A 144,179-nucleotide genomic window follows, 5' to 3' on the forward strand; every position below is an offset into this window, starting at 1 on the left:
GCTGCTATAAAGACACATGCACACGTATGTTTATTGCAGCACTATTCACAATAGCAAAGACTTGGAATCAACCCAAATGTCCATCAGTGACAGATTGGATTAAGAAAATGTGGCACATATACACCATGGAATACTATGCAGCCATCAAAAAGGATGAGTTTGTGTCCTTTGTAGGGACATGGATGCAGCTGGAAACCATCATTCTTAACAAACTATCACAAGAACAGAAAACCAAACACCGCATGTTCTCACTCATAGGTGGGAACTGAACAATGAGATCACTTGGACTCGGGAAGGGGAACATCACACACCGGGGCCTATCATGGGGAGGGGGGAGGGGGGAGGGATTGCACTGGGAGTTATACCTGATGTAAATGACGAGCTGATGGGTGCAGCACACCAACATGGCACAAGTATACATATGTAACAAACCTGCACGTTATGCACATGTACCCTACAACTTAAAGTATAATAATAATAATAAATAAATAAAAATAAAAAAATAAATAAATAAATAAATAAATAAAAAGAGTAAATCTCAACTCTTTTTTTTCTTCTCTTTTTTTAGTTATAGTAATACCCAGATGTAGGTTCCAAAGGTAACCAATTGAGGAAAAAGAAAAGAAAAGAAAAAGCAAGTGAAAATAACTACCAAAAGATGGGAGAAGGGGACGGTAAGGTGCAATGTGAGATTACAGTCTTTTATAGGAGAAAGACTACAGCTAAGTTTTATATTAGATAGGCCAAGTAAAGATAATATAAAAGTTACTTGAGTGAGCTTCTTACTGGATTCACATCTCCTGACTCAGTTAACATAACTGTCATTTTCCAATGTTAACTGAATCCCTCCAGTTGAGCTGTTTTCTCAAACCTGATTATAGCAGTTGAACTGTGTACTGCAATTATGTAATTAAATTAAATCTTATCTATTCTGATAAATGAATAAAGGCAGAGGGTTTTTCCACAAAAAGGTGATTCTAAATGCTTTGGAAAAACTTGATAAATTTGAGTTCATTAAAATAATATTAATAGAGTAAAGATAGATGAAACAACTGGAAAATTAGGGAAAATGATTGAAGTATGGAAGGATTTGGTTGTTATATATTTGTGCAGGTATCTAAATTCTGTATCCACTTTTAAGAAAGAAAATCTGTATATTATAGAAGTTGTATTCTGGAATGACTGATGGAGAAAAAGCAAAGCAGAATTCCATTCTGCAGATGCATATTCCAAGAACAGACAAAGGGTGTAGTAATGTGTAGATGTCATCCTGGTAACTTACGAGAAATTCACACCTTAAGGGCGCTGAGAGGCTTGCTTTTAACGGACTCTGTAGAAAATCTATTTTAAATTGATATTTTTGACATGAATAATAACCTGATAATATGTTTATTGTACAGATGTGGATTTTGAATAGTAGGTTTTCTTACAGCAAAGGCCAGGGTACATTACTTCCTGTGTGGCATAAATCTCAATAGATCCTCCTTGTCTCCTAAAGGAGAATGTCCAAATCCCCTTGACAGGCATGGGGTGGGGGATTTTATGTACTTGACACTATTTGCATCACTTCATTCCCTACCCTGTACTCCAGTGAATCCAAACTGGTCACTTGTCAGGAGAAAATTTCCTCTTGCTTGCCTTGCTTTTGTTATATGTGCTGTTCATTTTTTCCAAAACATTTTCCTCCCCAACTCTCTGCTTAGTAAATTCTACTCTTGCTGCAGTATTCAATGTGAGTTTTTAATTACTTCTCTGATGTCATCCCAGCTCCTCCCCCACCCACGTACATACCTCACACTTGTCACACACAGAATTAAGTGCTTCCTTCTTTCTGAATTCATAGAATGCCATAAATGCTTCTCTTTTATCATTAACCCTTGCTGGATAACTGGGATTTATTTGATCTTTCTTTCAACTAGACTCTGACATGGCAGAAGCCAAGGTTTGTACATTGTTCAGTCATTTAATCCCTGTCTCCCAGAGCAGTGCCTGGTCCATAAGAGTTCTGCTATTATTATTTTCATATTCAGCTGTTTTTGGAACATAATGCCAATATTATGTGATCACGTCAAACATTTCCAGTGCTTTTTAACCCTAGCATTTTACCTGGAAAAAATTATATTATTTCACATGAGACTTTAGATAGTTTTGTTTATTTGTTAACTCATAATTGCTCAGAAATACCTGAAAAACCTAATAAAGCCAAGATGTATCCTGACTGAGAAAAACTATTATTGAGACTTCTTCACTCATCCAGAAATAAAATTAAAACCACAATGGGATACCACTACAAATCCATCACGATAGCCAAAATTAAAATAGAAAACTAAAAAAAATCATAATGCTTTTGGCTAGTATATAGAACAATCAGAAATTTCAAATTCAACTGCTAAGAGTGCAGATTGATACAACTACATTGAAAACCATTTGGCTGTTTCTAAAACTCAACAAGAGCATACCCCATGCCTCATAATTGCACTCTTAAGTGTGCATATGACATATATGTGTACATATATTTAGTAAAAGACATGTATTAGAAAGTTCATGGCTGCTATTCATCATAGCCACAAGCTGAATACTACCCCAAAATTCGACAATGGAATGGATAACTAAATTATAGGAAATCAAACATGGAATATTATACTACAGTGAGAATGAGTCATCTACAATTACACACAATGGCGTGGATTAATCTCATAAACTTGATGTTGTCTGAAAGAAACCAGCCACAAAGAGTATACTATATTTTTACATTTTTATGCAGTACAAAAATGGGCAGAACTAATTTATGCTGCTAGAAGTTGAGGTAGTGATTACCCTTGGCCAAGAGTACACTGTAAGGAGGCACAAAGGGAACGGCAGGGACACTGTGATGTTCTATTTCTCAATGCAGGCACTGATTCAGTTTGTAGGAATTCATCAAATGTGAATATATTCCTTATTGTATGTATGCTGTACTTCAATTAAAAAATTGTAGACTTTGAGAGGTGGCTTACGCCTGTAATCCCAGCACTTTGGGAGGCCAAGGTGGGCGGATCACGAGGGCAGGAGTTCGAGACCAGCCTGGCCAACATGGTGAAATCCCATCTCTACTAAAAATACAAAAATTAGCTGGATGTGCTGGCAGGCACTTGTAATCCCAGCCACTCGGGAGGCTGAGGCGGAAGAATCATTTGAACCCGGGAGGTGGAGGTTACAGTGAGCCGAGATCAGGCCATTGCACTCCAGCCTAGGTGACAGGGCAAGACTCCGCCTCAAAAAAAAAAAAGTAGTGCTATGGAATGATGTACACTCTGTAGGGTACATATGGGTCTATGGGTCCAGAGGTTGGTTTAATGTCATCTATGTCTGTGGTTCCCAATACTTTATACATACAACAACTTCTTTGTTTTTACTTTTTCAAACTCACAGTTTTCTTTTAATTTTTAATTTTTGTGGATACATAGTCGGTGTATATATTTATGAGGTACATGAGATGATTTGGTATGGGCATGTAATTTGTAATAATCACATCATGGAGAATTGGGTATCTATCACATCAAGCACATCTCTTTTGTGTTATAAACAGTCCAATTATAATCTTTTTTTTTTTTGAGACGAAGTCTTGCTCTGCCGCCCAGGCTGGAGTGCAGTGGCCGGATCTCAGCTCACTGCAAGCTCTGCCTCCTGGGTTTACGCCATTCTCCTGCCTCAGCCTCCCGAGTAGCTGGGACTACAGGCACCCGCCACGTCGCCCGGCTAGTTTTTTGTATTTTTTAGTAGAGACGGGGTTTCACCGTGTTAGCCAGGATGGTCTCGATCTCCTGACCTCGTGATCCGCCCGTCTCGGCCTCCCAAAGTGCTGGGATTACAGGCTTGAGCTACCGCGCCCGGCCTAGTCCAATTATAATCTTATTAGTTATCTTTAAATGCACAATTACTATTGATTATAGTCACCCTATTGTGCTATCAAATCATAGATCTTATTCATTCATTCTTTTATTTACACCTATTAATCATCCTCACCTCCCCCTTACACCTCCCACTACCTTTCCCAGTCTCTGGTAACTATCCTTTTACTCTCTATGCCCATGAGTTCCCTTGTTTTGACTTTTTGATCCCCCCCCACACACACAAATGAGAACATGTGATGTGTGTCTTTCTGTACCCGGCTTATTTTACGTAATATAATGAACTCCAGTTCCATCCATGTTGTTGCAAATGACAGGATCTCATTCTTTTTAGTAGCTGAACAGTACTCCATTGTGTGTATGTATCACATTTTCTTCGTCCATTCATCTTGATTAACTCTTAGGTTGCTTTCAAGTCTTGGCTATTTTGAACAGTGCTGCAACAAATATGGGAGTGCAGATATCTCTTCAGTATACTGATTTCCTTTCTTTGGGGTTACCTGAGCAGTGGGATTGCTGGATCATATGGTAGCTCAATTTTTATTTTTGGGGTGAATATCCCAACTCATTTTTTTATAGGTTGTACTTTCCCACCAACAGTGTATGAGCTTTCCCTTTTCTCCACATCCTGGCTAGCATTTGTTTTTGCCTGTCTTTTGAATATAAGCTATATTAGGCTGTTCTTGCATTGCTATGAAGAAATACTTGAGACTGGACAAAATATCAAGAAAGGAGATTTAATTGGCTAATGGTTATGCAGGCTGTACAAGCAAGGCACCAACCAGCTTGAAGGGAGAACTCAGGGAGTTTTTACTCATGGCAGAAGACGAAGTGGGAGCAGACACATCACATGGCAAAAGCAGAAGCAAGAGAGCAAGGGGGAAGGTGTTACACACTTTTAAATGACCAGATCTCATGAGAACTCACTCACTATCTCAAGGACACTACCAAGTGGGATGGTACTAAACCATTCATAAAAAATGTGCCCCCGTAATTCAATTAGCTCCTACCAGGCTTCACCTCCAACCCTGGAGGTGGATTATGTTTTAATATGAGATTTTGGTGGAGACACATATCTAAACCATATCCTAAGCCATTTTAACTGGGGTGAGATGATATCTTGTTGTAGTTTTGATTTGCATTTCTCTGATGATCAGTAATGTTGAGGACCTTTTCTAATGCCTGTTTGCCATTTGTATGTCTTTTTAGAGAAATGTGTATTCAAATATTTGGTCATTTTTAAAAATTAGATTATTAGGCTTTTTCCCACAGAGTTGTTTAAGTTCTTTATATATTTTGGATATTAATCCCTTGTCAAATGGATAGTTTGCAAGTATTTTCTCCCATTCTGTGGACTGTCTCTTCACTTTGTTGATTGTTTCCTTTGCCATGCAGAAGCTTTTTAACTTGATATGATCCCACTTGTCCATATTTGCTTGGTTGCCTATGCTTTTGGAATATTATTTCAGAAATTTTTGCCCAGACCAATGTCCTGAAGATTTTTTCCAATGTTTTCGTTGCGTAGTTTTGTATTTTGATACCTTAGATTTGATTTGTGTATATGGTGTGTGTATATGGCATGCAATAGGAGCATAGTTTTATTCTTCTGCATATAGACATCTATTTTTCCCAGCACCATTTATTGAAAAGACTCTCTTTTTGCCAATATGTGTTCTTGGCACCTGTGTCAAAAATGAGTTCACTTTAGGTGTGTGGATTGTTTTTGAGCTCTGTTATGTTCTGTTGATTTATATATCTGTTTTTATGCCAGTACCATGCTGTTTTAGTTACTAGAGCCCTCTAGAATAATTTGAAGTCAGGTAATTTATTCCTCTGTTTTGTTCTTTTGCTTAAGATAGCTTTCATTACTCTAGGTCTTTTATGGTTCCACGTAAATTTTAAGATTGTTTTTTCTATTTCTGTGAAGAATATCATTGGGATTTTGATAGGAATTGCATTAAAGCTCTAGATTGCTTCAGGTAGTATGGACATTATAACAATGTTGATTCTTCCAATCCATGCACATGGAATATTTTTCAATGTTTTGTGGCCTTTTTAGTCTCTTGTATCAGTGTTTTATAGTTTTCATCATAGAGATCTTTCACTTCTTTAATTCATAGGTATTTAATTTTGTTTGTGGCTATACTAAATGAAACTACTTTTTAATTTTTCAGATTGTTCACTGTTGACATATAGAAATGCTATTACTTTTTGCATGTTGATTTGTGTTCCACAACTTTACTTAATCTGTTTATTAGTTCTACTACTTTTTTAGTGAAGCCTTTAGGTTTTTCCAAATATAAGATTGTATCATTTGCAAACAAAGATAATTTGACTTCTTCCATTACAGTTTGGATGCCCTTTATTTTTTTCTTTTGTCTGATTGCTCTAGCTAGTACTTCAGTACTATGTTTAATAACACGGATGAAAGTGGGCATCCTTGTCATGTTCTAGATCTTAGAAGAAAGGCTTTCAGTTTTCCCCATTCAGTATGATACTAGATGTGCATCTGTTGTATATAGCTTTTATTATGTTGAAGTATGTTCCTTTTATGCCTAATTTTTTAGGGTTTTTATTATGAAGGGATGTTGAATTTTATCAAATGCTTTTTCAGCGTCAATTGATATGATCATGATTTTTGTCCTTCATTCTGTTGACATGACGTCTCACATTGATTGATTTGCATATATTGAACCATACTTGCATGCCAGAGATAAATCCCTCTTGGTCACGAAGAATCATCTTTTTCATGTGTATTGTATACAGTTTGCTAGTATTTTATTGAGGAAATTTGCATCAACATTCATTAGATATATTAGCCTGTTGTTTTCTTTTTTTGATGTGTCTTCGGTTTTGGTATAAGGGTAATACTGGCCTCATAGAATGAGTTTGGAAGTATTACCTTTTCTTTTATTTTTTGGAATAGTTTGAGTAGGATTAGTATTAGTTCTTCTTTAAATACCTGGTAGAATTCAGTGATAAAGGCCTCGTGTCTCAGGCTTTTCTTTACTTGGAGACTTTTTATTATTGCTTTGATATCACTATGTGTTATTGGTCTGAACAGGTTTTGGATTTCTTCATGGTTCAATCTTGGCAGGTTATAGGTGTCTAGGAATGTGTTCAATTCTTCTAGATTTTTCAATTCATTGGCATATAGTTGCTCATAGTATCCACTAATGATTCTTTAAATTTCTGCTGTATCAATTGTAATGTCTTCTGTTTTCATTTCTGATTTTATTTATTTTATTTGAATCTTCTTTTTTCCTTAGTTAGTCTGACTAAAGGTTTGTCAATTTTAACTTTTTTTAAAAAAAACTGACTTTTTGTTTCATTCATCTTTTATATTGTTTTATTCAATTTCTTTTATTTCTGCTTTGAATTTTATTATTTCTTTTCTTCTATTAATTTTGGGTTTGGTTTGCTCCTTCTTCGCAAGTTCTTTAAGATGAATCATTAGGTTGTTTATTTTAAGTTTTTCTTCTATTTTGATGTAAGCACTTTTTGCTATAAACTTCCATTTTGGTACTGCTTTTGCTGTATCCTGTTAAGTTTTGGTATGTTGCATTTCCATTATCATTTGTTTCAAGAAACTTTTCAATTTCCTCTTTTTCTTCGTTGACCCACTGGTCATTCAGGGGTATATTGTTTAATTTCCATGTATTTGTATAGTTTCATTTTATTGTGTATAGTTTTATTCCACTGTGGTCAGAAGAGATGGTTGATACTAGTTCATTTTCTTTTGAATGTTTGAAGACTTGTTTTGTGACCTAAAATATGGTCTACCCTTGAGAACAATCTATGTGCTGAGAAAAAGAATGTGTATTCTGCAGCCATTGGATGAAGTTCCACTTGGTCTATAGAGCAGATTAAGTCTGATGTGTCTTTGTTGATGTTTTGTCTGGAAGATCTATCCAATGATGAAAGTGGAGTGTTGAAGTCTCCAGCTATCATTGTATTGGAGTCTCTCTCTCTCTTTAGCTCTATATTTGTTCTATTTATCTGGGTACTCCAGTGTTGGGGGAATACATATTTAAAATTATATTCTGTTGCTGAATTGACACCTTCATCACTGTATTGTGACCTTCTTTATCACTTCTTATAGCTTTTGTCATGAAGTCTATTTTGTGTAACTACTCGTGCTCCATACTGGTTTCTGTTAGAAAGGAATACTTTTTCCCATCCCTTTATTTTCAGTCTATGTGTTTATTTATAGGTGATGTGTATTTCTAATAGATAATAGATCATTGGCTTTTGGATTTTTAATCCATCCAGCCACTCTGCATCTTTTGATTGGAGAGTTTAATCCATTTACATTCAATGTTTTTATTGATAAGTAAGCACTTACCCCTGTCATTTTGCTATTTGTTTTCTGTTTTTTTTTTTCTTGTCTTCCTTTCCTTCTATTTTTTTCTTCCTGTCTTTCCTTCAGTGGAAGTGATTTTATCTGGTAATGTGATTTAGTTTCTTGCCTTTTTTTGTGTGTGTAGCCCTTGTATGTTTTTTGGTTTGAGGTTACCATGAGGCTTGCAAATATTATCTTATAATCAATTATTTTAAGCAGATAACAACGTAACACTGTTTGCATAAACAAACAAGCAAAAAGAAAACTAATAAAAATTCTACTACTTAGCTTTGTTTAGTTTTTGATAGGTTCATTGTTTAATCTATTTAGGATAGAAGTAGTTTACACACCACAGTGACAGTGTTATAGTATTCTGCATTTTTCTGTGTACTCACTATTATTAGTGAGTTTTGTGCCTTCAGGTGAGTACTCATTGTTTATTAACATAGTCTTTTTTCCTACTCCTTGTAGCATTTCTTGTAGGACAGGAGTGGTATTGATGAAATCCCTCAGGTTTCATTTGTCTGAGAAAGTCTTTATTCCTCCTTTATATTTGAAGAATATTTTCCCAAGATATACTATTCTAGGGTAAAAGTTTTCTTTTCTTCAGTACTTCAAATATGTCACACTATTCTCATCTAGCCTGTAATGTTTTCATTGAAAAGTCTGCTGCCAGATGTATTGGAGTTCCATTTTATGTTACTTGTTTCTGTTCAGTTGCTGTGCTTAGGACCCCTTCTTGATCTTTGAAAGTCTGACTATTAAATGCCTTGAAGTAGTCTTGTTTGGGTTAAATCTGCTTTGTGTTCTATAACCTTCTTGTACTTGGCTACTGATATCTTTCTCTAGGCTTGGGACGTTCTCCGTTGCTATCCTTTTGAATAAACTTTCTACCCCTACCTCTTTCTCTACCTCCTCTTTAAGGCCAATAACTTATATTTGCCCCTTTGAGGCTATTTTCTATATCTTGTAAACATGCTTCACTGTTTTTAATTTTTTTCTTTTGTCTCCTCTTACTGTGTATTTTCAAATAGACTATTTTCAAGCTCACTATTTTTTTCTTCTACTTGATCAATTCTACCATTAAAATACTCTGATGCATTCTTCAGTATGCCAATTGCATTTGTCAGCTCCAGAATTTCTGCTTGATTCTGTTAAACTATTTCAATCTGACTGTAAAATTTATCTGATATAATTCTGAATACTTTCTATGTGTATCTTAAATTTTTTTGAGTTTCCTGAAAACAGCTGTTTTGAATTTTCTGTCTGAAAGGTCATATATCTCTGCTTTTCCAGGATTGGTCATTGGTACCTTATTTAGTTCATTTAGTGAGGTCATGTTTTTCTGGAGTGTTTTGATACTTGTAGATGTTCATCTGTGTCTCGGCAATGAAGTTATGTATGTATTGTAGTCGTCACAGTCTATGGTAGTTTGTACCTGTGGTCTTTGGAAAGACTTCCCAGATCTTAAAAATTTCTTGGGTTTTGTGATCTAAGTTATATCTGCTTTAGGGAGCACCCCAAGTGTAGTAACACTGTGGTTCTCGCAGACTTGTAGGGGCACTGCCTTAATGATCTTAGACAAGATCTGAAAGAATTCTCTGGATTAACAGGCAGAGATTCTTGCTCTCTTCCCTTACTTTCTTCCAAACAAATGGGGCTTCTCACTCTGTTCTGAGCCCTTGAATCTGGGGGTGGAGTGACACAAGGACCCTTTTGGCTACCACCATTCTGTTCTGGATCTGACTTGAGGCCAGTACAGTGCTGGGTCTCACCCAAAACCTGCTGTAACCACTCCCTGGCTACTGCCTATGCTTTCTCAAGGCCCTCAGGCTCTGCAATTATCAGGTGGTAAATTCAGCCAGGGCTGTGTCTTTCACTTCAAGGCTGTGAGTTCCCTAGGACCTGGGTGGGTACAGAGGTGCTGCCCAGAAGCCAGGGACTAGAGTCTAAAATCTTAGAATTCTATCTGGTGTTCTATTGTACTGAGGCTGGGCTGGCACTCAAGCCACAAGACACAGTCTTTCCCACTCTCCTCCTCACTTTCCAAAGGCTGAGGAGACTCACCCCATGGCCACTGCCACCACAGGCCACAAGGAGTACTGCCAGACTGCCACCTATGTTTCTTTAAGTCCCAAGGGCTTAACCTGTGGAAATAGCTGTGGCAAATGCTGCCTGGCCTGGGACTTACCCTTCAAGGCACTGGGCTCCCCTCTGGCAGAGGACAGGTCCAGAAATGCCATCGAAGAGTCAAGTGCTGGAATCAGGGGCCCCAAGAACCCACTTGGTCCTCTACCTCATTTTGGCTGAGTTGGTACATATGGTGAAAGACAGAGTCCCCTTTATTTTCCCTCTTCTTTTCTCAAACAGAGGGAGTCTTGCCCCATAGTCACCATAGATGGGAATGTGTTGAGTCTCACCTGAAGTCGTATGTCTCAGAGTTTCACCCAAGGCCCTCGACTAGTACCTAGGTATCACTGCTGGTTATTCAAGGCCCAAATACTCTTCAGTTAGCAGGTGATGAATGCTGCCAGGACTAGGTCATTCCCATCAAGGCAACAGGTTCTCTTGTGGCCCAGGTTGTATCTAGGAATATCAATGGGAGCTAGGGCCTGGAAAGGTGGCCTCACAACTCTGACTAGTGCCTTGTCCTGCTATGGCTGAGCTAGTATCAAGGATGCAAGATAAAGTCCTCCACACTCTTCCCTCTCCTCTCCTCAAGCAGTAGGGAGGGATCTTATTAGAAGCCATGAGCTGTGTAGCCTGGGGTTAGAGGAGGGGTGATGGCAACACCCCCTTAGCCCCACACTGACTGGTGTCTCAGGAGGTTGCATGTCCCTTCAGTGGTCTGGCTACAGGCCCAGTTCAGCACTAGGAGTCACCTGGAATTGCAGCCTAGAATGCCTTTCAAGTTTATTTAGAGCCCCAGAGCACTTTAGTCTGTAGTGGCAAGGCCTCTGGGAACTCAAGTTCTGACCGCGGGATCAGCAATTCCTCTCTCACTAGGGCTGGTTTAAATGCTCTCTCTGTGAGCTGGTGGCAACTGAGTTTGGTCCAGTTTTTCTTTCTGCTATAGTAGCACAGCACTGACTTCAATGCTTCACAATTGCTGTGCTCTCCCTCCTCCAGCATACAGAAATGTGCTCTTCCTTCTCCAGTGCACGGAAACACTCTCCACAGCAAACTGCTGATTCTGGGAAATAGAAGAGGGGGTGGTGAAAGCAATTCAAGACTGTTTTTTTGTTCCTCTTTCAGTCAGTGATACAAAGTTAAAACCAAGTACTCTGACTGCCCACCTGATTTTTTGTTCTTGTAAAGGTGCTGTTTTTGTGTAGATAGTTGTTAAATTGGTGTTCTTTTGAGGGGGTAGGGGAATGATTAGTGGAGCCTACTGTTCCCTGATCTTTCTCCACATCAAGCTCACTTATTTAGCACTTAAATGAAAGACTTAATGTTTTGAAATCTTCTACTTGATAATAGCTGCAATGTATTGAGAGATTCCTCTACTTCAACCAGGTTAAGCTCAAAGATACAGAGCCAGCGAATGGCAGGCCTAGTATCTATACCCAGCTCTCACTTCAAAGCCTACACTCTATAAAACACCTTCTAACAGATAATCTAAATTTACTCACTAGAAAATAATTATTTTCCCATGTTTATTAATCAAGGGTATTTAATTTTCCATTAGGTGAATGCAGCTAATATTTCCGTAAGAGGTTGATAGAACTGCAGTACTAATGAAGAAAGCCTGACCCATTAGCTTTTACGTCTCCCTATAAACAACTACATTATTTTTCTTCTGCCTTTGATAAAATTTATATTGCTTTTCCTATCCCTTTATTTGCACATAACCCTAAGTATCTAGTTATTTGGATGGGAAGCCAGTATTTCTGGAGTTATGCTACAAACATCCCCAAAATCTCAGTGCCTCACAATAAACAAGTTTAATTCTCACTCATAGACCATACGAGTTGTGAGTCTATTTCATTTTCGTTTATCCTGAGGCAAGATAGGGTAATCAGTTTCTTTCTGGGATGTTGTTAAGCTTGTGGCCAAGAGAACATTCAGTAATAGCAGACTCATGAAATGGCTTCTCACCCCTCTGCTTGGAAGAGGCGTGCTCACTACTGCCAACATTTTATTGGCTGGAATAAGCCATGTCACCTCAAATAACTCTAGTGGAATGGGGAGCTTTAATCTCCCCACTAGAAAGGACACCACAAAATTATAGGGCGAAATCATCTATCAGCCACTAGGTAAGGGACATAGGACAGCAAACATTTGATAGTAGTGATACAGGATACTGGAAACATTTTAAGTACTATTTAGTTTCCACTGTATAAATGAAATAACTTATTTTGTCTATTAACCAATGGAGAGATAGCTATATTATTTTGCATTTTATTGTTACAAACAGTGCTTACAAATCTTTCCTTATAGGCATTCACAAGAGTTTCTCTAAGATAAACATTTAGAAATGCAGCTGTGGGTAGTAGTTTCATATGTATCTTCTACTTCAGTAGATCTTGCCAAAGTTTCTTCTAAAATGTTTAACTTTATCCTCTTACCTGCAATACACAGGAGTTTCAGATTCTCTACATAAAATGTTTCTATATGTGCTGTTACTAGGTTTCTTTTAGAAATAAATGTTATAGAATGTTAAATCTGGGTGACAGTGACTATTCATTCTATTTCTTTTCTGTATATTTAAAATTTCTCTTAAGTGCTAATCAACTTAATATTTAGTAAGAGTATTTTTAAATAAAAATAAAATAAAGAGCAGCCATAGAAGCAAATCGTTGTGAAGAATTCCTAGAAGTCTCTTTTCATTATCTTCTGAATCATTGAATGATAATAATATTTTCTTCTAAATGTTCACACATGCCCTTCTATTATTTCCTCCTCTGTTTGCTAAGCATTTCTTCAAGTACAAATATCCAATAGAAACAAAAAAAAGACTATTTCTTTGCTGTTTTACGCTACTTAAACTACTACTAGATAGAGAAGAAATTGATGCCCCTTTTTCCATGTTCCTTGGTCACCTGTGCTACTGGAGTGTGTGCACAATTCTGGGGCATATGTCAGTTTTTTTTTTTCTTCTTCTTTAAGCTTATGCATCTCTCTGCCTGAAGACTTCTTCTGACTTTAGAAGTATGCTCAACAAACAAGTGGCAGATTAGAAGTGCCAGGATGTCAATGTTCCCAAAAACCACCCTCAACCAATTGGCAACAGCTCTCCCAGATTCCTGAGACTCTGCAGGGAGAGTGTTCTAGAATCTCTCCAAGTGTTCTCTGAAGGATTGAGCCTCAGTGGTCCATGGTGGTGACCTGCCCATTTCTGTACCCTTTTTGGTCTTCCTTTGTCAAATTTGTCCTAACATGCATTAAAGTTTCTTCATGAAGACAAATATACCTGAGAACTGACTGCCTTTTAAAACGTTTATGACATTTAATTAAATGGGGACTAAAGCAAAATACTTAATTAAATAAGAGCTAATCATTATAGATATTTAATATACTAAAATTAATTTATATTTATAAGTGCAAATTATTGAATTTTCATAAAAATAACTTATTTTAAACAAACTTAGAAAGTTGAACTTCACATTCTAAAAAATACTGTGCCTTTAAATTTGCAGCCTTAGTGAATAGAATATCATTTATAACTCAAATTATTAAGAAGCTGTTTCCATAGAGTAGTCTTCCTATAGACTTAAAATAACTCACATTCATACTTTTCAGTGAAAATGCAGAGGTAGAATAGATTTTTTAGAACAGGATTAATGAGAAGTATTTTATGTTATTTCATTTTAATAGGGTAGAGGCAACATAGATGTGTTTAAAAAAGGAAAATGATATAGTTTAACTCTGTATCCTCACCCAAATCTCACCTTGAATTATAATGATCCCCAAGTGTCAAGGGCAGGACCAGGTGGAAGTAATTGAATCCTGGTCATAGCTTCCCCAATGTTGTTTTTGTGATAGTGAGTTCCCATGAGATCTGATGGTTTTATAAGGGGCTTCCCCCTTTGCTCAGCACTCATTCTCTCTACTGTTGCCCTGTGAAAAGGTGCCTTCCACCATGATTGTAAGTTTCGTGAGGCCTCCCTAGCCATGCGGAACTGTGAGTCAATTAAACCTCTTCTCCATAAATTACCCAGTCTTGGGTATTTCCTCAGAGCAGCGTGAGAATGGACTAACATAGAAAAGAAAAAGATGACAGAGAAACAGAGATTGAAGACACACACACATGCGCACACACACACACAGACACACACAGACTCTTTTCCCTATGTGATAAAAATATAAAATAAATATTTTTGAATGAACAGTCAGTCACTGTATCTGCATACAACTTTTGAGGAAGCATTGACCTAACTGTAATAGGAGATGACAACTTAAGTTAAACTATGAGTGGAAATTCTGATTATTTTATCTTTGTGACTGGAGCTTACCATACTGGATGCTGAAAAACTCTTAGTGAAATTGTTTTGATTATCTGAAATGTTGCATTACTCAGGTTGATCATTCTGAGAGTCATATTTTATATTCTTATATAATCTAGAGGTATGGAAGCAGTAAGACAGATGATTTAAAATACATTGATCAAGAAAGTAATTTAAAATAAAAGAAGAATCTCAATAACTTATTGGTACTTATGTCACATACACTAAGCACAAAGCAAAGCAAAATTTATTTCACTGATTTTTATTTACTAAAGGTATATTTTCTCCATGTGATATATCTGCTAAAAATAAAAGAAGATGTTAAATTAGATAGACCATATAATTGTCTGACATTATCTTCCCAGGTAGCAAGAGTGTATCTAAAAACATTTTTTCCCCTTTTCTATACTTCCTTTTTTACCAACCCTCTCCCCTTCTCAGTCAGATGAAACCACACTACCTCAAGGAAAATTAGGTTTGTTAAAACAAAAGAACAAAGAGAAAGGCAGGTTTGTTTTTTTGTTTTTTTGGGTTTTTTTTACCTCCAATACATGCTCCTGAGAATCCAAAGAGAAGGCCCTGGTGGAACTGAGTATGGAGCAAATAGAGAAAAAAGGGGAGAGGTTGAAAAACCTGCCCTAGCTGTCCCCCAAAACCCAATGCATGAGGCTTACCCAGGTTGAGAGAGCTCATGCACAACCTTAGGAAGGTGTTGCTCAAACACTAGCATGTGTTAAAATCACCTAGATGACTTGACAAGATGCAAGGTTTAGTCAACCTCCGAGTTTCTGAAGTAGATCTGGGGTGGGGCTCAATAATTTGCATTTCTAATTAGTTTCCAGCCAATGTTGATACCGTTAATCTACAGACCATGACTTGAGAACTAGTGATTTAGGAGAAGGAGGAATGGCCTAAAGTCAAGAAAAGGATTTAAAAAATCAACTTCCAGATGAAGACTTTATAATGGCTTGCTCTGGAACGCCATGTAAAAATGCAGCCAATGCATACAGAATATATCACAGCTGATCAAATAAGAATTTATATCATCTGGCAAGAGAAGATATTCTCTAGGTCCCTGGGAATTAGGGCTCATCAAAGTTGCCAACTGCTAGCATTTGGTTATTTTAGTAAAAGTACTTGGCCATATGCTGTAATTTGACTAAATCCCATGTAATCTCTTGGGAACCCACTGTTTTTAAGGATCTAAATTAGTTGAAAATACCTGAAAGCAAAAAAAAAAAAAAAAAAAAAAAAAAAAAATGAGGCTCTTGATAAACAGACATATCAATACCAAGGTGGAAAAGAAAGTCTCAGCACCATATTCGGATGCAATTAGATGTAGCAAATTACCTCCCATTACACTCCAAGGCTCCATTCATGCCTTACATACTCTGATTCTGTATCTTATTTGTAAATGTTCCAGTCTACCTCTTCTCCTTATTCATGATTTTCCTTAATCTTTTCTTATCTTTTTATAAAATCTACTCCTCTCTGGCATTAGCTAGAACCATCCAAATGTCCTGTAGTAAGAGGATATTTAGCAGTGATTAATTCCAATAGCCATCATTATTTCCCATGAATGTATTTTGAAGTTTTTCTGTATCCTACTGCATCTTTTTCTTCAAAGTTCATATTAGCACAGAGAGGATGCTGTTAAATATTTTCAAGACTATGGTGTCCAACATAGTCTTTTGATTATTATCCAAACATCCTCACCAGTCTTGATCTTCAGGAAGACACAATCAACTCACTGCTGCTCCACAGATGTAAAATAACAAGTTATGCCAGGGAAATATCCATGCTGGTCCATCTGGAACAAAATGTAAACACAAAATCTACGTTTCATAACATCTCCTTCCAATCATATGACAACTTGGATCTGGATTTAACATGTGGACATCAGGCAGTGAATAAACCCTGATGGCCTATCTGGCAGTCATCGTCCTGGATAAAGACTGGGAGGAAAAACAGGCCATGAGGAAGCTGTACTATGTCAGAGCTTAGCCCACCCTTTAACCTGGGCCCATGCCATGCAACTTGCATCCAAAGGGAAAGCTTGGTCCTGCAAAGAACCTGGAATAAAGAGAATAAGCATATCTCGATTTGTACACATATTCATGACTTCTGCATGGGGTAGGTTATTATCAGTCTGATTAAGGACCAAGCCATGTTGAAGATGAGATACACTCTAAAATTTGTGGTCCTTATGCAGCTTTTTGGGACTACTGACATTGTAATTATAATATTATCTGATCAGGCCATACAATTACCAATGGTCTGAGGTATGAGGCAATGTAAAATCTTTGAAGTAGTTCTCTTTTCTGCAAATACAAAATGTTGTGAGAAGAAAAGAAACTTTCTAGGTGATAAATGCCATCCATCTACTGGTAAACAAAGTTTGTATGTGTGTATATGTGTATTACTGCATAACTCATCACTCAATAAAACAATACGTATATTATTATGTTCATGGATTCTGCAATTCAAAAATTTCAAAAGAGCACAATGATGATTTTGTGTTTCTGCTTTGTGATGTCTCAGGTCTCAACTGGAATCTTCAAATACTGCAGGTGACTTGACCACTGGGGGCTTGAATCATCTGAAGACGTTTATTCATTTGTCTCGAGGCTAATACTGGTGGTTGGTTCTCTACTGGGTTATTGCTTGAGCACCTACATAGGTAAGCTCATGGGTCTGCTTAGGCTTTCTCACATCATGTTGGTTGTGTTCCAAGAACAGGTGCTCAAAAAGAATCAGACAGAAGAGCATCACCTTTTAGGAATTAGCATTGGCTTCAATTTGGTCAAACTCATACACCACCCACATAGAATCCCCCCTCTCGATGAGAGGGGTGTCCAATCCACAGTCTAGGAGTGCGTGAGATGGGATAATTTTGCAGTGATCTTTGGAAAAAGATAACCTGTCAAGGGACCATCTCACTTCTCTGAGTCACACTTGCTTTTCACTATTTGGATGATTTTCTTCTCTTATTACAAAATGTTGGGACTGCCTTACTGTAGCACGTCATGTTTCACTCTGAAAACAGAATCCTTACTTCTCAAGTTTAATTTGCTTTGATGGACACAATTAAGATTCCACAAGACACATGCTGGATGTTGGGAATGTATCTTAATGGGAGAAGACAAGAGGCCTTTTTAGTAAGCAAAAAGAAATGACTCACTTCTGTTGGTCAAACGTGAAAAATCTTTATGATTTATCTGGACCTGTGACCCATCCACTTTACCTTGGGCTAGGTGGAAAAACATACTTAAGATGCGGAAATTGGGTTAAAAATTGCTTTGTCTGACTGCTGCTAACAGTTGAAGAAAAAATATTTAATGAGCAAAGCAGTTTCTAAAACTAGAATCGAGTTAATTTGTGCCCAAATCTGCACCATTATTCGATAAGCCTGTATGTTTCATAGAAATTGAATACCTTGTCCATAAGAGGTTGCCTACTGCATCAGCTAACCCTGGTTCAATACAAGGCTATTTCCCGTATGGAAAGTTCTCTTGAAAACCCCAAAGGTCTCAAGATTCTGAACCTGGGGGTCCTAGGTAAAGGCTTTGGGCTTATTTGCATCTTTCTGTCTCTTTCCAAACTCTGCTAATGATTCTAAGGTCCCTCACCTTTCTGTGAACTTTACTAAAATGAGTGTGCCTGAGTGAGTTGGGCCCCTTTCCTGAGTTGCGCTCTCCTCTTTCAGCAACCTAGGAGATGAGACAATGGGTTAATTGAGGTAGCTACCTGCATGCAGCTTCTGGACGAACCTATCTCTCTGTTGTTTTTGGATTATAGTCTAAGTAACTGCCTCAAAAATATTTTTTCTGAAGCTTTTGCCAATATTGCAATTTTCCACCAAGGATTTTGAGGAAAATGAAACCATCAGTGAATTGTTCATGAAAAAGCAAAACTAATACACCAGTAACTTTAATTATATTTTATAATGTATTCATATATGTTATATATATATAGGACTTACATAGATAACATTTATAAATATATATAGTACTTATATATATAACATTTATAAATATATATTGTACATTTGCCCTTCTTCCATTATGGTACACTCTCTAACATGTACCTTGTAGAATCTTAATGATGTGCTCCAAAGTAATTCATCCTTTAGAATTAAGGGTCCTATCTTCACAGTGGGAAAGGTCATGCTAAAATAAGGGTGTCTCTCTCTCTCTCTCTCTCTCTCTCTCTCTTCCTTTCTCTCTACATATACATATCATAAGGTGAGAATAGCACCCTCCTCTATGATGGGATGACAGTTAGTTCAAGGACAGTCTCATCAGTTAGGAAAATTAACTTCTCCCCTGTCTTCTAAAACAACTATTTCAGGAAGATACATACATTAAACCACTGTTCAGGAGGATATGGTCGTTAGACCTCACGTCTTTGCCTTCTTTCACTTTTAATGAGGGTGAACATTTGGATAATAGTACTGAAGATATAAACATTTCTATGATTTACAATAGAGGTTCTCAAACTCAGGGTGCACCAGAATTATTTGAGAGTTCACTAAAATGCAGATTGCTTCTGGGCGCTCCACTTTCAGACCACTGCTCTACAGCCTTACTACCCTAAGTATGGTCTGTGGACCAGCAGCGTGGGCAGTCACCTAGGAGCTTGTGAGAAACAAAAGATCTCAGGCTCCAACCTAGACATGGAAAATCAGGATCTGCATTTTAGCAAGAACATCAGGTGATTGGAATGTCCGTTTAAGATTGAGAAGAAGAAGCGCTGTTCTAGAATCGTAGTTTGTAGCCATTTCCTGCTGTTCCTATTTACAATTGTATTATAATATGTGCCTATGGTCATACCTATTGTTACAGGCAATTTCCACTGTACCCCACTTAAAATAGCCAAAAAAGTATATTCTGCATCCAAGGATTTAATAACACTATTAAAGTCATAATTATTCCCTAAAATTGTTTTAATATTAGTAACAAGTAGACCATAATATATCCCACGATTTTTTTTTTTTTTTTTTTTTTTTGAGACAGAGTCTGGCTCTGTTGCCCAGGCTGGAGTGCAGTGGTGTGATCTTGGCTCACTACAACCTCCACCTCCCAGGTTCAAGCTATTATCCTGCCTCAGCCTCTCAAGTAACTGGGATTACAGGCATGCGCCACCATGCCCGGCTGATTTTTGTATTTTTAGTAAAGACGGAGTTTCACCTTGTTGGTCAGGCTGGTCTTGAACTCCTGACCTCATGATCCGCCTTCCTTGGCCTCCCAAAATGCTGAGATTACAGGCGTGAGCCACCACACCCAGCCCCACAATCATTATTAATACTATAGTTAAACCTACAAAAGGTCTGGGGCTCTCTTTTATTCCAGACAAGAGTTAAAAATAGTGGTGGACAGCACTGATTCATAAATGGAACTCAGAACAAGAACTTACAAAAGTAAAAAATAAAGAAGGAAATCACAGAAGTGTCTAGACAGAAAAGCACAAATTCCCATGTAGACTAGATTAAATCACGACAAAAATGAGCATCATTATCTTCATTATCCTATTAGATGGAATGTCCAACAATATCTCATGGCTAACTTAGCTGGCTCTACAAAAAAGAGAAAGATTCAGTTTACTGAGATAATTTGGAAAATATAGTCAAAATTTAAAAGCCTTTTAATACAAAATTTTCCTTGCTAGCATATGTTTTTATTTTCAAAGGACAGCTTCAGTGTAAATTCAATACAGCAGATACTTTTACAAATTTATGTATGTATGTATATATGAGTTAACAGAGTAAAATGTGTAATCCTAAACATTTTGCTTTAGGAACTAAAAGAAACACTATTCTATTGAATCAACTTACTACTAAACTTTAAAATATACATATTTAGGCCCAGTGTGGTGGCTCACACCTGTAATCCCAGCACTTTGGGAGGCCAAGGCAGGCAGATCACTTGAGGTCAGGAGTTTGAGACCAGCTCGGCCAACATGGCAAAACCCTGTCTTTAATAAAAATAAAAAAATTAGGCAAACATAGTGGCACACGCCTGTAATCCCAGCTACTTGGGAAGGTGAAGCAAGAGAATCCCTTTAACATGGGAGGTGAAGTTTGCAGTGAGCGAAGATCATGCCACTGCACTCCAGCCTGGGCAACAGAGCAAGACTCCATCTCAAAACAACAACAACAACAAAAAAACCAAAACTCCCTTATATTTAGAAGATGCCAGATGGCTGCTGAGCTCCCATGCATAATATTTCTTTTTTCCCCATGCCTTAATATTATAGAAAATAAAACCTTGTAAGTTAAAAAAAACATGGGAAACAGAAACCCTGAAATATTTAAGAACTTAAGAACATTTTATAATCCGATTAAGAGCAAAATCTCATCAAGTTAACAAATCTGCAACCCCATAGACATTTTAAATGTGAGTTTCCCCAAAAACTCTTGTGGAAGGGGTGCAGGAGTAGATCTGAAGGAGTAAGGATTAGGAACAGAAGAGAAAGTGCTGTGGGACAATTGGACCGCCGTCCCCATACTGCAACTGAAAGTGTTTTTCTTCAAGAGAAAATTAAGACAATGGTTCCCTAAATCAAGTTTCTCTACATTGATTTCTTTTACAATTTTTATATCCATGTGAATCCTATGAACATCTTACTGAAAGACATTCTGATTCACGAGGTCTGAGTTGATGCCAGAGACTGGACCTTTCTAACAATCTCCCAGGTGATACCAATGCTGCTGCAACATGGACTGCTCTTTGAATACCAGGGTCTACACCATCAATAACCAACTAGAAATCATAATGAGAGAACGCCATCCCATCCACAATAACGATATCCCAGAGTATCTGGAATAGATTGGAAGAAGAATTCACAAAATTCAAATAAAGAAATATTTTAAAATTTTTTTTTAAATTAAAGGAGGTAAAGAAAATTATCCATGTCAATGCAGTAATAAGATAAAGGCAAAATGGGCTGACTGAAGACTTCTGCCTCTACCTAGCTGTGTGACTTTGCAGACTTACTGTGAGTCTTCATTTCATCATCTGAAAAATGAAAGGGACCAAATTCATAACTTAAAGTCTCCAATAGTCAAATAACTGGGTTTTTAAATTTTTTAATTGAGAGTCCATGAAAAGTGGTCTGAAGACATGAACCAAAAAAATACATATTTATTTTTTTCTCAACTCTAATTGACATCTAACATGTCCTTCAATTAAAAGTGATAGCCCATAGTAGTAAAGGCAGAAACTGTTTTGTAGTTACCAATATAGATCACAGATATGTTCCTATTACGTTATACTTATTGCAAATGTCTCTTACTGTCCTTTCTACTCATCACTGTTTTAAAATTATGGTAGTAGATTGCTAGTTAATAAATGCATTTCACCACATAAACAGAATTAAAAACAAAAATCATGTGATCATCTCAGTAAGTGCAGAGAAAATTTTCAATAAATCCCAACATCCCTTTACGATAAAAATTCTCATCAAAGGAACATACCACAAAATAATAAAAGCTGTCTATGACAATTATAAGCAAAAACTAGAATAAATGGAGAGCAAAATCATGTTCATGCATGGGATAAGAAATCATGGTAATTTTGTTGATAAGGTCTTTGGTGTCACAAACTCAATGACTTGAATTACTTATCTGAGTTGAAAAATGTTCTAACTGGCTCTTTCTTTGGTGTTCATTATTGAAACAAACAAACAAAAAAAGAAATACAAAATCCTTAGGGGAAATGGTCACTGGGGAAATTTTAAGTAATAATTTCCACTACAATTTTTAATTATGATATAATTCTTCCTGGGCTATATGGATTATTTGACATGGTCATGTACTGCAAGACTCAGCCATTTTTGCCCAACAGGTAGCTTTCTTGATGGTATTTTATATAATATTATTCTTTAAAAACTAGTTTTAGTGGTGATTTTAAAAGTGATTATCAGCAATCAATTGATATCTCAGGAACACAGACCTGGAACTTGATAGTGTGGAGAAATATGTCAGTTGTAGTTCAAAGAATGAGTACTTGTGAGATTTTTCTAGGGACTCATTCCACTACTCAGGAACATGTGTACATCTGGCTTCGAAGACTAGAAAGTAGTAAAGTTTTCAAGTGCTCTTAATGAAAATATGGAAAGCTAAAAGCAAGAGAATAACTTGAGAAGTATGACTAGGGCCTAAGAAGGATTTCTGCAGGGTCCTGAAAAGACACTGGAGTTGAGCTCAGAGACAAAGCATTGCTTAGAATTTTGGTTTTGCTTCTTGTTAGTTGTGTAATATTGAGACATTTTTATTGTGCCTCCCTAAGCATATGAATTTTACATCTATAAAATGGGCTGATACATCTCCTTGACAGGATTGTTGTAAATACTATATCAGGTAATATGAAAGAAAGCCCTATAAAACTCTTTGGGAAACAGAAGGGGCTCACAAAATACTTACTGTTGTTCACACTGCTCCTCTTTCCTCTCCTTCCTCACTGAGGTGCCCATGAATTGAACTGCACATCAAGTTTAAGAATGTGACACTGAGATGAAAAGTAGCAATCAACATTTGTAACCCTCAAAACACATGTGGATCAGTGTATGTGTGATTCACTTTTCTTCACTCTTGATATAAATGTGGGTACTTCTCAGGTCATCAAAGACATTTGTCAAGATTCAGTATTCCAAAGTCTGGTTAAGTTAAAGCTGTACCTACTTCCATAAAAATGCATGTTGATGGTCAGAAAAAAATGTTTACTAATGTGTCAATTCATGCCTCTACCTCAGATTCCTCAACGAGGGACACCAACAATACTACCTACTTCATAAGGATGTTTTGGTATTGACTAGGCACTTACTAGAGTTCACAACTTGTAAAAGGTGCAAGTAAGCAATCTCAATTATTGTACAGCAGACAGACCAGACTCAGCAGACTGTCACAGGTGGAACAGGTCAGCTGGAACTTTCAGACTCACAATGAGTGAACAAGAAAAAAGCATTGAGTGTAACAAAACTTGCAAGTAAAAAAGTTACTCTCAACTCTAGAAAAAAACAGGTCAGGAGGAGACATTTTTAGAAATACAAATAACAGTGAGTTTATCTGCCACTTAATTTCCATGGGGACCTATATGTCTTTTAGCATACCTTTAACTATGAAGCATACTATTATACAAATCCAGCCTTTCAAATGCTAACCCAGAATCTGTGACTTATTAAGCTCATTCATGCCTGAAGGCTTTCCATTCACAGTCTTGTTGTTTCCACAGAAATGTCAGGAATATATCCTTCAAAGTGTATTTCCAGTTTCTGCTAATAATTTTATGGCATCTGGACTATATCCTCTGAAAGAATATAAAACACCTTTAGCTTAATATCAGCCATCACGCAAATGTTCTCCTCATGTCCCAATGACCCACTGTTTTACCTTTTCCCATCAGAAAATAGACAGCTATTGTAGTAATAAATGTGTGGGTTCCTAACAGGAAGCTGAGAACAAGGACATGAGGTGTTGTGTAATAACAGTAGGTAGACAAGGCACCTTAAGGATGTATCATTGAAGCAAATTATTTTAGGAATATTTAAAATTAAGATGTATTGCATCATGCCATCTTTCTGCATCTTGTTTCCATCACCAAACTTTACTATGGTGATGAAGCTAAGCAGGAAGATGTTGGAAGCACTCTCATCCAATATTTGCATCATAATCCAAAATAGTAGATCATTTATATGAAGAAGTAGCTATAACAAGAAAAGTATTTTCTCTTTGATTTGATGACCACTTATATCAAATTGTTAAAACAGCTTTTTCTACTTATGTATAATTAAGACAAAGTTTAAAATAAGACAGCTGGTCTAAGTTGAAAAGTTTTTAAGCTTAATGAGTGTATTTGTAGAATATGCATATTGGAACAATCCTTGGTGGGAAGGAGGCCTGCTCAAAAAGTAAAGAACAATGCAATTTTGGAATCTGTCCCCTCACTGCTCTGAACCAAGGATAGGAAACAGCAAAACCAAGGACACATGGAGCATAGGACACACAGAGCATTTTTCGTAGTTCTGGGACTACACAAGTAGCCTTCCTTTATTGTGAGTGAGCTATCTGATTTGAGAACCAGCAGGTATTTGCTTTCTATTTGCCTTTTTAGCATTTAAATGACTTGAATGTCAGCCTCCCACTGATTTTATCTTATTGTTATTAATCTGACTTGTAGAAGAAAATATCTTTTGGGAAAATCCATCTGATATAGACCCACTTTACCAATAACAACAACAACAAAATGCTCTACTTAGGGTTAGGCATTTTATAAAGTTTTCAATACTTGTGAAAATAACATTTTAGAATTAAGAGACAATATAAAGGGGACCTGTATTAGTCTGTTTTCACACTGCTGATAAAGACATACCAGACACTGGGAAGAAAAAAAGGTTTTAATGGACTTACAGTTCCATGTGGCTGGGGAGGCCTCACAGTCATGGCAGAAGGCACATCTTATGTGGATGGCAGCAGGCAGAAAGAAAGAAAGCTTGTCCAGGGAAACTCTCATTTTTAAATCCATCAGATCTCATGAGACTTATTCACTATCATGAAAACAGCGCGGGAAAGACCCATCCCCATTATTCAATTACCTTTCACAGGGTTCCTCCTACAACACATGGGAATTGTGGGAGTTACAATTCAAGATGAGATTTGAGTGGGGACACAGACAAACCATATCAGGATGTAAATGATGAGTTAATGGGTGCAGCACACCAACATGGCACACATAGACGTATGCAACAAACCTGCACGTTGTGCACATGTACCCTAGAAGTTAAAGTATAATAAAAAAAAAAAAATCTGAGCTGAATGTTTGACAAAATGGCACACATGCCACATCTCTGTAAATGAGGCTTTATCCATACATCAAAAAGGCTCGTCATAGGTGCTAGAAATTAGGCCAGAGAATGTGGCTACAAGAAAATATCAGTGGATTTGTGACACTAAGCTCCTTATTGAAGGATAAAAGACGTTAAAATAAAACCGGGAAAATGCATATCCTGCTGCTCTTAAGTCAGTGGTAATATTTATATATGACAAACCACCACAGTTAAACTCAGCAGTAATCATGAAATCTAATAGGTCTCTAAAATTAAAATATTAAGTTATCTTTTTGGATGTTTTAATAGGAACTAACATTTCTGATTTTAAGCTGAACACAAATGAATGTTTAGACTATTTATTACAGTTTCACCACTGAGACAGAGCTGGGACCCCCCTCTTAGGGTCATGTGCACCTCCCCACCAAGTATGGAAATAAAGATAAATCTTGAGTTCCTTCAAGGGAAATTTCAGGCACCTAGCTAGCCTCCAGAAGTAAATAAAAGACTTGATAAGCCAGAACGTAATAGTAGCTTAAAATAATAGCCAATGAACTTGGAATCATGAGACATTTTGTTCCCTATGGAAACTAAAGATAACAACTTAAGTGTCTGAGTTGTTTCTCCAAAGCCTAGATCCCTACCAAATGCATCCATTGGCATATAGACGTCAAATAAGGGGAAACTAAGGTCTGAACTTTGACCATCATTCTTTGTTTTAAATTTCTTTCTGAGATGCCTGGAGAAAGTCATGTGACCACCTTGGCAAAATTATAATAGTGAGAGACATATAATATAGTTGAGCCCATCTTGCTTCTAACCTCACAAGCTGTTCTTGCCCAGTCCTGCACATAGGCCAGGCTAGCTATGGGAGGAGTTTAGTTTATACTTTCACTTTAAAACAAGGATGATCATAGTCCCTTCCCAAAACTAACTCCTCCTTGTTGGGACCCAAAACCATCTTTATAAACCTAATGAAAGCCTACGAGGTTAGAATTATGGGAGGGCCCTGAATTCTGCTAAGACCTAGGCATAGTTAAATATAACTGGTTATTGTTTTCTAGTTTGCCTTTTGTAATTGCTTTCTACTCAGGAGTCACTAGCCAGTGGTCATAAGATTTATAACTTTCCCATTTGCCCCTCTAGATAACATTGTTATTGTAAAACCTAAGATGTGTTTGAGATATTTTTCAAACTTTGCATTCTTGTGGACTAACTGATGCCACTTAGACTGGTGACAAATCCCTCCCCCTAGGACTGACAGCACACTAGGACAATTTTGGCACCCCTGTGATTTCTTCCCTGATCCAACCAATCAGTAGTACCCATTCCCTACTCCCCTGCCCTCCAAGCAATCCTTAAAAACCCTAGTTTCTAAATTCTTGGGGAGGCAAATTTAAAAAATACTTCCTGTCCTCCTTGCTTGGTCATCCTGAGATTATTAGACTCTTTCTCTGATATAACACCTACTGTTTTCAGTGCATTGGCTTTTTTCAGTACTTGGAATCTAGAAGTGACCAAGAAGACTTAATTCCTCATAGATTTAAAAATATAATCCAACTTAGATACCATCTTCTACTTAATTCTCATTTTGGAGAAGGAAAACTGGTTTTCAAAGAGCTTAATGATTATCTTTTTTTAAAAAAATATTTATTATTTATTATTAAGTGCTTTTATTTGGGTGCCACTAACAAATAATTATCTCAATTAAAAAAGATAACAGAAATCACATCCAGCCAAAACCATTTTTTTTTCTGAGCAGTAAGCAAGAAGATATGTCACATGGTCAAAGATATGAGTGAAACCAGAACCTATTTTTTTTTTCTGAGCAGCAAGCAAGAAGAACCCAGTGGTGACAATAGTCACGCCCATGAGCCATAGCTAACATTCTTTTCTGTTACGCTACAATTTTTTTAATGAAGTTTATCTTCCTTAACCAATTGTAAATCAGAAAATCTTTGAATCTGCCTATGACCTTTAAGCTCCTACTTCAAGATATTCTACCCTGTTAAGCCAAAACCAATACATAACCTTCATTCGTTGATTTACAATTTTGTGTATAACTTCTGCTTTCCTAAAATTTACCCTTGTCTTTCAAAACCTTCGCTTGTATGCCGTCAGGGAGGTCAAATCTTAAGCATTAGAAACCTGATCCTCCTTACTTGGATCCCTGCAAATAAACACCCTTCTTTCTTCACTACAAATCTTTGTGTGGTTATCTGGTCTTACTCCATAGGGCGAATGGATCCTAGTTTGGTTTCATAACACCAACTTGGTTATAGATACCAAATTTCTTTAGATTTCTGTATTTTTCTAAAGTACTGGCACAGAGAAAATAATTTTATCAACTTACAAATTTATCGATATTTATATGAATTAAACCATGCTCATGTTTTCATCATTGCTATAAGAGTTTGGGAGAGGAAAGGTTAAGTAGCTACAGAACAAATCAAAGCCTGAAGAAGACATTTCCAATGTAACTTGTTCTAGCTACACTTGAAATGGAAGTTGAGAAAAATCAACTGTGAACAAACAAGTTAGTCCATTGGGGAGTCATTAAGATTTTTCTCCTTCCATGAGTCAAATGTTCTAGGGAGCCATTATCATTTTTTCTCTCATCTCATCAAACTACACAAAGAGAAACACAAGGTAATTCCCTTACAGACTCCTCAGAGAAAGCCCAGTGGCTCCACCTTAAATGTCATTACTGTAAACCTCCTGAGACATTGTCAGTCAGTCTTCCAGGGAGAGAATTAATCTCTGCTGGAGATCTGTGCTGGACTTTATTCTAGATTGTTTACCCTGGTTTTATTGTTTGGAAAAGTCAGTAAATCTCAGGTCTTATCATAGGACTCAGATTCGCAAATTTCTCTATCATTTTGGCTACACAACTGCGAGTCTAAGGGAGGCATCACTTCATCTTTGGGGTTATTCTCTTTTCTGTTGCTTCAGGGATTTTTTATGCATGTACCATCAGTCAAAGAGTGCCATTGTTTTAAAATTATCAGGAACAACGAAACATAGAGTTGGAAAGAATCAATCACTTCAGTTCAGCTTATTTAAATAATTATTGTGTACAATCTACATGCCAGAAAAATATTCCAGGTGCTTGAAATCTAGAATTGACCAAGAGGACTTCATTCCTCATGGATTTTAAAATGTATTCAAAATTAGACACTATATTTGACATCATTCTCATTTTGCAGAAGGCAAACTGACATTCAAAGAGCTTAATGACTATCTTTTTTAAAAAATTATTTACTATTAAGTGCTTTTATTTGGGTGCCACTAAAAAATAATTATCTCAATTAGGAAAGATAACAGATATCAAATCAAGCCAGATATTTATTATATATGTCATATGGTAAAATGTGAGTGAAACCAGAACCTATTTCCATCTCCACCACTAGCTGTGACATTTATCTTTTATAGCTTCACTTTTCCTTCTAGAAAACTGATATAATAAAGCTTGATCTCTCTGTACTTTTCACAATGTTGTCAAATGAATTACATCATGATTGATAAAAAAAAAATTAGGCTTTAGATTAAGGATAATTTGAATAATTTTGATGGATAAATGTTAGCCACCATTTTACCAAATTTATCAAGCACAGGATTGAATGATTTTCAGTAAAAAGATTTAGTACACAGGATACAGTTTGTAACTTCCCATGCTCTCCAAAGTGTAAACAAGCAATTATTTAAATGTCATTGAAAGATTTCCTGGGTAAAATAAATAAAGTGCTCTGCAACTATTCAGTATTTTTATGCTTCATGGGAATGACATGTTGTAATTAATTATTGCAGTGTACTTTCTAAAAATAGGTTTTGGGGATTTGTTTAAGGAAAACATGGTAAGGGAAAAAAGAGGAAGATAGTACAATTTATAGTAACTTTTAGAGGAGACTTGATTGTCTTAATGTCTGATGATAATCTAGTAGCTATGCACAGAGGTAGGTCTCTTTGATGCCTTGACATACAGTCCATGTGGATTTAGACCTAACAGTAACTAAGACCTAATGATGCCCAATGCCTCAGCCAACCGCCTACCACTAGCATTTCCTTAAATGTGGGAGAAAGATAGTTATGCATGCACAATTTCTTTGTAAGTTTATTGTTCTGTCAAAGGTTGATTTTTACCAAGACTGAGGTCATTAATTCAGCTTTGGGACTTGACTGTATCCTTTTTTTTTCTTTTTTTTTTTAACTTGAAATTGCTGGTAACAGAAAAGGAAGCAGGTATTTACCTTTTATTTTAGGCCAGATCAATTCTATTCTCTGCCAATTTTCTTCCTCATCTCCCATAGAGTATTAAGGGACTCTCTTTTTACTATTACTGGTAATAGATATTTGCTGGTAATAGCATAATAATCCAAACATTCTTTATTGTAATAAACTTGCGAGCAGTTAAAGACAATTGAGTACTCTCTTTATAGATGTGAAAACTAAAAGTCAGAGAGATTTCCTGACATCTTCAAGGTTGCTTCATCAGTTTGCAGTTGGACTGATTTAGAACACATGACTGTCTACTTATCTTAATGCTCATTCCACTCAACCAATGGTTCTCAATGTGTGATACACAGATCAGTAACATTAGCATCACCTGGAAGCTTGCTGTGTCCCAACCTATGTGATATGGTTAGGCTTTGTGTCCCCACCCAAATCTCATCTTTAATTGTAATCCATATAATCCCCACATGTCAAGGGAAAGACCAGGTGGAGCTAATTGAATCATGAGGGTGGTTTCCCCTATGCTGTTCTTGTAATAGTGAGTTCCCACAAGGTCTGATGGTTAGATAAAGAGCTCTTCCCCCATCATTCTGCACTTCTCCTTCCTGCCACCTTGTGAAGAAGGTGGCTTGATTCCCCTTCGCCTTCCACCATGACTAAGTTTCCTGAGGCCTTCCCAGCCATGCTGAACTGTCAGTCAATTAAACCTCTTTCCTTTGTAAATTATCCGGTTTCAGGCAGTTCTTTTTTTGACAGAGTCTTGCTATGTTGCCCACGCTGGAGTGCAGTGGTGTGATCTCGCCTCACTGCAACCTCTGCCTCTTGGGTTCAAGCAATTCTCCCGCTTCAGCTTCCCAAGTAGCTGGGATTACAGATGCGTGCCACCACACCCAGCTAAATTTTTGTATTTTTAGTACAAATACAGCATTTACAAATACAACATGTACAAGTACAACACGGCAAGACAGGGTTTTGCCATGTTGGCCAGGCTGGTCTTGGACTCCTGATCTCAGGTGATCCACCTGCCTGAGCCTCCAAAGTGATGGGATTACAGTTGTGAGCCACCACGCCTGGCCAGGCAGTTCTTTACAGCAGTGTGAAAACAGACTAATACACTAGGTCAGACAGAGTAAGAGCTTGGCAAAGATGTCCACATCTTAATTCCCTGAACCTGTGAATACTTTGCCTGGCAAAGGGACTTTGTGGGTATGTTAAGAATCTTGAGATGGAAAGATTATCCTGGGTTATTTGGATAGACTCGGTGTAATTGCAAGAGTCCTAATAAGAGAAAAGCAGAAGGATCACAGTGGGAAAAGAGACATGTTGATAGAAGTAGAGCTCAGAGTGATGCAGGAAAGGCAGGTGACTTCTGGAAGGCAGAAAAGGCAAGGAAACAGATTCTGCTCTGCGGTCTCCAGAAGGAATGTGGCCCAGTTGACCTATCTTGGATGTCTTACCTCTGTAACAGTAACATAATACATTGCGTTGTTTTAAGACATTAAAGTTGTGGCAATTTCTTATAGCTTAGTAGAAAACCTAAGAGACATGAAAATTGGACCTCTAGTATTTTAGCAAGCCCTCTAGGTAATTTTGGTGGATGGCAAAATGGGAGAATCTGCTCTAAATTATTCAGTAGAAATGTTAATAGGTCAACAAAGTTGTGTTATGAAGAGTTTGCTAATGAAATAAATACATGGGAAAAAAAAAAAACTTAAAGAGAACTCTGCAGAGGCCCAAGGGCATCAAGAAGAGATTAGATGGCCACCTAGGCAAGCAAATAGAGAAAGAACCCCACGGAGGCAGGAGGTAAAGAAAATTCTCCATGACAATGCAGTGATGAGATGCAGGCAAAATGGGCCAACTGAGGACTTCTGTCTCCCCTAGCTGTGTGACTCTGCAGACTTAACTGTGGGTCTTTATTTCATCATCTAAAAAAAAAAAAAAAAATGAAAGAGACCAAATTTATAACTTAAAGTCTCCAATAGTTAAATAGATTGTTTTTTAAATTTTTAATTGGGAGTCCACGGAAAGTGATCTGAAGACAAAAAACAAATCTTTATTTTTCACTCAACTCTAATTGAAATATAACGTGACCTTCAATTAGCAGTAAAGGCAGAAACTGTTTTGTAGTTACCAATAGAAATCACAGGTAGGTTCTTATTACATTATAATTATTGAAGATGTCTCTTAATTTCCTTTGTACTAATCACTGTTTTAAAATTATTGTAGTACATTGCTGATCAATAAATGTATTTCACCACATAAAAAGAATTAAAAACAAAAATTATGTGATCATTTTAATAGGTGCAGAGAAAGTTTCCAATAAATCCCAACATCCCTTCATGATAAGGTTTCTTCAATAAACTAGGGATCAAAGGAACATATCACAAAATAATAAAAGCCATCTACGACAGACTCACAGCCAACATCTTACTGAACATGAAAAAGTTGGAAGCATTATCCTAAGAAAAACAAGGCAAGGATGTCCACTCTCACCACTCCTATTCAACACAGTACTGGAAGTCCGGCTGGGTGTGGTGGCTCACGCCTATAATCCCAGCACTCTGGTAGGCCGAGGCAGGCAGACTGTTTGAGTCCAGGAGCTCAAGACCAGCTTGAGAAATAAGGTGAAACCCCACTATGTTTTACGTATTTCTCTACAAACAATACATAAAAATTAGCTGGTCATAGTGGCACACACTTGTGGTTCCAGCTACTTGGGATGGGGGGATCAGTTGAGGCAGGAGGATCACTTGACCCCAGGAAGAAGAGGTTGCAGTGAGCCGAGATCTTCAGCCTGAGTAACAGAACCAGACCCTGTCTTAAAAAAAAAGAAAAAAAAGAAAGAAAGAAAACAAAGTTCTAGCCAGAGCAGCCAGGCAAAAGAAAGAAAAGGCATATAAATAGGAAAACAGGAAGTCAAATTATCTTTCTTCTCTGATGATATAATTCTATAGATAGAAAATGCTAAAGACTCTGCCACAAGGATCCCAGACCTGATAAATGACTTCGGTAAAGTTTCAAGACACCAAAACAGCTTATAAAAATCAGTAGCGTTTTAGACATGAAGACTTTGCCCATGCCTATGTCCTGAATGGTACTACCTAGGTTTTCCTCTAGGGTTTTTATGGTATTAGGTCTAACATTTAAGTCTCTAATCCATCTTGAATTAATTTTCGTATAAGGAGTAAGGAAAGGATCCAGTTTCAGCTTTCTACTTATGGCTAGCCAATTTTCCCAGCACCATTTATTAAATAGGGAATCCTTTCCCCATTTCTTGTTTCTCTCAGGTTTGTCAAAGATCAGATGGTTGTAGATGTGTGGTATTATTTCTGAGGACTCGGTTCTGTTCCATTGGTCTATATCTCTGTTTTGGTACCAGTACCATGCTGTTTTGGTTACTGTAGCCTTGTAGTATAGTTTGAAGTCAGGTAGCATGATGCCTCCAGCTTTGTTCTTTTGACTTAGGATTCTCTTGGAGATGCGGGCTCTTTTTTGGTTCCATATGAACTTTAAAGCAGTTTTTTCCAATTCTGTGAAGAAACTCATTGGTAGCTTGATGGGGATGGCATTGAATCTATAAATAACCTTGGGCAGTATGGCCATTTTCACGATATTGATTCTTCCTATCCATGAGCATGGTATGTTCTTCCATTTGTTTGTGTCCTCTTTTATTTCACTGAGCAGTGGTTTGTAGTTCTCCTTGAAGAGGTCCTTTACATCCCTTGTAAGTTGGATTCCTAGATACTTTATTCTCTTTGAAGCGATTGTGAATGGAAGTTCATTCATGATTTGGCTCTCTGTTTGTCTGTTACTGGTGTATAAGAATGCTTGTGATTTTTGCACATTAATTTTGTATCCTGAGACTTTGCTGAAGTTGCTTATCAGCTTAAGGAGATTTTGGGCTGCAGCACACCAACATGGCACAAGTATACATATGTAACAAACCTGCACGTTATGCACATGTACCCTAGAACTTAAAGTATAAAAAAAAAAAAAGAATATAATTGAATTGCTTGTAATACAAATAATAAATGCTTAAGGGGAAGAATAAAAATAAATAAATAAAAATCAGTAGCATTTCTATGCATCAATAACACTTAAGCTGAGGGCAATAAAAATGCAATCCCATTTAGAATAGCCACACACAAAAAAATAAAACACATAGGAGTATATCTAACCAAGGAAGTGAAAGATCTCTGCAAGAAGAACTACAAAACACTTCTGAAACAAATCATAGACAACAGAAACAAATGGTAATACATTCCACGCTTATGGATTGGAAGAATCAATATTGTTAAAATGTTTACACTGCCCAAGGCAATCTACAGATTCAACACTGTTCTTATCAAATTACCAATGTCATTTTTGACAGAATTAGAAAAAAAGATATTCTAAAATATGTAGGGAACCAAAAAGAGCACAGATGGCTAAAGCAATCCTAAGCAAAAAGAACAAAGCTGAAGGCAGGCACCACATTACTTGACTTCAAACTATACTATAAAGCTACAGTAACCAAAACAGCATGGTACTGGTTAAAAAAAACACAACAGACATAGATTAACAAACAGAATAGAGAACCTAGAAATAAAGCCAGACACCTACAACCTACTGATCTTCAACAAAGTTCACAAAAATAAGCAGTGGAGAGAGGACTGCCTATTCAATAGTTGGTGCTAGAAAACCTGGCTAACTATACACAGAAGAATGAAACTGGACCCCTGCTTATCACTGTATACAAAACTTAAGAGGGATCAAATATTTAAATGTAAAACCTCAAACTATCAAAATCCTAGAAGAAAGCCTAGGAAATACCTTCTGGACAGCAACCTAGGTGAAGAATTTGTAACTAAGTCCCTGAAAGCAATTGCAACAAAAACAAAAAATTGACAAATGGGACCTAATTAAACTAAAGAGCTTCTAAATGGCAAAAGAAACTATCAACAGAGTAAACACACAACATACAGAATGGGAGAAAATATTTGCAAACTATGCATCTGACGAAGCATTAATATTCAGAACTTAAAAGAAACATAAACAAATCCACAAGGAAAAAAATTAAAAAGTGGTCAAAGGTCATAAACACACACTTCTCAAAAGAAGACATAAAACAGCCAAGAAACATGTTAAAAAATGTTCCGCATAACTAATCATCAGAAAAACATAAGTCAAAACCACAAGGAGATACCATCTCACACTAGTCAGAATGGATTATAAAATGTCAAAAAGTAATATGTTGGGAAGACTATGGTGAAAAGGGAACATTTATACACTGTTCATGGGAATACAAATTGGTCCAGTCACTGCAGAAAGTAGTATGAAAATTTCTCAAAGAACTAAAAATAGGATTACCATTCAGTCCCATCAACCCCATTACTGGGTATATACCCAAAGGAAAATAAATTATTCCACCAAAAAGATAGAATAAGTCTAGGTATCCAACAACCCACTGGACTGGATAAAGAAAATGTGGTATACATATACCATGGAATACTATACAGCCACAAAAAATAACAAAATCATTTCCTTCGTAGCAACATGCATGCAGCTAGAGGCCATTATCCTAAGTGAATTAAGACAGAACAGAAAACCAAATATCACATGTTCTTACTTATAAGTAGTGGCTAAATCTCGGGTAACATAAGCATAAAGCTGTGAACAGTAGACACTGGGAACTGGAAGAGAGGGAAGGAAGAGTGGTGATAAAGGGATGAAAAGCTTCCTATTGGGTACTATGTTCACTATCTGGGTGACATGATCAATAGAAGCCCAATCTTAGTATGACACAGTAGACTCTTGTAACAAACTGTAAGAAACCTGCATATGTACTCCCTCAATCTAAAATTAAAATTAAACAATAAAATAAAATAAAATAGTGATAGTAGATGCATCACTAGATCCTTATTATACAATGCACTGATATAATAACACATGTATTTCTTTATTACAAATTTATCTTTTTACATTTAGATAACTATCTGTGTAAAAGCTTGGTTTTTTTTAAGCTATCTATGTATGCATATATATGTGTATGTGTATTGATATTTTAAAAATCCTACTCTGAGAAACATTTCATAGACTCTGTACAGGCTGCCCATGGGATTCATTATAAGAAAACTAAGGAATAACCTCTGATATCATGTGTGCCTCAAAATATGATGTAAAAGAAACAAGAAAGATATCCTTATAATGCATTTACAAATAAAGAAACAGAAAAAGGAAGGCAAAACCTTGTTTAAAGTCACTTAAATAAAACTAGATAAGCCAAGGGCTTGGATTCTTTTCCATGTTCTCTCATATGTCCACCTGAGCATCTCCGACACTTCCAGAAGCCAAACTGGTATGAGTTCTGCCTAGTTACAAATCTCTGAAATCTCATCTTTGCTTCTGAATTACACTAAATTATACAGATAAAAAAACTCAGGCCTGGCACAGTGGCTCACACCTGTAAGCCCAGAACTTTGGAAGGCAGAGATGGGCAGATCACTTGAGTCCAGGAGGTCAAGACCAGTCTGGACAACATGCAGAAACCCCATCTCTACAAAAATACCGAAATTAGCTGGGTGAATGCCTGTACTTTCAACTACTCGGGAAGCTGAGGTGGGAGAATCACTTGAGCCCAGGAGGAGGAGGTTGCAGTGAGCCAAGATCACGCCCTGCACTCTGGCCTGGGTGACAGAGCCAGACACTGTCTCAAAAACAAATAAACAAACAAACAAACAAACAAACAAACTTGAGGAAGATGCTCTAAATGCTTTGAGAAGAAGGCTATGCCAAGTTTCTAATCTCCCTTAGTTGTACTGGCTTCAAAGTCAGTCAGTGGTTTAGAGATACTTCCCACAGAATGAGCTCAACTCTCAGCTAGGGACCAGAAAAATAACAAATTCTGATATAGGAAATACAACAGTTGAAAAGATGACTTTGAAATCGGATACAATCCACTGAGCAGCTTTCCACAGCGTGTTTTGCTCCTACCATACTGTATTGCTTGAAGGAACTTTGAAGTCCACGTTCAAATCTGCAACTGTTTGAGTGTGATGCAATAAGATATCCTAGGAAATTATGGTGGATAGAGGAATTAGCCTCCTGGATACCCAATAATAGATGAATCATGCACTCTTGGGAATTCATAATTAGTTCAGATGATCCTCCAAAATGTTATCTGTTCATCCAGAGCTTACCTAAATCATCTGAATTTCATCACCATCCAAATTTCAGCTGACACGCGTGTGAGGATTTCCTTTCCCATGCGATTTCTCTTTCCACTCTCAGCCAGAAATAGTCCACCCACTTTCTCAAGGTCAGACAGCCGACAGGTCTCAAGAGGGCTAGAAAGCAAAAACAAGCAAAAAAGTAAATAGAAATACATTCAATGTAAAATCCAGTTGTAGAGAATTAACTTCTCAAGTGAATACTGCAGACCTTTATATATTGTGGTGTGAAAATATCCGTAAAGGATGCCATAATCGTGGCCATTTTAATGTACTTGTAGTGGAAAATAATAACACTTCATTTATTCTTGCTGCATTATCCAAAATCTAGGTTATACCACGAAATAGCAAAATAGAAGAGTTGGGAAGTTTAGAAAAAATAGCCACAGAGATGAGTAAGACCTGGTGATTTAAATCTACAAGGAAACATTCAAAGAAACAGGACTATTCATCATGGAGAAGAAAAAACTGAGGGCAGCCGAGAAGCATACTACCTAAGACTAAATAAAATAAAACCAAAAGGAAAAAAATATCTTAGACAAGATTAGAGAGCGACTGTGGTTCACTTATCCTGAGATCAAAACCAAAGGACAACATTATAAAGTGCTCTGAGATATTGTCTGATCTTCAACTTGTTCACTTTCAGGGTGATTATTATGGGAAAGCATATAATCTCCTCTCTGAAAATCTCTATTGAAATATTATTTTCTGTCTGACATCATTTAAATATGCCTTATCTTGATTTAAGAAAATGGGCAAGATTTTCCAAGTTCCCTTATTATTAATGAATTCCTATATTCTGTATGTTATCCTATGATAAGAACAATTGCAATCACCAAGGAACCTTGCCTATATAAATTGCCATGTTTAAAGAGGTATCCTTTTAAGAAATAATGATATAAAATGGAGATCCCAGCTAGTGAAGGGTAAAAAAGTCTGCACTGAGAAAGAAGCATAGTGTGCCCCCCAATCGTTTCTCAGACTCACCTTCTAATTTGCTGAAGTTGTTGCATAACATTTGGTTTTAATATAGAATGTGATGATTCACACAGACAGAGTTATCTGTCTTATGATACCCAGTGAAATTAAGTGAGAAACATTAAAATAACATTGGGTATGAAAGTAATATTAACTGCTCAATTTTCCCAGAAAAGTCCATGAGCTTCTTCACATTTCATAGCCTACTTGCTTTTCTGTGGGGTCATGTCACTAGTTTTGCCAATAACCTGTGAACAGAAGTGCCATGCCTCTTTTCCAGGTCAAAATATACAAAATATACACCTCATCCTGTATTATTTCTTCACATGTTTCTTCCATGAGGCTGTGATCCACATAGGAACTATGTGCTAAGAAGGCAGCATTGGAAGGCAGATACTGATTGAGTTGTTGCAGTCTTGGTGTGAGTAATAAATAGAATTTGAAGAGTTAAACATCGCCCACCTATGCTGACTCATAGTTGCAATAATTCTTGAGTAATAGTTGAGATAAAAGCATTTCCACTCTACTCTCAATTTTCCCAATAGCCACTCCTGTAAAGAAACAGCATCACTAATTTTTGACTAAGGGTGAGGAGATGCTTTTTTACCCACTGACTGATGAAAATTTGAAACTAGCCATCAGTCACAGCCCTACATACTGATTATGATTAACACAGAGATTTCTTTAAAACTATGAACATCACATGATCTATTTAAACAATGATAAAAAGTGAGCTCATGTGAAAACACCCCCCCACATATATATAAATAGAATCTTACGTTTACCTAATATTAAGGAAATATTGATGTTATTGGTGTATTTTTAGCATTTTTTCCATTTACATATTGTATGAACCCATTTAAGGCAAAGAATCATTTTGTATACATTCACACACAAACATTAGTTAGGCATTATATTATTTTATATTACAGACATTTCTATAAAGCATACTACAGAATTAAGAAAATGTGTATTTTGCTATAGCAGAAAAATTATTTAAGCACTTTTAGGCTCAGGTTTTGGAGTAAATAATATCCACAGAATTGTGAAGCACTAAGATTCTGGTTGAAGAAAAGTAACAAACATAGGATTTTATAGAGTAAACAATGTACTTACCACCACCATCGTCGTTTTTTTCTCTTTAATTCTCATGATTCTTTGAGATAAGGATTTTTATCCCCACTCTACAACAAAAAAATCTTGTTTAACAAGAAAAGAAATGGAATTAGGGTTTCAATCTAGATCTAGATCTCTTATTTACACCATACATCAACCATGCACTAAGAATGTTTCCTTACTGTGTCACCAGGGTCCTGGCAGAAACTCAAATAGGGAAAAGCAAATGGGATTTAATAAATGAACAATTCAAAGATATAAAAATGTGGATAAGGGAAATCATAGGGAAGATGAAACACCTGACAGGTTGAAATAGCAGGGAAGCCTTGAGAACCTTAGACATGAAGGCACACACTTGAGGCCCTTGATAAGGAAATGACCACCATCAACCTGTGCTCTCTCTCCCCAACAATTGAGGGTTTCTTACCTGTGGTTTCCATTGCTCAAATACAACTGAGATACAAGGCAAAGGAGCCTGGTTTATGCTGCCCACTTAGGTCAGCCTCCTGTGGCACAGAGTAGGGCATACAAGGTGGGGGTGAATCTGGAAGGACAAAGAGAGATTACCCAGCCTACATATCAATCACTTTCATATATAGATAAACTACTTGGACACATCCATATTGGAAAGAAATGCATCTTCATGAAAGGCAAGCTGAAAATATAATTAAGAATGAAATTGAGTCAGGTATGAACCATTTCCTAGGCAAAGGTTTTTTCACATATTAGTCAGAGAACACAGCTGGTTGTGAAAGAGAAGAGCCTTCTGAATTTGAGCAGGTGTATGATTCTGGTGAAAATAAGGATATGAGTCAAGAAAAACAGATGAAAGAAAGAAAACTGTTGAATGAGGAGGGGTAAGGAATTGAGGAAGAGTTTGGTTGTATGACTTGGGAAAGGCAGACGGAAGGCTGGCATGATCATGAGGGAATGACAGCTGGAGTTAAGACCTTGTTGATAACAAATACACATACATGTTTTATTTTAGTTATTATACATAGTCTTGTGGAAAAATAAGTCTGTATTTATTCACCATAATGGGACATGCGGGCTTTTAAAATAATGAGTTCTGAGTGAATTAACTTGATAAAGATGAGGGCAAGTAAAAATTCTACAATGCCTGCATTCTCTTTTTTCTCCCATCTCTCTTTAATACAGCCCAATTATATTTCCATGAGGATATCATAAGAGGAGAGATTTTATTTAAGAAGGGGGAGAGGGGGGGGGGGAGAGAGAGAGAGAGAGAGAGATCCTTTAGCAAAAATCCAGGGATTATAAAGATGAATTAAACCTTTGACTCAGTTTCATAGTATCTGAAACCCAGACAGAGTTTTCATCTATTCTTCTGAGGACAGTTCCAGAGATTAGCCATGAGGCATTATCTGTATAATAAGACAACTTTTGTTCACAATGAAGTTCTGCCCTTCATCTTCCCATCACCTCTGTCAGAGCACTGAAGAACTTCGTTCCAGCCCATTTATTTTAGTCTCATTAATCTACCCTTAAAATCATTTCACCCTCCATCTCCTCTTCTCTTATTAAGTAGGATATATAAGCATCTGGACCTCACTGGGTTATTGGGTAATCATACTCATGTGATTTTTTTCCCCTCATGCATATTAATAAATTTTGTAAATGGTTTTCTCCTATTAATCCACCTTTTATCAGCTCATTTTCAGTGAACCATCAGTAAGCAGTGAGGACACTTTCCCTCTACCTCTATAGATCGGTAGGAGGTGTTGAAAACAAATCCCATTTCTCATTTTCATTGATGGTTCACTGTATGAGTGAGTAGTATCTGCATAGAAGAGTTCATGACCCAGGAGTAAGATTCAATCTTTAGAAACCCTTGCTTATCTCAAAGAATGTTTGAAAAGAATTGCACTAGTCAATTCCTCTAAACACTAGGTGGCTTAACACTAAATCGTCATCTCATTTTTAGCTTTTCCAGATATGTTGGCAGATTTGGCAACAGCAGGTTTGCATTCCTAACATAGCAACTCCATGGAGGGTGCAAGTAATGCATGCACATGTTCTCATCTAGAACTAACTACTAACAAGCTATATATCTTAGTACAACTTTAATCCTTCTATACTAACAGTCTTACTCTGCTCAAATTCAGTTCTATTTTCTGCCAGATCTCTCCTGACATTTGATGTTGTCAACAATAATTCACACTATTGTGATATATGATGTATTATAATTATGGGCTTATATTATGGACAAAATCATACTCTCAGGGAACCCACAAATGGTTCCAGTACAGAATTTTTTAAGGTTCCATTAAGACCAAAGTAAATTATTGCAGTGCTGGCCAACAATCTAGATGACCTACTTAGGAAAAGGCATAGTTGCCCAAACTGTTGTTGTTTTTTTACAATTTTTATTTTTTACTAACACTTGGTTCTTCCAATATACCACTGAAATCATCTGAGCATGGAGTTCTATTTAAAATTAATAAATGATCCAAAGGCAGATGAATTTATGTGAGAAGCAGACCAGTTTTACCATGTAAACAGTATTACCAAATATTGTTTTCTGTTCCCAAATAAATGTTGCCGAATTAAGCATCAAAGTGACAATAGACATTTGGCTGTTATTTGCTTTCCAGAATCATCTAGCTCCATCTGTTCATTGTATCTGGGTGTTCCTGTCATCTGAACATTCCGGCCAGTCCTGAAGTTGCACAACTCAAGTTGAGGAAGCAAAAGAACCACTACTTAAATTGGTCCATGCAGATTTCTCCTGACCATTATGGTTATTTGTTAGGATTCTCCATGGCCTGGGGTCTTTTTGCTTTGACTTTACTGTGGGCCAGAGTTGTATGGCTGCCCCATGAAATAAATTTAGTTTCTGTATCAATAGCCACATTAGAGACTACCAAGAGTTCTTAAACATTTGTGGTGCTATGGACCCATGCCGTCAGGTAAAGCCCATGGATCTCACTCAAAATCATGTTTCTAAATGCATAAAATAAAGTACCTGGGATTACAAAACAAGTAATTACACTGAAATATAGTCATCAAGATATTAAAACATGATATACTCAAAAGTATTTTATATGTTATATGCTGATTTATTGCTAAATTAAATATAAATATTTTAAAGTATTATAATAATTGTCATAATTTCAAAGTCTGAATGTACTTAATGATATTCTGAGATATTTACCACAACCATTCTATGAGATGACAAAATCAGGGGTCCTTTTAATGTGTGGTTTGCTGCCTATATTAACAATTGAAAGAAATGCTAAATTTCATTTACAGTATGGTAAAAATAAAGATTTTTTTTTCCATTCATGTGCATAAAATGTTTGAATTTTATTCACAGACCCTTTGGAGGTTTATGAATCTTAGGTCAGGAAGGATCTATTCAAATCTAGATTACTGCTATAAAAATCAAACACTTGGGCGGGCGCAGTGGCTCACGCTTGTAATCCCAGAACTTTAGGAGGCCGAGGCGGGTGGATCACGAGGTCAGGAGATCGAGACCATCCTGGCTAACATGGTGAAACCCCGTCTCTACTAAAAATACAAAAAATTAGCCAGGTGTAGTGGCAGGCACCTGTAGTCCCAGCTACTAGGGAGGCCGAGGCAGGAGAATGGCATGAACCCAGAAGGCGGAGCTTGCAGTGAGCAGAGATCGCGCCACTGCACTCCAGCCTGGGTGACAGAGCAAGACTCCATCTCAAAAAAAAAAGAAAAGTCAAACACTTCTGCTGAACCAAGTCACTTTAGTGGAAAGAGAAGACAGATGTGGAGTGAGTTTGGAAACACCTCAATCTATTGAGCCATTCTGAGACTAAAACATATATTAATAAAGATTTTTAATAATAATATCAAGCATCCCCTCTTCTATTAGGTGAAGACAAAAAACTACTACTTAAATACTACTTAAACTTATTGTTTCCAAGTTAGCTGATTGATCTACCACCCACTGAACTTGCTGGTTAGTGACCTGTTCTCATGTAAAGGGTTAGAAGCCAGCTTTCTAAATACGGCTCACTAGTAGGTTTAAGGAGTGAACATAGAACTAAACACAACACACAGTTCCATCAGTCTAGCAAGCAGGCTTCATGTATTGTAATCCTAGCACTTTGGGAGGCCTAGGCAGGCGAAATCCTGAGCTCAGGAGTTTGAAACTACCCTGGGCAACATGGTAAAAGCCCGTCTACTAAAATAACAAAATGTTAGCCGGGCACGCTCACACGTGCCTGGAATCTCAGCTACTGGGCAGGCTGAGGCAGGAGAATCGCTTGAGCCTGGGAGGTGGAGGTTGCAGTGAGCCACGATTGTGCCACTGCACTCCAGCTTGGATGACAGAGTGGGACTCCATCTCAAAAAAAAAAAAAAAAAAAAAAAAGACAACCTTCAGCCAGCTTTTCCTTTGTAAAAACATTTTGTGGTAATGTTGACATGTATTAGTTCTCTTTGCCTGATTTGAGAGAAAAGCAATTTCAAACAGAAATTTTAGTTAGTCATTCTTTCCAGCCTTGTTTCCCCTCCACAAAGTGGCAATGTCTTGAACTTCTCATTTCTGAGTTCCTGCCAGACTCTAATCATGACAGACTGGAGGTTAAGAGGAAGAGTCAGGGACTGGCCTTGCAGGAGACCAGTACTTCATATTTTGTAGCATACGAATTCATTGTGCACTCCTAAGAGCCAGTGAAAGAGTTAAAAACTCACCCTCTATGGAAAAGCAAAAAACCTAAATAGATATTTTTTAATAAGCTCCTCTCGGACCAAACATTTTTAGAACAGTTACTCACCATATCACAGCACTCAATAAATGTTTATTATTATTTTCCTCAATAATAACAACAATGTGTTAAAATGCTTTCCAACCAATCTGAAAGCTAAGCTGAGGAGGAAGGGGACGCTTGTCATTGCCTCCTCTCCTTTCAAGCCACCACAAATATTATGCTCTTGCTATTTTGTTTAACTTGGGCCGAATACACTTCATAGAGTAACGGGCAGGGAGAGTTGGGTGCATTAAGAATAAACTTCAAAAACCCTCTGGCTTTGGGGCTTTCTTGTGTTATTCCACCTCAAACCCAGAGGATATGAAAGATGGGAAGATTAGTGAGGGTTTTGCCCTGGCTGTTCTTTTACTGAATGGCTTCACAAATGCCAATTGAAATAATTATCAAGCCATTAGGATGATTTGCATTAAAAATGGTAACTTTAGCAAGCAGTCCCTGTGTGTGTAGAAGGGCAGTTGGGGGGTAGCATGTAATATTATAAAAGGCCTATTGAAGCCATACCAGCTTCCTGGCTTCCCGAGGATTACCACACAGTAGTTCACAAAAAGGTTATTCTTCCAGCTCTATTTATACTCACAGTACTTACAGTGCACGCTCCCAGCACACCCATTCCTGGTATTGATTTGTGCCTATGCCCAAATTATCATCTGGCACGGACAAGGCAGCAGCTTCTGGAGATGGTGATGCAATGCTTGGATCCTGGTAGAACAAAGAAACAGCCTCTTCTTATCAAAACTTCCCCTTGCTGCTAAGATAAAAATACCAGAAGCCCTGGTACCATTTCCTATTTAATTTTTTTTTTTCTTTTTCACCCAACTGTCTCATTAAAGCCAGTGGTTTATCCTCCATCCCCCTTTGAGTGTCTACTTAAAAGAACAAGGCAAGATATTATGGGGATCAAATTTTCATTTAATTTACCACTTTTCTTAGTGAGGGAGGCAGTTACCTTATACATGGTATTATAAATATTTGTAAATGATGGTTTGTCAACATCTCACACTCTACTGGGTGACGGGGCTGGTGCAGTGAATGAGAGTGTAGTGTCTGACAACTGCTAACATCATAGATGGCAGTTCTTAAAAGGTGCAGGGGGAGGAACACAGGCAAGATGAGGGACCATGTGGCCCAGGAAGCTATTACACGGGCCATGCTTTAAGTATTTGCTGAAGGTGACCAAACATGTGTTGTGGAACAGTTCGACCAAATAGGCACCACTGAATTCTCAAACTTGAGTATGCCCCCGAATTGCCCAAGGAAAGTCTTAATTATTGGGGTGGATAGCCTCCACCCCAGAGAATCTGATTCAGCATATCTGTTGTAGACCCAGGAAGCTGTATTTTCAATAAACACCAAGGTGAGTTCAATGCAGTTGGAAGAATAAAGACTGCTCTTAAGGGTAAGCCAGGTACCATAAGTTTTTGAACATTTCATACAAAATTACAACAATTTAGTCTAAAATATAATTTGCTTTTATTTGCAATTCTAGAATTTGTCAATATCACATTCTACAAAATAGAACGAGTGTTCCAATGAGCTCAGTAGAGAAGGTTGACCTTATAGACAGAAAAGGGCTGAAGAAAGTAGAAACAGAGAATGAAAAGCAGATTGGTGGTTTCAAAGTTACTTTCCTTATAGGATTAAAACAGAGGAAACCTTCATATTATGCTGACCGAGGTTGACAGGAATCTCCCGGTTTTTTTTAAAACTGGCTCATTTCAAAGTTAAGTTTGATTACATGGCATTAGCACAAACGACTTCATTCTGGTTGGGTCTGGTCTGCTGGAGCCCAGTGCAGGAGGCTGGTCCAAAACAATGGCCTCCTATAAACTTTAATAATCCTAAACAAAAATGACAAATTGTAGGTGTACAACTTAAGAGATCCTCAAAAGAGCAGATATTTCTGCTATTCAGCAACTGCCTTAAAAAGAAAGTAGAGGATGTTTTGAGGACTTTAAAAGCCTAACTTAACGCTCATTTCAAGTAATTGATGCCACCAAGAGAAGCCTAACTTCTAATGCCATAGACACTTTTAAACTGTTTCTGAACTTTACAGAAATAAAACTCTAAAGGATGTACTTTTAATATTTTCTTTTACTCAGTATTCTATTTGTCAGGCTCACCCATAATATTGGCTATAGGTATATTCATCACTTCCTTTCTTAAAAAATGTATCTTCTTAGCATTCACTTTGAGATAGTTGGGTCATTCAATTATTATTTTTAGCTTTTTGAAATTGTTATCTTTTCCTCTAGTAATGAGTCAGCTAGCTGATTCCAGGTGTCCACCTTGAGACATGCCAAAATTAATTTTTAGCCATATGTTGTTTGTTTAATTAAATCTATGGAAACAAACAAAAATCGTAGCAGGACGAGCTGCAGACAAAACTCCTCAGACACCGAGAACCATTTTCCAAGCATGGCCCCAGGATCAAATCCCTGACACACTTGCACGGGCACATGTGCCAGTTTTGTCGTATCTCTAACTATGTCTTCAACTACTTGCTCTTGATCATCTATTTGTAGACAGCAATTAGTAAGGTTAAATTTCCCACAGACCCCTCCTTCAGCTGCTAGCAAGTAGTTGAGAGCCAATCTATTTTGATAGATACCATTTCTCTTCTGAGTTTCTTGCTGGCCCCGAATAGTCAAGGCTCTGCCGGTTTTATTAGTGATTATTTCTAAGACAGCTTGTAACCGCATGATTCGGTTGATCATGTAAATGGGGGTCCGGTATCCCCACAAGCCGTCTTGTGCCCAAATAGCAGGCCCATAATATTGTATGATTCTCTCAGGGGGCCATTCATCATCTTTCCAATTTTCTATAGCTATACTTCTCTTTTCACGGGAAGCAAAGACAAGGAAACCCAGGAGTTTGCCTGTTTTTATGGGCAGTAAGAAGAAAGATGGTTTAATAGTGCCAGTAACACAACTACCTGCCCACTGGTCAGGTAATCTGGCATAAGCTCTATGCCACATATCCAATATAATCCAGTGGGGGTCCTGGTGGGACTCTGGGTGAGTCTACACGGTTTGCAACTTTGGGAATTCGCTAAATGGATTCCTCTCTGTTTGATTTGAACTCCACCAAGTGACTGTTTTTGTGGTACCATTATACAGTTTCTGTCCCAGACAACTAAGTCATCCTACAGGGTGAGTGAATTCTTTTCCTTCTCTAGCTATGCAATACTGTACAATAATTGGGGCTTTTAGGACCCAGAAATTATCAGGGTGGTTCTTTTGAGCTGGAAATTCATCTGGAATTGGGTCTGTAGGCACTCTTTCTTGGACTTCCCATGGCCATTGATCTCCCATTACAGTTCCTCCACATACATAACATGAAGCGACATTGAGAGACTGGGCTTCATGCTCGGCTAATTGCAAAAACAAATTTCTTGTTTTTCCTGGAATTTCTAGTACTGGTACATTTAGTTCATCATAGAAAGTTCGAAACACTGGCTCAGGAGAGCGTTTGTAAACTTCTCCTCAAACCAAGATATTTACTCAAGGATCCAGTCTGGCCCCATCGATTCCTAAGGCCACACGCTCCCCTTTTTTCCAGCAAGGATCAAGGGGATTGGTTATTACTAGCTCTAAGGGGTTACATTGTCCCTTAGTGCAGGAAGGGCCATTTTTTCCTTTCTGAAGGTGGACTGGATCCTTTTCATTTTTTATCCAAGTGGCCCAAATGACACAAGACCAGTATCCACATTCATTTCCACACAGTTCTAATTCATGACAAATGTACTTATTTTCCATCATATAGCCTTTTTCCCAACTAAAAGAGCCACATCCCCTTCCTAACTTACTGCTATTAATGACGGCACAGGCATCAAATTTCAAGATTATGCGTTTGGGCACCCCTTTTTCTTCTGTTCTAGCTAATACTTTACTTGTATCATTTATGAGTCCTCACCAGTCTTCAGTCCTTAATCTTATTTCAAAAACTGTGGACATGGGAGGCTCAGAGGGGTCATAACACACATCTGGTCGGTCGTTTCCTGGGCTACATTGTGTCATTATATAATGTACTGAGTGTCATTATATAAACATGTTCCTTTTAAAGTTCCTAGGCATTCATAGTAACTATAGAACAGAAAGATTGTTTTCACTTGTTGCCCTACCTGGGTGACCTGATGTATACACTGAGAGCAGTCTTCCATGCAGGGAAAATCAGTGGAAGTTTTTACTACATGAGTCCAAATTATAAGGAAAATGAGTCTCCTGATGATTCTCATGCTTCGGCCATGCGAGAACAGTCAGCTTCCGGGTGTGACTGCAGCAGGGCTTGTCATCCTCCTCAGAGTCACTTTGCAGGGGTTTTCCGAGCTTGGTTTTGCCTCCCAGGTTTCGTCGGCTGCAGGTTTCACACGGCTGTGGTGGATCCAAGCTGTGGTGGATCCAGGCTGGGATTCCTTCTACCTTTACGGCCGTGGGGGTTGTCAGGATGACGGTCTGAGGTCCTTTCCACCGTGGCCGCAATGGGGCTACATTCCAGTTCTTGATCCACACGTGATCACCTGGAGAGAAAGGGTGAACTGGGGAGAATAAGTTGATGGGACACCTCTCATTTACCCAAGTTGAGATTGTTTGTGTAATTTTTCCTAAAGCCTGTAGCTGTCGCTGTAATTCAATTTCACCTAACTCTTGGGGAGTGCCTGGAAGCTCCCGTAGTATAGGAGGAGGCCTATGATACCGTATTTCATAAGGGGAGTATCCTGTTTTCTTAGAAGGAGTGCATCTAATTTTAAACAATACCATAGGAAGGGCCTGTATCCACTTTACTTCTGTTTCCTGACATACTTTCCCTAACTACTTCTGACAGTCCAATTCATTCGCTCCACCTTTCCAGAACTCTGAGGTTGGTAGGCGGCATGTAGCTTCCAAGTGATTCCTAATGCCTTTGCTGTCTTCTATACCAAGTCAGCCACAAACGCCGGCCCATTATCTGAGTCGATTCGTAAGGGCAGTCCAAACCTAGGAATAAGATCTCAGAGAAGCACATGGGTTACCTCGTAGGCCTTTTCAGTTTCATGTTGGATAAGCCTCCACCCACCCAGAGTAAGCACACACAAGAACCGGCAAATACTTGTTACCTCCACATTTCGGCATTTCTGTGAAATCCACCCGAAGATCCTCAAAAGGAGCCGCTCCATAAGCTTGTATGCCGGGTGGAACATTGGGGCCTTGCCTCACATTGTGCTGTCGGCAAGTAATGCACCGTTGTGCTACTGCTTTGGCAAGGGCTGGCAAGTGTGAGACGTAGAAGTACCAGCCTAACAATTTTTCAAGTGACTCTTGACCTGGATGAGTGGTTTTGTGCATGGCCAATACGATTGTGGCTTCCAGCAACTGCGGCACAGCTACCCTCCCATCTGGCAGTCTGATCATCCTTCTTTTATTACTTGCCCCGCTTCTGCGTGGAAGAAGTCTTTTTCTTCCTCAGAATAGGTAGGTACCGGGTCAGGTGTTTGAGAGAGTAAGGGGGCTACTACCAATGCCGGGTAAGGGGTAGATACTGCTTTTCGAGCTTCTGTATCAGCTCGAGAGTTTCCTACGGCCACTGAGGTGGAGGCTCGCTGGTGTCCCCTGCAGTGCATGACTGCCACCCTCTGAGGTTTCCACACTGCCTCTAATAATTGTAGAATTTCTTGTTGATATTTTATGTCCTTTCCCCCAGAGTTTAACAGACCCTTTTCCTTATACAATGCTCCATGCATTTGGAGGGTTAGAAAGGCATATCGAGAGTCAGTGTAGATGTTTACAGTCTTACCTTCCCTAAGTTCTAGAGCCCGAGTTAAAGCAATGAGCTCAGCCTTCTGGGCTGAAGTGTCCTGTGGCAACGGTTTGGCTTCAATTACAGCATCCAAAGTTACCACCACATATCCTGCACATCTTTCTCCTTGTGGGTTAATGAAGCTGCTCCCGTCCACGTGTAACTCCCAGTCTACTGATGCCCATGGCTGTCCTGAAGGTCAGGTCTGCTAGATTAGACTGAGTCCAACACCTCTACACAGTTATGCTCGACCGGGCTCTCTGATACTGGGAGCAGGGTGGCGGGATTTAGGGTGTTACAGACTTCAATAGTTATTCTGGGATTTTCACATAGCAAGCTTTGGTACTTGGTTAATCTAGCATTTGTTAGCCAATGATGTCCTTTGGTATTCATCAAAGTTACCACAGCATGGGGGGCCTTTATATTCAGGTTTTGCCCAAGGGTTAGTTTATCTGCTTCCTTGTGCTAACAGGGCTGTTGCTGCCAGGGCCCTTAGACATGGTGGCCAGCCTTTGGAAACCCCATCTAGTTGTTTTGAGAGATAGGCCAGTGCCCCACAGTCTGGGTTAAAACTCCAACTGCCATTTTTTTCTCTTTCTGACACCTAGAGTGTAAAGGGCTTTGTCAAATCTGGTAGTCCTAGGACTGCGGCCAATATAAGTTTTTCCTTTAACTTACAAAAGGCTTGCTGCTGTAGAGACCCCCATTCAAAAGGCTCCCAGTCAGGCCCCTTTGTAACCCTGTACAAAGGTTTGGCTAGTACTGCAAAGTTTGGAATCCATAATCTGCAAAAACCCCACAGCTCCTAGGAAATCCCTTACTTGCCTTCTGGTTTTAGGTGCCGGTAGGCTGCAGATGACCTGCTTTCTTTCTGACCCCAGGCTGTGCTCCTCTTTCCGAATAGTGAATCCCAGGTAGCGTACTTGCTGTCTGCAGATCTGAGCTTTCTTCTCGGACACCTTATACACACAGTCCTCCAGGTGCTGAAGGAGGGCATCCATTCATTTTGCACACCCGACTGCCGTGGAGTGTCCCAGCAGAAGGTCGTCCACGTACAGGAGCAAGACGCAGCCTAGGTCTTTAGCAGGAAACCTTTGCAGGTCTCGAGCCAGGGTCTCCCCGAAGATAGTAGGGGAGTTCTTGAACCCTTGGGGAAGCCAGGTCCAAGTGTAACGAGTAGTGACACCTGACTCCGTATCTTCCCACTGAAAGGCAAACAGCTTCTGGCTTTCAGGAGTTATTCTGATGCTAAAGAACGCATCTTTTAAGTCCAGACAAGTAAACCAGCTGTCCTCAGCCAGTAGCAGCTCTAACAATGTGTAAGAGTTAGGAACTGTTGGGTGCAGAGTCACTGTAGCTTGGTGGACCAAGGGCAAGTCCTGTACTCGTCAGTAGTCCTTGGTCCCTGGCTTAGGGACAGGCAGGAGGGGGGTGTTCCATGGAGACTCGCAAGAACCATAATTCTATAGGCTTTCAAGTGCCTGAGATGAACCTGGATTCCTTTGAGAGCTTCTCCAGGAACTGGATGCTGATTTTGTCTAATTAGTTGGCCCCTGGCTTAACTTCTGTGAGTATGGGGGCTTGGCTGACCACCAGTCCCGGAGGATTATCCTCTGCCCATACTTGGGGCCATCACTTAGCTAGAGCTGGTTTTATCTCTTGGCCTGGCTCGGTTAGAAAAAGTCTCCATTCTTCTTCCTGGGGGAGCGTAAGGGCCATGATAACTCCTGTTCCTGGTAACTTTAGCTGTAAAGAGCCCTGTTTAGTAAAGGAGATGGTGGCTCTCAGCTTGCTAAGCAAGTCTCTTCCCAGCAAGGGCAAGGGACAGCCAGGCATGTACAAGAACTGGTGAACTATCTCATGTCCCCCCCACCGAGCAGGTCCATGGTAGACAGAAAGGCTTAGTGGAAACTCCTGTTGCTCCGATTATATCAATGGTTTTCTTGGATAAGGGAGCGACCAGGGTGGTCACTACTGAATGTTCAGCACTAGTATTGACCAAAAACTTAATGTCCTTGCCCTCAATTGTAATCCTGACCATGGGCTCCTTGGGGGCACTTGAGCCCAGTCCCCTTCAGTCCAATAGCCCTTCAGCCAGATTGAACAAAGCTCCCTCATCTTTATCTGAGGTCTTTTGTTCTGAACCACCTGGCTTTTCCTTCAGTTGGGGACACTTATCTTTCCAATGTCCTATTTCCTTACAATAGGCGCACTGGTTATGTTGCAAGCTTGGGTGATTAGACTGGGTATTCTTCCCGGAACCCCCCTTCCCTCTCCTTTCGGGGAAATTACCTTAATGGCCGCGACCAGTAAGTCGGCGTTTTGCCTAGCCTGGCGTTCGCCTTCCTTACGGCTTTCTCTGTGGCTTGTTGCATCTCTATTCACAAACACTTGATTGGCTATTTTCAGTAACTGTGAGGTATTCATACCAGCAAACCCAGCCTGTTTCTGCAGTTTTCTCCTGATATCTTCCACGCTTTGACTAACTAACGCCATGTTAATCATGTGCTGATTTTCAGGGCTATCTGGATCAAAAGGAGTGTACATACGGTAAGCCTCACACAGTCTTTCATAGAATTGTGCTGGACTCTCCTCTTTTCCTTGGATGACCTCAGAAACCTTATTCACATTTGTAGCCTTTTGAGCCCTTTTCTTTAGACTTTCTATTAAAGCCTCACGGTACCGTCTTAGCCTCTCCATGTCTGGGCCCTCATTCGGGTCCCATTGGGGGTCTGTTCCTGGCAGTTGAATTCTTATATATTCTTGGGGTTTTGGTAATCAGCTGGGACGTGCTCCTCTAGCCACTTAGTTGCTGCCTGGAGCACCCTTCACCTTTTATCTGTATTAAAGAGGTACATGAGCAGCTGGTGGCAATCAGCCTAAGTAGGATTACGAGTCTGTATAATAGTTTAGAGCAAGTCACTTAAAGCTTGAGGCTTTTCAGTGTAAGATGGAGTATTATTTTTCCAATTGAGAAGGTCAGCAGAGGTGAAAGGTTGATACACAAAGGCATGCCTTTCCGCCATGTGTCTGTCCTCATCTACCCCAGTATATCGCTGCTCTCTCAGGGGCATTTGGACTCCAGTCTTGGGCCGTCAGCGAGCTGCCAAGGGAGGAGTTTCTCCTGCGGCTTCACTTCCTGTCTTGTCTACTCTGGGTGGTCTAGGGGCGTGGTTATCTGGTGGAGGTGTAGGTGCTGTGGGCTCAGGGGTGGGGAGCCCTTCCTCCCGATAAGGAGGGGATATTGCTGGTACCAGTTCCTGCCATGATTCTTCTGGTGTTGGGTTGGACGGGACTTTTGGTGTCGACTTCCCTCGGTGGGTGGAGCGAGGACCATCCTCAACTAATTGTCCCTTTGCTACTAGTACTGCTGCTGCCTGTCCTCTTAACCACTGTGGGGGGTCCAAAGCTAGCTGTAACTGAGAATCTATATATGGTAACTGATCTGAGTACCCTCACTTACAGGTTACCCTGTGCCATACCTTTGAGACAAGGGACCTGTCCAGGCTTTCTTCTGATGGCCAACCCACCTCTAATGCTGGCCAGTCTATCTCACACAAGTTCTAGTTTTCCTGGTGTCATGGTGACTCCACAGTCTCCCTTAAATCCCTTTCTCAAGTTTTTCAACATAGTTATTAGTGGGGTGGGCTTACTTTGTGCCTGACCTATGTTTCCTCAAGACAAAACACCACGCTCACACCACACACACACCACAAAACAAAGAATGGGTAAAAAGGGGACACACACACTTTTACAGCTTATGCCAAACCAGAATCAAAACCAAAATCAGAGTATCAAGAAATCTAAGTCAGGTCAAAATCAAACCAAAGTATCAAGCAATCCAAGTCAAGTCAAAAGCAAAATCCAAAGTGCCAGTACAGGCACACCGTGGCTGATCAGGCCACACTTCCACTCAAATGGAGTAGGCAAGTTCCCAAGACCAGTCCCATCAAGCAATTTAAACCAAGTCAAAACCAAAACCAAAACCAAAGTGCCGATAAAGTCACGCCGTGGGTGATCAGGCCATGATTCCACTCAAATGGAGTGGGCAAGTTCTGAACACTAGTCTTACCAAGTTTCAGATGTCCAGACTCCAAGTACCAGTTCCTTCCCAGTGTTCAGCCACTATGCTGATCCTCCATGGGGGCCTGCCACACACTGCTCTGGCGAGGCGTCCCACTGGGGCAAATGTCTGTCCGAGAGCATTCTCAGGATCCAAGTCACTCGGGCTGGTCGGAGTCCCCGCAGGGATGTTCCACAGGGCAGGCTTAAGAGGCCGAAGGAGCTGCCTTGACCATCTGCCAATCACCCCGCTTCCCGGTCAGGGAACCAAGAAATGTAGCAGGACAAGCCGCAGACAAAACTCCTCAGACACCGAGTTAAAGAAGGAAGGGGTCTATTCATCTGGAGGCATCGGCAAGACTCTGGTCTCAAGAGCTGAGCCCCACAAGTGAGCAATTCCTGTCCCTTTTAAGGGCTCACAACTCTAAGGGGGTGCGTGTGAGAGAGTTGTGATTGATTGAGCAAGCAGGGGTACGTGACTGGGGGCTGCATGCACCAGTAATTAGATTGGAACAAAACAGGATAGGGATTTTCACAGTGCATTTCTATACAATGTCTGTAATCCACAGATAACATAACCGATTAGGTCAGGGATTGATCTTTAACTACCAGGTCCTGGGTGCGGCACAGGGCTGGCTGTCTACCTGTGGATTTCATTTCTACCTTTTAGTTTTTACTTCTTCTTTCTTTGGAGGCAGAAATTGGGCATAAGACAATATGAGGGGTGGTCTCCTCCCTTAAAATGATGGATTGGGAAGACAAAGTAGAATAGAATAGACTTAAGGAAATAGATGAACTTTAAGGAAATGTCTGTGCCTATAATTTTTGTTTTTAAGTTCTCACCTGAGTTGCTCCATGCAAAGAGCAGTTTTGTGGTTTTTGGTTTTAGAGACTAACTTTCAAGTAGCTTTGAATAACAGTTCTCAAAAGAAAGGGTCCTGCTTCCAGGGTTCAGAGTGTAGTGTCCGTGTTCCACCACAAGGCCTCAGCTCACCAGCTTCATTCCCTGGAAACAGATGATCCAGGGATGATCGTTTTTCAGCATCCCCAGGATGCCTGATGTTTAACAAATGTAGTGGGTAAGGTTTAAACTACCAGGTGGTATATTGGAGTTGGAGGGTAAAATGGTTTTCTTAGTCATCAACCAGGTATCTGATCCCAAAAGATCTGTAAATTGATTGATTCTTGTTGAAATTTTAAATCTTGGTGGTAGGAAGATGTTAGTGAAGCTTCAGTGATCCTTGTCCAAAAGCACTGTCAGTACATCTGCAAGTGGCTGATATAGAAAGTGCAAGCTTCCAACTCCCTAAGTACTGTTAAGAGGTGGTTCCACTCTCTGAAGATTCAATGGGAAAATACAGTGATTTTTATTATTCCGCACTGGGACAAGTCTCCATGGTTTGAGGGGAAAAAAGAGATGCTTTTCTGGTGTGTGAGCCACTCTCTAGAAGACAACAAACTCCAGCACCAAGTTATTACGACCCATGTTTGAATGCAGGTGAACCAAAGGAAAGTAATTTGTTCTACCAAAAAGCCACCTACACTCCTATGTTTATTGCAGCACTGTTCACAATAGTGAAGATGGAATCAACCTAGATGTCCATCAATGGTGGATTAGGTAAAGAAAATGTGGTACATTCACACCATGGAATATTATGCAGCAACAAAAAGACAGAAATCATGTCCTTTGCAGTGACATGGATGCAGCTGGAGACCGTTGTCATTAACAACACAGAAACAAAATTCTAAAAAAAAAAAAATTGTAAAATTCTGTAACAAAAAAGCAAATTCTGCATGTTCTCACTTATAAGTCGGAGCTAAATATTGGGTACTCGTGGACACAAAGATATGGACAATAGGCACTAGAGACTAAGATAGGGGAGGCAGGGAGGAGAGTAAGCATTGAAAAACTACCTATCGGGTACTATGCTGACTATCTGCATACTATCTGCATAGTACCCAACACTATGTGTATTAGGCCATTCCTGCATCGCCATAAAGAAGTACCTGAGGCTGGGCAATTTATAAAGAAAAGAGGTTTAACTGACTTTTGGTTCTGCAGGCTGTACAAGCATGGTGCCAGCATTTGTTCAGCTTCTGTGGAGGCCTCACGGAGCTTTTACTCACAGCAGAAGGCAAAGCAGGAGCAGACATGTCATATGGCAAGAGATGGAGCAGGGTTGGGGAGTGAAAGTATCACACACATTTTACAATCAGATTTCATGAGAACTCACTTACTATCATAAGGACGAGAACTAGAACTGAGCCATGAGAGATCTACCCCATGTCTCAAACACCTCCAACTGGGCTCCACTTCTAACAATGAGGATTACAATTCAACATGAGATTTACAGGTGACGACATCCAAACTACATTTCTGAGTGATGGGTTCAATCACACCCCAAACCTCAGCATCACCTAATACACCCTTGTAACAAACCTGTACATGTACCCTCTGAATCTAAAATAAATGTTGAAAAAAAAAAAAAGCAAGGGACTTCTTAGAATCATGATGTCAAGTGGACCTACCAGGACCTCCGTAGGGAGCAGCATTCCTTCCTTCAATGTTTCAATTTAGTGTAAGCTTTTTTATGGAGAGAATATTTTTCTCTAAAAACAATATGATAAAAAGCCCTTCAGATACCCTTTCCCTGACAAAGTTCTTCCAGAAATCTTTCTCCTGTTTGAGACCTCTACTGGTTTGATCTCTTAAATAATTTTGTTTCCCCTGCCTTTATGACAAATGTTATTTTGAAACATTTTATTTCACTGTTAATGTTGTAATGTATATTTTTGGGAATTTTTCTTTTGCTTATGACAATTGCTCTAGGTTGGACAAACAGAATGGGGGACTGCCACTTTCTTTTTTAAAAATTTAATAATATCAAATTCCCTTTGATAAAAACTTGACCAATTTATAGTAACACCACATATGACATTTCCTATTTCCCCAGAAAATTGCCAACAATATGCAAAATGTATTACTGAATATTAGTGTAGTTGTATAACTTTTAATATACTTATTAGCATTGTCTATTCATTCTTCTGGAGATTTCCTGAATATATTTTGCCCATTTTGTTATTTAGTATTTATTAGAACTCGTCTATAAAACCAATAAAGATTGGTACCTGTATTAGGAAATCATGCTTAACAATATTTTTATTCTGCTTATGATTATTACTGTGTTTTCTATGTCTTTCAACAACAGCTTTGCTTTTATATTTTTCTAGAACAATCATTGAACACCTATTTGATGTTAATCAGCTGACTGGAATCCTGGATACCAGTACTCTAAGTCAATAAACTATGATAAAATTCTAACTGTCAGAATGTGCTACTCTTTGGGTACAGAATCGGCTTAACCCGAATTGGTAAAAATTTTAAAGTCTGTTTTATTCTTTCTGGGTTCCTAGGTTGTTTATCCTTCAAAAAGAAACACACACACACACACACACACAATATCAAAACAAAGAACAATTTCCTGTTTCTAAGAAAAGTGTCTTTAAAAGACATCTTGAACATCAAATAGTTCTTACAAAACATTTTGATGAGCTAAGTGTAAACGATTCTGAAACATATGGATTAAATTTTCCTAGGCATCACTTGGGCTTAAAAATTAAGGAAAAAACACACAATCAAACTAGGTTTAGTGTTTTCCAACTCCAAGGCATTTGGTAAATAGTTCAAGACAAATAACAAATCCCAAATATGTCCAAATTGGCCCTTCTTTAATAAAATGATGCATGTAAGCCCCTTTACAAGCTTCACTCTGTTTTATCTCTCCCGTAATAGACACAAGAATGCAAAACTTCCCTAACTCTGGACTTCTTTGCTGGAATTAAGTCTGGCTCTGATGACATTATTAGTGACAATAAATATTAAGTAAGCATAACTTATAATACGATTTTTGTTTTTCTTTAGGGAACAGTGTTCAAAGTCATCTCTTTTTGACCAAGGGGTTCACCACTGTATTTCTTGAGTATAATTAAATATTTCTCGTTCAAATTTTACTAATTCCAGTGAATGCACTGCATACCCCTTAATGTTTTGGGACAGTTCAAAGTTGGTTTAAAGTCATTTTTTCCCCCACTTGTTTCTAAATTTATGTCTGGTTACATGAGTATTTGTCATTCATCTGGGAAGTTTTCATTACATTTAAAGAGGAAAGTGAAAAGATAAACCAGATCTCCCAGTGCTACTCTCAGAGTAAACAATGTCTCTTCTATATGCATAGACTTTCAGATCAAGATACGAGTAGAGCCCAAGACTCAAAATATATACATGACTTAATGTGTTCAGAATATTTTTGTAATGTAATGTAGTACAAGAGAAGGGACTATATGTGATAGGACAATGTGGATCTTTTTAAAAAGTGGATCTTTAAAAAAATTTGTTTAAGGGTATGAGTATGGAACTCTTGTAACCATACAAATGCAGATGTCCATAGAGTTAGTCTTTGGAGATTCCCTAAGCAGACAAACTAGATGGTGGTTATTTGTATTAAATGAGCCTTTGTTTTAGAAATGGAATCAACCAATATGAGAGTTTTCTTCAAAATATATCTTATAAATAATGCTTTTCATATATATTTAAGAGAAACTACTAGTCGGTTTATTCTCCAGTGGCTTAGATGTCAATCATGTTCTCTTTCTTTGAATTTGTGTACTCTCCCTCCTCCAGCCCATAGTAGGTCACCCCATTACCTTTTCTTAATTTGTCCTGCATACCACCTCAAGATATAGATGTATCTTACTCTCTTACCCTCAAAAAAAAAAAAACAAGTACATGAGGTGATAGTCATATTAGTTTATTAATTCTACAATGCAATAAACACATAAAAACCTCATGTTGTGCTTCAAAAATATATGTAATTTATAGTTTTTTAAATAAAATTTTAAAAATATATAGATGCACCTTTCTCAGTCATAACCTTAAAGGAAGAGCATATCTACTTATAAACATTTTTGACTCCCTGTGATTTCAAATTATTTAGCCTGATAATCTTGACCAGAGATGTAAGCTATATATCGTCATGTGTATACACACACATAAACTTATTTGTAAAACAAGAATAAAGGTTCTTAAATGTTCTCCTAAGATTAAAATAACAGAAACTTAAAGCAATGACAACTGTTTGAACTCTAAAAATCTTTACCAATTATCAAAACAACCAATATTTATGAAGCAACTATATGTGCCAGGTACTATTCTAAATTCTTGGGATAAATTAGTAAGCATTGCTTCCACAGAGCTTATAGTGTAAAATATTGCAAGGTATTAATGCAATAGCCATATACCTAAATGAAAATTACAACTAAGATAAGTAACCGTACATAAAAGATCTTCACAGGGAAGTTTGATGCAGCCAGGAGAATCAGACAAATTTCAGAACAAGTAATAGCTAAGATGAGGTATACAAAAATAGCAGAAGCTAAATGATGCATTGGGTTTGGGAATAGGTGGTTGGAAAAAGTATCCCAGACCACAGAGAAAAGCAGGCACAAAGGCCCTGTGGTAGGCTGGGAAGTCTGAGGGACCTTAAGAAGTTGAATATAGATGGATCACAATGAGTGAGGTGATCTGTGGCATAAACAAGACTAGAGATTAAATTTGAGGTGATATAAATGAAAACTCAGTTATAGATATTCTGGCTAGTTTAAAGAGAAAAGCTACATGAGCTGTAATTACTTGCCAAAATTTTTGGAAGTCAAGAAGCCAAGCTTGAATGCCACACAATTAATAGGGACCTGGTCCAGGGAAATTTCAGAACAACTCCATCACCCAGCCAGAAGGCGAATACCAGAGCCTCTACTACAGCTGTTTCTGAGAAGCAAAGATATCCACCACCCTGGTTAGCGGAAGAACTGCACAACCTTGCAATATCCCCACAGACCTTCGCATGCTGTGAGAAAAGATATACTTGGTGGGAGCCAGCCACACACATTCATACATCAGCAGCATGGGGGCATGGAGCATGTAGGTTGGGAATTCTACCTGGGAAAGGCAGGATTGACAAAACACAGAATAATTATAATGGGGAGAGGAGGAGGTATACAAAAGCTTGAGGACATTGAAAAATGACAGATGTCATACAGAGATGGAGTCTGGCTGGAGCTGCATATTTGTGAATCACTGACATTGTAATTAAAGCTGAGGACATGGATGAGAACACATATGAGATCATAAGTGGGAGATGGTAGAATATTCTTTCTGTACTCAATTTGTTTGACAGGCTCTGCATGAAGTGCTATGTGCAAATAGTTCATAATCAAAGGTGAGAAACCGCTTCCAAGCAGATAACTGCAATGTAATATAGCAATGCTACAATAAGGATTTGTATAGAGTATTGCAGAAGAATGATAGTGTTGCTGAGGCAGGGAGCACTCATGTAGCAAAGGAAACCCAAGGGAACCCAAATCTGTATCTCTTTTGATTCATTTATCCAACTGCCAACCAGTGATGAGCTCTGGGGTATTTCATCAACACTTCACTTTCAACGTGCCCAAAATTATACTTGTTATGTATTCTCCCCTTTCCTTTCACCAAGTTCTTCCTCTTTCTACAATTATCATCATGATCAACTACCAGATTCATTGCCCAAGTTGAAAATCTGGAAATCCCACTTAGCCCCCTTCTTTACTCTCCAATATCCAGTTAGTCCACATAGATTTTAAATTTCATCATGGAAGTATCTCCTGAATCTGTCACCTCCCCTGGAACCCTACACTAGAGCCATGGGTCATCTACTCAATTCCCCATGTCCACGGATATCGCAGAAGTTTTCTGGTAGGTATCTCAACAAATAAACCTCTCCTAACTCTAATGCTGGGGTCCACAAGCTTTGTTTCTGTAAAGAGCCAAATAGTAAACAGTTTTGGCTTTGCAGGCTGTAAGTTCTGCGCTGTAAGAACTCAGGTCTGTTCTTGCAATGAGAGAGCAGGCATAATAATCTGTAAGTGCATGGGTGTGGCTGCATGCCAGTAAGGCTTTCAAAGTGTGCTAACTCCTGCTTGACTCCAGAAAACCATTGGAATCATCACCCTGAAAACAGATCAACTTCTATGCCTTTGCTATTCCCCAGTTTCGGTGGAAGAAAGCCCAAATACCTTTGCCCTTTGAAAAGATCCTTTATGGTTTATTCCTAAACTATTCTACTGATTTCATCTTTTGCCTCCTCCGTGTTGTGTCCAGTTTTGTGGCTTGTTTTTAGGATTCCGCACCTTTGCACATGTGATTTTTGCCTTCCTCTTCTTCATTCCTTGGAAAAATTATCATCTTTCTGTGCCCTTCTTAAATTTGAGTGCTCTCTGTCTTTGCATTATTTTCATTTTTCTTTTCTAGATTTCTATACTAAGTTCTATAGCAGCTTGGTAAGATTATGTCATGATTATCTGCTTGGAAGCTGTTTCTTACACTTGACAAATCCAGCACTTAATACAGGGCCCGTTAAATGTCTACTGAAAGAATAAACAATAAATACAAAATGTGAAAATAAAAGAGGGAGTGAGAGACTGGCCAGAGAGGGGAGAAAAAGAGTGCAGACAATCCTTTTGAAAATTCTGGTAGTTAAAAAATAGGGGGGAAGGTAGATACTTTATTCTCACAACCATAAGACTAGCCATAATGAGCTGTTTTTAATGTCATAGCTAAGTTTTTAACTTGAAGTAATATAATAAAATAAGCACACAGATAAAATATGGAAATTTTCCCCAGCTTCAGGAATTGTGAGTAGTGCCCAAGTCCACAGAACCCTACAATATTTATTTCACTCTGCCCACCTTGGCGCTCAGTTATAATTCCACCCATGACATATCTATTTTAAAAGAGTACTGTTGAGGTAACAAAGCCTTAACTCATGGGAAAAAGATGAAAATTCTAGCACAGTGGATAAGACATTTGGCCCCAATGAGTCTATGTCACAGTTCCTTTGAAATTACATCAAGCAATTAATTCTGCTGTAGCTACACTTGGTGCCGTCTTTCTGAAGGATTTTGTGAAGGTATAATTTCATACTCTCCTTCTCAAGGTACACAATTAGCTCTCATCTGGTTTTACATGAAAAAGTACTGCCAATTTTAAAAAGTACATGTTACAAGGCAGAACAACTTACCATTCAGCAACAGTGAAAGGATTTGTTGGTGTGTGAGCCATCAGACTCATTGTCTTGAGCCTCAGGGCAACCCCCATCTATGTCTCCTAGACCATTTCACAGTTGTCAGTACTGGGGAGATACTCGGAAAGAGGTGACATATCTGTGCAGTTCCAATCAAATGCCTCTGGACTTGGCCAATGAAGGCGAAGTTTCTTTCAACAGATCTGTCTTTGGACTATCTTTTTCTCTCACACTGTTAGTCGTTGGAGTGGACACTACTGATGCCTTGCCCACGTCCTCCTTAGAAGTTCTGTACCCTTCTTCCACATGCTATCTGTGTTAGCTACTAAAGATTCATAGCTCTTCTCTGGAGAATTGCCCTTGGCTGAGCAGGAAGCACTATCAAGGAGAGATGTGTGCCTGCCCTGCTCCCTTGCCTCAAGTCAGGACTGAGGTTACCCTCCAGAGCCTGCTGTGGGATCAGGCTAAAGTCAGAACGCACATCATACCACTTCTTTGTTCAGTTCCCCTCCCTGGCCTGGCCAAATTTGCCATTCCTGCTGCCTGAGGACCCACCTTTAATAAATCACATGTGCCTGAAGCTTCATCCCCAGCCTCTTCCCCTCCTAGATCTCTCTACCTAGGACAGTTGTGGGTAAAGTGAGGAATCCTATGAGAGAACCCAGAAAAACAGAAATCGGAAAGGCAATCTAGTCAACAGTGAAATGCATGACAAAATGGAGGGATCATATCAAGAAATAAAATGACATCTGAAAAGTCTCACCAATAAACATAAACATCATTAAATGTACATTAATCTTTGGATGTTGAAATCCACATTGAATTTCCAAAATTAATTCAAATAATTGTATCAAACACACATGCACACATGTGCATACACACACTAATCATAAGAATTTAAAATATTCTGAAATTCTTTCATCTTTCCTTTTTTTTCTTTCTTATTTTAAAAAAAAACAATGGCCAGAATACTGGCTTCTGTAAGATTAGTTCCTGCTCTGGCAAACCAAAAGAGGCAGCATCTTCTCAGCACAATTTTACCCTCCAAACATTTTAAAAGTACCCAATTATCTGGCTTTGTATTAGTTACAAAATCTTGTAGTTATGAAGAAAGTTTTTTTTTTTTTTTTCTAAAAAGAAAATTCAGTTTATCTCCCTAAATTAAAAGTGTCCCTATAAATAAGAAGAGAAGTTGTTCCTGTCAAAACTTTGGGTCTACTTAGGACTAATGGAGTTTCTTTGTTTCGTAGGAAAACCTTTTGCCCTCAGACCAGCTGCTAAAGTTGAACACCACAGATGATTCTTTCAAAGCGATTCTGAAAAACCATATGCTGGAATCTAAATTTCTTAAACTTTACACACAAGATCAGAACGCCACATCTTAATAGCCATATAACTCTATAAAGAATTATCCCTGATTTCTCTGGTAGATCATCACTGCAGAAAGAACGAAAAAAGGCTTCATAAAAGCATTCCACCTGTATTGCTGGCAGATGACTTATAAATGTCGCACAGACACGGGCTGACTACTGGCTCATAGAAGCAGCATTAAATGAACGATGAGACATCTGCTGGTAAATACACAGCAAACAAAAAATGCAACCCAGAGCCAAACATGTGCACAGTGTGGGCCCCATCTCTGCTCATAAACCAAGCAATGTGTTCTGCTAATCATTAGCAGAGTTATTGATTTTAGATGTGTATCACACAGCTATAATTTTGTCAGAGAGTAGACCACATAAGTTGTTCTTTTTCTGGTTGTTTCATTTTGTCTTATTCCAAGAGTCCGTAAATTGACGACCGGGACAAAAATTATAATTGACATCATCTGTGGGAAATATTTCATAAAACAACAGGCCCAGATGTAGGATTAAAGCCATGTGGTAGTAAAATACCCCACTGAAAAGGGGCCAGGTTCCATGATTTCTTAAGAAAGCAGATGTGCTCTTTCTCCCTCTGCTTGTTTTTCATTTTTTTTCTCCAAATAATTCCCCCCCAACCACCACCGTTTTTTCCTCTCTGTCTCTTCACGATTGCACTGGAGAGAGTTCATAAATGGATTACAGATGTAGGCTTGTACTTCAAAATACTAACTGTCACAATCTCTGGAATAAAATAAATGAAACATTTGGAAAAATTACATTGAACTATTGTAAAGGTAATGATGATTATGCAAACATGTCTGCTTGACATGTATCTAGCATCTTTGGGCATAAGCATATGATCTCCCAGATACCTCAAGCTGGAGTTCAGCGAGTAGGAAGTAATTTAGAGTTTGTCCAAAATGCAACAACACGGGTGACTCCTTCTGAAAGCTCCCTGTTCTGAAGGGGAAGCTTTTACCTTTGAAGTTTCCACAAGTTGGTAAAAGGGTTCTCATGTACTTTCTTTCTTCTTGAGGTGAGATTTCTGGATAAAACAGGGCATAGGAAAATAAGAACCCAATATATCTCAGCCTCTACTCATTCAAGTTCCTTTTATCTACATTATTGCTCTACAATTTCCCCTTTGGAAATGTTGTGAACCGCAAGAAAGGGATCCTAGGGCACAAACACAGGCTATATTGTTTAACAACTAATCTACAAGTGCTGTGAAGAACTGCACACAACCGGGTTTTTTGCCAAAGACCTCAGTGTCATATGGAATCTATTGCAGTATCACTGATTACAATTAATTAATTCAGCATTTATGCTATATCTCAGCATCCACCTCCAGTAATATGCCAAGATGGCTTAGTGTTGGGAGAAAATAATAAAGTGTAAAAGAAACTAAATTTCCATCATGTGTCACTGTTAAGATTTCAACAGACTATCTATATTCTCCAACTCTCCCTTTTCAGCCCCTCAAAAACTGAAGCAAACAGTACATAAATTTGTTTAGAAACCAGAGGAGCCGGACTCCAATTTCCTTGCATTGTTTCTTTAGTCTGTCTTCTTGGGGTAAAATAAGAAATAGAATTCAAAGTACCAGTGAGACTCCAGGAGACCTGGGCTGAGTAGTAACTCACAAAGATCATTTTGATACTCCTATTTCAGCATCCTTCTTTCTCCAGTTCCTCAGATGCCCAGCTCAAGGCTGAACACCTTTGTGCTCCATGAGTCTGAAAGAGATTATACTAAGTAAAATAAACCAGATATTATATTATTCCACTGTTATAAAATACTTACACATAGGCAAACTCATAGAGACGGGAAAGTATATTAGAGGTTACCAAGGGTTGGAAAGAGTGAGAAATGGGGAATTGCCACTTTTTGGGTATAGAGTGATATTGCTCATGAGAACTTAGGAAAGAAGAAAATAATAGAATGGTGTGAGAGTGAGGAGCAAGACAAAAGAGGAACTATGATTCTTCCCCAGGCACCAAAGACAAATCAGAACAATGTGTATGAGTCTTTATGACTTTTAAATTTTATTGTTACAGAGATGAAAGCTACAAATAAATGATTGATCTATCCCAAAGTAAGTTTGTGTTCAGAGGGCATATAATAATTTTTAAATGTTATTGTGGCAAAAGATGTATAATGGAAAATATGCCATTATAACCATCCTTCAGTGTACAATTCAGTGGCTTTAGTTGCATTCACAGTATAGTGCAATCAGCACCACTATCTATTTTTAAACTTTTTTCATCATCCATACAGAAATTCTATACCCAGTAAGTGGCAATCCCCATTTCTCAGTCTTTCCAGCCCCTAGTAACCTCCAATATACTTTCTATCTCTATAAATTTGCCTATGTGTAGGCATTTTATGAAAGTGGGATAATATAATATCTGGTTTACTTTATGTAGCATAATCTCTTTCTGACTCACCTATATTGCCACAGGTATCATATATTTCATTCCTTCTTATGGCTGAATAATATTACATTGTATGTATCTACCCCACTTGATTATCCATTAATCCATCAATGAATACTGGGTTGTTACCACCTTTGGGCTGTTGTGCATAATGCTGATGTGAAAACTAGTGTACAAGTATCTGTTTTTACCTTTTAATTCTCAATTATTTTACTTACCTTGGAGTGGAATTGCTAGTTTATATGGTAATTCTGTATTTAACATTTTTAGGAACTGCTTTCTAAAGCAGCTGGACAATTTTACCTTCCCATCACTGCCAGCAGTTGTTATTATTACTATTGCCATGCTTTTTGGCCATTGTATTTTTTCTTTGGAGAAATGCCTTTTAAAATAATTTGCCCATTTTTCAACTGGATTGTTTGTCTTTTTGTTGTTGAGTTGTGGGGATGATTTATATATTCTGGTTATTAACCTTGTTCAGCTATATGATTTGCAAATATTTTCTCCTGATCCTTAGGTTGTCTTTTCACTTTCTTAATCATATCCTTTGATGGATGGAAAATTTTAATGTATTGAAGGTCAACTTACCATTTTTTTTCTTTTGTTGTTCATGCTTTTGGGATCATACTTCAGAATTTATTGCCAAATCCAAAGACATGAGGATGTTCCCTTATGTTTCCTTTGAAGAGTTTTATGGTTTTAGCTCTTATATATAGGTTGCTAATTCACTTTAGTTTATTTTTCTTAATAGTGTAGGAGTCCAAGCTGATTCCTTTACATGTGAATATCCAGTTGTCCTGACATCATTTCTTGATGAAAGTACATTTTGATTCAGATTCCAAAGCAGGGTGTGAGGACCAAAGTTAGGGGACCAAGGATTAAACTTTTTTTTCCTCTATGGAATTCTTTATTTACCATGTGGGCTGTACTGACAGACTCATATTTGATGTAATATCTATTTAATTCAATTACTATTCTATTAGAACACCCAGTTTTATTTATTTTCTCCACTAAAACCCACTAGAGGACTTTGAAGTTATAGAACCACGGCAACACATTGTGTTCCTATGGTCACAAATGCTTGACTATTAGAGGGTTAAGATGGGGGAAAACATCGATAGGGAGGAGAGAAACTGACCTGTTATTGATCACATGAGGACTTGGCCACCTACTTGGTGTCACTGGCTGGGATCTCAGTAGCAGAGCAGGAGAGAAAGGGGAGAAATGGTCTCCAGTTCTGAGCTTACAAGAAGAGCAGGTAAAATTGGGCTTAGCTTGAACTGGTGAGAGGTTGATCTGATCAGTAGAGTACAATGGTGGAGGTGAGTAGATAGGTGAGCAACAAGCCACTGTGTTGCCAGTAATCCACCAGTGTTGGAGGGGCATTACAGCCTTGAGTGGGAAGATGAAGAGAGGAGTCTGATCTTACCTGAGAGGGAGCTAAAGAGAAAGGTCACATCTCAGAGAAATCATTCACACCATTTCCAGTTTAGAACTGAGGAAACAGATAAAGAAACTGAGACAGAAACCAACACACAGATTGAAAAAAATGATCTTCAGGGATCATTCCAGGGACAACATGAGGGCTATTAGATCTTGAACAGCAAGACTCAGCGCATATCCAGTGGTGGGGAATTAGACTTCTTTACAATTACGTCAGAGTCACAGGCACTCGAGCCTGAACATGAAGAATGCTAGGTCTTGTAGCCATGCTGGGCTGGCACATCAAGAGCAAGCAAAGGAAAGTAAACCCTGTGGGAACAAAGGCAAGAAAAACCTGACTTCCTGTACCATTAGCAACTCCTCAGCCTTGATCTCCATAGAAGGGGCAATCAAGCTAAAAGATTTTATTTATGAAGCCTGCTTGAGATAGTATTTTAAAATTTTGTTTTCCTAAAGTTAGAGATTTCAAAAATCATGTAAGTGCAGCATAAAAAACAAAGCTGAAAATTGAACCACTATAGAATTTGATGGCATTTTGTTTCAAGAGATAGTGCCATAGAAAGGACAATTGCAAACTCTATCAGTGGTCTCATGGTCATCCTACAGAGTCATCTGCTTATGTCACCCCTTACAGTAAAGAATAGTTGGAAGCAACAAGGAAAGTCAAGAAATCCCATAATGTGACTCTCTCAGACAAAGTAGAGGAGTCTAAGGCCCTAGGATATGGTCATTCAATCCACCCTGTGTCTGAGCCAGTCAACAATAAGAAATGTTAGAAACGCAAATAAGAGTTGTTGAAAAATAGAAAGATTTTCATTATAAGAAGTGGCTAGGCTTTGGATCAAATGCTAATGTTTCATTCCCGGTATTTACTTAGATGGTACCCTCTTTGATGTTTCCTTGTCAACTTCAGATTTTCACCAACTCCTTGCAGTGCTTGGGGATCCACACTGGGTCAGGCAATCTGATGAACTGCATAGACACTTCATCTCACAGTCCCTGGAACAGATGTCTTAAATACCCTTAGTGTGTTAGTTGGGCTACATTTCTCCAAAAAATACAGACCCTCATTTAATAACAAATGGACGAAAAAAAGGAACATGTGAAACAGGCAGGACTTCTTTGATGTTCTCTATTTCAAAATGTGATGGTAAGTAACTTCAGAGGAAATATTTTTATTTTCTCTTCACCAATGGCTAAAACAATGAATAGGGTTGAGAGAATATTTGGGCCTTGAATCATTGCTTCCATGCATCAGGCTTCCTTGTTCATATACTTAGTAGAATAAGGCAACTTTATTTTCTTGAAATGCTGTTTTCATTTCATTATTTCCCAATTCAAACCCTTTAATTACTTCTCTACGGGTTACTGAAAAATGGCATTGAATAATATATTTTCAGTTCTATAAGAAATCCTAATATACATCTCATCCAATTCCCTTCTCTTTGACAACAGGGGAAACTAATGCTCAGACAGACTAAAGGAAAATGTAAGTCTCACAATTCGTCAGTAAGGAATCCAGGCCTAGAACTGCTTCTGTCTTCCAACGTCATGCTCTTTATGTAACTGGATCACTGCAGACTATGTAGAGACCCACGCCATGCCTCTGTGCTCCTTTTCAGCTTCATCTTCAGTGCTCTCTCTCCCAAATTGCCCTCCTTGCAATTCTTCAAGAGCTCCACAAGCCTGAAATATCCTCTCTCATCTTCTTTCTATGTGCAAATATCTTCCATGTAAAGACAAGCCTACATTTCCCAAGAATTCTTTTCTAAGCAACACCAGTCCCAGGAAGAATTAATATTAGTTGCACTCATTTGTCACATTTCTCTATCTACTTTTGCCGCTACTCAGGAGGCTGAGGCAGGAGAATGGCGTAAACCCAGGAGGCGGAGCTTGCAATGAGCCGAGATCGCGCCACTGCACTCCAGCCTGGGCGACAGAGCGAGACTCCGTCTCAAAAAACAAACAAACAAAAAAAAAAAAAAAAAAAAAAAACTTATGATAAACATAGGACTGTAAGAATTCAGAAGTGTTAGTTGTTTTCCCTAGATAACTTTTTATTTACTAATCACTCCATCACATTACGGAAAAATTTAGAATACGCTTATACTTGCCAAATCACACAAATAAACGGATACCACTGTGGATTCCTTCTGAGGTATATATATAAGAAATATCAAAATTTCACAAAATGAAAATAAAAAATATCATTTCATCTTTTGAGATATATTAACATTATTATAGATTAGCCATTGAAAATATTTTTCATAAAAAGTTAAAATTGATATAAATTAGGAGTGCCTTTAAGAGAAAGGATCTGAGATTGAAAGGTGAAGAGACTCCGCTAATTTGACATGTAGAATAACTGAAATAGCTCTTGGGTCTTTTGGCTCTATTTTCCCCAGCCTTCCAAACTTACATTCATAAGCTCTTTCTTCACAGAATTAGGATCACGGTATTCTTTTGAAACTCAATGGATATGTGGCAACCCCAGGTCACCCTCATTACATGTTCTGCTAATGCCTCTACGTTGTCCTCTAGTTGAACTGTGGTTTTGCACACAGACAGATTCCAAATGGATGGGGATTTCACCAGTTTTACTGATTTGGCCAAAGTTCTTAGCACCAGTCTTGCACTTTAATATGGCACTATGGTTCAGTTCCCATAGTAACGAAAGATGAAAATCCCATTATTACCTAAGATGAAAATCAGCTGTACACATAGTCCATATATTCAGCAGACCATTTTTATGAACTAGAGCCAATGTACACATTCAAATCTCCTTACAAGTCGCCCATCACCTTATTCAGCAAAGTGGCTTCACTGCTGGGAAAAAAAGAGAATAGATTTTGCAGAAGAATAGGAAATGTTAGTGACCAAATGTATTCTACAGAAAAGAGAACTAGAGAAGTGACAAGTCTATGAAATGATTTTCTAAATGAGTCTGATCAAAGATAGCAATGACCGAGCATTTTTTCTTTACATCAGGAAAATGAAAGGATAAAGGACAGTATTAGAATATCTTCAGAAGTTAAACAGAGGCAAAAATCAGCTCTTTAATCAATGATAAATATATCTACATCCTCTGCATCTATATTTATGTTGATAACTGTATATTTATTTGTCTAACTACACAAATTAGAGCTACTTCAACAACAAGGCTAATTTGAGCAAGGATTCCCCGAAGTTTAACTGGGAAGGGTTTAATAATATTTCTCCCATGATCCATGTGATCTTCACATGATTAACTTAGTCAGTGATCACATGGGAATCAGCTGAACCTTAGAGAAAAAGGTCTAGGCATGTTATACAGTGACAGATTTGTTGGAGGATATTAACTAATATGCCTTTCCTCACTTCCTGCTTGCATTTGACCAACATCAATTAGAGCTGCTGGAGGTTGCCTTCAATTGCTCCAAAAAGAGGCAGAGGAAAAAAAAAATCAGTTTCTTGGTAAGTCATTCAGTTTCCCAGAAGATAACAAATATTTGTGGAGAGTTTTATGAAATAACAAATTTAAAAGGTCTGGGTATGGTTGAAGAAACCAACAAGGAATGGGAACACACCAAGAACAGTCAGGAGAAAGCTTTATGAACACTAGCCTTGTCACTCCACTAAGCAAGAGTAGTGAGTGGAGTGACTGATACCGAGAATGTGCTGTGGCCATGGGCAGGCAATGGAGTCACTGCTAGAACCATGGCCTGCCAGGGAGGGAGCAAGGCAAATAATCACCCTAACATTTTTGTCCTGTGAATTCCAAGTCTTTTGCAGGTGTATTCTGCAGCTAAACTCAGTGGGAAGCCAGAGGTCATGGAAGCACAGGAGTTGCAATTTGTAGAGGACAAATTTCTGTGGCAAAGATTAAACACAGATTATTTTTCAAGAGGGGCAAATGGAACATAAAAAAAATACCTGACTTTTAAGTTCTGCAACTTCTTTTAAAAATGGAATTCAGACTTCAGATTCTGGGGAAAGAAAGTAGACATACTTTTCCCTATTCCTAAGTATGATTTTAAAGCCTGAATGTGATAGACAGATGATATAATAGATAAATAGATATACAGGCAGATGATAGCTATATGTTAGATAGATAGATAGATAGATAGATAGATAGATAGATAGATAGATAGATAGGCAGGCATAAGATTCTGAAAGGTGGAAAGAAGAATGTAAATGATCTAAGGAACTCAGGACAAAAAGGAAACATGATATAATTTTCTAGTTTGGGGGTATATTTTTTCCTTGTACAAAATTTGGAGGTGATAAAGCTGGAAACAAATTAATGAAAATATGTGCAGACAGAAAAAAGCCATAACAAAACTCTGTTCTCTCTAGCCGAAGTAAAAGGCAGCCTAATGAGACCAAAAATAAAATAAAATAAAATATTTTAGAGAATATCTAGTCTATTCCAGCTAAACACCAGAGAAAAGTTATGCCCACCCCTCATCCCCATGCCAGCAAAGGCTGAGTGATTAACTGAAGGATCCAATCTCACCAGGCTATAACAAGGCACCTCAGAACACCTGCTGGATGATCAGAGAAGACTAACTAGGGAACCAAAATGTTCATTCCTGCTGAGTGATTACAAGTTTCCTCTTTTCCTACCATGCCAGTGAAGACCAAATAGGGAGCCAGCACTTCCATTCTTACCTGGAAGTAACAAGGTGTCCCTCTGTCTTCCTACTGGGTGGTATGAGAGGAGGCCCATGGAGAATCAAGAATTTCATCTCTGCTCATCACCAATAAGGTCATCCCTCCACCATGGAGGTAGTGGAGGATGTGGAGAGCAGTAATAATGCACACCTACTCTCCCTAGCAAGGGAGCAGTGACTTCATCCCTCTGCCCACGGCCACAGCACCTCTAGGTATCAGTAACTCCACTCACTACTATTGCTTAGGGGAGTAACAAGCCTAGTGCCCCTAAGACCTCCTGAGAGCTGTTCCTGCTGCCTTGACATCATTTGTTAGTTTCCTAAACCATAGCTGGACCTCTGTAATGATGGCCTTCCCCTCAGTTATCAGTGGAAATTTAGGGAGAATCCTGGACTTCTACCTCCACTTAGCAGTAATGAAGTGGTACCTCACCCTCCCCTGCAAAAGCGTTATCAGAAGAAGCCAGTTAAAACAAAAGCCTTCAATAATATCCCAGTCTCATAACATAATGTCTTGATCCCTTCTTCATTCTCAAAGGATATTTTCACTGGAAATAAGATTTTGAGTTGACAATTCTTTTCTTTCAGTACTCAAAAATGGCCATCCTACATCTAGACTCTTCTGTTTTTGTTGAGGGGAGCTGATAATAGTCCCAGAAGACACAATCCCTGAACACCAGAATCCTGAATGTTGAAATCCCAAAAGAAAATAAAATTCTGGGAAAAATAATTTTAAAATACTTTAAAAACATTTCTTTACATTGCTAAAAGAGAATTTATGTGAGAAACATACAAAAACCACAGAACATTTTATAGGCTACTTTATGTCATAAAACAGGCAATAATAGCATACATATTTTTGCAAGCATAAACACTCAGATATACTAATTACAGTTGCACAGGCAAAGCAGAAGGAGACAAACTACATATACAAATAAATTGCTTATTTAGTTGCAGTCATCTGAAATACCACAATGGACGACCTAAGTCTTTTGATGAAATCAATCAAAAACTGGGATGGGTCACCACAGCATATGCATTCACCCAAAGAGATGAGATCTTGAGAAATTTTATGTTTCACAAATGTAGATGTATAAAAAGGATACCTCTTCATTTATTAAAGAAGTTTCAACATTTTTATGTATGCACACAATGCTTTCACACAAACTCAGCTTCACAATAATACAACTTTGTGTAGTCAAATTTGCAAAACAAATACATAAAACAAAATAGAACTCTCTAAAAGTTTTTATACAATTTATATATCCAGTATTGGAAATGATGTAAAGATGAAATACACAGCATAGAGTGTTACAAAAAATAATGATGACAATTTGAAATAGTGAAAAAATAAAGCAAAAAATAAAATAAAATTTGATGTACGAAAAAGTGTATTTCAGGGATAGATTATGGGCAATCACACAAAGGTAATCCATAAGGGCTGGCTGACTTTCACGATGATCAAGTATATTTTAAAGTCTTGCATCATGATAAATGGTGGCTTTTTTTCCCTTAAGTCATGGCTCTACTTTGAGAATATATTCACATTCATTTTCTACATGGAGCTACCGTCTTTGAAATTATTCTATGTTGTAAAAATACATAAATTTTTGCCATGATTTTATGTTATTTTGGGTTCACAGAAATTCATTTTGCATGGACTCATATACAGACTACAAATTTGGTGGAAACAATACTGGTGATAGAATAGCAACACTGATGCCCAAATGTCTTTTAATCCCACCATGCACATTATTGTTTTCAAACCATCAGTTACTTTGCTGGCTTCTCAGGCCCTGGAATGTCATTAGCTGGAAGAAATGACAATGCTGGTGAACTAAAGCTTTTGTCATTGTCATATCATGGTCAATGCACTGATCTGAATTTTCCACCAAATTCATTGCCAAATGGAAAGGAAAAAAACACAAACTTTACTGGTAACACTTTGAAATTCACTTTTAAAAGGCTTGAAAGCATTTAATTCTAAATCTGTCATTATGGTTTGGGGATTAAATTGAAATCCATTTTCACATACAAAGTCTACCCAAGTCTACTGATATTTACTCCTTGGTTCTCTTTATCCTCACTGTATTTCCCAGCATCCTAGCCTCCATGCATCCTGAATCTCCATGTTCCAAACCTACTCTTTGAAAGCCATAGCCAAAGAAGCAGCAGCCATGGTATGTCCTCTTTATTTCTAACCAGCCAGCCCTGCTAGATCCACCAGCCCTCTTTTGGCCAAACTGCACACAACTTTAAGTGGCACAATAAACTAAAGGGGGCTTCTCCACTTTCCTGCCCCCTTGTGTCTCAGGTTTTCTCTCTGTCTAGATTTCTCCTGGCATTATCTTTGCCATGCTCTAGTTAGCCCATGTCAGCATGGACCACTCTTCAAAGCCTTCTTCACCACACATTGTATAGGAAGACAGGGAGCAAGAAATACTTATATTGGCTCAGAACATCTCTAGCTCCACATGAACAGTTTCTACTCTGGGAGAGATATGATGTGAAGCCCCTTTTGCAAGCACACTTTCTCAAACTTCTCTTCCAAATCTGATGCTCTCCCCTCTTCCCAGGAAGGACTTTTCTCTCCTATTTTAATGGTGGTAAAGGATTATTCCAAAGATATAGCTAATAAAGTGTCTCTGAAATTAATACCATTACAATACATACTCTTATATGTATCATTGCTGCAATGGGATTTAGGATCCACTAAGTCAAATCTCAATCTTCAGTATTTACTTCCCTTTGCACTTTTGCTATTTTGATCTTAATTTTCACCATTACAATGCATAGCCCAGACTAAATTACATGACAGACAAGAAGTATAAGAGGAGGAAAGAACATGAATTAATATTCTAAGATACTATTTTGCTACATACTTATAAGAATTGCATATTCTTTCAAATCCATGAAAAGACCAAAACTATGACTCATTTACATACCTTGCAGAGGAGACAGAATAAGCAACTTGGAAAATATATTTGAGGATATAGTACATGAAAATTGTCCTAATCTTTCTAGACAGATTAACATGCAAATTCAAGAAATACTGAGAAATCTAGCTAGACACTAAACAAAACAACCACCTCCAGGGCACATAGCCATCAGATCCACCAAGGTCAATGCAAAATAAATAATCTTAAAAGTGGCTGGAGGCTGGGCGCAGTCCTTCACGCCTGTAATCCCAGCAATTTGAGAGGTTGAGGCAGGTGGATTACCTGAGGTCAGGAGTTAGAGACCTGCCTGGCCAACACGGTGAAACCCCATCTCTATTAAAAGTACAAAAATTAGCCGGGTGAGGTGACACATGCCTGTAATCCCAGTTACTCGGGAGGCTGAGGCAAGAGATTTGCTTGAGCTGGAGAGGCGGAGGTTGCAGTGAGCCAAGATCATGCCACTGCACTCCAGCCTGGCTGACAGAGCAAGCCTCTGTCCTAAGGGAAAAAAAAAAAAAAAAAGTGGGTGGAGATAAAGGTCAAGTCACAAACAAAGGCAACCCCATCAGGCTAGCAGCAGATCTCTCAGAAGAAACTTTACAAACCAGAAGAGATTAAAAGCCCATTATCAGTGTCCTTAAATAAAAGAAATCCCCCCTCCCCGCAAAAAAAAAAAAAATTCATATTCTCCCAAACTAAGCTTTATAAGTGGAGGAGAAATACAGTCTCTCTCAGGCAAGCAAATGCTGAGGGAATTTATTTCAACTAGACCAGCCTTAAAAGAGGCTCCTAAGAGTGTGTTAAACATGGAATTGAAAGAATGATACCTGCTACCACAAAACCACACTTAAGAACATAGCCCACATGCATTATAAAGAAACTACACAATCAAATCTGCATAACAACTAGCTAACAACATGATCCCAGGATCAAAATCTCACATATCAGTACTAACACTGAATGTAAATGGACTAAATTCCCCACATAAAAGACATAGACAAAAAGATAACACCCAACCATCTGTGTCTTCAAGAGACCCATCTCACATGTAGTAACACTTACAAGCTCAAAAATCATACAAGGGTAGGGGAGGACAAGGAGTCATTATTCTTGTATTAGATACTACAGACTTTAGACAAAAATAAATCAATAAATAAGAAAGACAATGAAGGGAATTACATAATGACAAAGGGTACAATCCAACAAGAAGAATTAACTCTTCCAAATATATACACACCCAACATTGGAGCACCTAGATTAAAAAAAAAAAAAAAAAAGTTTTTGACCTATCACAAAACTCAGACAACTACACAATAATAACGGGAGACATCAACACCCCAGTGGCAGAATTAAACAGATCATCAAGGCAGTAAACTAATGAAGAAACTATGGACTTAAACTAGACCTATGGACCAACTAACCTAATAGACATCTGCAGAACAGTCCACCCAGCAATCACAGAATATACATTCTTCTCATCTGCATGTGGAACATATTCTAAGATTGACCACATGCTCAGACAGAAGGGGTATCAATAAACTGAAAAACAAAATTGAAATCCTACTACACACACTCTTGGATCACAGTGTAATAAAAATAGAAATCAATATCAAAAAGATGTCTCAAAACTATACAAATATATGGAAATTAAGCAACTTACTCCTGAATAACTTCGGAGTGAACATCAAAATTAAGGCAGAAGTAAAAAAGTTGTTGATATTCATGAAAATAGTAACAGAACTTACCAAAATCTCTGGGATGTAGCTAAAGCAGTGTTAAGAGGAAAGTTTACAGCCCTAAACAACTTCTTCAAGAAGTTAGAAAGATTTCAAATTAACAACCTAACTTTGCACCTAAAGGAACCAGGAAAAAAAATAACCAACCAACCCGTAAGCTAGCAGAAGAAAAGAAATAAGTAAATTAGAGAAGAACAGACTGAAATTAAGATGCAAAAATGTATACAAAAGATCAATAAAGCCAAGTTCTTAAAAAAACTAATAAATAGAGATTGAAAGACCACTAGATAGATTAACAAAGAGTGAAAAAGAGACGATCAAAATAAATGCGATCAGAGATGAAAAAGATGCAGAACAACTGCCCCCTCAGAAATACAAAAGATCCACAGAGACTATTATGAGCACCTCTATGCAGGCAAATTAGAAAATCTAGAGGAAATAAATACATTCCTGGAAACACACAATCGCACAAGATTGAATCAGAAAGATTGAAACCCTGAATAGACCAATATCAAGCTCTGAAATTAAATCAGTGATAAAAGTCCTACCAAGAAAAGAAAAATTCCCTGGACCAGACAGATTCACAGCGGAATTCTACCAGATGTATAAAGAATTTGAACAAATTTTTTATACTCCATTTGAAACCTGTCACAGCCAACTATCTACTAATCTGTATTTAATTTGATCACTGAACTTATTTTCATTAAGGTTAAAAGAAGAAAGTTGGTGAATATATTTGAAATTAAAACATTAATCAATAAGTAAAATGGATATTTTTTTGATGAATGTTTAAAGTAATGTAGAAAACAGTTACCTATTTTCCTTTAGCCATTGTAATCCCAAAGAAACAAGTCAATACTGTTAGAGAAGACACCATTATACTCAAGATCTTAATGCAGTTAAAAGATTCCCCAACCCTAGCTAATGTCCAAATTTTAATCTGCAGTAAGTATAGCATAATTTTAGGGATACAGAATCTGAGCATTTTACTAACATTAGTTTTCTTTAGGCAGCAATTTCTCCAGTAACAAGATCATCCCAAATTGCTAAGAAATTCCAATTTTTTAATCTAAGCTCTTTTACAATAGGCTTTATCTATCAGCAATCAATGAAGAAGGTAAATTTACATAAGAATCTCATGTAACTGGCTTACTGTTAAGTTCAAATTTATTGAGGCATAAGTATATACCCAGTATTTTTTCTCCCAAGTTCTGCACAGTAACAATGTAACATCTTTAACACAACACATGCCTTTCTGTTTAAGATATATAATTGATAATTCAGTCTAATCTAATTCAAAATTCCTGTCTTATGTCTTATGTCTGTCCTTTCAACAAATCCAGGGTGCTAGAGCTTGTGGAGACAGAGTGGATAGGTACTGTTGTCTATGCTTTTACTTCTCTAAATCTAGGACTTTGGAGTAGAGAAAGGAGTAGTCTCACTTTGCACTTTTCTTCCTTCTCTCCCATCTTGAATCAATTCCACCAGTCTTCAGGAAAGGAAGGGGAGATAGAAGGCCATATATACATACAGAAAGATAATCATTTATCTCTCTTTAGTCTCTGCAAATGATCAACACCACTTTCCACCTCTAGAGATCAGATTGCACAACTTCTAGCTTGGTTGGTAGCTTCCTTGGTAGTCCTACGGATCCTGCCTTGCCCCTAACCCTACATATTTCATACAGAACTACAAGAGCTATAGAAATCCTTTTCCATACCGTCTGAAGGCCAAAGGGATATGGTATGTGAGTTGGAGTTGCAGAGGGAAGGGCTCCTCTTCTTCCCAGGCACAACAAACATGGTCATTCCCCATACCTCTGCTTTTCGCTAACCACACAAGGTTTCAGCCTTTACAGAGCTAAAAATGAGACAAAGGAATACATCTCTACATTTACGTACCTCTAAAAATTGCCAGGGCATACATGCCAATCTCTCCATAGAATTTTCTCACCATAACTCATTCTAATGACAATACTAGAGTAGACTAGAGATCAATCTGGGAAAAAGGGATGCAGTTTATGCAGACATGCTCTATTTATAAGGTGATTTCTTTGAAGTCCTGTCTTACTTGATTTGATGGAAAGCAGCAAGGAAATGCTATTCCTGCATAAACATCGAACTCTTTATGAGTATAACACCATCCTTTTCCTTTCCTTCATCCAATAAATCGATTAGAGAGAAAGGAGAAGGAAACTGGAAAATAAGGATTAAAGACAAGAGGTGCTGGGATAAAAGTTGGGATAGCAAAGAAGATCCAGTTGCCTCTTACTAAAAGTCAAATAACATATCCAGCACCAATTATTAGTAGTTCTCTTTAAAATGTTGAAATATTTAATGTATTTAATGTCTCCCTGATTTCAGCTTGGGGATTGAGTCACCACAGATTCTAACTACAGGGAAAGTCTCATTTAATCTTTCAATAGTGGATAGATTCAAGTTTTAAAGCAGAAAAAAATATTTATATATTTACATTCTGTTACTCCTCCCTCCAATTCATTACCTTTTTCCAGTGCAAAAGAACCTCCACCCTATTCCTCTATAATCTTACCCTATGCTCTTGAATTGCCTTTGTTTGGAGCTGTTTTGTCATACATCACTTAAAGATCAAGTTATTTGTGACATTTATGAATTATGTCAGATGACATTACAAGGAATTTAATTTAAATGTATGCTTCTCTGACGGAGTGAGTAGGAATCATCTCATTCTTAAATAAAGGTCTTACACAGAATGGAAAGAGAAGAATCTGTAAACTATTGTGTTTCTTTTTTATTATTATTATTTTTTCTTTTTTGGACCATTTTCTATTCAAAATGTCCTCTGTCAAATTTTCTCCCTCTTCTCTTTCTGGGACAATAATTATATATGGTAGTCCCTCCTTATTTGCAGTTTTACTTTCCATAGTTTCAGCTACCTATGGTGAACCATGGTTCAAAAATATTAAGTAGAAAATCCCAGAAATAAGCAAGTTTCAAGTTGTGTGTCCTTCTGAGGAGTGAGATAAAATCTCACACTCTCCTTCTCAGTCTTGTCCACGACATGAATCATCACTTTGTCCAGCATATCCATACCATATGTGCTACCTGCCCATTAGTATGTGGAGGATGAATAATCCTTATCTGAAATGATTTGGGCCAGAGGTGGATTCGGGTCTATATTCCTTTGAATTTTGGAATATCTCCATTATACTTGTTAGTTGAGCGTCCCTAATCTAAATATCCAAAATCCAAAATGCTCCAATGAGTATATCCTTTGAACATCATGTCAGTATTCAAAAGGTTAAGGATTTTGAAGCATTTCAGATTTCAGATTTTCAGATTAGACATACACAATTTATAGAAGGTTTGATACTATCCATGGTTTCTGTCATCCACAGGGGCTCTTGGAACATATGTACCCCAATAAGGGGGACTACTATGGTCAGAGCTGGAGGAGAAGAGAAAGAAATAATTATTTACTGTATCTCACAAGTCTTACACCTTTTTTTATGTATTCTCCACTTTGTGCTCTCTTGAATATATTAATTTTGTTATTTTAAAATCTTTGTCAGCTACTGTTTGTTTCTGGATCACCTCTGGGTTTGTTTCTAGTGTTTATTTTTTATTTTTTGGTTTCTGTTCATAAATTATGATTCATATGTTTTAAATACAGAAGAAAAGGTGAATAATATGAAAAGTAAGAGGAGAGTTTTTAGAAGAGTATTAAAATCTATGAAAATCAAATTGGAATTATCAAATTGAATTATACAATATTTAGTCAAAAAATCAATATGAGTGTAATAATAAATCAGACACTACTAACCACCAACAAAACTCCACTTGGTGTCTGGAAATTAAACAATATCCTTCTAAATAACCTGCAGATCAAAGAAAAAACATATTTTAAATATTTATTCTGAAAAAAATGAGGCTGGATATGTCAAACTCTTAAGAATAGAGCAAAGCCTGAAATGCATATATTAGAAGAAAACTTCAGTTTTGAGAAATCTGAATATCAAACTTCTGAAAACATAATTCCAGGAAATAAAATTCAAATGAAATAAAAGAAAGGAATGAGTAAAGTCATAGTGGAAATCCATAAAATATATAATAAAACTAAATATTCATTAGAAAAGTCAAAAAATCAAAAATTGTTTCTCTGTAAAGAGTACGAAGTTGATAAACTCTGAATCAGACTGTTTATGACAGAGATAGAGAGAATACAAATTGCTAATATTGTAACTGAAAAGAGGGACAACACTACAGTTCTTACTGGCAATAAAAACATAATTATAGGTATTAGAAACAATTATGCCAATAATTTTGACAATTAAGATGAAGTATATAAATTACTTGAAGAAGACAAATTAACAAAGCTGATACCATAAAAAATGCAAAGCAACTTTTAATGTGCTTGTAGCCACTTTAAAAATAATATTTGTTATCCAAACCTTATACAAAGAAATTTCAGGACCAGGGGGATCAAAATGAACAGATTAACTTTGCCAGACATTTAAGGAAGATATAATATCAATCTTTTAAAAGTACTTTCAAAGGAAAGAAAAAAAGAAAAATACATCTCAGCTTTTTATAAGAGGCAGCATAATTTTAATAATAAAACCTCATAAAGACATTTTAAGAATGGAAAATTACAGATTAATCTCTCTCACCAACATTGCTGGATAACATCTGCATAGATACATTATTAGTTCACCAAATGCAATTGTATGTGTGTAATCATTATCACATGGTAGTTAACATTCAAAATCAAATGTAAATTTTAAGAGTCAGAAATCAATGTTATTGTTACATTTTGAGAAAAAAAGATGGAAATACTTTTATTATTTCTATGGGTGCAGAAAAAGCATTTGGAGAATTCAATCACTCATTTAAAAATTTAAGTAATTACTTAAAACCCAGGAATAGAAGAGAATGCCCTCAACGTGATCAGAGATATTCACAGAAAGCCCACAATAAACACAAATGAAATACTTAAAGTATTTTCTCTAAGTTAGAAGAAAAACAAAGATTGCCACTGTCATCAAGATTTTCAACTCTGTATTATGAAGACCAGCCAATGAAATAAGACATTTGATAGATGGATTTATAAAGGAAATGGTGGCACATATACAAAATAAGAATCTAGCATAAGCTATTACATTAATAAACAAATTTAGAAGGATCACCAAATATAAGACCAATATAAAAAATTAATTGAATACCAGCAACAACAAATAAAAAGTAAATTAAAAAAACATGTTTTACAATAATACCAAAAATGTAAATTTCTGGTAATAAACGTAATGAATGGTGAGCATGACATTTATACTAAAAGCTGTTAAACGCTGAGACAAATTAAATAACATTGAAATACATGAAGAAATATAGTCATAAATTGTGTGATGTAATATCATAAAGATGTCAGTTCTCTTCAAATTTTGTATAATGCCAATAAAATCTAGATTTTTGGTGGAAATTAAAAAGATGATTATAAAACTTATATGGAAAAACACAGTGGTTCCACAGAAATAACAAACGAACTAGCATATTCAAGACAATATTGAAGAAGAACAAAGGGTGGATTTATACCATCAGATACCTGTACTTACTATAAAGCTATAGTAATTAAGACAGTGTGGTTATTCCAACAAAAAGAAAAAAAATTGTGGAAGAAACAAAAGAATCTGGAAATAGACCCACATGTATATAGTCACTCAATCGTGTCAAAGACAGCACTGCAGTGCAGTTGGTAATGAAGGACTTTTCAGTACATTGTGCTGAGTAAATAATCTGTACAATATGAGAAACATGAGACTTGACTCCTACCTCACATCATGCACAAAAATTTATCCAGATTGATCATAGAACTAAACATGAAAATAATATACTTTTAGAAGAAAACACAGGATAAGAAGCCTGTAATTTTGGTGTAAGAAACATTTAAAGGACAATAAAGCACTAACCATAATGGAGATTGTTGATGAATTGGAGTCTATCAAAAGGAAGACTGATTTACTGAAACAGAATTGACAGACTAAAAAATATAAGCTAGATACAAGGAGAATACATGTCAATGAACATGCTTTATAAAAGGTTTAGATCCAGAATCTGTTAAATACTTCTACAACTCAAGAAACAAGCAGACGACACATTAAAAAACGAGGGCAAGCATCAATCAATGAGTGGAAAAAGAAACTCATATACACGCGCGCGCACACACACACACACACACACACACACACATATATACGATGGAATACTACTCATCCATAAAAAGGAATGAATTAACAGCATTTCAATGACCTGGACGAGGTTAGAGACTATTATTCTAAGTGAAGTAACTCAAGAATGGAAAACCAGATATAGTATGTTCTCACTAATATGTGGGAGCTAAGCTATGAGGACACAAAGGCATAAGAATGACAGAATGGACTTTGGGGACTTGCAGGGAAAAGTGGGAGGGGGTGAGGGATAGAAGACTACAAATATGGTGCAGTGTATACTGCTTGGGTGATGGACGTGCCAAGTCCTCACAAATCTCCACTAAAGAACCTTACTCATCTAACCAAACACCAATTGTATACCAACCCAATAACTTATGGAAAAATACAATTAAAAAAGTGGGCAAAAATATTTAATATATACTTTATAAAACGAATCATCCAAATGGCCAATAAACATAATAAAAGGTGTCCAATATCATTAGTCATTAGATAAATTAAATCAACCACGCACCTACTAGCAAAGTAAAATGAAAAAAGCAGAAAATACTAAAGTGTAGGAACAGGGCAACTGGACTTTCATATACTACATAGATATAAATTGTACAGGCACCTTAGAAAACTACTTGGCAGTATTTAATTATATCTGAATCTAAGTATACCCAAATTGCACTTCGAGGATTGTACCCAAAAAGAATGTACACATATAATCACTAAAATACAGTCAAATCATTCTTGTATGCAAATAAAATGAATTTATATTTGTAAAAACCTAAAGACTCCACCAATAAACTCTTAGAACTGATAAACAAATTCAGTAAAGTTGCAAAATACAAATTCAAAATACAAAAATCAGTAGCGTGTCTACATGCCAAGAGTGAACAATCTAAAAAAGAAATTAAAAATTAACCCCATTTATTATGCTGGTACAAAAGTAATTGTGGTTTTAATCATTGAAAGTAATGGCAAAAACATTGCAATTACTTTTGCATCAACCTAATACAACAGCCACAAATAAAATACCTAGGAATTAACCAAAGAAGTAAAAAATCTCTACAATAGAACCTATAAAACATTGATGCAAAAAATTAAAGAAGACTCAAATAATCAAAAGATATATACCAACATTAGTAGAGAAGATAGAAAATTAAAACAATCAAATGTTAGGTACCACAGCAAAATACTATACAGAAATTGAATGAATAAATATCCCAACATAATGTTTTTAAACACACACACACACACGAACCTGTACTTCTGATTTCATTTAGATGATTACAAAATCAACTTATTCTTGTCAGTAAAATGAGGATAGTGACTATCTTTAGAAAGAAGAGTGAGTATAGTGAACAAAAGAGAATACCAGGTGGACTCACAGGATTCTGGTTTCTTTATTCATGTGATGATTACACAAGGGTGTGTCTAACATTTTATCAATCTGTACATTTCTGATTTGTTTACTCTTTTGGATCTATAAATGTTAATTTTACAAATCCAATTTCACTCTGCAAACATTCATTTATACATTCGCATTTATCTGTTTATGTTACTTGCTGCAATTAAGTGAGTGCATGAAACAGTCTTTAAATAATAAGGGAAAATTTAAATTAAGAGAAATAAAATTAAATTTTTGAATTTTATTTCAAAAATTAATATGTAAAAATTTAAGTTTTAAAATTTAAATTTAAAACCCAGGCTGGGGATGGTGGCTTATACCTATAATCCCGATATTTTGGTAAGCCGGGGCAGGAGGAGTGCTGGAGGCCAGGTGTGCAAGATCAGCTTGGGCAACATAGTGAGATCCCATCTCTACAAAATATTTAAAAATTAGCCAAGTGTGGTGGTACATGCCTGCAGTCCTAGCTATTCATGAATTTCCATGATTTTCTGGAGCCCAGGAGTTTAAGGCTGCAGTGAGCTATGATGATGCCACTGTGCTCCAGGCTGGGTGACAGAGCGAGACCTTGTCTCTTAAAAAAATAATAAGGAAAAAAGTATAACTGGAATAAATATTAGGAAGTTAAGATTCATGATGTTGTAAGTTTATCAAAGAATTGCTCTAAGCAAGTGATACAGTGCAATTTGACAAATGAAGGTGTGGTAGTAGGTTGAAGAGGCAGGACAGCATCCTAGACCCAGCAACCATCATCCTTAAATATTCAATAAGGGTAAAAGGGTGTGGAAGGGAAAAGTGGTGTATTGTGTGATTGAAGAGATAGGTAGGAGCCAGATTGTAGTTTGCTTAAAAATTTTGGTCTTAACCCTGAGAGCAATTGGGAGCATGTGAAGATACTGTAGAAGAAAGTGTTACATAATCTGATTTGTACTTTGAATAAATTCCCCTATGACTCAGAATGAGAGATGGCCAAGAGCAGATGAGATAAGCCCTCATAGGAGGCTATTGCTGTAGTATGGTATTCTTATATCATGGGTTAAATAGGTAATGGAGAAGAAAATATATAAATGTCTTTGTTACCACTCAACTGTACACATAAAAATTGTAAAGATAGTAAACTTTATATACATTTATTTTTACCTGAATTTGTAAATGTATAGACAATTTTCAATTTAAAAATATAGGGTGGTAGTAGGAGAAATAGAGAAAAATGAAAGGATTTGAGATCTCTTTGGGAGGTAACATTGGCAGGATTTGCTGATACGTTGCATGTAGGGGGTGAGCTTGATGGAGGTGTCCAAAATAAGTCCCATATTTCTACTAGTGGATATAGAAGTCTGGGGATTTAGTTCACTAAGAGAGGTAACATTAAAATATGACCTAGCTTTGAGGAAGCAAACATTAATTTTCTTGGGAATGTGTTCGGTTTCCTTTGGGATATGTTCAGTTCAACCTTTCAGGCATAAATTAAAGATGTCCAGGGGTCAGTTGTGTTTAGGAATTTGCAGCTCAGATAAACCTTCCAACATAATAAAATTTAATATAATTTAGTGCTTTTTACTTGTCATGCATTGTGCTTTACCTATCATAACTCATATATTCTGTAGAACTCTATGTTGTTGATATTACTGTTAATATTATTCTCATTTTCCAGACTAATGAAAAGAAGTGCAGAGGTTACCTACCGTGCACAAAGCTAGTATCTGGAGATGTTCAAATACACGTTGTCTAGCTCCAGAAGATGTGCTCTGCAACACTAATATACTATGTGTCTGAATCACTCAAAAATATAAAAAGAAAATTATTAGCATTATAGTAAACCTTAACCAAATGTAACATCATAAAAATTATCTCAGGATTCAATACATGGAACACTGTCCCTCAAACTATTTCTTCCTTTGCACCTTCAAGTTTGTGCATCTTGTCTCTCAGTTCTGGCATAAAGAATGATTTCACCTCCATGGGCTGTGCTTGTTTTTATAACCCTTGTTCTTAGCATATCCATCATTCTGGTCCTGTCTGCATCATCAAAAGAGAATGCAACCATATCTTGAGTTTTCTGCCAGTCCTTTCTCCTGGTTTTCTTTGAAACGGGAAGGCATTTGTTTGTTTGTTTGTTTGTTCACAATGCTATGGATTTTTTCCACTTTGAACACTTATAATCTGCAATTTTAATGGGATTTGGAGATGTTAACAAGTTTTCTGCAGCTTGAACCATCTGAATGCATTAAGATGCCTTGGACCAAATGCAGTGGCTCACGCCTATACTTCCAGCACTTTGGGAGGCCAAGGCAGGTGGATAGCTTGAGCTCAGGAGCTTGAGATGAGCCCAGGCAACATGGTGAAACCTCATCTCTACCAAAAATACAAAAAATTAGCGAGCTGTGCTGGCAGGTGCCTCTGGTCCCAGTTACTCAGGAAGCTGAGGTGGGAAGGTCTCTTGAGCCTGGGAGGTAGAGGTTGCAGTGAGCCAATATGTGCTACTGTACACTCTAGCCTTGGTGATAGAATGAGACCCTATCTCAAAAAACAAAACAAAACACAAGATTCCTTGATGGACAATTTATAAATTGTGCCCCCAAACCATGATTCTGTGTGACTCTAAGTCCCAAAATTTGTAATTATAGAATCAATATGATGAAATTAATTTGAACACTTCCGTTCTTATTGAGGAAGGAAAGATTAATTTCCAAAAATCATACCTAACTAAAAGAGGTCATTTTCTTATGATCCCTGTTTCCATCCCATTTTAGATTGACACTCATCATCTTTTCCCCCATGCTCATTCCCACTTGGAGTCACAGAAGAAGGAAATTTTTAAAAATACTTTAGGTCACCAATGTAGCAGATTCCTCATAATACAGTATGTATCCATTTAATTTCTCAACATTTTAATTCCTGGAAGAAATGGAGCAAGCTGAATAGAACTTTCCAGTGATCATCTTTCCTTCAGGAATATTAAATTGAACAACTAACCACACAATAAAACACCTTCATAATAACAAAGACTCAGATGAGCAATCACAGTAACTGGATTAAACATTATATCACAGCAAGAGGCACTGAAGAGAGTAGGACAGTCTTGAATCTCCTATACCAGCCCTCCCCGCCACCAGCAGTGGCACATCACATGGAGAGAGAATCTGTGTGCTTGGGGGAGGGAGAGCAAGGTGATTGTGGGACTTTGCACTGGAACTCAGCACTGTCCTGTCTCAGTGGAAAGCAACACAAGGCCGAATTCAACCAGCACTCAAGTAGAAAGCATTTATACCAGCCCTAGCCAGAGTGAGATTGTCCATTCTAGTAGTTGGAACCTGAGTTCTGGCTAGCCCCACCACCAGGGGCTAAACTGCTCTGGGGTTTTAAATAAACTGGAAAAGCAACCTAGGCTGCAGGGACTCCAATTTCTGGTTTTGCGCTTGGCTTGAGGCCAGTGGACTTGGGATGCATGTGAGCCAGTGAGACACCAGCCCCAGTGACAAAAGGAATGCATGCGTTATTCCGCCTCCAACTCTTAAGCACTGAAGGTCACAGCTCTGGGAGAAAAGGGAAGAGTAAAGATGACTTTCTCTTGCAACTAGGATACTAGCTCAGACAGTAAAATAATGCATCAACCAGAGTCTCAAAGACCCCATTCCAGGCCATAGCTCATGGACAATATTTCAAGACCCACCTGGGCCAGAAGGGAACCCATAGTCCTGAAGGGAAGAACCAATTCCTGGCAGAATTTACCATCTGCTGACTAAAGAGCCATTGGGTTTTGAATAAACATCAGTAATAGCCAATCAGCAACTGCCATCTCAGCTGCAGTGGCCATGGGGAGAGATTCATTCTGCTTGAGGAAAATAGAAGGAAAAGTAAAGAGGACTTCGTTTTGAAATCTGGATACCAGCACAGCCCCAGGAAAATAAAGCACCAAGCAGATTCCTAAAACCTCTGATCCCAGGCCCTAGCTTCTGGATGGCATTTGTAGACCCACCCTGGGCCAGAAGGAAACCTGCTGCAGTGAAGGGAAAGAGCCAGTCCTGACAGGACTTATCATCTGCTGACTACAGAGCCCTTGCAACATAAATAAACATCAGCAGTAGCCAGGGAATAGTCACTACAGGCCTTGGACAAGCCCCAGTGCTGTGCTGATGTCAGGTGTGACCCAATAGTCTCAGCAGCAGTGGCCACGGAAGTGTTTTTGTTACCCCTTCACCAACTCCAGGCAGCTTCTTACAGAGAGAGAGAGAGAGACATGATTTGTTTGGAGGAAAGTAAGGAAAAAGAATAAGAGATTTTGCCTGATAATCCAGGAAATTATCTAGGATCTTACCCAATATCATCAAGGCAGTACCTCTACAAGTGTTTAAAAATTATGGTGTTACTGAGCCTGGAGTGCTCCTTAATACACATACAGCTGCTATGACCAAGGACTCAGGTGACAACACTCAATTCCTTTTGAATATTTGGAAAGCCTTCCCAAGAAGGATAAGTGCAAAACAGCCCAGACCATGAAGATTACAATAAATATCTAACTCTTCAATGCCCAGGTATCAAGAAACATCCACAAGCATCAAGACCATCCAGGAAAACATGACCTCACCAAATGAACTAAATAAGGTACCAGTAACCAATCCCACAGTGATAGAGACATGTCACCTTTCAGACAGAGAATTCAAAATAGCTGTTTTGAGGAAGCATAATGAAATCCAAGATAATGCAGAGAAGGAATTCAGAATTCAATCAGATAAATATTAAAAGGAGGTTAAAATAATTAAAAAGAACCAAGTAGAAATTCTGGAGCTGAAAAAATGCAATTGACATGGTGAAGAATATATGAGAGTTTCTAAACAGCAGAATTGTTCAAGAGTAGCAAATAATGAATGAGCTTCAAGACAGACTATTTGAAAATAAAGTCAGAGAAGTCAAAAGAAAAAGGAATAAAAAATGACAAACCATGTCTACAGGATCTAGAAAATAGCCTCAAAGGGCAAATCTAAAAGTTATTGGCCTCAAAGAGGAGGTAGAGAGAGAGATTAGGGTAGACAGTTTATTTAAATGGATAATAAAAAAGATATTTTCAAACCTGGAGAAAGATACCAATATTCAAGTAAAAGAAGGTTATAGAACACTAAGCAGATTTAACCCAGATGAAACTACCTCAAAGATTTGATAATTAAATTCCCAAAAGTCAAGGATCCTAACAGCAGCAAAAAAAAAAAAAAAAAAAAAAACCCTCTATAAAGGAACTCCAATACATCTGGCAGCAGATTTCTCAGTGGAAGCCTTACAGGCCTGGTGAGAGTGGTATGAAATATTTAAAGTGCTCAAAAAATATTATTTTATAATATAGTATCCAGTGATTATATCCTTCAAACATGAATAATAAAGACTTTCCCAGACAAACAAAAGCTGAGGAATTTCATCAACACCAGATCTGTCCTACAAGAAATGCTAAAGTGAATTATTCAAACTGAATTAAAAGGACATTAATGAGCAATAAGAAATCATCTAAGGGAGCAGGGCACAGTGTCTCACACCTGTCATCCCAGCACTTTGGGAGGCTAGGGTGAGTGGATCACCTGCGGTCAGGAGTTCAAGACCAGCCTGGCCAAAATGGTGAAACCCCGTCTCTACTAAAAACACAAAACTTAGCCAGGCATGGTGGCGGGCACCTGTAATCCCAGCTAATCAGGAGGCTGAGGCAGGAAAATCCCTTAAACTCGGGAGGTGGAGGTTGCACTGAGCCAACATCGCACCACTGCACTCCAGCCTGGGCAACAGAGCAAGTCTCCATCTCGAAAAAAAAAAAGGATATCATGTAAGGGTACAAAACTCACTGGTAACAGTAAGTACACAGATAAATACAGAAGATTATAACAATAAAATTGTGGTGTGTAAACTACTCATATATTGAAAAAGAAGACTAAAAAACTATAAAAATAAAAACTATAACTTTTAAAAATATAGACAGTATAACAAGACATAAATTCAAGTAACAAAAAGTTAAAAGGCAAGGGGGTGAAGTGTAGCTTTTGTTAGTTTTCTCTTTGCTTGTTTGTTATTTGTTTTTGTAGAGTTAAGTTGTCATCAGTTTAAAATAACGGGTTGTAAGATGTTATTTGAAAACTTCAGTAACCTTAATTTTAAAAACCTACAAAAGATACAGCAAACATATAAAGCAAGAACTTAAAACACCACCAGAGAAAATCACTTTCACAAAAAGGAAAATAGAAGAGAAGGAAGAAAGAAAATACCATGAAACAAGCAGAAAATAAATAACAAAATGGCAGTAGTAAGTCTCTACTTATAAATGGACTAAACTCTACATTCAAAAGACAGAGTAGCTGAATGCATAGAAAAATAAGACTCAGAATCTGTTGCTTATAAGGAACACACTTCACCTATAAAGATGCATATAGACTGAAAATAAAGTGATGGAAAAAGATACTCCATGCAAATTGAAATGAAAAAAGAGCAGAAGTATCTACATTTATATTACATAAAATAGATTTCAAGACAAAACTATAAAAAGAGACAAGGTAATTCTATAATGATAAAGGGATTAACTGAGCAAGAGGATATAAAAACTTAAACATATAAGCACACAACACTGTAGTAACCAGACATATAAAGCAAATCTTAGAGCTAAAGAGAGATAGAACCCAATACAATAAAAGTTGTAGACTTCAACACCCTACTTTCAGCATTGGACAGCTCATTCAAACAGAAAATTAACAAACAAATATTGAATTTAATGTTCACTACAGACCAAATGAATACACTAAAAGAGGACACATTCATCTCCTCAATATGTGGATTATTCTCAAGAACAGATCACATGTTAGGCCACAAAACAAATCTTAAATAATTCAACAAATTTAAAATTATATCAAGTATCTTCTCTGACTATGAAATAAATCCAGACATTCATAACAAGAGCAAATTTGGAAACCATAAAAACACATGGATATTAAATAATATGATCCTGAATGACCAGTGGGTCAATAAAGAAATTAAAATTGAAATTTAGAAATTTCTGGAAACAAAGTGGAAATGCAACATACAGCAGTGCTAAGAATAAAGTTTAAAACAATAAGTGTTTACATTTTTAAAAAGTAGAAAAAAATTCAAATAAACAAACAACCAAATAATGAATCTTAAAGAACTAGAAAAGCAAGGGCAAAGCAAACTTAAAATCAGTAGAAGAAATGAAATAATGAAGATCAGAGTAGAAATAAATAAAATTGAAAAATGTTACGAAAGATTAGTGAAATGAAAAGTTGGTTTTGTGAAAAAATAAACAAAATCAACAAACCTTTAGCCAGAGTAACTAAGACAAAAAAATAAAAAAGAGAATGGCCAAATAAATAAAATCACAGATGAAAATGGAGACACTAGAACTGATACCACAGAAATTCAAAGGATCATTAGAGAGTACTATGATAACTACATGCCAATAAATTGGAAAACCTAGAAGAAATAGATAAATTCCTAGACACATACACCCTACCAAGATTGAACCATGAAGAAATCCAAAACCTGAGTAGACCAAAAACGTGTAACGAGAACAAAGCCATAAAAAAAAAAAAAAAAAAAAAAGTCTCTTTGCAAAGAAAAGCCTGAGACTTTTCTTTGGTAGAATACATTGCTGAATTCTACCAAACATTTAAAGAATAACTACTACAAACTCTATGAAAAATATTCTGAAAAAATAGAGAAGAAAATACTTCTAAGCTCATTCTATGCAGTCAGTATTATCCTGATACCACAACCAGACAAAGAGACATAAAAAATACTATATATAGGCTGATACCTCTGATGAACATGATGCACAAATTCTCAACAAAATAATAGCAAATCAAATTCAACAACACATTCAAATGATTATTCATCACAACCAAGTGAAATTCATCCCAAGGAATCAAGGCTGGTTCAATATACACAAAATAATCAACATGATATATCACGTCAGCAGAATGAAGATAAAACCATTCAATCATTTTAACTGATGATGAAAAAATATTTTATAAAATTCAACATTCCTTCACAATAAATGCTAAAAATATTGGATATAGAAGAAACAAACTTCAATGCAATAAAAGCCATACATAATAGACCCACACTAGTATCATACTGAATGAGGACAAATGAAAATTTTCCTCTAAGATCTGGAACAAGACAAGGATGCCTGCTTTTACCACTGTTATTCAACACAGTACTGGAAATACTAGCTAGAGCAACCAGACAAGAGAAGGAACTAAAAGGCATCCAAATTTGAAATAAAAAAAAAGGCAAATTTTTCTTGTATGCAAATAAAATGAATTTATATTTGTAAAAACCTAAAGACTCCACCAATAAACTCTTAGAACTGATAAATAAATTCAGTAAAGGTGCAAAATACAGATTCAAAATACAAAAATCAGTAGTATGTCTATATGCCAAGAGTGAACAATCTAAAAAAGAAATTAAAAATTAACCCCATTTATTATGTTGGTACAAAAGTAATTGTGGTTTTTATCATTGAAAGTAAAGGCAAAAAATTGCAATTAATTTTGCATCAACCTAATACAATAGCCACGAATAAATTAAATACCTAGGAATTAACCAAAGAAGTAAAAGATCTCTACAACAGAACCTATAAAACATTGATGCAAAAAATTAAAGAACACACAAATAATCAAAAGATATTCCATGTTCTTGGACTGAAAGAATCAATATTGTTAAATGTACATATTACTCAAAACAATCTATAAATCTATAAATTCAATGCAATACCTATCAAAATACCAATAATATCCTTCACAGAAATAGAAAAAGCAATCTTATAATTTATGTAGAACCACAAAAAGCCCAGAATATCTAAAGCCATCCTTAGCAAAAACAACAAAACTGGAGGAATCACATTACCTGACTTCAAACTATATTACAGAGTTTTAGTAACCAAAACTGCATGGTACTGACATAAAAATGGAAACATAGACCAATAGAACAAAAGAGACATCTCAGAAATAAATTTATACATCTTCAGTGAAGACATTTTTGACAAAGTTGCCAAGAATACATATTGGGGAAAAAACAGTCTCTTCAATAAATGGTGCTGAGAAAACTAGACATCCATATGCAGAACAATGAATCTAGAAACCTATCTCTTGCCCTATACAAAAATGAAATCAATATGGCTTAAAGACTTAAATGCAAGACCTCAAACTATAAAACTACTAAAAAAAATTGAGAAAACTCTCCAGGTCATTGGTCTAGTCAAAGATTTCTTCAGTAATATCCCAAAAGCACAGGCAATCAAAGCAAAAATGGACAAATGGGATCATATCAAGTTTAAAAGCTTCTGCACAACAAAGAAAACTATCAACAAAACGAACAGGCAACTCATAGCATGGAAGAAAATACTTGCAACCTAATTAGCTGACAAGAGGTTAATAACCAGAATATATAAAAAGCTCAAACAACTGACTAGGAAAAAAAGGTAATAATCCAATTTAAAATGGGCAAACATCTGAATAGAAATTTCTCAAAAAATACATACAAATGACAAGTGTATGAAAAAGTGCTCAACGTCACTGATCATGAGAGAAATGCAAATCAAAACTACAATGAGAATTAATTTCATCACAGTTAAAATGACTTTTATCCCAAAATCAGGCAATAATGAGTGCTGGTTACAGATGTGGAGCTCCATAATGGCTCTACTAAATTACATTTCCAATAACAGTATACAAAAATTACAACAGTTTACCTTGTACACTGTTGGTGGAAATGTAAGTTAGTAGAGCCATTATGGAGAACAGTATGGAGCTTCCTCAAAAAAAAAAAAAAAAAAAAAAAAATTAGAACTGCCACATGATCTGGGAATTTCACCTTCTAGAGGTATACCCAAGGGAAAGAAAATTAGTATTTTGAAGTGATATCTACACTCTCAGATTTATTGCAACACTATTCATAATAGTTAAGGTTCAGAGTCAACCTAAGTGTCCATCAACAGATGAATGGATAAAGAAAATGAGAGACATATACACAATGGAGCTATAAAGAGAATGAGATGCTGTCATTCTCAACAACATGGATAGAACTGCAGGACATTATGTTAAGAGAATTAAGCCAGGCACAGGAAGATAAACTTGTCATGTTCTCACTCATTTGAGGGAGCTAAAAATTAAAACAATCAAATGCATGGAGATAGATAGTAGAATGATGGTTAACAGAGGATAGAAAGGGTAGTGATGGGGGGGAATATGGGGAGGGTTAATGGGTACAAAAACATGTGATAGCTAGATACAATGCATAAGATCTCATATTTGATCTTATTCATAACAAGGTTGCAAAAGGTGATCAGAGTCAGAAATTATTTTTGTACATTTTAGAATAACTGTGGAAGTACAATTGGAATGTTTATAATACAAATAACTGACGAATGTTTGAGGTGACGGACACCCCATTTACCCTGATGTGATTATTACACATTGTATGCCTGTATCAAAATATCTCATGTGCCACATAAATATATATATATATAATCTACTATGTACCCATAAAATTATAAAATAAAAAAACTTTTCAATTCCACATGATATCTGAGATGATCATTTTTTCTGTTAGTCTTAATGCTTTCTCTGTGAAGTGGTGAGCTGGGACTTGTCAAAGTCTTCATTTGGATGAAGGAAGATACATGATATGTTTACATTACCAAGAGACCCAAATAGACTCCAACCAGCAGGGAGGATAAAAGCAGGATCCAGAGCCTCATGATTTTTTTCATGGTCATTGCATTTCCAGCTCATAATTTAGATCTTAATCTCCTGGGCTAGTCTGGAAAGGAAAACTTGCTCAAAGCTTTCACAACTTACATTAATTTGGATTTCCCAAGAAGCAGACCTTCAGAAAAACATTTGTATTCAAGCCATTTAATATTAAGATCTAAGGAAACATGAATAGTAGAGCAGGGAAGTGACTCAAGGAATAGAAGGTAGTGAATAAAAGATATTCTATTAATCCATTTATCATAGTGGTAACTAGAGCTTCACCCACAGAGAAACTCTCTCTCCCCTTTCACCAAGATGTGAAGGAGATGGGGAGATGGGGTGTTTATGTGTGCACTTTTAGTCATCAATTCTTTACTGCTTCTCGGGATACTAATCCCAGAGCACTTTTGATCTGCCACTCATACAGGCAAAACAGACTTCACAGTTCCTGAAGGGGGAAAAAATATCACACAAAGAGATGCAGATACCAGCAGCTGGAAATCAGTTGAAGCACACTAACAGATCTAAAGAATATGAACTAGTCACTGACAACAATAACAATGTCTCTAAAGTTACTAAGAGTTCTTTTGTAAATTCAAGTCTTGTTTGGAGAATTAAAGACACATCCCAAGTCCTGACACCAAGTACTACTATAATCTATTTGACCTTTCCCAAGACTCTTGCTAACTCCTAGAACCTAATACACTGCTTAAGGTCTATCCTGCAAAAGCAAGTATGTATTGAAAAATACGCTAAAACACTTACTGAAGAGAAGTGTGTCTTAAGTACCGTGTAAGAGCTGTCTCCATTCACAAAGCATATCCTAGTGATCTACTGCGAATTGATTTGATTTATTATTTCAACAAATTGACAATTAAGATAAATCAGCAAGCACAAGTATAAACAAATTATGAAAGGAAGTACAGGAAATAATATAAAATAAACTTTTCTGGTTTTATTTTTAAAATATCAAGTTGAGGCACTAACTTGAACATGGGACCTATACTTCCTAGCTTTACCTGCAGTACAATGAATGAATTTTATGAAATTTACTGAGGTACAAGGAATGAATTTTATGAAATTTTAAAAATTAGCTTTCTTCTCTCTGCTATCTTTTCTCCCGTTTAATTAGTCCCTTCTCCTATTGGAGTATTTTCCATAATCTAACAAGAATGTTAATCTGGAAATTTTCCAGTGTTCATTTACAGGTCACATTTGCAGATTTTGGATTGATTTATATTAGGAAAATAACACAGTCACTCAACATACTCATTTCTAACACCAGATCCTCCAGCGGCTGCCAACCGGGTGTTCTACAGTGAGCTCAATTCTGCCACCATCTACTTGGAGACGAGCAGATCTCTGGTTAAGAGCTCAATTCCTCAAACTGCTCCCTACTTCAAGGCCAAACACAAGCCCCACGTTGTGGCCTGCATTTCTGACTGACTATTAATCAGAGTTTTCACAATCGCCTACTCAAGTTTAGTTAATTTGCTAGAACAGCTTACAGAACTCAGGGAAATACAATGCTTGTGTTTATCCATTTACTACAAAAAAAATTGTAAAAGATACAGATGAACAACCAGATGAAAAAGATACATAGTGCAAGGTATGCGGGTGAGTATGCTGCTGTGCACATAATGGAGCTTCCATGTCTTTACCCCAAATCCTGATTTTGAGTTTCTACGAAAGCTTCATTATGTAGGCATCACTGATTAAATCATTAACCATTTTTGATCAACTCAACTTTCATCCCCTCTCCCCTTCCCAGATATTGTAGATTAATACTGTTATTGCATGAAAGTGCTAATCATTGCGGAAGTGGGTTCCTAATAAAAGAATAAATTTGGCCCCCTTTCCTCTCTTGTTCGCTAGTCGTGTGATGCCTTTCCCCATGTTCTGACGCAGCAAGAAGGCCCTCGCTAAATGCAACCCCTTCACCTTGGACTTTTCAGTCTCCAGAACCAGGAGCCAAATACATTTCTATTGCTTATAGGTTACCCAGCTGTGGTATTCCGATAGAGCAGTACAAAACAGACTAAGACATCAGATACACAGTTTGCAAATAATTTCTTCCATTCCATAGGTTGCCTGTTCACCCTATTGATTGCTTGTTTTGCTGTGAGAAAGTTTTTAGTTTGATGCAGCCTGATTTTTTTTTTTCTAGTCTATACTTTTTGTGTTATAGCCACGAAATCATTGCCAAGACTAACATTATGAAACTTTCCCCGTATGTTGTCTGCTCAGTATCACTAATCTTCAGGGATATTCAAATCAAAATCACAATGACATATCAACTCTCACCTGTTGAGATGGCCATTATTAAATAAAACAAACAACAACAACAAAAATCTACAACTAGTCTTGGCAAGGATGTAGAGAAACTGGAACCCTTATACACAGTTGGTGGACATGCAAAATGCTATCGCTGCTATGAAAAATAATATGCAGGTTTTCTCTAAAAATATTAAACTAGAACTACCATGTGATCCAGGGATTCCACTTCTGGATGTTTATCCAAAAAAATTAAAATCAGGATCTCAAAAAGATATTAACACTTCCATGTTTACTGCAGTACTATTTACAATGGTCAATATGTGGGAACAACCTAAGTGTTAATTGACAGATGAATGTATAAAAAAAAGTTGTGGTATATGCATATAAGGAAATATTAGATAGCCTTAATAAAGAAGGAAATCCTGAAATATTCAACAGCATCAATCTTCAGGACGTTATGCTAAGTGAAAGAGTCCAATCACAGAGGACAAATATTGCATGATTCCATTTATCTGAAGTTATCTAAAATAGTCAATCTCATAAAAGAAAATAGTAGACTAGTGGTCACCAGTGGCCAGGAAGGTGGTATGTAGAGTTGCTAATCAATGGGTATAAAATTTTAGTTATACAAGATAAATACGTTCCAGAGATTTTCTGTAGAATGTTGTTCCTATACATAATACTATATTGTATCTTTAAAATCTGCTAATTGGGTACATACCACGTAAAGTGTTCTTACCACAATTAAAAAGAAAATATCTCCTTGATTTGCTGCAATATTCACTCTGAAGATCCCTCAGAAACCCAAAGTGTATACAATTATTAACAAAAATGTTATCTGGGGAAAAAAAAAAACTCTTGCTTTTACATGGAACAATAAATTGTCCTCGTTCGCAACTAACTGCTTCTAGGCATCCCTGGACTTCGATGAGATCTCTAAGGTAACCTCTTTAGAAGATAACAGCTGCTTTTTGTCTCTTTTGGAATTTGTTACATAATGGCTGTCATTTTGGAGTAGATCCCAGAGGCATTGTTTTGGTTACCAAAGATGTGCCTCCTTCAGGAAAAGGAAACAGTCTAATTTAACTATGTATCTTGCATTAAAGATAGCTGAAGCAGAACTTCTTTCTGAATACAAAATGAAGTCCATTAGCTACTCTCATTTCAAGCTGACTTGAGTCTTTGAAATTTCTATTTTAATGTGAAACACATTTCTGAACATTATTGATATTCTATTTATGTTCTGAATTCTATGTAAGTTTCTAAAAGCACAAAACTGCTGTGAAGTATCGCTTTTTCTTAGGTACATATTTGAAAGGCATGCAGGGGTCAGAGGAATAAATTTCCTGGGTCCTTCTCTGAAAGATTTCAAGGGAAATTCTTCTCTCAAATATCTGAACTGTTGGAGGATGTCTTAGCCAGAATGTAATCAATGAACATGACACAAAATGATAGTCAAATTTTCTATAATATCCTGAAGAGAATAATATGATATAGCACTATATTGTAATTCTTTAAAGAAATCAGATTACAAAAGGCTGTGTTATATATCTGGTATTACGAAAAATAACAGAATTTTAAATAGAATTTTTAAAGGCCTATGCAATATTTTATCCGAATGTTCCACTGGCATTGCAAGTTCAAGTTGGAAGTAAAATTAACCATCTTCACTGTGAACATATTATTTATTACTTCTAAAAATAAATAAAGCAATATGTCTGTGCATCTATATGTTTACTGAAGATGTCAACATCACAGTTACCCAGACTGAGAAAGTTGGCATTATGTTTTATTTTTTTCTCTTTCTTGGCCCCCAAGCCAAATCAGCTTCATTATCCCACAATTCTAGTCTGCATTAATTTGTACAATCTTTTTCTCTTATTTATTTCATTGCTACTGCTATAATTGAGGTATTCCTTATTTCAAAAAAAATTAAAACAGTATTTTTATTGTGATTCATTATTTAAAAAAGTGTATACTTCTGAGAACATTTGTACAACATAGAAAAGAAGGAAATAAAATAATTCGTTTTTCACAACCAAGAATTAAGAGACAGGTATTATGACGGTTAATTTTCTTTTGGCCCTGCGTGTGCCTATACATTATTTTTCATGGTAGTATAATATTACATACTGTGTGTCAACATTTATCTAACCATTTCCCTATTACACGACCATCACCCTTTATAGTCTATGTTGTTAAAATGGACAATATTATACATACAGAATATCCACATCTCTATTTTATGTCCCATATCTGGATTCCTAGAAGTAGAATAAATTGATAAGAACACAAACAATTTTATTATTCTTTTATTTTTAATTTCTACTTTCTTTCAATTGTTTCTTTTGTTTTTTTTGAGGAAAATAGTTATACGTCTAGAATTTACTTTGTTGTATAATTTGAGGCTTTTTTTAAACAGTGAAATTCTGCTATTTTTCCAGTAATTATTTGTCCTTTTTGACATTTTGTGTATTATGCATGTATTTATTAACGGTGCTATTTTATGAGTGTCTTAGTCCATTTGGTGCTAATAGAATACCTGAGAATTCCTTATAAGGAACAGAAATCTATTTCTTACAGTTCCACAGGCTGGTAAGTCAAAGGTAAAAAATCAGTTATCTGGTGAGAGTCGTCTTACTGTAGCCCCACATGGCAGAAGACGGAAGGCGTAATACCTACTCCTGCAGGCCCTTTTTATAGTGGCATTAATCCATTCGTTAAGGCAGTGTTCTCGTGACCTAAGCACCTCTAATCAGACCCCACTTCCAAACACTGCTGTAGTAGGGATTACGTTTCTAAAGCGTGAATTTTGTAGAACGTTTTAGACCACAAAGCATACAGACCTTGAGTAGACATTTGAGTTAGTTGATCTGCCTGTCCAATATTAAAAACATATTGCGGCCAGGCACAATGGCTCACGCCTGTAATCCCAACACTTTGGGAGGCCTAGGGGGGTGGATCACGAGGTCAGGAGATTGAGACCATCCTGGCTAACACGGTGAAACCCCGTCTCTCCTAAAAATACAAAAAATTAGCCGGACGTGGTGGCGGGCACCTGTAGTCCCAACTACTCGGGAGGTGAGGCAGGAGAATGGCGAGAACCTGGGAGGTGGAGCTTGCAGCAAACTGAGATAGCACCACTGCACTCCAGCCTGGGAGGCAGAGCAAGACTCTGTCTCAAAAAAAAAAAAAAAAAAAAAAAATTACATCATTTTGTTGATATTTACTAAAAATATGTTTTAGTATTTGGTAGGAAAATTATCTTACTAATTTGTTTTTTACTATTTAAAACATTTTGTCATTTATTTACTTTTCCAGATTATTTGGGAATCATTCTCTCAAATATAAGGATAAGAAAAAAGTTATATTAAGAATTTTTTTGAAAGTAGGTTTTAGTTTTTGGAGCAGTTTTAGGTTCACAGGAAAACTGAGCAGAAAACACAGAGTTCTGATACACCAACTGTACCCATACGTGTACACCTTCCCTCACCATCAATATCCTGCACCAAAGTGAAACACTTGTTAAAATCCATTAAACCTACAGTCACACATCATTACCCAAAGTCCATACTTTACATTAGAGTTCATTCGGAGTGTGGTACATTATACGGGTTTTGATCAGTGGATAATGACATCTATCCACCATTATGGTGTAATACAGAATAGTTTCATGAATCTAAAATCTTCTGTTCTCTGCCTTTTCATTCCTGCAACCTCTCTGACCCCTTGGCAACCACTCATCTTTTCACTATGTCCGTAGTTTTGCCTTTTCCAAAATGTTATATAGTTCTAATCATGCAAAATGCAGCCTTTTCAGATTGCCTTTTCTCACATGGTAATTTGTATTTAAGATTATTCCATGTATTTTCGTGGACTGATAGCTCATTTCTTTTTAGCACTGAAAAGTATTCCATCGTCTAGTTGTGTCAGTTTATTTATCTATTCATCTACTGAAGAAAATCACGATTGCTTCCAAGTTTTGGTAATTCTGAATAAAGTTGCTATAAACATTCTTTTAACCTGCAAACTTTCTGAGTTAATTTATTATTTCTAACAATTTTTAATAGACCACATAGTTACATAAAAGACCATGTCACATATTTTTCCTCCTCTCTATTGCATTTATTTCTGCTATAATCTTTATTATTTCCTTCTTTCTGCTTCTTGGGGTTTAGTTTGCTCTTTTTTCTAGTTTCTTTCTTTCTTTTTTTTTTTAGACCGAACCATATTGTATTCACCAACAATAAATGAGAGCTCCGTGTTGCCACACGCCCTTGCCAGCATTTAGTATATCAGTTTTCTGGACTTCAGTCATTCTAATGGGTGTGTAGTGGTATCTCATTGTTTTATTCTTTTGTAATTTTTGTTTTATTTCCATAGGTTATTAGGCAACAGGTGGCATTGGTTACATAAGTTCTTTAATGGTGATTTGTGAGATTTTGGTGCACCCATCACCTGAGCAGTATACATTGCACCCTATTTGTGTGTAGTCTTTTATTCCTCACCCCCTTTCATCCTTTCCCTCTGAGTCCCGAAAGTCCATTGTGTCATTCTTATGCCTTTGCATCCTAACGGCTTAACTCGCACTTATGAGTGAGAACATATGATGTTTGGTTTTTCATTCCTGAGTTACTTCACTTAGAATAATAGTCTCCAATTTCACCTAGGTCACTGCAAATGCCATTAATTCATCCCTTCTTATAGCTGAGTAGTATTCCGTTGTATACATATATACCACAGTTTCCTTATCTACTCATTGATTGGTGGGCATTTGGGTTGGTTCCAAGTTTTTGCAATTGCAAATTGTGCTGCTATAAACATGCATGGGCAAGTATATTTTTCATATAATGACTTATTTTCCTCTGGGTAGATACCCAGTAGTGGGATTGCTGGATCAAATGGTATTTCTATTTTCAGTTCTTTAAGGAATCTCCACATTGTTTTTCATAGTAGTTATACTAGTTTACATTCCCACCAGAAGTGTAGAAGTGTTCCCTGTTCACTGCATCCATGTCAGCATCCACTATTTTTTTTTATTTTTTGATTTGGCCATTCTTGCAGGAGTAAGCTGGTATCACACTGTGATTTTGACTTGCATTTGCCTGATCATTAGTGATGTTGAGCATTTTTTCATATGTTTGTTGGTCATTTGTGTATCTTCTTTTGAGAATTGTCTATTCATGTCCTCAGCCCACTTTTTGATGGGATTGTTTTTTCTTGATGATTTGTTTGAGTTTATTGTAGACACTGGATATTAGTCATGTGTCAGATGTATAGATTGTGAAGAAGTTTTCCCACTCTGTGGGTTATCTCTTTACTCTGCTGACTATTCCTTTTGCCATGCAAAAGCTCTTTAGTTTACTTAAGTCCCATCAATTTATCTTTGCTTTTATTGCATTTGCTTTTGGGTTCTTGGTCATAAAATCTTGCCAAAGCCAACGTCTAGAAGGGATTTTTCCAATGTTATCTTATAGAATTTTTATAGTTTCAGGTATTAGATTTAAGTCCTTAATCCATTTTGAGTTGATTTTTAAGGTGAGAGATGAGGATCCAATTTCATTCTTCTACATGTGGCTAGTCAATTATCCCAGAACCATTTGTTTAAAAGGATGTCCTTTCTCCACTTTGTGTTTTCATTGCTTTGTTCAAGATCAGTTCACTGTAAGTATTTGAGTTTATTTCTGGGTTCTCTATTCTCTTCCTTTGGTCTATCTGCCTTTTTTTATACCAGTACCATGCTGTTTTGGTGATGATGGCCTTATAAGTATAGTTCGAAATCAAGTAGTTGATGCCTCCAGATCTGTTCTTTTTGCTTAGTCTTGCTTTGGCTATGCAGCCTCTTTCTTGGCTCCATATACATTTTGGAATTGTTTTTTCTAATTCTGTGAAGAATGATGGTGGCATTTCGATGGGAATTGCACTGAATTTGTAGATTGCTTTTGGCAGTATGATCATTTTCACAATACATTCTACCCGTCCATGAGCATGGGATGTGTTTCCATTTGTTTATGTCATCTGTGATTTCTTTCAATGGTGTTTTGTAGTTTTCCGTGTAGAGGTCTTTTACTTCCTTGGTTAGGTATATTCCTAATTATTATTTTTTTGCAGCTATTGTAAACAGGGTTGAGTTCTTGATTTGATTCTCAGTTTGGTCGCTGTTGGTGTATAGAGGAGCTACTAATTTGTGTACATTAATTTTGTATCAGGAAACTTTGCTGATTTTTAAAAAATCAGTTCTAGGAACTTTCTGGAGGAGTCTTTAGAGTTTTCCAAGTAACAATCATATCATCAGCAAACAGTGGCACTTTGACTTCCTCTTTACTGATTTGGATGCCCTTTATATCTTTCTCTTGTCTTATTGCTCTGGCTAGGACTTTCAGCACTATGTTAAAGAGGAGTGGTGAGAGTGGGCATCCTTGTCTTGTTCTAGTTCTCAGAGGGAACTCTTTCAATTTTTACTCATTCAGTATTATGTTGGCTGTGTGTCTGTCATAGATGGCTTTTATTATATTGAAATATGTCTCTTGTTTGCTAATTTTGCTGAGAGTTTTAATCATAAAGGGACACTGTATTTTGCTGAATGCTTTTTCTGCATTTATTGAGATAATCATGTGATTTTTGTTTTTAAATCTGTTTATGTGGTGTATCACATTTATTGACCTGTGTATGTTAAACCATCCCTGCATCCCTGGTATGAAACCCACTTGATCATGGCAATAATGGCAGATTATCTTTTTGATATGTTGTTGGATTCGGCTAGCTAGTATTTTGTTAAGGATTTTAGCATCTATGTTCATCATATATTGGTCTATAATTTTCTTTTTTGGTTATGTCCTTTCTTGGTTTTGGTATTAGGGTGATACTGGTTTCATAGAATGATTTAGGGAGCATTCCTTCTTTCTCTATCTTGTGAAATAGTGTCAATAGGATTGGTGACAATTCTTTGAATGGTAGAATTCTGCTGTGAATCTTTCTGGTCCTGGACTTTTTTTGTTGGTAATTTTTAATTACCATTTCAATCTTGCTGCTTGTTATTGGTCTATTCATGGTATCTGATTCTTCCTGATTTAAGCTAGGAGGGTGGTATCTTGTGAGGAATTCATCCATCTCTTCTAGGTTTTCTAGTTTATGCATATAAAGGTGTTCGTAGTAGCCTTGAATGATCTTTTGTATTTCTGTGGTGTCAGCTGTAATATCTCCTGTTTCATTTCTTATTGAGCTTATTTGGATTTTCTCTCTTCTTTTCTTGGTTAATCTTACTAATGGTCTATCAATTTTATTTATCTTTTCAATGAACCAGCTTTTTATTTCATTTATATTTTGTAGCTTTTTTGTTTCAGTTTCATTTAATACTGCTCTGATCTTGCTTATTTCTTTTCTTCTGCAGGTTTTGGGTTAGGTTTTTTATTATTTCACTACTTCCTTGTGGTGTGACCTTAGATGGTCTGTTTGTGCTCTTTCAGAATTTTTGATGTAGGAGTTTAGGGCTATGAACTTTCCTCTTAGCACCACATTTGCTGTGTTCCAGAGGTTTTGATGATAGGCTGTGTCACTGTTGTCTTTCAGTTCAAAGAATTTTTAAATTTCCATCTTGATTTCATTTTTGACCTGATGATCATTCAGGATCAGGTTACTTAATGTCCATGTTTTTGTATGGTGTTGAAGGTTCCTTTTGAAGTTGATTTCCAGTTTTATTCCACAAGGGTCTGAGAGAGGGCTTGACATCATTTCAATTTTCTTAAAATTTTTGAGGCTTGTTTTGTGACCTATCATATGGTCTATCTTGGGGAACATTCCATGTGCTGCTGAATAGAATGTTTATTCTGTGGTTGTTGGATGGAATGCTCTGTATATATCTGTTAAGTCCATGTGTTCCAAGGTATAGTTTAAATTCATTGTTTCTTTGTTGACTTTCTGTCCTGATGACCCGTCTAGTGCTGACAGTGGAGTATTGAAGTCCCCTACTATTATTGTGTTGCTGTCTATCTCATTTCTTAGTTTTATCAGTAATTGTTTTATAAATTTGTGATCTCCGTGTTAGGTGCATATATGTTTAAGACTGTGATATTTTCCTGTTAAACAAGGACTTTTATCATTATATAACGTCCTTCTTTGTCTTTTTTAATTGCTGTTGCTATAAAGTTTGTTTTGTCTGATATAAGAATAGTTATTCCTGCTTACTTTTGGTGTTCATATGCACAAAGTGTCTTTTTCTACTCCTTTACCTTAAGTATGTGCAAGTTCTTATGTATTAGGTGAGTTTCTTGAAGGCAGCAGATAGTTGGTTGGTGAATTCCTGTACATTCTGCAATTCTGTGTCTTTTAGTTGGAGCATTTAGGCCATTTTCATTTAATGTTAGTATAGAGATGAGAAGTGCCATTCCATTCATTGTGCCTATTTGTTGCCTCTACACCTTGGTTTTTTGTTTTTGTTTTTTAAATTGTATTTTTGTTTTATAGGTCCTGTGAGATTTATGCTTTAAAGAGGTTCTGTTTTGATGTGTTTCCAAGATTTGTTTCAAGAGTTAGAGCTCCTTTTAGCAGTTCTTGTAGTGGTGGCTTCGTAGTGGTGAATTCTTTCAGCATTTGTTTGTCTGATAAAGACTGTATCTTTCCTGCATATATAAAGCTTAGTTTCACTGGATACAAAATCTTAAGCTGATAATTTTTTGTTTGACAAGGCTGAAGATAGGGCTCCTATCCCTTCTAGCTTGTAGGGTTTCTACTGAGAAATTTGCTGTTAATCTCATAGGTTTTCCTTTATAGGTTACCTGGCACTTTTCTCTCAAGCCATTAAGATTCTTTCCTTTGTTTTAACTTTAGGTAACCTGATGACAATGTGCCTAGGCAATAATCTTTTTGTGATGAATTTCCCAGGTGTTCTCTGTGCTGTTTGTATTTGGATGTCTAGGTCTCTAGCAAGGCTGGGGAAATTTTCCTTTATTATCCCCCCAAACATGTTTTCCAAACTTTTAGATTTTTCTTCTTCCTCAGGAACACCAATTATTCTTAGGTTTGGTCATTTAACATAATCCCAGACTTCTTGGAGGCTTTTTTCATAATTACTTATTATTTTTCCTTTGTCTTTGTTGAATTGGGTGAATTAAAATACCTTGTCTTAGAGCTCTGACCTTCTTTCTTCTACTTGTTCGATTCTATTGCTGAGACTTTCCAGAGCATTTCACATTTCTAAAATTGTGTCAATTTTTTCCTGAAATGTTGATTGCTTTTTGTTTATGTTATCTATTTCCTTGAATATTTCTTTCTTCACTTCTTGCACCATTTTTTAAAATTTCCTCTCATTAGGGTTTGCCTTTCTCTGGTTCTTCCCTGATTAGCTTAGTAATTGACCTCCTGAATTCTTTCTCAGGTAAATCAGGGATTTCTTCTTGGTTTGGCTCCATTACTGGTGAGCTAGTATGATTTTTGGGGGGTTGTTAAAAACCTTGTTTTGTCATATTACCAGAGTTGGTTTACTGGTTCCTTCTCATTTGGGTAGGCTCCATCAGAGGGAAGGTCTAGGGCTGAAGGCTGTTGTTCAGATTGTTTTGTCCCATGCGGTGTTCCCTTGATGTATACTCTCCCTTTTTTCCTATGGATGTGGCTTCCTGAGAGCCGAGCTGTAGTAATTGTTATCTCTCTTTTGGATCTAGTTACTCAGCAAGTCTACCAGGCACTGGGCTGGTACTGGGGGTTGTCTGCAAAGAGTCCTGTGATGTAAACCTTTTGTGGGTCTCTCAGTCATGGATACCAGAACAATTTTGTGGTGTCTCCTGGGTCCTGCAGGAGAAATCTGCTTCATTCATGGGGTCTGTAGGTCCTCTCAGATTTCCTGACATTCCTGCAGTCATTCTGGAGCAAAAATTCATGATGTGAGCCTCCATATACTCCTCTGTTCATCTGAGTTGGAGCTGCAGTCTAGTCCTGCCTTCTATCCACCATAATCGCCTAGCTTTGTAAACTTTCTAGTTTCTTAAGGTGAAAATTGAGGCTACTGATTTGGTATTATTCTTCCTTTTTTTATTCTTCCTTTTTTATTCTTCCTTTTTTTATTCTTCCTTTTTTTATTCTTTTTTATCCTTCCTTTTTATTATTCTTCCTTTTTCCTACTAGATAGAGAAACAAAAACCTCACTTCTGAAAACAACAATACGGAAAGAATTATATCTATCAATTATGTGTTTCTGATGTACATCTTAATCCTCAGAATAAGGTGTTTGATTACTTTATCTTGATTTACTTATACTTCTCATTATGAGGCAAGAGTCAGCTAAATTAAAAACACAAAGTTAAGTACAGGAAACCTCAAGGAATGAACTAAATTACCAAAATACTCCAAATCTTTGAAGCTTAATATTCCACAAGTTAGGCCAGTTTCTTTACTTACTTGATATTCCATCAAATTCCATCAAATTCCATTCCAATTTGAGAGAAATGTAGACCTATATCTAATACAATTATATATTCCTCATCTAATTATAAGGTATTCATCTAAATATAAGGCACCTAACATTAATGTTCAAATTCAATGCTCTTGTTGTTTTGTTAAACTGAAAACATATAAATTGTTCTGGAAAAGAGAGGTGTTTTAAAAATGTAAGCCCAAATTTGCATAACCAATTGAGGATTGAAGGAAACTCTGTATTCCAAGTAAAACATGCACACAGCAAGATACTACTCTTATCCTTGAAAAACATCTAGTCCAGGAAAAGACAGACATATTAAGCAATAATGCAATATGACAAAGCTAAGTACAAAGCTAAACTCAAAGTTTAAGGGGAACATAGAGAAGAGAGTAGTCAGCTCTACCTTGGAAGTGATGGGTAAGTGGAGCAGGAGCTGCATTTTATGAAGTGGGGAGGAGAAAAAAAGAAAACATTCCAGGTAAGGAAACTACCTAGACAAAGGCAAGGAGTTGTGAGTGTGTAAAACGTTTTAGAGCAAATCCAAGATGTGAGATTCACCTAGAACTTGAATTGTGTGAAGCCATGGGAATAGAGATGAGTTTATGAATGTAGGTTTGGAGAAGATTATAGGACACTGTTGGACAGGCTAAGGAGTTTAAGTTATGTCCTGTACTTAACTATAGCTGGGAGGAGCCAAAATAACATTTCCTTAGCATAAAATGGCATAATCTGATTGGGGGTCTGAAAGCATAATTCTAGCACCATTAAGGAGGCAGAGGCCAGTACCAGGAGTATATGTGAGTGAATAGCATACTGCACTCTTTTGTCAATTCCAATGACTCTCAAAATTCCCTAGGTTGCAATTTCACACTCCCTTTCCTCTCCTCTAATTCTAATACTGATCTTTACTCCTAGGTGATAATTTTTCTTATGATAGAACAAAGAAAATAAGAGTATTCTGAATATAACTTTCATTACCTTCTACAGGACCTCTACCTTCTCTTTAATTGCTATGGAAAAACTATCCGTATTCCTAACAAAGGCCATGGCTTCTGCTTGTGCTCTGGATTCCATCCCCTCAGCACTACCCTGATGCTTCTTCCTTCTTTAAGCATAATCACATTTCCTCTCTACTTGATGCTTCCCATCAGCACACAATGTGATCCTTTCTCTAATTTTAAAATACAAACATCCTTTTGCCTCACTTCTTTCTTATATCTGTCTTTTCCCTTACAAAAAGTTCTCAGAGGAAGTCTATACTCACTGTCTCCAATTTTTCTCCTCTCTCGTGGATCTAGTTAATCAGGTTTTCTACTATTTCACTTAAATCTCTCTTAGCTATGCCGTTTCTTACCATCACCCTGCTGTGTTTAATTTCCAATTATCTGTCCTCATTCTATTTAGCAGCATTGCAATAGTTGCTCATTCACTGAAACTTCAGTCACTTCCTCAGCTTCAATTCCAGGATTACACTCTTTCTTAATTTTATTTCTCAATCAGTGGCAGCTTCTTCCCAGTCTCATTATTTGTTTTTCTTCACCTTGCTGATCTTTGAAATTTGGAGCTCTCTGTGTTTCAGTTCTTGTTTATTTTCTCTTTTCTATTTACATCCACTGCTCTGGTATTATCAGTCAGTGGCATGGCAACAAATCCCATCTGTATGTTGATGATGCCAAAGTTCATATCTTTCCAGAACAACAGAACCATATATCCAACCACCTATTAAATAGCTCTGCCTAGACACCTAACAGAAATCTCAAACTTAACAGGTACAAAATTAAAATTGTTGATTTTCCTTCTAGTACCTCCTCTAGTCATATTTTCCCCATCTCTTATAAGCACAGCTCCATCCAATTTCTCAGACCCAAATTAAATAAAAACCATTGATAACCTAAACTTCTCTCTTAGTTCCATACCTCACATTCAATTCGCAAACAAATGTATTGATATTATATTCAACATACACATTTAATCTGATCTCCATCTCTACTGCTAACACATTGCTTCTATTCACCACCAGTTGGTCTGATCCTTCCTTATCTTGGCTGGAATAACTGCAATGGTCTAACTGGGCTTCTTGTTTCTAATCTTTATTCCCTCAAAGCTATTTTCAAAAAACCAGAGTTTTATAGTTAAAATGTAGTCAGATAATTTCTCTCCTCTGCTCAAAAACCGCCAACACTTTTTGTCTCATTCCAAGTAAACACCAAAGTCCTTATGGTGGCCGACAAAACCCTACATTATTAACTTTCCAATTCACACTTGCTGACCCTTCTTAGTCCCTTTCCTGCTTTAATTATGTTAATAACTCTTACCACTACCAAATATTCTATGTGTATTACTTCTTTTATAGCAATTATTGTTTGTCTACCCAGCCTCCCTGTAACTGCAATGTAAACTCCATAAAGGCAGTATTTTGTCTGTTGCTACCATTGCTTTGTTCCTATTTCTTGAATGGTTTTAGACATATAGTAGGAATCTAATAAACGAATCAAAAAGCTATTGCAGAAGAATGTAAGCAAATGCAGATGACACCCTGGGAAACAGAATATGATGTTGTGCAGAAGAGATTAATCTCACTAATATGAAAAAGGTCTTACAAATAACTACAGTAAATACATAAATAGAAAAATAGATACATGGAGCCTGAAAATAGAAAAAAAAAGTCAAATGACCAGTAATCAAAACATGCAAAGTAAAACAACAATTATACACAAGATTTACATTGATAATGATTTAAAAGAAATGCATAACTAAAGTGCATGAAACTAAAAATGAAAAATCTGTTTGATTGCAAAGAGAAAATATAAATCATTTGAAGTGAGGAAACATTGGAATTATGGATAAGAAGTATTAAGAATAGGTATACACTTCAATGTACGAAAACACTTCTTGAAATTTATCACTGATATGCATAATATGTAGGCAGAATGGAGACATAAACAGAAACTCAGTCCTTTTTCCCTCTGAATCTCAGGGTCAGGCAATGTTAATGAACTGTTAGAAAACTAATGAGGGTTTATAGCTGGAAAATTATTAGAAAAGAGAGATGCATTGATACAGGGTGTTACAGGAGCCTGTAATTGGGATTTGATCCACTTTGGATGAAAGAGAATGCTTTCACGAAGAAATTATTTTAAACCTGAAATATTAATACAAACATCTTTAGAAGTTAAGGCAAAAGACTGTGGTGATTAAATCTACTTTTGTGAACATCTATTAAGTGTCAGGCAGTGTGCCAAGAACTAGGCCTAAAATGATGAATGATGCAGTCATGGAGTTGACCATGATCATTTCCGCATCTAGTGGGGGATTATTTTGGCTTGGGGGGCAGGTGGCTACCGAGATAAATTTAGACATATTTTGGAACATTATACAATGGCCTTGTCAATTAATTTGACTCGCTGAAACAAGAAAAGACAGGAATACTAGACAACTTTTATAATTTCAGCTCGCCACCTAGGTGAACGCGTACCATTTACTGGGATGTGAAGACAGTTGTTATTCAGAAAATAAATATGAAAGGTTCTATTTTAGACACGTCAATTTTGTACTATCTCTGATAAATTTAACAGAAGTTGACAAATAGTCATTTGTCTAAGAGCAAAAGGAGGTTTAAAAAAAAAAAGATAAGAAAAGAACACCAGATTGTCTGTATAAATCTAGAAGATGCAAGCATAGTGTTTCATACCATAACAGGGACTAACTAAAGCTAAAGACAACATAAAAATAGGAAAGTGGAGGAAACATTAAAGTAAAGAGAACATGAGAAACAGTGAGTGGAGGAAAACAGAGGGGTAGAAAAGGGAAAGAGGAGAAAATTAAAGAGAAAGAGAATTAACAAAGCCCAGGAGTAATTAATATACTTGGAGTTTGGCCAGCAGAGATGAAGTCAGTAAAGGAGCAAGAGAAAATGTGTCAAATGAATCAAAAAGAGAGAGGGCAATGGGCTCCAAAGACCAGTTGCCAGAACTGACCTTACATGGAGAAGTAGAAGAAGGTGAGGCATCAGCTTCTCTATTTTCACAGAAGTAAGAAGATAGGCCAGGTAGGGGTGTGTGTGTATGTGTGTGTAAGTTTTTGCCTGGCGGAGACTTGCAAATCACTTTGGGTGCATTCTCTTCTGATGGCTCCTGTACTCTCTATGAAATATGAGGATCAGTCATCTGCTGAGAGCATAGAAAGAGGTAGGGAGAAATTTAGTTTTAAGGAGGTTAGAGATTTTAAATAATCAATGAGTAGAATGGGGAAATATGGCCAAACAGAAAAATTTGAGAGTCTATGTGAGATAATCACAAGTATTTAGTAAATCTAATTTTCTCTGTCATGTGCTATTTTACTAACAGACATTATTTACAACGAAGAAGGGGTAGAAGTAAGATAATAAATAATGTTGGATTTCTGTCATTTTAGTGATGAATACTATGTAGGAAAAAATAGTGATTTAATTTATTGACAAGAGTTATATTAATTTATAAACTATATGCATAGAGAATTATATAATCCGTTTTGCTTATAAAATGAACAATTACAATCTGTAGAAATATTCATCAACGAAAGAATTACATATACTTAGATACACAATACAACCGATTGTTACACAATTACTTAAAATGCTGATCTTTTTATTTATTGACATGGAAAGATGCCCAAGATGTATTGTTATCTATGAAATGCAGGCTTCCGAAGTGCATGTGGAATATTATTTACTTTACTTTGATTTAAAAACAATGATTTTGTATCAAGTGTTGGAAGTATGTAGAGCATCTGCAAGTCTCATACATTGCCAATGAAAGTGTGAATTATTACAGTTATTTTGGAAAACTCTTTGACAGTGTGTATTAAAAACTTACCACATGTACACCCCTAGAAACCACCAATTTTACTCCCAAGTATATGCCCAATAGAAACATGTCCATAAGTTCCACCATAAGGCGTGCACTAGAATTTCATAGCGACAATATATCGAATAGCCCCAAACTTGAAGCAACCAAATAACAAAATGATTAAATGAAGTCTGGTCCTTTTTTTTTTTTTTTTTTTTTTTTTTTTTTTTTCCGTGACGGAGTCTCACTCTGCACCCAGGCTGGAGTGCAGTGGCGCGATCTCGGCTCACTGCAAGCTCTGCCTCCCGGGTTCACGCCATTCTCCTGCCTCAGCCTCCCGAGTAGCTGGAACTACAGGCGCCCGCCATTACGCTGGGCTAATTTTCGTATTTTTAATAGAGACGGGGTGTCACCGTGTTAGCCAGGATGGTCTCGATCTCCTGACCTCGTTAGCCACCTGCCTCGGCCTCCCAAAGTGCAGGGATTACACGCGTGAGCCACCGCGCCCGACCCCGAAGTCTGGTACATTTATATAATGTAAGTATATACATCAACAAGTATAAGCAAATTACATGACACATAACAATACGAGTATATCTTACAATCCTAATGTTACGTAAAATAGGCCAACATAAAAGAATATACAGTGTGTGATTCCTTTTATATCACATTCAGAATAGCTTGGGTGATGGATGCACTAAATCTCAGAAATCACCAGTAAAGAACTTATCCGTGTAACCAAAGACCACTTGTACCCCCAAAACTATTGAAATGTTTAAAACGTGTCAAGGAAATATACTGTTTGTGCACAGGGGTGGTGATGGGAGGGATTCTGGAGCTCTGAAGATGTTCTGCTTCTAGAATACTTATTTGGTCACTTTCTACATGTATGCTGTGCTTTAATTGTAATTACATAAAAATCATTCTCATTCATAGAAAAAGTATCTGGAGAGAAATATATCAATATGTTAATAATTATGTTATTTGTGTTATAAGTTTATTGGTGATTTATTTTTTCTACATTTTGTTTCATGTAAATTTTTAAATTGAAAATGCATTAATTTTTTATGCAGAAAAACAATGAAGCTGTTTGCTTTTCCAACAAGTGTTAACTATGGTTTCCAGAATAACTACACTAAAATTATGAGGTTCATATTTCATCTTCAGATAAAAAGACGTTACATCTTCAAACACTCGTGAAAAACTGAAAATGAAAATTAATATATATTCTTATTTTAGTGAGTTGTCAGCATTTGACCTTAAAAATTTAATTTTTTTACATATTTAAAAATTTAGCCTAATACTAAAACAAACTGTTCTACTGTTTCTGGCATTAACTCTTAAATAGGGCAGGGACCATCTATTAAAACTGGTAATCTCCTTCAATTTTTTACTGTGAACTCATTTTCTTAAACACCTACTTATATTTCACCACTAATGGAATTGGAGAGGATACTCCAAAAAATGCCCAATTATTGTTAATCCCCTCCTTTCCCATGCAAGTCGTATCAGTCTCGTTGAGCGTTTTTGTTCCCTTCACAGTGCAGTGGTCTATTTAACAAAATGCATACGGATAAGCTTTTTGCTGGAATAAAGCTCAAGAGGATGGAATTAAATTAGTTTGGGGTAATTATTTATAATTAGATATTTGTAATGGAAACTGAATAAATCCTTAGTTATTCTAACAACTTGCTTAAATGTGCTGCTCTGTTGACCACTCCCCACTTGCCTTCCCCATATGGAAATAAGAAAATTGCTTTCCAGCTTTCAAGGCAGTATTCCAGCTGCTCAGAAAATAACCCAAGGCACATTCAAAAAAAGTTTATAAAGTAAACATTATTTGCCACTCAGCTAAAGAACAGCTAAGTAAAAGCTGAAAATTTAGATTATGCAAATATGACTGTCCCTTAAACTTCCATGAGAAGGGTGAAAACTAAGCCTCAATGCTACAGTAAATGTGATTATCTGTTATCTATTTAGTTAGACACCTGGGTGTGAGTCTCTTGAAAAACCATCAGGTGTCAGTCCACAGTGCTGGGCAGAAAACCTATCCCTAGGTACTGACCCAGCTCCATGAGGGTACCTGGTGAACCACAGAGCTCTGTGAGCAATGTGGTGTTTAGCAGGATGTGCCAAGGGGACCACATCTGTTTTGAATCAAGGATGTCTTCACACCAAGGGGGTGAAGAGATAGCCAAAGACACAAGCAGCCAGCACTCCTATAAAATCACCAGGACTTCGATTTTTATCTTTTTCTCATCAAAACAGCAGAGAGGTTAACTTCTCCAATTGACAGATGCGTAAAAGGCTGGTGCAAGAAAATGCCTGACGTGCTTTATGTAGCTCCATAGCAGAAGAATGTTTTCATCCCTACCATGTGAAAAATTGAAGCTTAAATGACTTCCACATGGGGAATTTTGTGTTACTCCATGTGAGTCCCTGGCTTTTGTCTTCTACATGCCATTGCTCCTTAAATGCGATTTATTCATTTGGTTAAACTCTTTTTGTGAATTCCAGATAATAAGATTCCTCTTGATTCCAATACAATGAAACTTTTTATCAAATAGCTTTAAATTAGAAAGAAAAAAAAGTTTTATCAGAATAGATCAACCAGGGATTCAGATTTGACCTGAGATGTTCTGTGACTGAACTTGTTTAACTATCTTACACGGAAAAAGAGATATATGATGTATACACCATGACTTGATGGATGGTATAGCACAGATCATGCCATGATCCATGACGTAGCAATGTGTATCTTTGGGCCACAGTTAATTTGGTTTTGGGCTTAATACATAAAGTTTGTAATGCATCCACTATCTCTTAAGGAAAAATCAAACTGTAAATCATATCCTGATATGTCTCTAAATTATACCTAAAAATAATAGAAATTGGTGAGTTAAGTGAAGGAGGTATAAAACCATCATTCAAACATTAATTGAGTACTAATTACTATGATAAGAAACTTGCACATATGCTTTCTTCAGCTGCAAAGTAGATATCAACACCCTCTCTTGTCAGAGAAGGTTGCTAACCAATATACTTAAATTAATTTGTCCACAGTTATAGAGCAATAAATGATGGAAGAAGGTTAAAATCATGATCTCATTTCAAAGTCCACTTTTCTGGTCTTATGCCATATCTAGAGATACCTAGATCCTAAAATAATAATGCATGGCACTGTCTAAACATGCCCACAAAATCTTTGATACCCCTTCTGTTAAGAGGAGGGATCTCTGTTTCCTTCCCTTGAATCTGGTCCTAACTCAGTGATGCATTTGTAATCAATAAACCACAGTTGCCATAGTATTATATGGCTTCTGTGACTAGGCCAGAAACACCCTGTGGCTTCCACTGGATTATACAGTCTGCTCACTCTGAAAGAGGTCAGCCACCATGAAGAAAGTCTGACTGCTCTGAGATTACTGTGATGGAAAGGCTCTGGTGCTCCGGCTGACAGTCTGGCCAAGCCCCAAAGCCAATACCAGGCACCAACTATCAGTCAAGTTACTGTGCCATCTTGGAGGTTCGATTCATTTGAGCTTCAGGCAACTGATACCCTATGAGACAGCTCACTACAACCCCATGAGAGACCCCATGAAAGAGTAACCTAGCCAAGCCTTTCCTGAATTTCTTAATCATAAATGAGTGAGCAAAATAAAATGATTGCTGTTTTATTACTACTAAATATGGGGATAATTTTCATACAGCAAATTAATCAAAACACAAGACAAGATTCACTAAGCATTTAGGCAATGAGGCATCAGCAAGAGATATGGGGGACCTCTGAGTCTCTATCCACCTTCACTATTCAATAAGCAGAACTCAACTATGGCACAGAAGATATGCGAGCAAAGCCATTACATCAGACAAACATGGACACTTACTAGCTCCAATGTGGCCTAATGAAGGTAATATCCAGGGTTCTCTATAGAACCATAATATATATATATAATATTTATACATGTATATCTTATAAATCTCTTTATATATTTATATAATATGTATAATATCTATTTACATATAATATATACATGTATAAAGATATTTATTATAAGGAATTGGCTCACATGATTATGGAGGCTGGGACATATTAAGATCTTCAGTAAGCAGGCTGGAGACCTAGAATAGCCAATAGTGAAGTTCCAGTTCCAATCTGAGTTTGAAGGCCTGAGAATCAGGAGAGCCAACGATGTAAGTTCCAACCTGAAAGCTGACATTCTCAAGATCCAAGAAGAGCCAATGTTTTAGTTTGAGTCCAAGGAAAGGAAGAGACCTATGTTCCAGCTCAATCACCAAGCCGAAAGAGTTCTCTCTTAAGACTAAGTCAGCTTTTTGTTCTATTCAAGTCTTTGACTGATTAAATTAGGGAAACTCACATTGGGAAAGCCAATCTATATTACTCAGTCTTACAAATCAAATGTTATTTGCATCCAAAAGCATCTACATACATACACTGAGAATAATGATTGACCAAAATTTCTACACCCTGTGGCCCAAACACATAAAATTATCAATCACTAATTAAATTGACACATAAAATTAACCATCACTAAAATATTGGCCTATAATTTTGTTTTCTTGTAATATCTTTGCTGGTTTTGGTGTTGGGGTAATTAATACTGATGAAAAAATGTATTGGGTAATTTCCTCCTCTTCAATTATTGTATAAGTTTGAGAATGATTGGCATTAATTTTTCTTTAGATGTTTATAGAACATACATCCTGGGCTTTTGTTTGTGGAGAGTTTTTTGATTACTGAATCAACCTCTTTACTCATTATTGGTCTACCTATATTTTCTAATTCTTCATGATACAGTCTTGGTAGATTTTATGTTTACAAGTCAATATTCCTTATGAACAGAGATGGAAAAATCCTCAACAGAATATTAGCAAAGCAAATTCACCAGCACATTAAAAAAAGGTTATACATCATGATTAGGTGGATTTTATCTCTAAAATGAAAGAATGTTTGAATATAAGCAAATCAACAGATGTGATACAACATATTATAAGAATGGATGATAAAAAATAAATAATATCAATAGATGCAGAAAAATCATTTGACAAAACTCAACATCCTTTCAAGATAAAAACTCTCAACATATTAAATACAGGAATAATGTGGTTTATCATAACAAAGGCCATATATGACAAGTCCACTGATAACATTACAGTCAACAGTAAAAAGCTGAAAACTTTTCCTCTAAAATAAGGAACAAGACAATGGTGCCTAGTCACATCACTTCTATTCGACATAGTACTCGAAGTCCTAGCCAGAGCAATTATTCATCAAGAAAAAGAAATAAAAGGCACCCAAATCAGAGAGGAACAAATAAAACTGCCTTTGTTTACAGATGACGTGATCTTACATATATAAAACTCTGAATACTCCACCGAAAAACTGTTAAAACTAATAAATTTAGTAGTGTTGCAGGATACAAAAATCACTAAAGTTTTTATACAATAAACAAGCTATCTTGAAAAATTAAGAGAATTATTTTATTCACAGTATCATTTTAAAAATACTTAGGAGTACATTTAACTAAGGAAGTGAAAGTGATGTACACTGAAAACTGTGACACTGGTGTAAGAAATTGAAAATACACAATTAAATAAACAGATCTCATGTTCCTGGTTTGGAAGAATTAATATTATTAAAATGTGCATCCTACACAACACTATCTACAGATTCAGTGCAATCCGTAATGAAATTCTAAAGTGATTCTTCACTAAGTAGAAAGTAATTTATTTAACATTCATATGGGACCCAAAGACCCAGACTAGCCAAGGAAATTTTGAGAATGAAGAATAAAACTGGAGGCATCACACTACCTGATTTCAAAATAAACTACAAAGCTATAGTAATCAAAACGAAATCATACTGGCATAAAACCAGACATAGGGACCAATGGAAAAGAACAGAAAGCCTGGAAGTACATTCATGGATATAAAGTCAAATGAATTTGGCAAAGATAACAGATGTACACAATAGGAAAATGATAGTTTATTCAATATACAGTGTTGGAAAAACTATATACTTACATGGAGAACAATGAAATTGGACCTTATACAAAACCAACTCAAAATGAATTAAGTACATAACCATTAAGACTTGTAACTGTAAAACAACTAGAAAAAGACAGAGAAAAAGACTTCTTGACATTTGTATAGGTAATGAGTTTTAGCTATGACCCCCAAAGTACATGCATCAAAACCAAAAATAGACAACTGGAACTACATCAATCTATAAAAATTTTGCATATCAAAAAAACAATAAACAGAGTCAAAAGACACCCTATAGCATGGAAGAAAATATTAAATGGAACTGAATATACATTTCTCAAAAGAAAACATCCAAATGGGGCCAGGCGCAGTGGCTCATGCCTGTAATCCCAGCACTTTGGGAGGTCAAGGCAGGTGGATCACGAGGTCAGGAGATTGAGACCATCCTGGCTAACATGGTGAAACCCTGTCTCTACTAAAACTACAAAACATTAGCTGGGCCTGGTGGCAGGCACCTGTAGTTCCAGCTACTCGGGAGGCTGAGGCAGGAGAATGGCGTGAACCCAGGAGGCGGAACTTGCAGTGAGCCGAGATTCCACGCCACTGCACTCCAGCCTAGGTGACAGAAGAAGGCTCCATCTCAAAAAAAAAAGAAAAAGAAAAAAAAGAAAAGAAAAGAAAAGAAAAAGAAAATAAGAAAATGGCAAAGAGATATATGAAAAAATTTTCAACAACACAAATCATCAAAAAAATGTCAAAAAAAAAAAAAACCCCATGAGAAATTCTGCAGCACTATTCACAATAGCAAAAGTGTGGACTCAACCTAAGTGTCCATCAACAGATAAATGGATAAAGAAAATGCCGTATATAGATATAATGGAATGCTATTCACGTGACCAAAAAAAGAATAAAACCATGTCATTTGCAGCAATGTGGATGAAACTGGTGGTCATTATATTAAGTGAAATAGGCCAGGCACAGAAAGGCAGAAGCCACATGTTCTCACTCATACGTGGTGGGAGCTAAAAAACTTTATCTCATGGAGATAGGTAATAGATTGATAGGTACCAGAGGTTGGGAAGAGTATGTGGGTGGAGAGGAGAATAAAGATTGGTTAGTGGGTACAAAAATACAAGTTAGAAGAATTAGTCAATACCAGAGTATGACAGATAGCAACAATGTATTGTGTATTTTAAAGTAGCTAGAACAGAGGACTTGAAATACCACCAACATAAAGAAATAATAAATACTCCAAGTGATGGAAAACACAAACACCCTGACTTGATCACTCACACTGTATACATGTAACAAATATTCACATGTACTCTATAAATATGTAAAATATTTTGTATCAATAAGAAAATAATGGCTATAGTAAAAAAAGACAAAAGATAAGTGTTGACAAGAATGTTGAGAAAAGAAAACGCTGGTGTATTGTCAGTGGGAATTTCAATTGTTTAGCCATTATGTAAAAGAGCACGGAGGTTGCTCAAAAAATTAAAAATAGAACTACCATATGATCCAGCAATCCCACTTTTGGGTATATATCTAAAGAAAATAAAATCAGTGTCTCAAAGAGATATTTGCACTTCCATGTTCATTGCAATCTCACTCACAGGAGCCAAAATATAGAACCAACCTAAGTGTCCATCAGCAGATAAATGGATAAAGAAAATGCAGATAAAGAAAACATTGTATACGTACATATAATATGCATATAATATGTAATGTATAAGATGGAATATTATTCAACCTTTAAAAAGAAGGAAATTCTGTCGTTTATGACAACATGGATGAGCCTAGCGGACATTATGTTAAGTGAAATAAGCCCATACAGAAAGACTAATACTGAATAATCTCAGTATTTGTGAAATAGAGTTTAAAAAAGTGAAACTCATAGAAGCAGATAGTAGATTGGTGGTTGCCAGAGGTTGGAGAATGGAAGAAATGAGGAGGTGTCTGAAAAAAAGTAAAAAATTTCAGTTACACAAGGTGAGTAAATTCTGGAGACCTAATGTACAGCATCGTGACTACGATTTTCAGTACAATACGTGATAAATGTTCTTACCACAAAAAAATAAACAACCATGTGATATACTTTGCATATTTGTTCCCTCTAAATCTCATGTTGAAATTTGATCTGCAAGGTCAGATGGGGCCTGGTGGGTGGCATTGTTTGGGTCATGGAGGTGGATCCAACATGCATGACTTTGTGCCATCCTGAAGGTAACCTGCAGATCTAATTATTGAAAAAAGCCTGGCACCCCCCTCCTCTCCATATTGCTACCCTCTCTTACCATGTGACATGCTGACTTCCCTTACCTTCCGCCATGAGTAAAAGCTTCCTGAGGCCCTCGCCACAAACCAGGCAGATCCTATTCCACACTTTTTGTACAGTCTGCAAAACTATGAGCCAAATAAACCTCTTTTCTGTATAAATTACCCAGTTTCAGGTATTCCTGTATAGCAGAGCAACAGGAACTAATATACAATATGAGGTGATAAATATGTTAATTAGATTAGTTGTGATAATCATTTTACAATGCATACTAATATCAAAATGTCACATTCTATACCTTTAACATAGACAGTTTTTATTTGTTGATTATACCTCAATAAAGCTGGAAAAACATAAGTCCTTTCCTTCTCAAATGGGCACCTATATTCATCTCCTTAAACCTACCTATTATCCAAATAAAGACAATAACAAGGTTATAATTCCACCTGATACAATTCTGCATACAGCTAAAAACACACCAGCCTCTTTTTCAGAAGAGGAGGTAAAGTGCTTGAGTATTTACTTTTCTCTTTGATATCCCATAACTTACATTTGCATTACTATAATGCAAAACATTTTTAAATACTATGTATTTAATATTCAAATGCTATTTAAATAGTGATATAAAAGTGAATACATCTTATGTTACATAAGAGAATAAGAGAAAAAATATATATGTATAGACATACATGCATGTACATACATGCAACATATTGACAACAAGATAAGAGGGATATGCTCAACAATTACAGTCCTCCTTTCTGTAACTGGTCACACAGTCACAGCTGTTATTTATAACAGCCTTCCTCTACTAGCCACTCTGTACTTCCTTTGCCTTCAGAAAATACTTTGTCTGGTTCTTGATCTGGTAGAGTTACCCAAACTCCAGATGAAGGGTGCCCTGAAGGGCCTGGGACATTAATAATCCTGCCTTGATTTGAATGCTATAGTTTTCCATTGACCTTAATCATAAGTCATGGTAATACTAACAGGCATCCAAAGGAATCTAATATATTCCAGACATACTCTTCCATACCTCCATTGTGGAGTAGTCAGTTTCTCCTTGGTAGTCAGGATCAATCATCTCTGCCAGCAGAGTAACTCCCTTCTTTGCCTGTTGATTTAGAGGCAGCAGGAAACCAAAGTCCCTGGACAGGAGTCTTAACCTCCAGTTCAATGGAGTCACTGTTTTGTCTACTGGTGGAAATGTCTCCTCCCTTTGGAACTAAAACCTTTAGGCCAGCAGATCATAAGGTCATGAAAACAGGAAGCAAAAATTTTGCAAGTGGGTCATTAAGGGTCATAGTGAGTGATGCCATTCCCATTTCCAACCCTGGACTCATGAATACTGACTATGGGAGAAACCACACCATATATTGGATGCTGATTGAGACCAGATATATAGCCTTCTAGAGAACTTGCCCCAGCCCAGCAAGGCATTGTCATGTACCTAGAACTGTAACTGAGTCTTCAAAAGACCATTCTACAGATTTATTAATCCAGCTGCTTCAGGATGGTGGGGAACATGGTATAACCAGTGAATTCCATGAGTATGGGCCCACTGGCACATTTAATTTTCGGTGAAGTGAGTGTATTGATTAGAAGCAATGCTGTGTGGAATAAGACAGTGTATCAGTGAAAAAGACAGCTTGAAAATTCATAGACCGTAGTTTTGGCAGAAGTATTGCATGTAGGGAAGAGAAATTTGCATCGAGAGTAAGTGCCTATCCAAATAAACGCAAAACACTGCCCCTTCCATGATGGAAGCATTCTAATGTAATCAACTTGCCACCAGGTAGCCGGCTGATTACCCTGGGGAATAGTGCCATGTTGAAGACTCACTGTTGTTCTTTGCTACTGGCAAATTGAATACCCATTGGTGGCTGTAGCCAGGTCAGCCTTGGTAAATGGAAGTCGATTTTGCTGACCTCATGCATCATCTCCATTTCTGACACCATAACCACATTTTTATGAGCTCATTGGGTCATGAAAGAGTCTGGAGAAAGAAACTGTCTGGTATCCACACAATGGATCATTCTGTCAATTTAATTATTAAAATCATCATCTGATGATGTCCCCTTTTGAAGCATTCACATGGGGTACAAATACCTCCACGATTTTTCCCATTTAGATGTGTTTATCCAGAAAGCTCTTCCCCAAATTTTTTGTTATTAATTTATCAATCATGTTTTTTTCAATTTCCTGACCATCCAGTCAACCATAGGTCACAGACCATGCATGACTCAGTATATAGTCACATGTTAGACCATTTCTCCTTCCAGAAAAGTGAACAATCAGATGCAATTCTATGGTTCTACCCCCTTGGAGAAGTTCTCTTCACCTGTGTCATTCAGGAATGTCCTGGAAAGTGGCTGTAATGCTGCAACTGTCTACTTTCCGGTGTTTTCTGCATACAGTGCAGAAGCATATGTAAACCAGACCTGAGTTTTCTCCTCCTCTGTCGATTGATTGTAGGAAACTCCCATGAGGCAACAGACACAGGCTAAGCACCTGAGCTGTGACTCACCTATCAGGTCATGCCAAAGCTCCAAATAGCATTCCTATCTGCCACTGACATTTCAAGAACAATTGGATCTGCTGGATAATATGGCCCAAGTGGCAGAGCAGTTTGCAAAGCAGCTGGGACCTATAGTAGTTTGTGTAACAGTTGAGCCACACAAAAAAACTAGCAACATCTTGGGCCATTCAGTAAATATGCCAGAATAAAACACCCAAATAAGGAATGTGTTGCTCCCACAATCCAAAGAAGTTCACTAGGCATTATTCCCCTCCCCCCCTTTTTTTGGTTGTAATACAATCCTGATACAATCCTGATGCAACAACATATCCTTCACCTTAAAAGGGATCTCTTGAGATTCCGCATATCACTGGACCCTTAGAAATTTCATTGTGTTCAGTCCTGAACTTTTGTGGGATTTATTTCCCACCCTCTCACATGCAAATATCTTATCACTAAGTCTAGAATAGTTGCTACTTTTTGCTCACTAGGTCCAATCAGCATAATGTCACCAGTGTAATGGACCAGTGTGATATCTTTTGGAAGGAGAAGGTGATCAAGATCCTTGCAAACTAAATTATAACCTAGGGCTAGAGAGTTAATATACACCTAAGATAGGGCAGCGAAGGTGTATTTCTAGCCTTGACAGCCAACAGTAAACTGCCCCTGATAATCCTTTTTGACAGAAATGGAGAAAAAGGAATTTGTAAACTACATGTCAGGTACCAGGGGATGTATTATTTTGTTCACGTACTGAAACTACATTTGGTACAGCAGCTTGAGTTGTAGTCATCACCTGGTCAAACATGAGAATGATAACTCATTATCATTCTCCCAGATCCATCTGTCTTCTGCACAGACAAGTAGAATGGGAAGGTGGTGGGAATAACTACCCCTGCATCTTTCTGATCCTGATAGTGGCACTAATCTCTGCCATTCTTCCAGGTATGCTATTTTCCTAAGTAGAGGCCATCCTAGTGTTTTCCAATTGGTCTTTCTCATCCTAATAGCCCTCACTCCATAGGTAATGGAACCAAAGTGGGGATTAAGCCAACTACTGAGTAGATCTACTGCAATAATGCATTCCATAACTGAGGCAATAATCACAGAATGGGTTCAGAGATGCACTGAGCTCAATGAGAAATAGATCTAAGCTAAAACTCCACTGATCATCTGATTCCCATAACTCTGTATCTTGACTGGTGAATCACAATTTTGAGGTCTCTTGGGATTAGTGTTAGTTCGTAACCAGTATCTTGTAGTCATTGAAAGGTCTGGTTATTTCCTTTTTCCCAGTATATAATTACCATATTAAAGGCCATCGGTTACTTTGAGGAGGACTGGGAGAAGGAATAACAGTATCAATTTTGGCAGTGTACACAGATCTTTCCATAAGTGGACTTCGATTCCTCTTTATTCAAGAGATTCTGGGTCTGTAAACTGGCTCAAGCCTGGGAATTGATCGAGACGGGGCCATGTCTTTGTGTTTTCATGATTCAGGTTAGACTTTTGGTAACTTAACCTAGAAATTTTCTGCTTATACAGATCAAATAAAAATTTAGTATGCTTCCTACTTATTTCATTTCAAGGATCACCCATGGTAAATTAGCCAACACCAGAGGTCTGCGCAAGTCAGACTATTCTGATTGCTGCTTCATCTCTGCTGTCCTTCACAGTAACTACTTCTACCTTGACTTGGGCCGCTGAGTGCCACCACTTGACCCCTGGCACTCCAGGATCCAATTATTCACATTGTATTTAGGTCTTTCAATTTACTGACAACAGTTCCCATTGCAGAGTCTGGCCTATAGAGAAGAACAGTCACAGAGCACTTAAATGATGTTAGGTTTTCCATTACAAATTTATTTCTCACAGTATTGGTGAAAGGTATGTCTTCGGTATCTTCCCAGTGTGAGCGAGTTGATTTTAAATGACAAACTCACTGTGACATTCTAATCTCCCTAGACCTTTGAATCCCCTCCACAGTAAACCCAGGCAGGTCTGGCATTACTGTCAGCCACCTCTTGTAGAGCCACATCCATAAATTTTGTCTGATGCAACTTTATGTTTCTTCTACTATTATCCCATACATTTAGTATCTATTCCTACCCATGTTCCCCAGATTTCTTTCTACATATTTAGAAAACCAAGTGGATATTTTGAGTGTAGTATACCTTCTTGTATGTAACACATTGTACCTGCCTTTAGAGACCTACCAGACCTTAAGTCTGGTATAGATACAGAAACAAAGACAGTGGGTTCTTTAACTTTTCTTTTTATATTAATTATTGTATTTTTTTCCAAAATGCATTCTTAAGCTAAAAGTGTGGGTTCTTAGGAGACCAGCATGGACTTACTTTTATGGCAACTTTTTTAGGGGATGTCATTGTTGTTTTCTCAGGCAATCATAGTTAATCACCTTAGATGAGAGTGCAGAAGCCACATTCCCAGTGGTGAGGAAGAGGTCTCTTCTGCCGGCAAGAAAAATTTAGGGGCTCAATATTTCCAATTTCATGAGGATCCTCCCACATAGCCCCATTTCAACTTTCCTTCCCTATCCATGTCATTCTTTCCCAATCAGTGCCCTCACTTCAACAGTGCACAACCTATAAGTCTGGGTCTATTTACACTGTAATTCAAGATGAAGGCCTGATTTTAGTTTTCAGCATCTCAACCCTACAGCTGTAGGAGACAAAGGTCTCCCTTGGGACAGATATAAAAGCTGTCAAATCATTTATGTAGCATTTAAGCTTGAAACTCAAATTCCTAACTAATTATTTATTTTCCCCCTTTTTCCAGCAACATTATTAGGAGAATCATGTCAACCTACTATTCACTACTTTGCCAAGAATATTCAAAAGCATCATAGGCACAATTACCCAAGTCCCTGATCCTTATAAATGGTTGGTTAGGAGTACCCAATGGTGATATTTTGTTTATCCCTTTTGCCATTTCAGGCCATGGACTATGTGTGTTCTCTTAACTCCTAGAAATAGTGTTACTAGTGCCTTTAAACCTAATCAGATAAGAGAGCCAATTCCAGGAATTCCAGAACCAATTCAGAAAACTCATGCCTAAAATTCTGTTCCTGTAGAGTCATTCTAGGTACCAAAATCTGGATTAGGCTCTTCCAGGGAAATAAAATAAAAGGAGATTATGCAGATTATATATATATGTATGTGTAAGTGTGTGTGCATAATATACATATATACACACACACACACATATATATTCCTAAATATATATACATATACATTTAGGAGTTACATGATTGTGAAGGCTGAGAAGTCTCAAGAACTCAGTCAGCAAGCTGTTGACCTGGGAAAGCCAAAAGTATCATTTCAGCCCACATCCACAGACCTGAGAACCAGGAGAGCCAATGGTGTCAGTTCTCATCTCAATCTACAGGCCTCAAAACCAGGAGATATGATGGTGTAAGTTCCAGCTCAAAAGCCTGCAGGCTTGAAACCCAGGAGTAGTTGATGTTACAATTTGAGTCAGAAGACAGGGAAATAAACAAACAAACAACAACAACAACAAAACTATTGTCCCAGCTCAATCAGTCAGGCAAGGGGAGTGCCTACTTATTTATGGTCAGGTCAGACTTTTTGCTCTATTCCAGCCTTCAACTGTGTGGATACAGGCTATTTACATTAGGAGGTCAATCACATTACTCAGTCTACTGATTAAAATGTTAGTCTTATCCAAAAACACCTAGAAACACACTGAGAAAAAATACTTGACCAAATATCTGGGCACACAATGGCCCAGTCAAGTTGACACACAAAATTAATTGTCATAAATACCCACCTCAAGAGTTTACACAAATATTAAATGAGATAATAGATATAAGTACCTAGTTAAGCCCAAGTGTAAAGTATACTTTCAACAAATGTTAGTCATCGTCAGAATTAGTTATTACTATTAAGTTCATGGTAGAAAATGTGTTAAGTATTGGTCCAAGAATTGCAAAGTTAAGAGTAGAACTGGGGCCACTACTCTACCAGATTCTGGAAAACCAAGGCTAAGAATAATTTATTTAAAGATTATGCTGATATTAGATTTTTCTAATCTAGGCTTACACTTATCATTGATCCCTCTGGAATCTTTATCTCCTAGTTTTGTGGGTTAAAGCCAAATCTTAACTGCCTTACTACTTCTTAGCACAGGCACTCTAATAGAGCAAAGGAAGTATTGGAGAGAGGTACAGATTTAAGTGAAAGTTCATACCAAATTTTTAAACTTGAATCGTATGATTTGATTTAGTCTCTTAATATATAATAGTTAATATAAACTTTCTTTTGCTTCTTCCTAGAAAGAGTGACACTATGGGTTTGATAGTAAAATATATATACTAATGGATAGATTTTCAAGCATGTCTAGTTTCCCAGTGATAACACTGATTAGGACCATGCACATAGACATTCTTGATTACAGCTCTTAGAGCCATCGTGTTAAAGCTTTGCCTCCAGCATTCACGCACACAGGCTGCTCTACATTGCCACAGCTTTGCATCCATGATTATTATTTTTCAATTTTAAATTACACATTGAAGCCATGTTTACAAGTGCACATGTCATAAATGTACAGATTATTAAATTGTTACAAAGTATATAGTCTTATAAGCAACAGCCAGATTCAATAAATACAAGATTTTAATCATTAGTTTCCTGCTGCTGTAAGAATACAGACTCTTAACCCCTGGAATTAAAGCAAACTGCCATTCTATAATTAACAACGTAGCATCTATGGTTAGAATCAGGATTCAACTCTCAGCTCCACCACTGGGTCATCTCTCTCTGCCTAACTTTTCTCATTTGTAAAATAAGCATAATAATATACCTATCTCATAGGTATATTAAATGAGTTAATACATGCAAAGAGTTCAGAAATGCCTGGCTCATAAGAAGCTCTCAATAAATGTAAGTCATATTTATTGCATAGTTCATTTCCCCTCATACTACTTGTTACCAGATGGTGCCTGAAATGACATGAAGTGCTTGCTGAATGAATAGGAAGGAAAAATAGGAGTCCTTTACCTAACAGAATATAAAGTTTCAATGAAATTACACCATGCAGAGAAAGCAATTTGTCCTGTTTATATGGAAGACAAACAAGGAACTGGACTTTGGCTTTGAGCTGTGTGAATGGGAGATGGCATTGCTTCCGTGACCCACATTCACATTCAATAACAAGACCAGAGAGAAACAGCTTTTAGGAGCCCAACAGGAATAGTCACCTAAGAGTTGCTATTTGACTAAACAGCCACTCCATTCTTTTCTTCTACACAGCCGTTCCTTGCACCTTTCAACTGTTTGGCAATATGACTCTCCTGAGATTGAGAAACAGTGTGTCAGGTTCCATTCATCCTTAACATAACAGAGGAGTGGTAGCTACAGTATACCAGAAAGGGCGCTTTCATTGATCTGCAGCACTCTGTTTCCGTCACAGGGAAGAATCTTCTCGCAACCAGAGCGCTAGAGAACTGAACGGCCAAGTAAAATATTGGGCAACGTCGAGTCACCCACACGCCCACATGGAGTCCCAATTTAGCAAAAGAGTAAAGTTCATGAGCAAGACCATCACTAATAATTTGCCATAAAGAGTACCAGTTTTTCTGTTTTATTTGTGGAGTGTTGCAAAATGCTTGCTGCTAATCCTCCCATTGATTTAAGTATATCTGAACCACTTTTTTTTTTTTTTTCTATTTCCAACTAAAGAAATCTGTAATTTATTGAGCGATTTTTAGCTACAAACTTTCCCTTTTGAATTCTCTGGAATTAGAAATCTAATAGGCAAGAGGAACTAAACAAGGATCATGTAAATTAGGAAGTGTATGCAAAAGATTATTTGCTGATGTATTGATATTGTGGAGGTACTGCACCCAGCTAGAAGTCTTGCTGCAGTCTGTGGCTGTTATTTAAAAGTTATTCAAGAATTACTCTTTTCATATATAAATTACATGGGTGAATATTTTAAAAGTTCTGTGATTTCCTCATTTGCATGCTTCGTTAAGCCACCAAGCTATTTCAGAAGCAAGCAAGCAAACAAAACACTCAATAGCCCAGTTATTTAGGTGTTTTTTTTTTTTTTTTTTTTTTTTTTACTAAACAGGTGTTTCATTCCATGAGACTGTAACACTGAAATTGTGATATATATTACATCATTGTTTAGCACTGAATACTGGCCAGAGGGCATTGCAGACATTCATATAGTTCTTGGTGTACATGTGATACAAGTTACCCATCATGTCACTAGAGAATTGAAATGCAAAGGAAGAGAATAAGAAAAATCTTATAATTTAGTTGAAATACCCTTGAATTTTCACTATTGTTAGGGTTATTTTTTCTAGCATATTCATCTGAAGCTTCTCCTAGAAGCTTAGATTAGACATTGTCATATTTTGTTTACATTTATTGAAATCAGATCACTTGTCACGTTTAGGTACTCCTCAAGCCTCTCAATGGCAAACTACCTCATTTTCTGGCAGAATACAGAGCATGAGAGTTGAAGCAACAGACTTTACATAAAGTACACTCTGTACTTCCTCCCCAGGGTAAGAATAGTTTCCATCCCAGACACACTCCAAAACCTTCCATGATTTTGATGACAGTAGCAGTAAAATATTACTTCACATGTACCAAAATGGGCAACAATAAATCTCAAGTTTCTTTTCACAGCTTTGACAATCTTAACTTACCAATTGAGAAATTTACTTAGGGAGAGTGTAGCAGAACTAGGAAAATACACTTGAATTTGCTTTTATTTTGCCAAACGAGTCCACTGTTGCAAGTGCCATTGCGTCAAGTGGGACAGTATGTGAAATAAAGAGTGTTAACAATAGGACACTCTTGAATTTTATATAGGTATATGATAAATTATATATCTAAAGCAAAGGATACATATGGGCACACATATGTATATATACATATATGTGTATATATATGTGTGTCTCTAATATATATATGTGTGATATGTAAGCTTATAGGAAATGAAGTAGGTTTGGAGTTATAGGCACACTTTTTCACCCTCACTTGCATATATGACAACATAAGTGTCTAAAAAGAAAAAAAATTAAACAATAAATTGATATAGAGATTTTCATAATAAGAGAGATCATAATATAGATGGAAAAAAAGAAGGCCAAATATGTGTCAGACTTATTCATTTATATTTCTTTTATTTGATTCTTAGAACAAACTTCAGTTTAAAAGACAGAAACCAATGTTGGCATCAGTTAAGTAATAAATAAGATTTACAGTCTCACTTACAACGAGTAAATGGAAATGCAAGTTTGAAATATACGTTTATAGACTTTGGTTCCAGAGTCTGAACTGGGAAAAGAGTGGAAGGAGTAAGCATTGATATGATGAGCATGGCAGTGTGAGGTCAGGCTAACTATATCTGCAAAGAGAGGTACACTCAGAAGGACCAATAGCTGGCCTTGTTCTAGCAGTAGGAAATCTATGCTAGGATTTCAATCAGGGAGATGGTGAGTAGGAAGTGTCTTGTTAACTTCTTTTTTTTTTTTTCTTTTCTTTTAAATTTTTTTAAAATTTGAGACAGGGTCTCACCGTGATGCCCAGGCTGAAGTGTAGTGGCGTGATCATGGTTCATTGCAGCCTTGACTTCCCCAGGCTCAGATGATCCTCCCACCTCAACCTCCCAAGTAGCTGGGACTATAGGCGCATGCAACTTTTTATTGCATTTTTTTGTAGAGACTGGGTTTTGCTATGTTGCCCAGACTGGTTTCCAACTCCTGGGCTCAAGCAATCCATCCACCTCAGCCTCCCAAAGTGTTGGGATTACAGGCGTAAGCCACCGCTTGTTAATTTCTGTAGCTCCTATCAATACAAAATGATTAAAATGATTCTTTTACCTCCAATTTCATGCAATTACAAATTTCATGCATTTATAAATTTCTGATTTCTCCCTAAGCTTACATTACCTCCTTTACCATCATCCAGACCAGTTGGAATGAAAAATCAGGGCGAATCTCAGGGTTCTGTATATTAGTAATCTCTCTTGGTTTGAAGTGAAGGCTAGATTGAAGTGGTCATGGGTCCCATACCTCAAAGAACTTAACATGGTGAGCTTAAGAATAGGTGAGGGGAAAAGCTCTCCTTTCCAAATGGTCCACGATCTAAAACAGCTTGAGAACCACTACCTCAGGTAAAGCTTTAACTATAAAGCAGAGCAGCCACACAGTAACATATTTCCCCTTGATGCTCTTTTCAGAATTCTTTTGTTTTGTTTAACACAAAAGCCCTTTGTAATTGAAGTTAATGTTTTACGGCCTCATTTTGACCACTATGTTGTCAGTAATTATTAATAGTAATCTATTTTGTGTTCAAAAACTTGGAAAGGAAAAACGAATCTTCCAGCTGCACCGCAGGATATCACATTGGTCACATCTTAGAAGACAGACTTTTGTAAAAGTGTTCCCTGAGACCTCTGCCCCATCTCAACCAACTTCATTCACATGAAATAATCTGTTAATTGCAATTTAACAATTTTTTTAAAAAGAAAACATTGAATTTTTCAATAAGGATGTACTCTGTAACTTTTATATGCCAAGCACTATTCTAGATTTTGATAGTGTTAATGGGATCTAAAATTCTTCAGAAGAAATAAGATATATGAACAGAAAAACCTCAAAACAAAGTGCTAAAGAAAAGATTTTTTTAGTATTAATATGTATTGAGCTCCTACTATGTTCTAGGCGCTATTCTGGAGATACAGCAATAAGCAACCAACAAAGTCTCCCCTCTTCTTGAAGTTTATATTATAATGGGAGTGGGAGAAAGACTAAATAAATGGATAAAATACAAATATAATGTCACGTAGTGCTCTCAGCTTTGATGACATATAAATCAGGGCAAGTAGATAAAGAAAGACAGGAGGGGCTCAGTTACATGGAAGTCCTCACCACTAGAGTGAAAGCTGAATAGAATTTTAAATAAATTATTATAGGCAAACAAATACAGAAATTTTAAACTTGTCCTGGGAGGCATATCATAGGTTTCATTGAGAGGAGACATTTAATCACACTATCAAGCAAAAAGTAGAAGTTGAGCCAATAGAAAATGAACAGGCCAAAATTTTATACGGTAAAAAGACCTACTTTCCTTAATCCAAAGATGCATCAAATATAGTTTTACAAAAAAGCTTTAGGGAATCACAGCTTAGTTTTGATAGGAAGAGATGAGAGTTTGGTCAGCACAAAATGTCAGGGATTTTTCATCAAAGAAGCTGATGTCACAAAATATGAAATGCTGACTAGGTGGAATTTTGCCATGGGTTTGCTACTTCTTTCTAGCTACAGCTAAGACCTCAGGACAATGTCTTCTCCAGAATTTATTTCTATGGAAATGGGGAAGTCTCAACTGCTTATAAAGACTGCAACTGCACTATTTAAGAATTTGAAATTAGGACTCTTCAATGTGTAGAGTGCACTGTCCATCTCAACACTGCCTCAGGTTCTTATTAAAATGCAATTTTGGGGGCCTTACCTCAGATCAATTAATCAGAATTTATCAGGGGGTCCGGGAAATTTTAATTTTCAGCAGACTTGAGTATTAGGGGGAACTAACTTTGAAAAGAAGAAAAGATATCTTTCCAGGCAGAAGGAAGATCAGAAACAGAGGTAATAAGGTTGTTATATTCTGAGGAACAGAAAGATCTGTTTAGCCAAAATATAGTTCTCAAAAGAGTGAGTGATGGAAAATGAGGTCAAGATATAGGTAGTCCAAACCAAGTAGTGTCTTCTAGCTCATGGCATGGAAACCCTTCCCCAACTTGAAGGGTTACTGGGGAGTCATTGGCAGATGTTAAATATAAGATGATCATATTCAAAAATAAAAATACCAGTGGAGTCTGCAAAGGGGAAGTAAAAGCTACCAAAGAAATTTTACATCTTCATCAATTCTTTTTTTAGTTCTTGTGTTTTTGGAGGATAAAGATAAACATTGCATTCAGGGCCTTATTTTGACTGAAACAAACAAGTTTATTTTTAGTGACATCTTTTTATTATGGTATACGCCACTGAAAAGATAGAAAACTGCAGCTAGAAAGAGAAAATATCTTGGGCCCTATTACTAGTATTAGTTGATCTTGTATCAAGATCACCCTAGAGTACATGCAATTTGATGTTCCACAGCTGTGGCTTTATGCATGTGAAGGTATGCGGGCTCTGAAAGAGGCCTCAGTATACCTTGTAAAATAAGAGAGAGGTAATGTTCTAAGCAGGTCTTTATTTTGGATGATATCTGATCCTACTTCTCAACTTTATCATTAATTTTTCCAGGATATTATCTAAATAAATAATTTTATATAAGAAATGCACAGAATAATTTCATAGGGAATATCACTGCTCACTGCTTGCTTTGTATATTCTTACTGCAGAATAGGTTGAATTCTCAGCAGGAACAAAATAGCTTCACAATGGAAGTAGATGGAAAGGGTCTAGTGTAGGATTCAGAGAATGGAATCTTTTTTATAGCTTGAAAAAAATAATGTTTCAACCTATAGATAGTGCTTGACAACATCAGTTTGGTTTTTCTAAATAAAATAATTGTTACACTAGTAATTCTTAACAAGGGAAAACTTGTTCCTGTTTCCTCATCCCAAGGGAATATTTATCAGTGTCTACAGACATTTTTTATTATCACGACTGAGGGGGAACTCCTAGTATTAGTGGGTGGAGGCCAATGGTGTTGCTAAACATCCTGTCCCCCATCCACATATATGACAAATCATTATCCAACTTCAAATGTCAAGAGTTCCCAGACTGAGAAACCCTAGACTAGAAATTTAGGTATGGTAGAAATGCTTACCTTACGAATAATAAAACAGACCCTGGACTACTCATGTGTAATATTCATGTGTTTGCTGAAAAGAGAAATGAAGGGAATGGCCACAGGAAAAGATATAGATACATCTGGTCATATAAAACTATGTCCCACTAAGTGAAGTCCTCAGAGGCTGTAGGAGTATATTAATTTATAAAACCTATTCTAGACCATTGCAATTCCTAAATAAACAGCAGGAGAGAGTAATAGACTGGGAATCAGAACTACCAACTCATCTTTCCACTCCAACCCTAGCTAACTATAATTTTTGAACAAAATACAACTTCCTTGAGTTTCTATTTTCTCCTCTGCAGGCTAGAAAGAGTAGGATAATTGACTGTAATATCTTTTCTCATCCTTATGACTCTGTGATGTCATGTTTTTCACTGTGTCAATCTAGCTAAATAAGAACTTTACTTTCCATAATGTTGTGCCCTAGATGGTTACAAATTGGGATTGGCCATAAGAAAAATTTACACAGATTTGGAAGGTCTTTGTAGGGCAATGGAAATTCACCTTGCTAGTATGAGTCAGTAGCTTCTTCAGTCCATGCTGAGTCTCTCCTATTGAGGTCTCTTGAGTTCTGAGTCAGGAACTCAACTGTGAGACAAATGGTGCCAGCTGCTGCACTGACAAGGTTGGAGGTACTGGTAGACATGTGCTCCCAGTTTGTCCCTGTGGATTCTGGGTTGTCCTATTATTTGAACAAATGTCTGCTTTGTGTCCGTATTCTCTGGGTCCAATTTGTATTCATTCTTTCCTACTTCATGCCCAGGTTACTTTCCACTAGCCCTAACCTAGTGCAACTTTGTGCCCACCACCAGATACATAGGCAATAGCCTTTCTTAGACATTTTTGCCAGATTCTATAATTGTGTGAGATATTATGCTTATAATAAATTGTAGGAGCTCAGTCAGATTGGTGGGAGAAGCTACTGAGATAGGTGCAGACCTCCTGAAAGGTCAGAAGGCTGTGTATAGCTCTGGGGGAGAATAAGCAGAAGGCAGCTGTTCTCTTACCCTGAGGCAGAGGGCAAGGAGTAGATACAAGGAAGTGTAGTGGAATTTAGTGTAAATAGGCTTGTTTACCTATGTTAACCAGAAATTTTGATCCCAGAAAGGGGGAACAATAATGTTAATTACCCACAGATTGTGTTGGCTCTAGGCTTTCGGCATTATGTCTGTGCTAAATAAAAGCAAGCAGCTCCAGCTTATTGAGGCTGCTCACTCTTCAGCAGTCCCCTAGCTGCTCTTTCACTGCAGACCTGTGTCTGGGTACTCCTTTCATCCATTGCTTGGCCAGGGTCTGTGGGATGGACCCAGCAATAAATCCTTTAATCTCTATCTCTCATAAGGGTTCTCCTTCCCTTGTTCTTCTGATAAATATGGAATGTATCAATGCTAATGACTGAGTGGAGAAATGGAGTTTAAACCCTACTGGAGATTATAAAGAAACTGAAAAATGAAAATCACAAAGTAGATATACTTTCAGCCAGGCGCGGTGGCTCACGCCTGTAATCCCAACACTTTGGGAGGCTGAGGCAGTGGATCACGAGCTCAGGAGTTTGAGACCAACATGACCAACATGGTGAAACCCTGTCTCTACTAAAAATACAAAAATTAATGGTGTGTGGTGGCACGTGCCTATAATCCCAGCTACTCAAGAGGCTGAGGGAAGAGAATCACTTGGACCTGGGAGGCAGAGGTTGCAGTGAGCCAAGATCGTGCCATTGCACTCCAGCCTAGGTGACAGAGCGAGACTATCTCTTAAAAAAAAAATAGATATACATTTAATTTCTACTTTTTAATTTGTTTCTTCACTTTGTGATTTTCATTTTTCTTGACAGAATCTGCAGTGTTTTCCATATGTCTCTAATAACTACCTGGCAATAGTAATTCATTTTTCTAAGCATAATGTATCTATGCAGACCCTCAAGAAATGTATACTTTAGGAAAATTCATACTACAATTTAAGAAATAAATTAAGCTAGAATACTGTACTCCAAAAAGTGTTCCACTGATCAATAATACTAGCTTCATTTTCTAAAATGTACCATCTAATAATAATTTTAGGAAGTATTTTATACTTTAGCCTATTTTGAAAATAAATTATATATTAAGAATATTTTGCAAAAAATCTTGATGTTAAGCAACATGTTTAATTACATTTAATCCAGTGTTTCCCAACTTAATTAAACATCAACTTTCATTCCCTCCTAGATAGATGTGTTAAAATTTTTAAAAAGTGTAGAAAATTCTGTACTAGATAATGTAATGAAGCACTGATTATAAACAACCTAAGTATTTAGAGAAAAGGGATATAAATATGAGGTCCAGTAGTCTTGGAGGACATCATAAAGAAAGTATAGCTTGTACTGGAACATAGGCTAAGAGGTATTTATATGAGCAGAAAAGAGAAGGAATAAATAGCATTTTAGAAGTAATGGGTGATATAATTGAGTGGAATTTATAACATAAGGAGAAAGCCAACTTTTGGTGAAGAACTATCTGATGGAGTCATATTTCAGATGGCTTTGAAATCTAGACTAAGATTTTTCAACTTTTATTGATAGGAGTTAGAAACACAGATTGTTGAATCATTAAGTGTTATGAAAAATATTAAATATTTTTCCCAGCATCACTTTGCTAGTAAATGGCAGAGTCAGAGTTCAAACTCAGGAGTTCTGAATCCAAAGTCTGTTATTCTAGTCTCTAATATTGGATTTCCTAGCAGGTCCACTGAATAGTAAGTACATTTGGGAAAAAACGGATTCATAAACAATCTGCAAATTTGGATAACAGTTTACCTCACAGTGGCTTACACCTGGGGGAACATGGAAGCTTGGACATGGGTACTTTGGAAATGATGTGCCAAACAAGTTACAAATCTATGTCCTGGTCATATTTGAGGGATCCCCATGAGCTCACTGAGGTCATGGACCTGACATTGAAGGAATTCGTCCAACTGAAATCAAAAACAGAAGCTATGGAATTAGCACCAAAAGACAGAAATGTAACCAAGCCTGGAGATTTCCTGGCAAGAATAAAAGGTTATGGAAAACTCATCTCCTGCTTGTCTGGTCTAGTAAAACCTGACTGAATTATTAGAGAAAGGTACAAAATTAAAAGAAAAGGATCCATTTGTAGGATTCCTACCAAGGGAACATTTTGGAGTTGGAACTGAAGGCAGAGATATGAGGTCCAGTTGATTTCAAAACAGTAGAAAATTATGAAACCGCTTGGACAATTAATGGCTTGCCACTGCAGATCCATCTGGATCACACATTGAAGTGTGCTCCTGCTAAGTGCACAGAGATTTCTCTGGGTTTTCTGAGCATGCTTGTATGTCTGCTGAAATGATTGAGAAAAAAACATAGACTAAGAGCCTCAGTAATAGTTTTAAATTTGGTTAGTTTGCAAATTCTTTACCCCTTTTTATTCTTCTTACTCTCCTTCTTTATTAGAAAACTAAACCTTATTACACTCAAAGAAATAGAATGACATGAGTTATTAATAGAGAGTTCAGGGAGTCCACATTTATCAATGCTGTTTATGTGTAAAATAAATGAAAAGGAGGGAGAGATTGAAAACTGCAATCCTGGGACTCATAGTATATTCTGAATACAGGGCTTTATTTTTTCTCTTTTTACTTCAGTAAACCATGTTTCTTAAAGGATAGAGGAGTGAAAATGATTTCAAATAACTTGGTGTCAAGAATCATGGAGTGGGTGCTTTTGCTTAATTCTTCTTTATTTTATTCTCACTAAAATAAACTTGGGTTATTTAGAAATAGAAAATATGTGAAAATCCTTGAAAATAAGAAAACATACCATGAACAGATAAGTAATTCTCAGCAACCTATAATTTCCTCTCACTCTCTGCATATTCAGAGTGGCTGGCATTCATCACTTACACTTGACTAAAGTCCCAAGTACTTTAAAAATGCAAAATCTACCTGGAAAGGCACCCAGCATGGCAATAAAAGCTTGGTAGAAAAACTAATCAGAACATAAACCAATGATGTAAAAGAGTATGTACGACAACTTTTTTTTTCCGACTCTGTCACCCACACTGGGTTGCAGTAGTGCTATCATAGCTCACTGCAGCCTCAACCTCCTGGGCACAAGCAATCCCCTTGCTTCAGCCTCTCAAACAGCTGGGACTACAGTGTGTATTGCCATGTTTAGTTATTTTTTTTTTAATTTTTTGTAGAGACAAAGTCTTCCTATCTTGCTCAGGCTGGTCTTGAACTCCTGAGCTCAAGAGATCCTCCTGCCTCGGCCTCACAAACTGCTGGAATTACAGTTGTAAGCCACCAAGCCTGGATAAAAAGACAATATTTTTTGGAATGTTTTTGTCAGTGCATTTAATCAGAAGGCTAAATAATATAACCAACATCGTTAGAAAATAATAATTTAAAATAACAAGTCGATTCTCACAAAATGAAGGGGAACAAGGTGACTAGCTATCAAATAAGAGAGCTTAATAGAATTGGGAGGGAAGGATGAAGAAAGATGGCAAAATAGAAGGCTCCAGTGGTATCTGGCCTCCAAGGACACCAATTTGGCAACCATCTACACACAAAAAGCACTCATAGTACCTGGTTTTGACTTCAAGTCCCTGAGAGAGGCACTGAAGAGGTAGAAACAGTCTTGAATTTCTGATGCCACCCCTCCCGTATCCCCATGGCAACAGTGATGTGGTGCAGAGAGTGTTGTGGTGCACTGAGGAGAGGGAGGTCACAGCATTTGCAAGGCATTGAACTTAGTGCTGTCCTATTATAAAAGAAAACAAAATGGGACCAAACTCAGCTGATGTCCACCCATGGAAGGAGCATTTAAACGAGCCCTAGCTAAAGGTAACTCACCAATCCCAGTGGTCAGAACTCTTCCTGCAAGCCTTGCCACTGTGAGCTAAAGGGCTCTAGGGCTATAAATAAATTTGCAAGGCATTCTAAGCCACAAGGACTGCAACTCTTAGGCAAGTCATAGTGCTTAATTGGAGCCAGAGACAGTAGACTGGGGCGTGGAGGCACGTAAACTACTGAGACATCAACCAGATCTGCTGAAGGAGTGCTGATGCCACCCTACACTTAACCGCAGGTGCACAGCTAGAGGCTCCAAAAGATACCCCTTCTCTCCACATGAATGAGTAGAGGGAAGAGTTGGGAGGGCTTTGTTTTGCATCTCGGATACCAGCTCAGCCACAGCAGTATAGGGCAGTGGTCACAGTCATGAGGTCCCCATTCTAGGCCCTGGATCCCAGACAACATTTCTAGACACATCCTGGGCCAGAAGGGAACCCAATCCCTTGAAGGGAAGGATGAAGTACTAGTGGGATTTATCACCTGTTAACTGAAGTGCCCTTGGACCCTGAATAACCAGCAGCGATACCAAAGTACTACATCAAGGGCCTTTGGCAAGACTCTGAGGCTTGCTGGCTTCAGGTGAGACGCAGCACTTTTCCGACTGTGATGGCTATGAGCAAGACTTCTTGCACTTGAGATAAGAAAATGGGGATTTTGTCTTGCATCTTAGGTACCAGCTTGGCCACAGGAGGGTAGGGCACCGAGCGGGCTCTTGGGGTCTTCAATTCCAGGACTTGGCGTTTGGATGGCATTTCTGGACCTGCTGTCAGCCAGAGGGGAGCCCACTGCACTCTGCACTGAAGGGTGAGTCCCAGGCCAAGCAGCATTCACCACAAGCAGACTGAAGAGCCCTTGGGTATTAAAAAAACAGCAGTGTTAGTCTAGACGTACTCCCCATAGGCTGTGGTTGTGGTGGCCAAGGGGTGAGGCTCTTCTGACTTTCAAAAGGGGAGTGAAGAATGAAAAGAAAAGTATCTTGTGGTTTGAGTGGCAGTTCATCCACAGTACAACTGAATACCAGGTAGACTTCTAAGATGTTTAACTCTAGTCCCTGGCTTTTGTACATGTCCAGGGCCCAGGAGAACTTGCCATCCTGAAAGGAAGGACACAGGCCTGGCTGACTTTGACTCTTTCTGATTATGGAGACCCGTGTGTGTGTGTGTGTGTGTGTGTGTGTGTATATATATATATATATATATATATATATATATATATATATATGTATACACACCAGCTCAGCCACAATAGGATAGGGCAATGGGCAGAGTCATGAAGCCCCCATTTTAGGCCCTAGCTCCGGATGACATTTGGAGGCACACTGTGGGCCAAGAGGGAATCTGCTGCCTTGAAGGGAAGGACCCAGTCCTGGAAGGATTCATAATATGTTGACTAAAGAGCCCTCTGGACCTAAATTACCAGCAGGGATGCCCAGGTAGTATGCCATGGGCCTTGGGTGAGACTCAGAGATATGCTGTCTTCAGGTGAAACTCAGTACATTCGCATCTGTGATGGCTATGATGAAAGCCACTCACTCTGCTTAAGAAAAGCAGAGAGAAAAATAAAGGGACTCAGTCTTGCACCTTATATATCAGCTTATTCATAGTTGGACAGAGGACCAAACAGGAGCTTAGGTTCCCTGAGTCTGGGCCTAAGTTCTTGGACAACATTTCTGGATCTAACCTGGGGAACCCACTGCCCTGAAGGGTGAGTCCCAGGTCTGGCAGCATTCACCACAAGCTGACTGAAGAGCCATTGGCCTTTAATTGAACATCAGTGGTAGGTTGGCAGAGCTCCCTGTGGCCCAGTGATAGTGATGGCCACCAGAAGAGGCACCTCTACCTATGGAAAGGGGAAAAAAGAGTGGGAAGGACTGTCTGTCTATTGTGTTTTAAAGGTCAGCTCAGCTGCAGTAGAAAAGAACATCAGGTAGATTTCTAATGTTTTTGACCTTAATCACTGGATTCCATACAGCATCTTTAGACCTTCCCAGGGCTTAGGGAAAGATGTCACCCTAAAGGGAAGGACACAAACCTGGCTGGCTTCCCCTACACCCCACCGTCTGCTGATTGTAGAGCCCTGTGGCCTTCAGGGAACATAGGCAATAGCCAGGTAGTATTCATAGAGGACCTTGGGTGAGACCCAGTGCTTTGCTGGCTTCAGGTCTGACCCATCAAAGTGTCAGTGGTGATGGCCAAAGGGGTGCCTGTGTCACCCTACCCTCAGTTCCAGGTGGCTCAGCACAGAGAAAGACTGTTTATTTAGGAGAAAGTAAGGGAAAAGAATAAGAGTCCCTACCTGGTAATGCATGGAATTCTTCCAGATATTATCCAAGACAACCAAGGTGGTACCTATACAAGTCTGTAAGAAGCATAATATTTATAAGCTTGGGGCTTAAAGTGGTTTGGTTCTGTGTTGCTACCCAAATCTCATCGCTGATTGTAATCCCACGTTGGGGAAGGGGCCTGGTGGGAGGTGATTGAATAATGGGGGCAAACTTCCCCTTTGCCGATCTCCTGACAGTGAGTGAGTTTTTATAAGATCTGGATGTTCACTTCCCTCTTCACTCTCTCTCTTGCTCCACTATGGTAAGACGTGCTTGCTTCCCCTTTGCCTCCTGCCATTGTAAGTTTCCTGAGGCCTCCTAGCCATACTTCCAGGTAAGTGTGTGGAACTGTGAGTCAATTAAACCTCTTTTCTTCATAAATTACCCAGTCTCAGGTAGTTCTTTATCACAGTGTGAAAATGAACTAATACAAGACCCAAGTTCCTTTTAATACCTGGAAAGCCTTCCCAAGAAAGGCAAGCCCAAACAAACCTTGACTGCAAAGGCTACAATAAATATCTGACTCTTCAGTGCTCACACACCCATAAATATTCATAAGCTTCAACATAATCCAGAAAAACATGACGTTACCAAATGAACTAAATACCAACCCTGGAGAAAAAGAGCTATGTGACCCTTCAGACAGAGAGTTCAAAATAGCCATTTTAAGGAACTTCCATTAAATTCAAGATAACACAGAGAAGGGATTCAGAATCCTATCAGATAAATTTAACTAAAATATCAAAATAATTTTAAAAACTCTCAGAATTAAAAAATGCAATTGACATACTGAAGAATGCATCAGAAACTCAATGGCAGAATTGATCAAGCAGAAGAAATAATTAGTGAGTTTGAAGACAGCGTACTTAAAAATACACAGTCAGAGGAGACAAAAGAAGAAAACACAGCAAAGCATACCTACAGGATCTAGAAAATAGCCACAAAAGGGAAAATCCAAAAGTTATTGGCCTTAAAGAGGAGGAATGGAAAGATAGCAGTAGAAATTTTATACAAATGGATAATAGCAGAGATCTTTCCAAATCTAGTGAAAGACATCAAAATGCAAGTATGAGGAGTTTATAGAACACCAAGCAAGTTTAACCCAAATAAGGCTACCTCAAGGCATTTAATAATCAAATTTCCAAGATCAAAGATTTTAAAAAGGATTCTAAAAGCAGCAAGAAAAAAGAAACAAATAACATACAATAGAGCCACAATACATCTGGCAACAGACTTTTCAGTGGAAACCTCATAGGCCAGGAGACAGTGGTATGACACATTTAAAGTTGTGAAGGGAAAAAACTTTTAACCTAGAAAGTAAATCTGGTGAAAATATCCTTTAAGCATGAAGGAGAAATAAAGGCCTTCCCAGACAAACAAAAACTGAGAGATTTCATCAACACCAAACCTGTTCCAAAAGAAATGCTAAAGGGGATTCTCTAATCTGAAAGAAAAAGATGTTGATAATCAAGAAGAAATCATCTGAAGTTACAAAGCTCACTGGCAGTAGTAATACTAAGCACTGGTAACACTAAGTACAGAGAAACCAGTATATTATAACACTGTAATTGTGAGGTGTAAAGTATTGTTATCTTAAGTAGAAAAATAAATGACGAACCAACCAAAAATAATCACTACAACTTTATATGACATAGATAGTACCATAATACATGAAAAGAAACAACAAAACTGAAACAGCAGGGGGATGAAGTTAAAATGTAGAGTTTTTATTAGTTTTCCTTTTGCTTATTGGTTTGTTTATGCAATCAGTGTTGAGTGGTCATTATTTTAAAATAATGGGTTATAAAATAGTATTTGCAAGCCTCATGGTAACCTCAAATCAAAAAACATTCAACGGATACACAAAAGAAAATAAAAGCAAGAAAGTAAATTATACCACAAGAGACAATCACCTTCAATTAAAAAAAGACAGAAAGAAAGAAATGAAGAAAGAGAAGACCAAAAGACAACCAGAAAACAACAAAATGCCAGGAGTAAGCACGTTCTTATCAATAACAACATTGAATTTAAACAGATTAAACTCTCCATTCAAAAGAGTGGCTGAGTGGATAAAAAAGTAAGACCCAATGATCCATTGCCTAAAGGAAACACATTTTACCTATATATTAATAGATACATATAGACTGAAAATAAAGGGATGGAAAAAGATATTCCATGTCAATGGAAACCAAAAAAGAGCAGGAATAGCTATACTTAAATCAAACAAAGTAGATTTCAAGACAAAAACTATCAGAAGAAACAAAGGGTGTAATTATATAATGATAAAGGGGTCAATTTAGCAATTTAGATAAACATTGTAAATGTGCATCTCAATGCTGAGCACCCAGGTATATAAAGCAAACATTATTAGAACTAAAGAGAGATATAGACCTGCCTACAGTAATAGTGGAGGCTTCAACTTTCAGCTTTGGACAGATCTTCCAGACAGAAAATCAATAGAAAAAAAAATCAGACTTAATCTGTAGTATAGAACAAATGGACCTAATAGGTATTTACAGAACATTTTATCCAAGAACTGTAGAATATGCATTATTCTTCTCAGCACATAAATCATTCTCAAGGACAGACCATATATTAGACCACAAAACAAGTCTTAAAACACTAAAAGAAAGAAATAATATAATTCTGACCACAATAGAATAAAACTAGAAATTAACAACAGGAGGAATTTTGGAGACTATACAAACATGTGGAAATTTAAAAACTATGCTACTGAATGACCAGTGGATCAATGAAAAAATTACGAAAAAAATTTAAAAATTTCTTGAAACAAATGAAAACACAACATATCAAAACCTATGGGATACTGCAAAAGCAATAGTAAGAGGGAAATTTGTAGCTATAAGTGCCTACATTAAAAAGAAGAAAAACATCAAATAAGTAACATTACAATGCATCTTGAAGAACTATAAATGCAAAAGCAAATCAATCCCAAAATTAGTAGAAGAATAAAGATCAGAGAAGAAATAAATGAAATTGAAACAAAACATTACAAAAGATCAACAAAATGAAAATCTGTTTTTTATAAAAGATAATTAAAATTGACAAATCTTTAGCTAGACTAAGAAAAAAGGAGACACCTATATTTTCAAAAATCAGAGCCAAAAAGAGACATTATTACTGATACTGAAGGATTTCAAAGGATCACTAGT

At 37.2% G+C, this 144,179-nt stretch overlaps 1 long non-coding RNA gene across 5 annotated transcripts; it reads right to left on the reverse strand.

The window, feature by feature from the left end:
- Positions 1-7,290: 7,290 nt before the first annotated feature.
- LOC126929054 (uncharacterized) lies at positions 7,291-72,384 on the reverse strand. 5 transcript variants are annotated; one of them, XR_007717050.1, is made up of 7 exons: positions 68,987-69,250; positions 64,092-68,845; positions 44,387-44,499; positions 39,462-39,578; positions 39,035-39,102; positions 36,911-37,057; positions 7,291-11,425 (listed from the first exon to the last, which is right to left on the reverse strand). It is a non-coding gene; the product is annotated as an uncharacterized LOC126929054 (long non-coding RNA). The 5 variants fall into 5 exon arrangements; XR_007717052.1 differs by lacking the exons at positions 7,291-11,425; positions 68,987-69,250 and adding exons at positions 15,030-16,488; positions 69,410-72,384 and having other exon boundaries at positions 64,092-64,157; XR_007717049.1 differs by lacking the exons at positions 7,291-11,425; positions 68,987-69,250 and adding exons at positions 15,030-16,488; positions 69,410-72,384 and having other exon boundaries at positions 64,092-64,848.
- Between the last annotated feature and the right edge of the window lie 71,795 nt (positions 72,385-144,179).

The sequence above is a fragment of the Macaca thibetana genome, chromosome 10 (genome assembly GCF_024542745.1).
Source record: "Macaca thibetana thibetana isolate TM-01 chromosome 10, ASM2454274v1, whole genome shotgun sequence".
In the NCBI taxonomy this organism is placed as follows: Eukaryota; Metazoa; Chordata; class Mammalia; order Primates; family Cercopithecidae; genus Macaca; species Macaca thibetana.